Below are 144179 nucleotides of genomic sequence, written 5' to 3'. Positions count from 1 at the left end.
ATCAGTTCCTGCTGAGTCTTATTCCCGCTAGAGACTATATTACAAAGAAGCATCAGCACTGGCCACTATTCCTAGGGGGACAGAATTAATTAAAATGTGAAGTGAGGCCTTTACTGATGGACTCAAACTATTCAGAAGTCAAGAATATGCTACTTTTGTCACGGCGACTCTTTTGGGGGTTCCTTCTCCAACACCGCTGAAGTGTCAGGATTGCCGTCATCTTGGCAGTAATGCATAAAGTCTGCAAACCAGCCGAGCTGTCACCTTATTTGACACAGACACAGGACTTCAAGATGAAAGAAGGAAAACAGAGTTTCCCTGTTGTCCCACTCACTTCAGACATAAAGGAAAAACTGAAGTCCCGATTCAGAAAAAAAAAAAAAAGTAAATAAAATCAGCACCTAAGCAAAAGTTGCTCCTGAACAACCTGCTCTTGTTGACCTTGCTTGGAGCAGGGATTCCCTTCAACCTCAAATATTCTGTGTGATTTTAGTGGAACTTAAAATATTTTTTCATGTTGTTTTGAGTATAACTGTATTTAAACGTGTATTTACGTGCATTCCTGAAATGCAGCATTAGTGAATCACTTGTTGATAAAGCCATGGACTAAAACTGAGAAGTTTTCGGCAATCAGATTTTGTGCAGCTCCAAGCCTCATCTGGAAATGAATTTAGTTGCTTTAGCATGTTTCTGCATGAGGTCCCCAACTCCTACCTTTACCAGTGTGGCTGTACGGATTTCACGGGAGCACCGATGATTTACACTTTTTGAGGCACTGACCCCACTTTGTTGTGCCCATACTCGTATTGTCTCCCTGTCAAAGCCACACGCCGCCTTTACTTAATTTATTGCACTGACCCCTGAAACCATATAACTCCTCTGGATTCCTTCTAAAGCATTCAGAGATGACATTCAACAGGAAAACAAAAAAGCCTAAGAAAAAGAAAAACAACCTTCTCAGAGGAGGAAGAATAGCCTGTAATCTTATATAAGCGGCTTCCAATTTTTGGCAATACCAAGCCCACAATTTGCATATTCTAATATGCATCATTTTGATAGTAATTACACTGCCTGAGGTACACTGGGAATGAGCCGTCCTTGAGGTCCTGACGCAGTGAGTTTCCAGAGGAAAATATTGCCAGTGGTATCCTTAGCAAAAGAAGGCCCTTAAAAGGTATAAAATGTTAAGTCTAGACATTAAGAGCTGGGAAGGGATGGAGGCTGAGGGAAAAGTAAGATGAACATGGATACGGGTTAAATAAGGGAGAGAGGATGGAAGGGTGGGAAGCTGTGGGGTCTGGGCATAGATGCACACACTGCACAGGCAGTGGTATGGCAGCGGAGAACATCAGCTGCCCCATCTTCCACTCTAGATGTCCCATCATTCCCATGTTTAAGTAAATTGCAGGCAGATAATGCAAACATTTCCAAAACCTAAACCCTTCTGCAGCTCAGCTCATGCCAGAGAATGATTTGGTTAGAGCAGAGGCGGGAAGGGGATGGCTCGCAACCTGAAGGTCTTCTCAGTCTTCTGAAAACTGTTAGAAGGACCACAAGGAAACAGCCTGTCCCTGAAGATAATCAAGTCGTATAACTATGACAAAACACTGGGAATAACGCTGGCAACAGAACAGACAGTCTCTTCCTGGGGACAAAAGCCAGAACACACTGATTTATGGCAAGAGGAGGAGGGAATTATTTTTTTTTTAACCAAGCCAATCTGAATCATTGTAGATGCAAGAACTTAAAAATAAAGACCAGATCCCATGTCCTTTCTCAGTTTAATTGCGGTCGCTTTAACAGGATTTTGTTTGAACAAGGATGCCTGATGTTATGTCTACTCAGAAAAGCAAAAAAAAAAAGTTTTTATTTCAGTTTGGTCAACACCAAGGAGCTAGCCCAGGTTAAAATAGAGGTGTAAAGGCTACAAGAACATGAGAACATATGGACTGGTTCAGATCAAAGGTCCTTCTATGCTCAGGGAGGAACATATAAGCATGGGAACCAGTGACTAATTCCCATACTATATTCAGCCCTTAGAAACCCACAGCTTTAGAAATGTTTGGAGTCAGAGGTCCCAACCGATGGACAAGTTTAAGAGCCTCTCGTGGGCCCATGCTTCATACGACAGCTCAGCCTTCACAATATCCCACAGAAATGAGCTCCTCAGTCGGGTACTGGATGGTGGGACAAATTACTGCTTCTCAGTTGATTTAAACCGGGTGTGTGGGCGCTCCAGCTTCTTCAGTTATGAGTAACAGCCAAGAGGTGATTTGGGTTTTAGGTTGGGGTTGAATTCAAATTGCTGAACTGAGTGAGAGCCTATGCTATTTTTCCTTCTTTTTTTCATCCTTGTTTTCATTACCGTTAGTTAATACAAATTGGTTAACTGGCATTAGAAACATATTTTTCTGCTTCTGTATGTGTATAAACATACCTTAAGTTAGAACAGAATCAGGATGTAGATACAAATCAAACCAAGGAGCCGAGCACACTCTAGGCTTAAGAAAAGCCCATGCTCTAATCTATAGTTTGTGCTCAAAGTCAAGAAAAAAATATTTCAGATTGGTGAAATCTACAGAATTTTAGTCTACCTGGTTTTTATTTCAGCCGTTCCTACCTGATTGCAACAAGGAGGAATGACTAATACTTTTTTTCCTAAGGCTCCGATCCAGGTAGCATACATCCCTTCATTTTTCTTTCTTTGTCTTTTTTTTTAAATATTTTTGGCAAATTATTTCCTCCTCTGGCTTCTTACACCGTATTGTGTATAGGAAGGCTAAGGACATGCCTGGCTACACAAAGGGGTCACTGTCCAGGTTACAGATTAGGAAATAGTACAGTTTGTCAACATTTGGCCCTGACAAACTTTTAAAATATAAATACAGATGGTTTTATTTAAAAGAGAAAAAGTCCACATTCTACCAAAGGTTGAAGCTTGTTTTCTTTCCAATCTCATTTTTTCCCCGAATGTTTGGTACACTGTGTTCCATTGTTATCAAGTTTAGGCACATTTATATAATAAAATGTAATTAGGAAATGGAAATAGAAATTGAGAGTCCTTTGGTTTTGTGGTTTATTCAAGAAATTCCTAGCCCAAATTGAGTAGAATCCATATATATCAAGTATTTCTGGGAGTATATTCCCATGTTAGGAGGGAATGAAAGCCCCGGTAGAATAAAGAGGATAACTCATCTAATTGCTACATCCGTGGAGCATACAATTAATTCCCTTCATTCAGAGCGTGACTCTGAACTGCTGTGGCTGAACCACGCTTTGTGTGAGCTCTGATCCTGTATAAATTGCACAGTACATCGAATGCAGTTCACGTTTTAGCAGTTCTTGCTCAGGTGGAGACTTCTGCCCCAGAAAATATAAATCGAAGCCTTTACAGTCCAACTCTGCAGCATATCTCTCTGCATCAAAGTTCACAGACTGGCAGTGGGGTCCTGAGTTACCAAAGAAAATGGCACAATAAACTTTGGATAACAAGAACAAACTCCACCGAAAGCCTGTAATCCAAGACAACATAATTCATGTTGATTACCTAACATATGGCTTTCAACAAACCGTGTGATCCAGCACCTGAACTTCAAGAAATCAGTCCAACATGTATCTCAGGCCGGACACTTTCAGTGACCTTTGGATGCTACTACTTTAAAAAGACCACATCATGTGAACTTCATGCCCCAGGGCCAATAATCCAATAACCCCACATCTTGTCATTGCTTCCTGTTTTGCTGAAGCTTTCCATCTCGCTCTCCCCTCACAAAAGCAAAGGGATTCATTCGCTATGTGAAGCATAGAGTCGACGATAGCCCTGGGTTGAATAAAGTAAAGGCAGTGCTATTGCTCGAAAAAGGGACACGTTGAGAAGCACAGAATCAACATTGTGAAGAAAAAGTCTGGGTTAAGACCGCTGTTGTTGTCAAGAGAGGTGAAAAAAAATACAGCTTTCCTTAGCTAAGAACTAGACAACGTTCATAGCAGGACACCAGCGAGCGTGGAGCAGAAACAAAATTTTGGAGCTTTATTTCCCTGGGAATCTTACTGTGACTCTGCGTGATGTCTGGACAAGCTAACATGGGCAAATATGGTGGAGACAAAGCCCCTTTAACATGAATGTGAAACTAATTAAAACACCCTGCTCGGTTTTATCGGTTCAGAGTCAGGTCTTTGGGGCAGACCCATGAATTTGTTCTAGGTAGTATTTGTGCTCAGGACTTGGATAAAGAAACAAAGAGCGAACTTGCAAAGGCTGAGATCGTATCACAGCAGGAAGCTTTGCAAGAGATTTACCAGCCAAGATTAAATTCCAAATATTCTTGGAAAACTGGTGAAATGGGCTGAAATGAAAATCATCAAACTGCACAAAGAAGAGCAAAAGGTTGTACTTAGAAAGGAGAAACCAAGCGTGAATGGGGAACTGGTGGCAGGGGCTGTACTTGGGTGTGAAGGACCCAGGAGCAAGACAGGGCTGCAGACGGAAGGAGTTAGCGGGATGAAGTTACTTGAGACAAAGCCAACCCCGTGCAGGGCTGCAGTACCATCAGAGCTCCAGGCTTACTCCATCCCGCTCGGTGCTGCTGGCTCTCGAGCTCAACCATCGCCTTCGTTTGGGGATGGGAAAGGGGATGAGAACAATCTTGAAAGAAGACAGGAGAGAACCCCTGGGGCAAAAAAGGCTTTGGAAAACACAGTGTATGAACAAGAATTTAATTTGCCTAAACTAGAAAAGCGGCGACAGGAGATGGGAAATGTGTGTTCACAGCTAAGCACATAAAGATCGTTATCAAGAAAACAGCAACCGGCAGCTCTCCAAGACTGCTGCGAGGAACACACGAAGCAATTGGCTTTATTTGTAACAAAGAATACTGAGGTTGGGTAGTAGAAAACATTGCAGATCCTGAGGATGGCTGGGGACGGGCCCAATAGTGACAGACACCTGTCTAAGGTAGACCACATAGATCTGATCCTGCCTTAGAGCAGAAAGTACCAAGCAGCATTTTTGCCACCCTCCCCGGACAAAAACACATTTCTGGAATTTCTCCAGCTGGGAACCCTGAACACATCTTCGGGCTTAAGCACTGTGTGTAATCGTTACTTTGTTAGGATTTTTTTTTTCCCCCTTTACATCAAACATCCTGAAGGCAGCAGGAAGTATATACATTAATAACATGATAGCTTCGTCATCGCCCCCACAGAAAAGCTTAAAAAACTTCAGTTTGGCACAGATGCAAAGACAGCCTCAAGAATGTGGTCCATTTTGCCATGGACACTGTTTGTTTTCAATGCAATTTTCGTACTGAGCCCATAATAACTATGATATCTGTCCGCTGGGACCAGTAGCTGAAGGAGCAATGAGTTACACGTTGAGTTTTCTGTCATTAACATGCAAAGCTGCTTTGTGTTACGCAGAACGCGTGGTCCAAACACATCAAGCAGCACGAAGGATGAGCAGTAATTCACGGTCAGATTTTGATTAAACTACAGTTTTGAACTCCTTATGATTTTGAGGCATTCCTTTTAAAGAAAATGAAAAGTGGATCAGAAGAAGGAGGAGAAAGCACTTACTAACCTGCAACTCTGAGCTGGAATGTCATAAGCAAAAAATTGCACTTGTGTTTCTGCTTAATGCATGAAGAAGCTTCAGGATTTGTGATTCAGCTGTGATTGTGCGATCCAGTCTGGAAACAGTTATTATTTAAAAAAAAAAAAAAAAAAGAAGTTATACAGAGCTAGTAGCCATATTTGCTGCAACAAAAGTTGAAAGGCAGCGTGACAGTCCTGCGGCACCCGGTGGGAGCAGCGTGAGCAGCAATGCTGGGTGGAAGAGCCAAGTCAATGTCCCAACCGACAGTAGACACTGCCTTTTCCTTCACGCACCACCCTGCCGCCCATCCTGCTAACGCACTTGAGGAGCACAGTGACATTATGGTGACGTTTTCCCCCTTACTATCTGAATGGAGACAAAATATGTCACTGAGGCGAGAGCTGAAACTCCCCTGAAGCCCCACGAGTGACCTGAGCAACCTGCAGAACTTCCTTCGCACGCGGTGCAAAACTCCCCCCAAAATGCCCATTTTTGTCCCTTGCTGTGCCCGCGCTTTGCAGAAGCACAATTCCGGCAACACCTGCGCTCCTGCAGCGCCGGGCAAACCTCAGGGGACGCACCGAGCTCCCAGCATAGGGAAAGCTCTGCTTTCCCCAGTAGGATGCAAATAATCAAGGTTTGACTACCTTGACCGTACAAGGTTTGTCCGATCGCATTGGGCAATGTTTCCCCGAGCAATCTATTCCCCGATCCAGATGGGAGCTGCCGTAAAAGCTGAGAGGTGCTGCGGTTCGCAAATTATACCGGAGATTTAGGAGCTTGTAGAAAATATCCCTGAAGCTTTCAGCTCCACGTGCAGCTGCAGCACGGAAGGCAAACAGGATGTTGGTTGCAGTGATAGAGGAATGTAGTATAATTGAAAAGATTTGGCTATTATTGTGTGAGGAAATGATAAGATCTTGTGCAGAGTATGGTTTGGTCAAGAAATGATATGGGAAATAAATTATATCAAGTTCTCCAGGCTTAAGGCAGGAGAAACATTCAGGACAATGGTCTTATATTCATTTCTAACAGGCTCGGGTAGATGGACCAGCTATAACATTCAGGAGAATGATGTTTTGTGTCTGTTTGCTTTGTCCAGCTGCCAAACGTGAAAAAACGCTTTCAAGCAAACTCTGAAAAAGTTTCCCGTCCTCCGTCAGCGCAGCTCTGCAGCCACACACCCAGCCTCACCAGTGCTGCCAGAGCCGGCTCCCGCGTCCGGCGCTGCAAAGCACCTCTACTCTGAGAAGACAGCAATGCAGTGCCACCACAAATTGTCCCAAGGATAACCTCAAAAAAGTAAATAAAAGGAAGAAGCTGCCTCTTAGCATAAGGTAACGCTCAGGGTCACCTCTGGTGACGTGACCTCAGACAACTCTGGTTTGCATTTGCAGGTGTCATGCAAGGGACTATAATCCAAAGATCTCTGACGCAGCAAACCGTTGCCAGCTTGGGCTTCACCCGGAGCTACCTTTCACGCTTTGCCACATGCAACACAAATATTTTGCAAACATTACTCCAGCGACTCACCAATGAAAGAGAGAAAAAGAACACAACAAAACTGTTACTAAATTTGAGCAAATGACGCGAGGTTGATTAATGAAAGAGATGACTGCTAAACCATTGGCCTTCCATGAGGTCAAAACCAGAATGCGTTTGTTGATATACCTTCAAAAATAGATGTAGCAGCAAGAACAGATGTACTCACATTCATGAAAACACAGTTTTGGGCAGATGTTAGCTTTGCTGGGTCAGCCACACACGATGATTTGTCAACCACGGCTCTGAAAAATTTTCATAAAGACACATACTTAAACCCATACATCTATAATAAAGGCAGGACGGCTATTGGGTTCGGTTACCGAGAGAGAGCAGCGATGACGACACCTGGAGATATCAAATCGCACTTTTCAAATGGTGCTTCTCACACGGCCAACCCCAATAACATAACCTCACTGGTAGCTGCCCTTAACACCAGTTTAAACTGGCTTAGCCTCCTTGTTCCTCCCATAACACAGACTTTCCTTACCTCAATTAAGAGCTGACCTCTTTAGGCCAAGTCTTATTGGACATTTTTTTAAAAAGCTGGGTGGTTCAGTGAAACCCCTGAAGTTCAGGCAGTTGTCAAAAATTTTGTGTCTACCAAAGCTTGGATGGGTGACGGGTGCCAGATTTTAGATCACTTATTTGACCAGGGACCACCTGACAATAATCCACGGAAAACAGTGGAAATTATCATGGTGTTGTCTAGTGCTTAGGGGTGTTGTAATCTGGTCGAGCACAAGAGCAAGCTGCATCCTTCTCCATTTGATCTAAGCACCTGTTCTACTTTCTCCTCCATATTTCAGTGCCTGTTTAGATGATTAAACGGGGGGCGGGGGGGGCCAAACAAAAAACAAGCCCCAGAGGTATATTGAGAGCCACAGGATTTTCTGAAAGCCTCAGTAGGTTTTTATCTCTTACCGTTACTTGTTCTGAGTTGTAGACAGGAGCTCTGGCTCTTCTGGAGTATTCCGTGATTGCTTTACACATTTTCACAGTAGCAGACATTTTACACAGAGAGCTTGAGTTTTCCAGTAGCTTCAAGAAAAGAACAAAGAGAAAAATATATGTGATTTTTGAAAGCATCCCTTGTGCTCTAGTTTTGCAAAAGACCAGGCCAGTTTTCTGCCAGAGAAAAATTCAGCAAATGAGATTTGAAGGAAACTTGAAAGTGGCAGAACAGAGAAGGAAAATAAATTAAGGAGATTTATTTTAGTCTATTTTTTCATCTCTTAAGTCGTATAATTGAGCATTATCAGACTATAAACCTAGACACAGGTCATTTTTGTTAAAACATTTAGCTGTTTATCTTTTCTGCTCTGTACGCTGTGATATTTCTGGCCAGAAAAAGGCTATGTATCAAATTCATACCTTTCTACTCATTTCTTAACAAAAATCAGCTAATTGCATCATCTCCTCTCCCCGCCAAATGGAGACTGTCGTTTTACTTGGCCTACTCCAACTTGTTTTCTGTAGAAGTCATGATATTTCTGGATGTTTCTTTCTCATTTGAGAAAATAAACTTTGCAAAATGGCATAAAACTTCCACAAACACAAGCTGATTTGGACCTGGAAAATGCTGTGTTCAGACTAGGACATTTCTACCCAGGCCAGTGGAATTATTACTCAGTGTTTGCCAGTGATACATTAAAAAAAAAAAAAAAAAAAAAAGCACATGTTTAATTCTGTCTATGTCTCCTCAACTTGTATTACATTCAGCTTCAATGTAGAGCTTCAACAAAGAAGTTGAATAAAGTAAATGGAAAAATTTGCTGACTCAGACTTTATCTTGCGGCCCCACCAAATGAAATGCTGCGATCACAATCAGACTTTAGAACAGAACATCCAAACTTGGCTAAATGGCGTCTCAGGTTATACAATTTGTTTACCTCTTCCACACAAGGAACACACGAAACGTTTTGTGTTATCACTATTACTTTCACCATTCCAACTAGCAGAAAGCTGTGCTCCTTTTTGCATCTCGAGGCTTTTGGTGAAACATTCATTAGAAAATAAAGTAGTCTTAGGGGATGGGGTTTGCCTTGTACTGCAATGTCGCTGCTTGAAGGAGCACAAAGTGCTCCTGAAAGACAAGGTCTTGCACAGACCTCCAGAAGCACACACACGTTATCTGTGTGTGCAGCTCCTCCTCCTGGTTTTGTAGTCTCTCAAATCACTACCAGAAATGCAGCCATTGCGACCTGGTGACATATTTCCCTATGAGCAACCATCCACCCTGACAGACACGTCTTTAGTTTGTCGTGCTTGATCTTTCATCTTGTTTGTTTTCTTTTCTAATGATTATCTCAAATGCTGACAGCTGCCTCACATGAAACATGACAGACACGGGGATTCAAGAGCCTTTCAAAACCTGGATGTAAATGGATTCAAGTTTGTGAGGAGACATCATAGTTTCATTAGACCAAGTAAGACCGAGTGGACAAGTGGCAAACTCTATACTAACACAGTGCTTGAGATACAGCCACACAGGAATACTCTGCCTTCCTTACACCCCATCTTCTGGCAGACTTTCAGAGAAGGAGGGGTCTATTGCACTGTGTATACACCATAACTCCAAACCCCTTTGTAAACTTCTGATGACAAACTCAACATGAGCCAGCAATGTGCGTTCACAGCCCAGAAAGCCAACTGCATCCTGGGCGGCATCAAAAGAAGCATGGCCAGCAGGGCGAGGGCAATGATTCTCCCTCTCTACTCTGCCCTGGTGAGACCCCACCTGCAGTACTGTGTCCAGCTCTGGGGCCCCCAACATAAGAAGGACATGGACCTGTTGGAGCAGGGCCAGAAGAGGGCCACAAAGATGATCAGAGGGCTGGAGCACCTCTCCTACAAAGACAGGCTGAGAGAGTTGGGGTTGTTCAGCCTGCGGAAGAGAAGGCTCCGGGGAGACCTTATAGTGGACTTCCAGTCCCTAAAGAGGGCCTACACGAGGGACTCTTGATCAGGAAGTGCAGTGACAGGATGAGGGGAAACGTTTTTAAACTGAGTTAGGGGAAATTTAGATTAGCTATTAGGAAGAAATTCTTTACTGTGAGGGTGTAAGGCACTGGGCCAGGTTGCCCAGAGAAGCTGTGGCTGCCCCATCCCTGGAGGTGTTCAAGGCCAGGCTGGATGGGGCTTTGAGCAACCTGGTCTGGTGGGAGGTGTCCCTGCCCATGGCAGGGGGGTTGGAATGAGATGATCCTTAAGGTCCCTTCCAACTCTAACCGTTCTATGATTCTATGATTAAAGCATCGGTGGCCTTATATGTTATGACACAGTTAATGCAATATAATTATTTCTCACCAGACTTTCAAGTGCTACTGCACATTTGTATTTGATATTTATTCTGGTAGACCTTTCCATGACTGAAGTTTTCTGCAACCTTTATGTGAAATGACGAGACATGAAGTGGTGGCCATACCTCCCCTGCAAGGTTCCGAGCTTCTTTATTCAATTACACACAACTACTTTGAATAATGTGGTCCTGCTTTTTCCTTTGGGAAGGTCTGGTCTGCCCATATCCAAACAGGAACCCTTTGATGCTCATGGTCTGCAATGGCTCTGAGGTTGCCAAAGCCAACTGTCAAAGTGCAAACAAGAATAGACTCATCCGTCCCACCACAGTGCCGTGTCTGCAGACATTGCCCTCAAAGACACTTTCTTTGGGCTATGCTCTTCCCTCGGTTACGCAGGCTGGAAGAGCAGCTGGGTTACTCGCACAAGGGCTGGGTGGAAGAAGAAGGCACCATCTCCCTCTCCTGCTATAGGGCTGATGGCAGCCCTACATGAACCTTGCAGTAATTAAATGGGGTAGCTGCTGGGATAAAGATAATGGGCCATATATCAGTGAATTCTGTCTGATAGTTTCTCGTATCACCTCCCACTGTATTAGCTGCCACTCTGTGCTTGCATCCCGCTGAAGGGGGGGCAGGATGAGCAAATCCTCAGCACAGGCTGAGGGGGGGTTAGGTTGCCTTTTCCCTTGGTACTGCCCTCAAGACCAAGCAGACATGGAAGCCTCCCACCAGGCACAGAGCTGCAGTCCACGCTGATGCATCCTCTCCGTGTCCATCCCTTTGGTTCTCAGCCCCCTCGGCTGCATCCTGCATCCTCACGAACAAACCAGAGGACACTTGATTAACACTTCAGCAGTAGGATCCGAAAGCACGGGCCCCAGTCCCAGGGCAGGCTTCCTCCTGCAGGAAGATAAGAAGAGAGAATAATAAGAATGCAAACACCACTCTGCACTCCCAGTGATACTGGAAGTATCCACTTTTGGGATAAAGCCTTTCTGTTCTAACTCAGACGCTGAGAGGTTCAAAATGATCTGCTGCTGGGATTTGAGCCTGGTTTTCTAAGGAATGAACAAATCAAATACTGCAAAAGGGATTGAAGGTTGGCGCTGGGGTCGTGTGGGTGTCTGGCTGCTTCTGTATCCTTGCCTTCACCTCCCTCCGACTCCAATTTCAGCAAACTCCAACAATGCGACCCAGGCTATCTGCCCTGATTGCTCTGCCAAATTACATCCTGCTTGCAGATATCCTTAACTTTGACTCTTATTGATTGGTAGTGTCCAAAAGTGTACTCTGAGGTGGAGAAGGCAAACACCCCTGCAGCTCAGCATGACCAGTTCACCTCCACGTGCAACTCCACCACTTCCAGCCAGCGGAGTGTCCAAGCACCAGCACGCACGTTGCGACCACTTTGTGCTGCATGCTACCGAGAGGATTTGGCCCGAAAGTTTAAAGCAAAGCAAACCCCTGTGCAGATGCCCAGAGTCAGGAAAAGCACAAATGGTTTGCGTTGGCCTGCTGAAATGTTGGCCATGTTGTATAATTGTACTTTTGCACACCAGTTTCCAAGAAGGAAAAAAAAAAAAGCAACTATGTGCATTTTATTGCTGAGGTCAGGTTCCTGTATTCCCAGTCTCACTCTCTAATCAAATCATTACTCTTAATATGACCAGTTCCTAAGAGCCTGTTTTACCCTAAAGTGCTTTAACCTCAGCATCTTATTTTCTGTGACATTAATTGAAGGGTTTATTCAAACTTAATCTATAAACTGTTTCGTGTAATCAGCCAACAACTCAGGATCAGCAGCAAGTGCTGGGCCCAGAAAGCAGCCGTACCAAGCCCAGCCACTCTCAGGGTGACCTTCAACTGGATTGACATAACACTTTCTGGAAATGTAGAACAATACAGTAGAATACAGCATATTTAAAGGAAACCATCCCAGCTAAAACAAGACCAAAAAGCCTTTCATGAGGATGTAAAGCTAACCTAGAATAAGTTGGGTCTCGGTCACCTCACTTTTGGACCTGATATTTCAAGTTCTGTCATGGTGAAGTCAAGGAGAATCCCACCCCTGTGCCCCACTTCGGAAAAGAGACCAAGTACCAGGCATGCACTCAGAAATTCTCCCAGAGAAAAGGCATGAGCTGGTAAATAAGAGCTTTTTTGTGATCATTTCATGCTGCTGCGAGCAACATAGCAGGGACACTGAAATGCCACGGTCTGATTCTCCATTTCCAAGAAATGATGATCACAAGAATATCTTACTCCAGACGTAGGTCTGAAGGTGCCATTCTTCCCTATACGTCTCAAGCTACGCATTTGTAACACAAGGTGATTTTTGCTGAATTTAATAAGAAAGAAACCAAGTATTGCCTCTTGTGCAAGTGGCTTTACAAGGTTGCTGTGTCTTTTTACAGATCACACATTGGTTCCCATACTGAAAGACATTCTACTCAGCATGAAGCATTCAGCATCGTGAACAGTCGTGTCTTTACAGTCACAGCTTGGACTTAACATGGCTTTGAAAAAAAGAAGCGTGCCCGAACTTTCATGTTTTCTGGAAACATTTTGATTTTCAAACTATTTGGGTATCCTAAAACAAGAAAAATACTTGACTAAGAAGAGCTGCTTGTTGAAAGCGTTACTTGTTTCGTATTTCAAAGAGAAAATTGAAAACACTTATGAAGGGTGTAGCTATTTACCAGTTAAGAGTGTTCTTATAAACAAAATAATATAAAACATATCCTCTTTGCAGTTTTGTTGTTTAATATCTCCCAGTGTATCACCATGTAGAGAGTAGAACAGAAGAGAAAATAGAGTGTAGTTCCAAGAAGCCTTGCAATAGATAAAAAGGGTAAAGGACAATAGCATGGCAGCAACACGTTTTAGCTTTGTATGCACAGGAATCATGAGATATGAGACAGGTATCAATTTTCCATCAGGAAAGCTGAAGAGAGTCTCTTATGACGTCTACCTGCAATTCCAGTTGGGCAGATCAGGAAAAGAGAAGAAACCTGATGGCCAAGAGAAGAGTTGAGTTCATCCGATGGACAAATGAACGTAGGAAACCCTTGAACTTCTTTGACAACCTCTTCACAGAAATTCAGCTCGAGAAAACAGATTCATAACAACAAAGTCGAGTTCACTGTTAAATTATTCTTACTAGACATTGTTTCCCATTTTATTTACAGCTGTTATATTCACTGTAATTGCTCTACTCGCACCATTTTAGCCACAAAGAGCCCCGAGACTATGAAAAATATATTCATGTACAAAGTCTAAAACGCGTCTCTTGCAGATGGGTTTCCAACTGTGAAAGCATGGGGAGGGTATTTGTTCTTTCTACTGGGGTGGAGAGGCTGTAACAGTGCTTAAGAGACTGCATGCTGAAGAAGTGAAGAAGCTGGTTTGTTTTAAAAAAAGACAGAACCAAATGGCTTTCTACCATTTCACATCTGTAAAACAGCTGAATTTATCCCGTGCTTCATCCAACCATTTTATCAGCTTTCTGTTCTTTGTAAACCAAACAAACTTCTAGAAATAACATAATAGTAAGTGAAGAGTGATGCATTTGCTGGCGCTGGTCTCTCGACACACCATATACCTCAGAGGAGCAAGCAGGCAGTCAGAAGAAATGCCATGTGAAGTTTATTTCTGCTTCCAGGCCCCGTGTGGTTCCCCGGGAGAGGGCAGCTCTGCCTGAATCCATGCAGCTTTTCCAACCGTAACAGGAAACCACCATCAGCAATGGCGTAATTCATGGCTAGGACTTGCAAGCCCCACCAGGTCACGTTCTGAACCGTCCATCAACGGCAGTGAGATTGTGCCGATGTACACCACCCCAGATATTGCCGATGAGGGTTCACTGTGCCTTGAAAAACTGTGTCACATTCAAACCCCGAACAAGTAATTTACAGTTCAGTCTCACAGATAACTTATGGGCAAGAACACAGTCTGAGCCAGGTATTCAAGTGCTGCAAATCCAAAGCGGAATACTGGTTTTCTTTCATTAGGGAAAAAGAATTTCTGAGAATAAACTTTCCTTTAAGGATCTCATTCATTTGGCTAAGAGGTTGAAGCAGAGAAACTGGGTCTAATAAGGACATGCTTCTATCAAAATCAGAAGTTCTGCAACACAGGAATTGTCAGAGCATAATGCAAGAACTCTCTCTCCTACAGCCCGAATTCGTACCATGCAGTGTCAAAGTCAGGGCGGCTCACCTACAGGACAGGCTGGAGCTGTTTTCTGTAACACAAAAGAGCAACACACAGCAAGTGCCCACCAGCTTCCCAGAGCATGGAAGAAGTGTTTCAAGCAACAAGTGACTTTCTTTAGTATTTAGATTGGGCATGTTCTCATCTTCCCAGGAGAGAAATAATTTTTTTCCAGAGAAAAAGTCAACTCCTTGCTTAAAATGCCACAAAATTCAGATGTCAGAAGTTCAACTTTCCCATGAAAAAAATTTTGGTCAGACCTTAGACCGACTTTGCTAAAGCAGGCACCAAAGCTTGCCAAATGACTTCTGCAGCTCTGTTCCATGCTATACCAAAAGCTACTGCGTGCTCTCCTGTCCATTGACAAAAGCCCAGTTGCTTTTTGGGGGCAAATAATTCATAAAGGAGAGCTCAGAGTTATGTTTATCTGCTCTATGATCAAAAGAATGTCCTGAGTTAACATGTTTTTTTGGACACGTACCAGGCAATCTTATCTTCATTCCAAAAGCAAATCTCAGATTGATACTAGTGGACATTGTGTCAAAGCGGACAAGATAGGGGTAAAGGAGAGTGCAAGACTGGTGGAGTGAAATGTGCAATATGGAACTGTTCGTTGTTTGTATCCTTTGATGACTACTGATGGGAAGTTTTAGTTGAAAATCATCCACACAGGGAACTTGAGAGTCCAACACAGTGGTTTGGGTGTATTGCTAGCAATTGGCTTTCTGAGCAGGCAATACCTATTTCTCTTTCCCAAAGCCATGAGTCAGGCTGTGTACCGGGATCCAACATGCGTAAAAGCACAGTGAAGGAGAAACTACTAAGCTTCAAAATGTGGCTGCCTTTTCTGTGTCTCAGGATGTGGCCTTGATTTCTTTGGCCCAAAAAGCTCATGGTTAAGATTGGTTCCTCTGGGTGAACAAGGATGCGGAGCACCTCTTGCTTTTATTGCGATGAGGCACAAACACTGGAAATCCTGAATCAGCCAAATAGGGCCACAAACAATATAATAACATCTTTGACGTTATTGGAAACATGTTTCACATCTGCCTTCCCTACTTCTGGAAGGGGATAGTTGGCCTCATTAATGAGGAGACAAGCAACCTTTCTTCTTCCCAGCCCTCCTGTACAGAACCCATATCTCACTGACCCAGAGCAATACAGGCTCCTGCTGACAGGCAGTACTTGGAGGCTGATTTCACCTCCTGGCCCATTTCCCATGGCACATCATAAAGAACTCCGTGTCTGCTCTCGATACAGTCAAGAACTGCAATAATTATGTCACGCTCTCTTGAGACTTTCGTGCTTTTCTCGTGCGTATTTCATCAAACTACAGTCTCTCTTCCTAAAAGTTCATTTTATTCCCTCCTGTCTTGTTATTGGCTACTCAATACAAAGAAAACTATATCCATGTCCCTAGAGCACTAACTCTAAGCCCCGCTACAACGACGAGTTTGTGGACAACTGTCCCAGCAGGTGTGAGGCAGAAGAGTGACTGGACATCTAAGAGGATGTAACCAACCCTCAGACTCATCACAGTCATACCCTGTTCCCTGAAGTCAAGACATACTTGGAAACATTCTTGCTTCTGCTGTGCATCACAGGTCGTGTCTCACAACACCTTGATTCGGGAGTTAGAATAGTAAACACCTATCCCACCCCGTAACTCCTGCCCCTGCCATAAAACAAGTTAAGACACCAAAAGCTCATATTGCATCGTGAGATGGGGTTGCAGCATAAGACGTGACACCACCTCATCATCCATTGACTCACTTGCACTGTGGTTGGTGTCCAAACCACGGCGCTGCCAGCAGAGTGATGAGGCTTAATGAGGGGTGATTATGTTCAGGAAGAGGTACTACCATGCCCAGAGGGGACCATCTGTGCAAGACACTCCATTCAAATACCAAATGACACAACACCCCGACATTGCTCCACATCAGCCCACCACCACTCTACAGTTATTTTAACAATGAGCCTAAAGCAGACCTCAGTAAAATAAACGAGGAAACGAGCATCAAGATAGTTGCAGTTTAGTAAGCGGCTGTTGCCAAACAGTGCATCACGTATGCATGAATCAGAGCAGTGCAGTTTGCAGACCAGGACTCACACAGCTGCGGTTCAAGCCTGTGGGCTTCCTATGGCACCTGATTGCCTCTTTTTTTGCCATGCGATATCCTCCAACAAATTGTGAGGACCGCTCATGACCCTTTAATTAGAAAATTCATTGGTGAGCCTGTGTTACAGTCCCCGTCCCACAGCCCTGTGGATACCCACAGGAGACGTTGCCCGTACCTTCATCTTAATGCCAGCTGTAACAGCAGAGCCACCAGCAACCAGCGGCATGGTTTGATGCCATCTTCTGTCCTGCTTCTTCCATGGTGGAAATCATTTGTCCTGTAAAGACACCCTCGCCAAGATGCCACCGCTTCAGAAAATCTGCATTTTCCTTCCCGGCTGGTTTAGAGCTTCTAATTTGTACAGAATTGGGGTTCGTGTGCAAACCCTGAGCAGGCAAACTTGGGGCAGAAGTGTAGTGACTAGCTCAGGCCCTGGCGTAATGGTTCCATAAATGAGATTCTGACAGTACTTTGCGAGCCTTTCTCTGAGAAACGGGATCTGTCTCTCTGCACCCTTTGCAATACCGAGTTTCTGTCCCAGTCAAAACAGATGTTGAAATCTACAGCCATTTTCAATACACTCGTTAAACAGGAAACAGCGGTTCATTTTTGCATCCTCTTCTAATAGTTTTCTTCCCACCCAGCAAAAACGTCGCCCCCCGGCCCCCATTAACGTGACACCGTACTCTGAGCACAGCCCACGCCTACAAATTGCTGCCTCCGCTGCCCTCCACGCTCGGCACAGCCTGCCTGCCCCCCTCTGCCACCAGGGAACAGGCAGGGAACGCAGGGGGGAGTGCGCGTGTAAGTCCCAGGGGTCTCCAGTCTGCTTTTAATTGAAGGTGGAGATCACAGAAGATGAGACTGGTCGGCGGGCGGTAATAAGAAGGGACGGGGAGAGCTCAGCGCAAACTATAGCTTTGCTGAGAAATTCACATCTGGCAAAATTACTGTGCCCGGAGGGCTGGTAGGTAAAAGGTGTTGGTGGGAACAGGATTTCCCTCTGTTTTGCACGACTCTAGCTGTGGGAACGACTCCTTTACCCACCTGCAAAAACCGAGATGCTCCCACAGTTGGGAGGCAGCTAACCAAGACACAAAGCCTCGCTGCACCCCAGCGAGGGAGCAGACTGGCGCGCCTCAACACAGAGGTGGTTAAACCGGGTCTACAAATGGGGTCGTTACAAGAGACCATCCATTTGTCAGTGATCAAGCACAAAGCTGATGATACCTATCGTTGGTGTAACAGCAGAATTTGGGGGTTTTGTAATCCGCTGGTAATCCCCGGCCGTTTTCCAGGTTGCATCTCGGTGCTATTCGAGCAGCTGAGTTAGCTGTTCCACTTCATTTTCTCTGAGGAAGGCCTGCTGGGAAGCCACCGACAGGAAGAGGTAGAAACAAGGGCCTTGTTGTCTGCCCACCCGCCAAGCTGGAAAACCACCCATTAATTTCCAGAAAGCCTGTAAGTTAGCTCAGGAAAAGCTAGGCTGCTTGCGGCTCTCCTTTCCTCATGAGAAATTTCCTTCACATTGCGTTTAGCTGAAGCGAAGAGTAGCGCAGTCTCGTATCTCACAGAAGATGGTTTTCCTGGAAGAAGGCGGAGCTGATAGTGGTAATCTTCCACATACTTTCAGGGAAGGGTGAAACATCCTCAACATTTTGGGGCAATTTCAGCATCATGTGAGACCTTTCAGTAGAAACTGTCCAGAGCAGGTTTGGAAGATTCGGACTTATCTCCTACACCCCTGAGACCCTCAGGCTAAGAGGAAAGAGAAAACCAGCTCAGTGTGTGTCTGCCGGCATCTCCGTGCCAATACAGCTCTCAGCTCAGGAACAAGTATTTTCCCTACAGCCACAGTGTGCCTTTTCTCTTCACATCGGAGCAGATCCAGGTTCAAAAAAAACCCCAAAATCTGAAGACAAACATCCATTCCCCATTCCCAGAAAAAGACCCCCACCTGCACTGCCACACAGGACCAAAAAGCTACCACTGAGAGGTGCAGACCTTCAAGCCGATGTGTGTGCTAATTAATGAATGGGCTGCTCAGAGCGAAAAGCTCTCAAGGAGTCCTTGCAAACCCAGGGTTTGGCTTAAAGGAGCTGAGGAACAAGAAGCAAGACATAATTTGGGACCACCTAAGTGGCAGCAGGCTCCCCACCGCCGCGCTGGACCAGTCTCAGTGGGATGGGCTGCAGAGCCAGGGCACAGCGTCATGAAATTAGGCACCGATGATGAAACTGAGTCTTTCATAACTGGCAGAATAGAACGCTTTTCTTTTGGGGAGGAAGAGGAAAATGTGTTTGTGGTGGTTCAAAGCATCGGGATCACCTCACATCCTGATTTCCACTCACCCCTCTGGTTTTTGGGGACTGGCTTTCGTTCAACGACCGAGGCAAAACTGCCCTCAGATTTGACAAAAATAAGGCCTCAGACACCAGTTTGAGTCTTTGTCATGGCCGCTTGCTCTTCACTCCTCCTTTTGCTCCATTCCTCTGAGAAAAGTCTTTCTCCTTTCCAGTTCTGCATGGAATCTCTTTTGGCATTTTTTTTTTTTCTTTTTTTACTTGACACTCCTCTTCAATTTCAACAAAAAAATTGTTCCCCCCTTCACCCAGACAACACCTCAGCCTCCACCACGAGCCAGCAAATACCAGTTATACATCATATGAAACTAAAAAAAAAAAACAACCTAATTAAAAATTTCCATTAATGCTTTTCAGCACCAAGAAACCTTTAAGAAGTCATGCTTTCAAACATGAAAAGAAATTACTGAAATAACTGCAATTTCACTTTCTAAAACTCCAAAATTTTTTAAATTTTCATTTTTTCATTTTGACCAAGAAAACCACTTTTCACTTAAAACTGCCTCACTAAAAAAACGAGGGGTGGTTCTTGCTCCATTTTGCTCCTTAATGCGACAACAGAGCTTTGGGGTACGGGTGGCTGCATAAACTTTGCATAAATGTGGTTGGTTTGGGGTTGTGGTGATTTTTTTTTTTCCCAGAGGTCAGTCTGGCAATGAAAAAAAAAAAGAAAAAACCAAACCAAACCAACCCTCATTTATCTGCAATTTGCAGGTATGGATTCGAACCCTCCAATTCCCCGGGAGTGCCCCGCTACTGACCCCCGGACCAGGAGCGCTGCTCAACGCCCTCCCTGCTTGGGTCCCTTCCAGGCGAGCTTCTCCCCTCCTGGGACTCAGACACCAACCGGCTTTGCTGACCAAAGCCCACGGAGCAGCTCCCAGCCTCCATCTCAGCCGTGAAAGGTTGGCACACGCAAGGAAGGAAAAAAAAAAAGAAAAAAAAAAAAAAAAAAAAGAGAGAGAGAGAGAAGAACACATACCCAGTTCTGTAATACTGCACATTAAAAAGACCTGCCTTACAGACCCTGCTAATATTTCTGTTCCCAATGTATGAATTATTAATATTTAGTATCTGTGACTCACTAATATTTACTTTAGGAAGTATTTTTATAAAGTTCAACTGGTTTTCTCGACGTAGGAGCTAATGGAGGCTCCTGTTGTTACCAGCCAGGGAGCCCTCCCTGAACAAACTTTTCTGGTCACTGTTTAAACTGGGCTGCTGGGCTCTTTTATGGCCCTGAACCTCTAACGCTGAGCACTGAGGCTGGCAGGGATCGCTGCCGATGGCTCCGCTGAGATGCAGCTAATTTTAAATCTGGATCTCAAGGCAAAGGAAAAACCTCTCTTTTACTGGCAAAACTGTCACAGTTGAACGCTGTGTTCAGATTACGGGAAGAGGCTGAGAGAGAGCACACACAATCCCTTTTTTGGGTACTTGGCATTAATTTTATCTGAAGTCATGGATTATATAAGAGAAGAGCAGAGACCTCACACAAGTTTCTCCTGCGTCAGCGTGGGACACCCGGGGGGGGCCGGGGACCCCCTCCGCACCGAGCCCTCGCCGTCATGCCGTGCTGTGCACATGGCCAAGGGGCCAGGGCTCGACCACTTTTCCGGTAACTCTCCTCAAAAGAGGAGCACAAGCATTTTTCTGGAACTGCATCCTGAGCTGTCCACAATATCAACCAGAGTTGGCTTTTAAAGTCCTTTTCTTGGTCGAGACTAGAGAGTTTTGAGCTCATCAAAACTGAAGGGTTTTCGTAATTTTATTGCTCTTGTTAAAATGGTTGGTGTCCGAGCAAATTCCCATTTAGTGCTTTGGATTTACAAAAATCATTGTTTTCTGATAAAGACGCTGTTGCCCAGAAAAGCCTTGACCAGCAGTAGGCTACTTAGCTCCGTGCATCTGTTTTGCTGCAATGGTTTAAGACAGTTTGACTTCACTCGTGTATTTGGAAAGGCGAAGGCAGCCTGCTGAGCTGGGCAGCCGCCCCCAGACGCCTGAGATTGTTTCATGACTCTGCAGATGAGAAAATTTCCATGGTCTCCATCTTCCCACTAAAAGCCTGTCCTCAGATGGTGCTACATGCCTGGCACTGGTACGAGATGCCTCCTCCGCATTTCAGCGGTCCGTGTTGCTCTCCAACAGCCAACACTCAGTTTGTATTACTCTGCTCAGGGACATCCCCACAGCGATGCCCTAAATCACCCCTTGTCAGCATTTCAAATCAGCAATTTTTTCGGTTTGTCCCCAGTACTTTACCTCAGACGTGGCAGGGGGTCCACGGGTCCATCTGCAAACCCACCTCAGGGTCCCACAGAACTCACTTGTCTGCCAAAAGACCGACAGGAAAAAAAAAAAAATCTGAACAACAAACAGGAGAGCAATGACTAGTTTTTGTTACCTCGATCCGCACTAGGATGAGGCTGCACACCTTTACCCAGGCCTCCTCTACTAGAAGGTCTCTCTCTGTATAACCCATAGGACAATGCCAGTCCATGATTGTACACCATCCTGGTCCAAATAGATGATAACCCTTCCCATATGATTTCATGTTTCCTTTAGCTTTGAAAATTATAGAAATCACAGTTGGGAGGGCCATCGAGACATTTTCTAGTCCCTCCTCCGCTCAAAGCAGGGTTAGCGGTGGCTATCTCATTCTTAGGAACTGCCATCCAGCATTTTCTTTAAAACCTTGAGTGATGGCCTGAAAAGACGATGCAGACTACCTGTTCCCATCAGAGCCTTTCCTAATGGCCAGTCTCAATGTTTCCTACTACAGTTTAAGCCCATTGCTTCTCAGTGGGGCCCCTTTGGACATGAAGAACAAAGGCCCTCTCTTCCCTTACGGTGCCTTTACACACTTCAAGAGTTCTCTCCCTCTCCTTTGTTATCCTCTGCAATCCTTTCTCCTTTCTCAGGGGTTGTTCTAGCTCTCAGGTCACTGTCTTTGCTTCGTCCTGGACTTGCCACAGTTGACTGCATGCTCTTTGGGCAGTATTGTACAAACCCAGACATTGTACTACACTAGAGACCTTAACAGCATGAAACGAAGTTGAAAGGTTTCTCGCACGTGTTGCAGACTGTGTCCCTCTTCGCACATCTGAGATGACATTTATCTCCTTGGCAATAGTGTGATGCTTTTGACTTTTTCATCTCGGTTGGGCTGAGTTACCGCCTTACTGGTTGGTCTCCATCTTTTACTGTCCCTTTCAAGTGGTGGCTTATTTTCGCAGACTGTTTCTGCAACTTTTAGAGTGATTTTTGTTTTCCGGCCCTACCTTTCAGCACCCTCCCAGTCCTTCTCAGCTCCGTGCCATCCATCCCTGTGCAGATTTAATAAGCACATTCTCTGCTCCACCACACAGATTATTAATGAATGTATTAGATTTAAAAAGATGAAACAAAACAGATATTAGGTGTGAGCCATTGAGAATTACTCTCCAGACAGACACAGTTACTGATCCAGTTCTGGACCCCCCTTGCATTCATCTAAACTGCATTTTGATTACAAGCACGTCAAGTGAGGTGGTATCAGAACTCCTCCTACAGTCAATCTGTATCAGGTTTTACTCTTTTTTTTTCTTTCCCCCTACTCACAATGCCTGTTAAGCTGGTCGAGAAGGAAATTAGGCTGCTTTTAAGATTTGTTTCTGACAATTTTTTCCTCTGGCCCCTTGGCATAGCTCGTAGATGGTATTTTCTCAGCTTGCACACGTGCAAAAGACTGGTGTGCAGAAATAACCCTTGAAGCAGCTACTGAAATAAAAACCTGAGGATGGTTGCCAAGCACTTCTCAGGACACTGTATGCGTTGGCAGGTCCTCTCTCGGGGTCGCGGTCACCCATAGCCCCCAACCCAGAGGAGCCCCAAGCCTGTGAGAAGCAGCACTTGTAAGGCTTTCTAAAGCACCGAATTTATTTTACAAGCCCATGCTCCCTTCACCTCCAGCTCTCAGCTATAATATTCTACCTGAGCCTCCTGACTTTTAGCCCGCTATAAATAACCTTGTATTCAATTTGACCCTTAAAAGCACTACGATGTGCTCGGCTACGCAGGGGATGATGAGGGAAACTGCATATAGCCCTTGCTTCTCACGTGGTACCAAGGGTGAGGAGCAAACGCTGCAGAGAAGAGTGCTGCATAAGGGAGACCTTGTCTGGTGATTTAACTCCATAACCCTATTTTAACCACTGTCAACAAGATATAAGGGCGGTTTCTATTTACACTGAGGCTTCTTTACACTGCTCTGTCCACACCCTAAAGTGGCATAAATGTCTTCTAAGTGCCTTAAAGTAGGTCCTTAGTGTAAATGAGAACCAACCCCGTTGTTTGCAAAATGGCTTTGAAAACATCACCCGGGTGCATCCTATAAATGAATGTGGGTTTTTGGAAGAACACTCATCCCAAGGTATGCCCGCGCTATACATAGCCTCTGATGAGCTCAGCACGGGGTGAGGAGCAGGCAGCAGAAGGCAGAGCAACAGGCAACAAGAGATTTCTCCTGAACCAGCGAGCAGGGAGAGCCCCGCATCTTCCTGATCCCAGAGGATTACCAGCAACGTGGGAAAACAGGGTTGTCAAAGCCGCTTCTTTTGTAGACTGCTTCCCTCACTCGGGTCCACACGGGTTTCTCTGTCCTTTCCCCTCTACTTTCATTCAGGCTCCCAGTTTTTATGTCCTCCCCACTAAAGTACGAACCTGAATCCCACTCCCAGCTGGGAAAATAAAATTAAATTTCGCTCTTACCTCTTTGTGTTCTGCTCCAAGTCTTCACTTACCAAATTTGCACAGCTGCTGTACGGAAAGAAGACACCGCTTTGTCTGCGGCATTGCTTACACACAGCACTCGTGGTAACACCATTATGAAGCACGCGGCTGGAGCAGGAGGAGACAACAGTTAGCAAAACCAGAGACAAGGTCAAAGGGATGGAAGCTGACACAAAGAATGGGAACATCAGCCTGAACTTCTGGGTGTTATGCTGTTTTCCTCCCTAGGCCAAGCAGGGCCTAAATTTTGCGATAGTATTTTGGAGCATTTTGTAGCGCTAGCAAATAGGAAATCAAATAAATGTTGCCATCGATAGGATGGTCTAAGCAGACTCAGCATGACCGTAAGCACTAGTCTGAATATCCTTCTCTGCTTACTTTTAAGCTCATGAAAATCTTTCCTAGTAATTTTCAGCAAGGGAGATGCTTTTACAGAAGTGAGTGGAGGAGAGCAAACACAAACTGGGCACGAACAGGTTAAAACGGGCAGTTTGTAACTGCAGAGCATGCAATTGCCATGAAACTTTCCCTCTGCAGAAATCAGCAGCAGCTCAGCAACCGTTTTACCTTGTCAGGCCTTGATTTGGGTTTTACAGGTAAATACCGCTCAACCATAACTGTATCAGGCCAGCCTTGGAGTAATGCAAACATCTCTATATTTTATGTTGATCTTGTTGTATACGTAATGGAAAATATAAAATTTCACGGCCTTCACGTCAATCAGGACTCGCTCCCATGGCTCAGTCCGCGTTTTCGGTCGAAAGCCATATGGTGCTCATTGCCTGGAGGCTGAGTTGCAAACCTCCTCGTCATGTTGCTCCTTTAGCCAAGATGGTGTTGAATTACCATGAAACAACTTGGTTTGATTTGTGGTGCTGTCGGCAAGTATGAGCTTGGAGAAAATTTCAAGGGGATTTATATTAAAAAAAAAAACACAACAAAACAAAACAAAAAAACCCCACCTCTGTATACTTTTCCCTTCAAAAAAATAAGGGTACGTTTAACAGCAGCCTGGTCAGGTGGGGAGGAGTTCGTGTCAGTTGTATTTTGCAGCACTATCTCATTAAACGCTATTTCCAACTCATTAATCTACTTCAGCCCTTCTATTGCAGGGACTTAAAGACAGACACTGATTTTCCCTTACTCTCAGGATGTTTCAGGAAAGGATACATCTTATTCTTGACAGGGCAAAGGATGACTTTTAATGCCTGGGCACTGGGCAGTTTTATTTATTTGTTTGTGGAACAGACTCTGCACATCCCGATCTTGCTCAGGATCTCCAGGGGATGCTCCAGTCCCCAGGAGTAATCCCAAATAGCTCTTCTAAATTCGACCCCGGCTTTGGCTGAGCATTTAAGACAAGGGAAGCAGTCATTCTGGGAAGGTTTTTATTTCACAAATAATTCAGAAACCAAAAGAAAATGGAGGGGGGGGGGGGGGGGGGGGAAGATATTTTACAATTCTGTATTTAGAAAAAAATATATAGTTTATAAACAAACACACGGCCCCTTGAAAAACATGCAAAGGCACACAAAAATTTACAAGAAACTTTTATACATAGGAAGTAAAATACATCGTTTTTCATAGAAAAAAAAAGCAACTCTATGAACTGGCCCTAAATATTTAGACTGCACAACCGACCAACTGGAGACTCCGCAATCAGCTGTTGGCTGAACGTCTTAAAACGAAGGAGTGTGTGGAGCCCACGCACCCGACAGCACCCGGGCAGCTGCGGAAGCGCCGCGTTGGTTGTGTCTTCTGGAGATTTGGCTACGCTGAGCCAGATGCTCTGCAATGACCACGTCTGCACTGGCAGTCTTGGTTTCAAAACCAAATTCATTGGAAAAGAACCACCAGGCAGCATCAGCTTTGCCGGGGGTTTAACCAGATGCTTCAGCAAGGCTACACCCGGGTACTTTGAGTCGGCGCGTGCTTACTAATCTGCTGAGCTGAGGTCTAAGGAGGAACGTATCTGGCGCTATAAGCATATGCTGCATCTTTAAGCTGCACTGAAACATATTATGCTGAGAAATGTTTTGGCATCAGAAATAAAATCAGTAAATATGTGGCGAAAAACTGGTACTGTCCCACCTGTATATGAATAGCTAGCACACACAATTGCAAGTAATTGATATATCATGACTGCCTTGGAGGACCTGATCGCACCTAATTCTGGTGGAGGTATGTTTAAATTAATAGCACCCAGGACCTCGAATAATATTTGTGTAGTAAAGTCACAATTTCTCTTTTGTACAACAAATATAAAAATAAACAGATACAGACTTAAATTAACATCGGTTTCTAAAAATCCAAACCAGTTGGCTGAAGATAAAAATACGCAATTGTAACTTGAATTAAGCATTTTAGGATATTTCTGTTGGAATAATAATTCTTCCCTCGCCCCCTTTTCATCAGGTAGATACATCCCCAGCTGTTAGGATTTTTATGTGCTCATGATAATCCCCTGGACTTTTTCCCAAGAGCCCTCACCTTTCTTTCCATCATTTTACAGTATACGTAATTGTCACGGACAGCATATTGGAGGTGGGATCCTACGTTCGCGTTGAGGCGATCCGTGCTCTTGCAGTCCCCGTACCTGATCGCATCTCTTACACTTTCCAATTCCATAAATAGCACTGCGGCTGCCATTTGGCCCATGATGGTCACAGATTCAGGCTGCAGTATTTAATGGGCTTGAACCAGACCACCTATAGCGTAGTTATTCACAGCGGGCAGAAACAGGGAAGCCTTATCTCACTGCCAAGATCTCAAACGCTTCCACCCAGCAGCTTTTCTGAGATTTGTTCCAGCTGTTTTGACATCAATTTACCTAGTAAGAAAAAAATAGTTCAGTTTTCCTATCTGAAGCAAATACTGTACACCTTGGAAGACGATACTATATAAACAATGACGACACACAGAGTCGCTTCTCTCTATCCACCCCAAAGGTGGGTTTGCTGTGCAGCACTTTTGGAGACGATGCAAAGCAGCTCCGATTTCATATTTTACAAAAGGTCTCTTTCCAAATTCAGATTTCACAGAGAAAGAAACCCCAACGGGGAGACAAATGGAGTGATAAATGCAATTTCCTTGCTGATTTCACGGTGTTTACAGAATTAAAGACGTGCTTAATCATATAAACATTTTTGGTCTATGTTTTGAAACAGCTTGAAAAGATGGCTTTTATATCTGTCTAGATTAAACGTAGCCTGAACGTAAGAGCAGCTGTGAGACATCTGCCAAATAGAGGGAAATATTTTCCCATTTGTTATCAATATTACAATCAAGTTATTGAGCAAAAGGACTACACGTTTACAGGAACTGCGGAACTAAAGTTTACGTTGCCTTCTCATGAGTAACGAAGCTACTGCATGTGTGTGCATCAAAAGACAACCATATTTGTGTTTAGACCAATTCTAAAAATTCATTTCCAATATAAGCAGAGAATACTCTCCTGCCTTAAAGAGCCGGTGATGCTAGGTTCTTCTTTTGGCTTTGAAATGCGTTTGGATGCATGTTGAGACATGAATAACAAAACATGAAACAACATCACTACAACGCCTATGGGTTTTGCGAACCGTACCATCCTGGATATCAAATGCTCACGGGTACAACATTTACACCGAAAGTTGGGATCCGTTGGTGTCACAAATGGAACAGGAAAAATTCATCTACCCCAATTTACGCCATATCTTTAAAGTCTCAGAACTGCACACACCCCAGAGAGCTTCACAAAGGTGACGTGAACATGCTTCCTATGGATGCAACCATTCCTAGCAGAAATAAGATTAACTTTGTCACTACTTAACTACTACAGATAAAACAACCAGCACTGCTGTATAAAACAATACACTGCATTTAACTGAAATTTTATTTGAAATGGCGTGTAGTATAGCATGAGATGTGCCAGCACAGGAGCCCCCATTCACTGACTTCTCATAGGTTGCCAGACTTGCAAAATACCTGCCTATGTTTGACCAGCAAACACTAAACCTGCTGTTTTGGATTATCTGGTGGCCTCATTTCCTGCAGCGAGGATCTCTGCCACCATTTCACACCCTACTCCAGTTCCCGAAAAGCCTCGATTGTCCAGCCAACAAGAACGTCCTCTCCCCAGACGTGACACCATCGTACCACGCAGCCCAGCGCAATGCCCCAGCAGCCTTACACAGCAGTGCTGATGCACGCTGCTTCGGTAGAAAATGACCGAATTTTCTCTTCTTTTGCACAGAAAACATCAAACATACACAAAAACACTCTATGAAAGCCCAGCCTCTCCCCCAAAGATGCAACTTTTAGAACAGTTTCTCCTTTCGAATGGTCCAGCGCCTGAACAGTCGCTCACTTCTGAGTCTGCTCAGCAGTGCACGTCCTCATGCCCATCGCAGTAGATGCTTCACACCCTAAAAACGCCACCCAGGGCCAGGCCGAGATCCCTATGTCTGCTGTACATTGAGCCACCGCCGTTCTGTGTAGCACACCTCTCTCGTAAATTGAAAGTTAGAACAGTTTATCGTTGCTGAATGCCCCTAGAGAAACAAACACATGAAACAAAAAGATACAACGCTGAACGGGTGCGATGAGATGCGAACAGCTGAGTCAGAACCTGGTGCCTTTTTTTTTTTTTCTTTTCTTTTTTTTTTTTTTTTTTAATTCCCTGAAAGAGATTGGCAAGGAGGGTACGGTCAGAGCTGATGCCATCAGAGGAGCCTTCCTGTCTCTGGAGATCAACAGAGCGCTCTCCCAAAGAAACCTGCACCTTCCCTGGGAATTTACTGCTTCACAGCAAAAATCCGGAACGCGTTTCCATCTGAAGGATTCTTCAAGCTGGAGAAAAAAGAAAAAAAAAAAGAAAAAGAAAAATAACCATGTAATGAAGCACTGCAGGACCCACAGCGTGACAAACCTGCAGCTTACTCTGAATTTCTTTGGGGTGCACTGCTTCAGCCCGCTGGCTCTGTGCTGACGTGGCCCAAGCAGGAGAAAGATGAAGGATGAAAAAGAGGCACAAATCCACGAGTTCACCTTTGGTTTATGTTTTCCGTCCCAATCTACAGCGCTAATGCCAACACAAGGAGGTGGGAAGCCAAAGCCTCTCTTACAGCGCCAGCTTTTATCCAAGGAACGCTGTGCTCCCTTACGCAGGGATTCGGGCGTAAAGAGGAACATGCTTTGCTAACAACAGTTGTCAAAGAGGCTGACAGGTTCCCGGGCCCACGTGGCCCGTCTCCTGGCGCTGGCAATGGGAGCAGCCAAATCAGCACACAAGAAGTGACAATAAATACACGTATTCATTTTCGGCTGCTGGGGGTGGCTGTGCGCACGGGGGGCAAGGGGCTCTTTCTGCTCCCAGCCCTTATTTCCTCAGCCCCGCTGGGCTGCGCAACACCAGCAAAAAGGCAAAATTTCATATTCTCGCAAAATAAACCTTCCGCCAAGGGTAAAGACTCGGTAAATCTTAAAGGCAACCTTTTCCCCTACCTGTTTGGGTATGTTTCTCTACCAAAGGTTATTTCCAGTGTCCCAAAGGGTAAGGTTTTCACCTTAATCTTTGAAAAGCTATTTTCTCACAGCACGAAGGTGCTCCTTCTTGCTGAGTGTAAATAACACTTCCCAAACCTTCGTGCTCATCCCTGCTGCCAGAATGTCTTTGGTTTCCCTCACCTCCTAGATCAGCACCTGGTGCTCATATTGCATGTCACCGCTAGCAATAGAGTTTATTCTTAGCTAGGGCAGAGATTGCCATCCAAGTAAAAAGTTGCCTGGTAGTATAAAAGGTAAGTAAAAGCAAGGCAGAGAGAGAAGAAAACTTATAGAAAAAGGTCTGTCACCTAAATCCAATTTACCTAATTGCAAATCACACAATTACAAAATACTGACCATGATAGATCTGTACTAAAGAAGGTCATGTTTAATGCTTATAGCTTTCTTAGTCTGTCTTTATTTTCTGAGGTGCTCTACAGCATTCTGGGATATCCATTATTAGAATAAAAATAGCAAACCTGTTTGGATTTCTTATGGTAATTATAAAAGAGGAACTACATAGAACAGACAGAGCCTTGTTAAGAACGGCCAAACTCCCCCTCCCCCCCCCCCCCCGAATAGTGGGAAATTCTGTATTTGCCAAGATAGCTCTGAGAAATCAGTACCATCATCACACTAATATCTTAAAAAAATACATCCCAGAGTGAAAGAGAAGTTTCAAATTAGAAAGGACTGAATGAGCTGCCACTCTGTCATTGCGATCATCTGGAGGTGCAGGACTTTGGAAGCACTGATTTTCAAAACCAGCAAGATTGGCCCAAAAGAAACTGCAAAAAAGTTACAAGGGCGGCAAATCCATCTTCCAAAACTGTTTGATCATCTCTCAAGAGGTTAATTTATTCATGCTTCTTTCAAAGAGAATAGAGGACATGAGTTAACAAATACAAATGCATCCCACACCCCAGAATCAAATGGGAATGCCAATTCTAAGCCTCAAAGCACGACCCAGGCTGAAAGCTGCAGAAATACCCATGCTTATCTTTTAATGTGTTGAACACACGGAGCGAAATGTATTAATATGGATTCGTACTGTAATAAAATAAAAAAAAGGCTTAGCGATATTCCATACCTTTCACACCAATCTGAAAGCAGCTACTCACTTGTGGAAAGTAAGAGCAGGACGACACGCTCTATTTGTTGGCGTCTCAAAATTCACAGTGACACTGTTAAGTCACATATTTCGAATCCACCAGCCTCTCTGGCTGATACCCGCTGACTTTGACACACCACTGAACACACAGTCGAGAATGAGAGGAAAGTACAAAGAAAAAAACCCACCTCTCAGACTGGACTCCATTCTTCAAGGAGCCAACATAACTTTTCTTCTTTTCTACAGGCATCACGTCCACAAAACCACCTCTTTCATCTGAAATGACTCCTGCGTGCACTGCAGTTTTGCAGATACTGGAGCTCTGAAAAACATTTAATTATTTTTACTTACCAACTGTGTATATTTTGTATGTGGAGATTTACCATCTCCATAAGCATCAAGAAGAAACAGGAAATAAAAAAAAAAAATTAAAAGGAAGAGGGAAAAAGCTATGAAACAATTCTGTCCCTCTTATGGACAGACTAGGGATAAATGATGTCATGGACCAGATCTTGCAGGCCTGTCATAAGACCAGGTTGTAAGAAGATCCCCCACCACCGCAGAGGACCAGCAGCCTTCCCAGCACTCCTACCTATGGTGGAGCTGCACCTGGGAGATTACCCAGGTCCAAAGCTGAATCGAGGACAACTTTCCAGCCAGTTCCTCTTGGGTCTGCACCAGACCCACCTCTGCGGTGAAACTCTTTGCTAGTGACCAGCTACCTCAGCAGAGTTTATTCCCCCAGTTGCTTGAAAAGCAGACGCTTTTCCTGAATTAAGGTAAATGACCACCAATTATCCAGGACAGCTCACATCCTTCTTTCTAGGAAAAAACAAGAAGGGCTGCACCCATTGAGTGGTGTAGGTTGTGGACAGGCGTTGCCCTAGAAGACAACACTGAATAAGGAGGGGGATTAACGCTCCTGAAAAGACTAAAGATTCCCTATTGCAAATCATGCTGCTTCCCGCTCTCCAAGATGTGCAGGGTCAGAAGAGCTGGAGGAACACAAAACACTAACAACTGATGACTAAGCTCCCAAAGCATCCAGAAAAGACAGCAAAAGCAGAGGAGGCTTAGGCGTAGTATAAACTTGGCCATCAACCCTCTAGAGGATTTACATACAGCAAGCTGGAAAAACAGAAAGCAAAAACCAGCTTTGCACAGGGAAGGAACTGCAGCAGGTGAAAATCCCAACCCCATAAACTCCCTGATCGCTAAAAATCAAAGTACCACAAAACCAGTGCCAAGGGCAAACATTCCCGTCGTGTACGTACAATACGGATCGTGCTGTTTCATTCTCGTAGCCATATATGGGAGGTTTGCCTCGTCCCCTATATATTTATCACTTTGGTTGGCCTATCTCTTGGCAGCTCTCTGAGTTTTGAGTGCCAATTTGGTATTTTGCTTCTATATATGGTCAAGGGAGCAAGGGAACGCCGTGCTTGGAAGATATGCTGCAAATTCGCCCTAGCATGCGGTGGGAAATCTGTAAATCTAAAATTGGCTCACAAAATTCAACTGTCCTGAATCAATTTGCAACACTCTCCACTGGGAGACGTTCTTTTCAAGGCATGCCTGCTTTTTTCCAGGACTTGCTGTTCTGCTGCTTACTCAAAGCTTTGACCTACAGGCTTGTTATTGCCTTACCCCAAACCTCCCCTTATCGCTCTGTTGGATTACAGCCCTCCCGTAGCCCAGCCCGGGCTGGGCTTCGCTTTGATGAATTGATTGCAGAGCTTTTGGAAAACCAGACATTAAGAGATTAAAGGCCTTCCTCTCAAATTCAGAAGTACGACAGCTGTATGGGCACCGCAACAGCTTTCCATGGTGTAGCCCCTTGGGATGCTCCGAGAGTATTTCCTGACAAAGTGGATGCTGAGGCTTACGCCGTAAAATGACAATACTTTTTTATAGTGGGCCATTAGCAATAGTCTGTGACTATGAGTTTCATCACCCAATAAGTTCCTCATTAGTGTGACGGGTTTAATCATTAAGTTCCTGCCTCCTGAGGGCTGAGCCACCCGAGTCGGTTTGCTCTGGTGATACACGCCTGCCTTGTTATATAGGTGATCTATCCTCCTCCAACTAATTCCCACACAACTGCAGATAACAGCCCTTATCTCGAGTGGAACACTGTCTTCTGTCCTAGTTGGATAGGGCTCCTGAGCAGGGATGGGGCCAGGTTTCCCTTGTGTCACGTTAGGAGCCAGGCGGAGTGACAAGTGACAGCGTCTTGTGAAATTTAAAAGCTCTTTTACAGCCTTGGTAGGGACCCCCGGGTGTTCCCACAGCTCCAGCATCACCCCAGAACTGGTCCTGTCCACAACAGCAAGAGCCGAGTTCTATTTCCAAGGCATAATCATGTGTGCATAGAATTTTTTGTTAAGTTTTCCCCCATTGTGCCACCAGGGAAAAGAGGCAACAAACTTTCTGGTGCCCGCTACTAGTTTCAGCGCTGGAAGGATGCTGGATAAGGTCCCCCCATGCCCCCACGTGCTGCTTCCATCTGCAAACCCTGCATGCAGGAGCAAGGCCATGCTCCCCAAAAGGTAATCCTATTCGGTGGAAAGACCTGGGATTTGGGCATGAACTTTTCCCATAGTACATTTTCATGCATTTTATTTATTTACTCCAAATATTTCAAGGCTCCTCTATGACCCCGTACCACAGTCTTACTAATTTCACTAAGAACAATCTCTGGCGCTGCTTTTTAAAGCAAAGGCTGCCAATATCTCTTTGTGCTTTAAACCACCAGGAGTACCCAGGAGATAATCTAATAAACACGTAACCCAAGATAATTTTATAATGACGAGTAAAAAGCCACCCTATCAGAATGCTTTTAAAGTTGGTAAAAATTCCTTAGCTCAAACTGAGAGAGCGGCGCCTACGCCGCCTGGATAAAAATCAGACTTATTTTATAAAAACCGCCAATTCTTCATGTCACAGCTTTATTCTTCATGGCAAAACAAGTTTTCACATGCCTTCCTGGGATCACCTAAACGTGAACACTCTCTCGGGCCAAAAGCACAGTGAATCAGGTCCAGTTACCCAGACCGGCCGAGCATTTTTGTCATTACAGCTTGGACTATCAACTCCTTCCCTGCCACAGCATTTAGCAAATGGCCATTCTGGAGAAGGTGCTACAAGGCCAGAGGGCACCCTGCGGGAAGCGCAGACTGGAAGCAGGGCAAGATGCTTCTTTTTCTTTTAGATAACTTATTTAAGAAGACACAGTTGGGGCACAAGTCCCCCCAGGGCCATGACTCTAGACCTGAAGCCGAAGAGCCCCCCCAGAAGACTAACACTTGTCTCATCCACCTCATTGCCCGCTTTAATTATTCCTCGGCCGCGGGCTTGGGTTAAATCACAGCATCCCCTCCTGGAGAGCATCCTGCACAGCCCCTGCTCCCTGGGAAAAGCCTTTGCCCAAACTTTCCCGGCGCGGCACGCGTGTTTCTCTTGTCAGCTTTCCAGCCGGAGCATTTCTCAGCATCAATACCTCTCCCTTTGCGGCGTGTTCCACAGCCGCCTCAAACCCCTTTTTCCCCAGCTGCTTTCACCCGCTTTGCTACCGATCTCGCACTCTCGTAAAAAACGAGATGCTTTCCTTATCACACCCACATCACCCTATTAGTACGGTAGTCCAGAAAAAAGGTTAACCAAACCCTCTAGGAAGTGGCCAAATACTTTTTTTTTTTTTTTTTCCTCTTTTATTTTTCTCCCAAATCACAGTCCATGTCCGCGTTTATGAAACAATACCCGGGGGGTTCGGTAGGAAATGGAGCTTGCGATTCATTAAAGGACACTAATCCTTTTGCGTCAGTACAAATGGGGGAAACAAGGCCAGCCTGGGATGCTGGTCCTCGCCTAATACCTTTGTAATCGCAGGCCCTGTTTGCGGGTAATCTGAGGTAGTTTTGTCCCCAGTAAAAGAGCAAAAACTATTTCCCATTTCCTGCAGGTCGGAGCAGGCAGAGAGGCAGGTACGGCGCACGTGAGCCAGCCTAGGCCAACCTGTTTGTGCGGCTCTACCTTCAAAAAACTTGTTCTCGAGTAAAATAAAAACCAGTTTGGTTTGTTGTTTGTTTGTTGTTTTGTTTTTTGTTTTTTGTTTTTTTTTTTTTAAATTGCTTTCAAAATTGCTTGCCCCAAATTATTGATTGATTTCTGCGGGATGTTTTTTTTTCCCTTCAGGAGGCTGCAAAGCTCTATGGTGACCCCGAGTTGGGGGTCCACAATCTGCCAACTGCTTCCCCCAGACCTTCAAAAAGCACCTTCCTATGCACCAGCCAGGGAGCTGGCATTTCTTAACACGACCTCTGGCAGGGAAAAAAAAAAAAAAAATGGAAAAAAGGAAAAAAAAAAAGAGGCACCCGCAAATGGAAAAAACGTTGAAACCCAGTTTTTAGAGGCCTAATATTAAGAGATTTCAAAAAAATGACTCTTTGCCTAGTTTTAGCATCAAGTCTCTGCTCATCCCCATGAGCAGAGTTTAAAAAAACAAACCAATAAAACCAACTCGCATGCTTTCTTTCCACTGCTCTGTGCTGTGTCCCGACTGCTCAAAAATGCTGTTCAGCTCCCAGAAAGAGGGGGAGAGGGGAGGGGGAAGAAGGCCTGTTTTTGCAAGTATATAGTGTGATAATATATAATAAAAGATCTGTAGATCCCAAAACCCTTCGCAAAGGCGGACAAGGGCTGCCGTGGTGTCACAGCCGCAGCCCCTAAGGCACAGAGCGGCTAAGTGACCTACCCAAGTCCATGAGAATAAATCAGTGCCGGAGAAGAGAAGGGCTCCCCGAGCCCATTGACCCCAACCTCGTGTCGTAGACGTTGCACTTTGTTGGTGCTACTTCTTCCTACATCCCCACCTACCCCTTCCCCACCTTGCAATCATCAGAGTTCAACTCTCTTCCCTAAATCGCAGAGCACGACCTGCGATACAGACATCGCGATACATGGGGTCATCAGGGAAAGGACCGTACTCACATCTGCATAAACGTTTGTGCCGAACACTGGTGCCCAGTACGACGGCTCGTCTTTACAGTGGGCTGGACAATAAATCCTAGAAAACAATTTATTCATATTTATTCTCTATATCAAGGCTCAACAGGAAAGCAAGCTGCATTCTTGGGAGATTTCGAGTGCCTGCATCTGGTCTGCAGGTGGCAACAGTGAATTTAATTATTTGTTCCCCTCAGATGACATTTGGGAGTTACCGCAGAACTGCAAATAGAGGGGCTCAGACTGGTAAAAGAGGGATTGGTTTTTTATGACATTTCCAAAGGGGGTACCCGTATTCTTGCACAGTGGTGTGCATGCCATTCTTTGCACGCGTTTGCGCCCCCCTGCCCTGCCATGACTTACACCTGCACAAAGCAGCTTTCTAGAACAAACTTCTTCCATGTTTTAAGGCGGAAGGGAAAACTGCATCCAAAAAATAGCGAGTGCAGGAGAATCGAGGCAGAGTGCGAATTTGCACGCTCGTACGTAGGGGTGTGCTGAAACCGGATGGTGTCACCTGACTTACACGTCACTGAAAGGGTCTGAAATCGTAACAGGAGTTTTCTGTCGCGACACCAAGAAAAGCAGAGCGGCAGGAGGAAAGGCGCCATTCCCAACCCCCTCCTCCTCCTCCTCCGGTTCCTCTGGTAAAATCAGCTCCGTCCCCGTTAGCCCTCAGATGTGGGGACCTCAGCACCCCAGCGTCCCCCGCCCTCAGCGCGGAGCGGGTTTCAGCAGAAGGGAAGCGGGCTGCTGCTCGTGGCACGCACTCACCTTGGGCAATGGCTCGCCGGCTTTTTGAACTGGCACAGCTCAGCGACTGTAGTATAGCAATCCAGCGTCTGCGCTGCGGAAATAAATGGGGAAAGGCAAATTACTAGAGCTAATAGCTCAGGCAGCTGCAGAAAACACAGGTCGGAGTCACGCAACGCATCTGGTGAGACCCGCCTCCAGCCGCGGGCACCGGGAGGAAAGCTGCTCGCTCCTTTGCCCGCAGGATGCGCCCAGGCGAGGGCTGACCAGCTCTCCAGCAGAAATCCTGCCACCCTACCACAATGTGACCTTAAAGAGGTCACAGCTTCCAAAAGAGAAAAGCAGCTAATCCACAAGAAGGTGTGTTTCTGCTGCAGCTCCAGACGTGGGGTCCAAATAATCTGACACTTTTGGTTTAGACTGAAAGTGGCTCAAGAGGATCTAATCAAAATGATGATTATATGTAGGAGAAATTATTGAGAGACATTCAGAAAATGGAAATTGTCTAAAAAGTAGAACTCCACAGTATTTCTTTATATGCTCATCATAAACATGACTCACTGTTATAAACTGATTTCGTATGTATTATATGTTCCATTATACTATTGCACTATCATATTAAGTACTTTTTTTTTTTTTTCTAATACCGTGTTCACACTATACTGAGGCTTTCATACAAGGATGGCTCATCTTCCATCACTTTATTATCAGCAGCTTGTGACACTGCAGCTGCTGTTTGGACCCGACCGTGATCCATCACCAGGAGATGCTGCTGAAAACGGCCCATTAGCACCTTTTTCTGCACCTTCCTCTTAGATCCCCACAGAAAAATGAGGTGGTTGGTGATGGAAGTGCCCATAGTTGGTGATGCATCACCACTCTATGGTTTAGTTGTGGTACTGAACCCTTTGACATGACCACTTAAAATGAAAAAGAGCACGGTAAGGAATGATGTTTTCAAATATCTCTTAAAACTTTAGCAACAATGGTTTCTTCTCAACTTTTAAAACTTACTTGTGACTTTGGAAACCATGAACGCATTTGAAGGCTTACTTTTCCTGCAAAACAAGCAAACAAAACCATTTATTAAAAAAAATCAGCATGCTAGAATTATTTGAAATCTAGATCTCTATATAAGCAACGAACACAACCAAACACTGCCTCTATTTAAAGCGAATTAAAAAAACCCTTTTCATGAAGGTCATACCTAAAAGACTCCACGCCGTTCCTGGTAGACTTCACAAAAGCCGGTGTCCTCCCCTTCCTCGTGATATCCACCAGTCCTCCTTTATTGTCCAGGATGCCGTAATGAATTGCAGCACGACATATGCTTGATGACTGACAAGAGCACAAATACAAATAATGCGTGAAATAAATGTCATTCGCAGAGCAACGCTGACCAACCGCTGGGCAAAAAATGAAGAAGAAATGAAACCACCACCAAAGTGCCAAATGGAAAATAAGCTGAGGACATTTCTTTGGAATCTGGTTGTTAAATCTTACTCTCCCAACACAGCCTTATTCTTTTATTACTATTATTATTATTGTTATTTCAAGCACTGCCTGGTTGAATGGCAAGCTTTTTTTTTTTTAAACAACAAAACCATACATTTAGATACAATTTAGAAGAAAAGCAGTATTGGAGATTAACGGCCAGCATGAAATATTTCCAGTTCTCAACAAAATATTCAAACCCAAAATATTTCTGCTGAAACCACTTGGAGGAGACGACTGTCTGCAATCACAGAAGTTGCAGGGCAAAGATGTACCGGGGGCGATGCAGTCATGCACCAACGGTGAGAAAGGGGAAAGCAAACATGCTTTCACACAAAAACCTTTTTACGTGCAACCTTTCTTCACCCCAAAAGTAGCTTTGATGGGGAAACAGTGCCACGCTTTATTTATAAACTATCTTGCTAATTCAAGATCCAAAATATTATTTAGTTACAACACTTAGCAGTGTTTTTCATATAAAGTTTCTGTTTAGCATGACAGCTGCCCACTCCAAAGAAGAGATCTTTGTAAGAGCTGTCTATGGAACCCCATCCCGCGCTTTCCATGGGTTTCATCGCACAGTAAGGGCATCCATGATAAAATCACGTCTGGAATAACTTTGCCTTTCCAGACTGCTGCTTCTTCTCAGTCACCAAGATGAGGAAAATACAGATAATCTTTCTTAGCACCATTTTACAGCACCCCAACTGGAGAACACGAAAAGCCGAATTACACTAGAATTGTTGGCATTTCCCATTTCTGTTATTACCGCTCACTCCCCACAAATTACACCTATGAGCTATTAAAAGGTACTTACACTCTCGTAATAAAATGTTCCAAAGATCTTTCCCTTACTGTACAAGCAGCCAGCTGGGCACAAATACCTAGTAAAGATATATATCTTTGAGGGTGGCGAAAAAACAATTCAAGAAAAACAGACTTTGGCTCTATTTCATTTAATAGTCATTCCATTCATTTCACGTAACTCTTCCATTTAAAAACAAGGTTGCAAAATAGCTACTTTTTAAAACAGTTTCTCCACCCTTCTTAAAAGCCCGACCAATATTTAGATTCTGTGGATTTGGTTTTTCTCCAAGTGATAAACTGTCCCGTTCTTTGCAGAAACCTTAACCAGAAGTTCTTGACTGGCTGGGATGGGACAAGTCATGAATTATTGGTCTGGCTTGGACAGCGATGGAATGCATGAAAAAGGCTCCAAAATGACTCTGCCAAAATTCATTAAACGATCTTGGACACCTGAAACTGCGGGTCATCATGGCCGAGTAAAATAAACTGAGTCACCTTATTGCTAGGCTTGGCTGAAGGCTTTGTATTAAGAGAAATTAAGGGTTTTTTTTAAAAAGAGTTCTACCTAGACAGTCACAAAAAAAATACATAGTATCCTCTATTTGCAAGAACTGGACAATTTTGAGGCCGCTTTTTTCCCCTGCAGCACTTTAAGAGGTATCAATAAAATGCTACCTGTTGCACGTTGACCCTCTGCATTTGTCTCTCATCTTGGTTTCACAGGTAATGACTTGCGCTGGGGAGAAAAAATAAAACAAATAAATAATTTTAAAAGGAAAGAGCCTGCTCTGAAGCTACGGAGATGAGCAACCACCATGCAACTTTCCTGGAGGTCTTTGGTGCAGCGAGATAAAATCTTATCACAGACCAACCAGCCTGGAGCAGTTCGTGCCTCTTCAGCCGTCCACCCGAGACAGGTGTCTTTGGAAATATTAGCAAGGAAGAAACATCTGACAGCTGAAGGCTTTGAGGTCTGCAGCCAGAGCTCTCATTCTCCAGTTAATTACAGACTCTCAAGATGCTGGTAGATAAACTTGAAAAGGATGTGTTGGCTTGCCTCACCCTGTTTTCACAATAAGTCTCTTTTAATTAACAACGATTAGAGAACAACTGAGGAAGTACTACCAGATCCACGAATAACTTCAGAAATCTTCCCAAGCAAGAAATAAAAAGGAAACTAATAAAAAAAAAAACCCAAGCAAACAAACAAACAAACAAAAAAAAGCTGCAAAGGGGGTAACTGCTGAGTTTAGACTATTTTAAATGGGAAATAAACCCATTATATCCTAAACTGATTACTGATTGGGGGACCTTTGGTTCATTGATACTTCCTTGAGACGGCTTAAAAGAACAAATAACCACTGCGGATTGACGTGCAGAAGGCACGAGTGGCTTTTGAAAGCTTTGCTCCCCGCTTCTGGCAGGCTTCTGCTATAATTAACCGTGAATTTTCGCACAGATTACCTCCCCCCTCCGCTCAAACATCCTCCCAGTTATTTTTCCCTCGAGCCTCCTCATCGCTTTCAACACCTTTTCCCATTAGAGGTACTTTAAAACTTATAGGAGCTGAAAAAGAAAGAGGCTGCCTTACTCATGTAGGAGTCTGGGATGATTTTCTTGGGCTTGCTGGGTTTGCTGGGCTTGCTTTCCGGAGGGTAGAACCGCACCGGCGTTTGCTCTGCGACCTGTGAAATCTCCACTTCGTTAGTCTCATCCGTCTCCACGATGACGGGATCTTCGTAACGGTAATCTTGTTAGAAGAGGAGGTTAAAAATAATTACAGCGTGTTCGCATCGATGGGGAAGTCAGGCCGGTTCATATTTTAAGGGAGGCGATTGAGTTTGATGAGAATCCGCTTTTAAGTAGTTGGAAACTCAAAAATGCCCATTAAAGGCAGCGTAGGGCTATTGCCAGGGCAGGTGCAGCACCAGGAGGGAAGATCTGCTCCTCTCCAGCTCCTCTGCACACAAAGTGGCGGTTAGAGCATCTTACATAAAGGTTTGAATGAATCTCCCACTAATTAGTGAAAAAGCGTGCTGATATTTCTTCTTTGTCCCCATACAGTTCTTTCTCTCCGGAGGAAAACACAAATTTTCTGAAGGTCGCACAAAAAGAGGGCCCTAGTATTTGGGAAGGCGGCTGAAACCTTTTCTCCTCCCACCTGGGTTTGCTTCTCCAAACCACCCCACCAGCGTGGCTTCAGCCCATCCTCCGGTAAAGCACAGGTCCTGCTACAGCGCGATCCGGGTTCCAGCGCCTGCGGCGGGTTCATCCCTCGCTTTGCCCTTCGATGGAGAACAAGCTGCCTACTGTTGCAGCCGGGCAAAGGGATTTTGGAAAGGGCGCCAGCGAAATTCATTCCGCTTGGCCAGTCCTACCTGCAACCCTGCGCCGCCCTCGTCCTCGGCGATGAGGAGAGGAACGGTGCAAACAAAGGGGTGATGGATGGTGGCTCTGAGAGGGCTTTCTACCACTGGGGCATCCCCTCCTCCGTCCCCGCTGCAGCCCTCCTGCACCCCGGGGACCTCCCTCGGACACGCAGCCCCGGGGTAAATATGATAAATGCAACGTCTCAGCAAAATAAGCCTCTGCTTTGGGCAAGCGTCCAGGGAACCTGCCCGTTTCCAAGAGCCCAGGTCTTTGGGAAGCAAAACACATGGGAGGAGAAATATGCCCTCAATGCATGACCCCAGAAAATCCTGCGCGCTGCGGGGACAGCACGGCTTCACTGGAGGTTTCAGCGTTAATAATATTTTTCACTCTATTGACCTCTATTCCGAGAAACTCCACAGGTCAGGAAAAACCGTCCACGATCCCCTCCTCTCCTCCCAGAGACACGAATCGCTCTATTCATTTTTCAGCCGTGAAAACCAAGGTGGGGAGAGAGGGAAACGCTCCGTCCCTGGCCCCCGAAGGAGCGGGGCAGGCGGCCAAGCTCTGCCCACCCACATCGCCTCTGGTAAGCGCCGGAGAACATTCCCTTCCCAAACAAACCCCGCGAGGACGGGATCGCTCCTGCCCGCAGCTTGCCAGCGCGCAAAATCCTGCCGGAGCTCCCAAACCAAACCCATGTAAGCCCAGAGCAGCTTCCCCCCATCCCAGCGCTCCCTCTCATTTTCACGGGGGAAAAATGCGCTGAACCTGAACTCCAAATTTTAAGCAGTTCAGGGCTTTTCGGTTTCAGCAGCGGCCACTGATTTGCCACGTGTCGTGATGTCGCAATATTAGGGATGGCTAATTAAAAGGTGCACAAAGCTGCGGCTGCCTCTAATTAAAAGTTTCCAGGCAAAAGTTTGCTCCAGCCTTTTCCCCCAGCCAGGGGGGTGTCCCAAGGCCCCCCCCCATGTACCTTTGTAGCAGAGGTTGTTCTGGCAGCTTCCTCCGTAGCTCGGCGGGCACTCGGAGCAGGGGCGGCCAGTCTTGTAGGGGGCTTCTCCGATCCAGTTGCCCCTGCAAGCACAGGAGCGACGCGCACCCATCAGACACCCAAATACCCACCCAAGCCCCCGAGACCGCCTGGCACTAAGGGAGTGGGGAAAACGGGTGTTTCTGCTATGCTCATCATAGAATCATAGAATCGCCGAGGTTGGAAGGGACCTTTAAGATCATCAAGTCCAACCATTAACCTACCCTGACAAAAACCACTTCTCAACCACGTCCCCAGGTACCACATCTGCCCCTTTTTTTAAACACCTCCAGCGATGGTGAATCCACCACCTCCCAGGGCAGCCTATTCCAAAGTTTAACAACCCTTTCAGCGAAAAAAGTTTTTCCTAATATCCAATCTAAACCTCGCCTGGCATAACTTGAACCCGTTTCCTCTCGTCCTATCACTTGTCATTGGGGACATAGGGAAAAGATGGCTTGTCCCCACTCTTTCCATCCCCGTGCTGCCCGTTGTCCTCCAGCGACAGCTCAGCAGGCTCAGGGGCTGCCTGTCTGCTGCCTACATTTGCCCGACGTTTGCCTTCTTCTCTGTTGTTCATCAGAGCCACGAGTCTCCCACCATTTTCTGCAACACCCCCAGGCAGCTGCATGGGCCCGGCTGGAGAGCGGCCCTTACCGTTTCAAAGCTGCTCCGTTTTCCATCTGGAACCATTTCCAAACAGAAAAAAACCCCACCAGAAAGACACAGACCCTCACGCCAGATCATCTGGGAACCAGAGCAGCACTCACCCGACCTGCCCGTCCTCAAGTCCCCAGTTTTGCCTCTGAGGCTGTGGAAACATCGTCTTGGCCCAGAGCGGGACGCAAAGACTAAACCACCGGCCCAGGAAGGCCTTGTAAGAAAAACGCGCCTCCTCATTTCACCTCCAAGATGACGTTTTTAGGGGTTTACTTAAATAAATTGCGTGCAATATCGCTTTTACATTAAACTCCAATATAAATACTGCGATATTATGTAAACAGAAGTAAATCAATGGATTACTGCATTTTCCTCAAGAAACTACCCAGAAAGAAAAGCCCTTTGGGGCACTCTGCACTGCAAACGTTAGGGGCTGAGAACGGTGAAGGAGCCGGAGTTCAGCCCTTGGGTTATTGCTCTTTCAGCTGTCTCCACCTATAAGGCTAGATGAGGACAATGCGCACGGATGCCAGAGAGAAAAGATTAAGTAGAAGCTACAGAAATAGAGTATTTTTCCATCCAGCAGCCCTGAACGGATGATGTGCAAATAGCCCAGCCCGCCGCGGGAGCTCCACGGGAGCTGGTGCGATCCCGTATGAGGAGCAGGTTATTAAATCCCACCAAACCACAAGCATGACGTGCTCTGCAGCTAATGTGGGGCGAGGGGCTTCGACAACCCACGGGGCTCTGCCTGGACGGTGCTATGAGCTGCCGGCTCTCTACCCGCACGTCTTATTTCTCTGTGTTATTCTGCCCTGTGATCTCCAGAGGTCAGATGCTCTCCAAACCGCTCCATTCGAATATAGTGATTTCCCTGTTTCATTTTGTTGCTGAGATTTAAATCACCAACTCAGAGCAGGAATGTTTCTCCTATTAGCCATTAAAGCAGAAAATACTAATTGCCATTGCCGGGGAGGAAATTCTCCTGGAGGTAGTAGTCAAGAAATGTGATTTTCATTTTGAAATTTAATCAAGCCATCAAGTTAGCTGCATCAGTCGAGATTTAGCTGTTTCACTTTTTTTTTTTTTTTAAGCCACGGGGAGCTCATCAGCTCTGGGATTTGTCTCTTCGCAGCTCCTCGCAGCGGGCCCCGGCTCGCTTCTCTTCCACCAGCGACGGCCGCAGGGCTGGCTTTGCACGAAGCAGCGGTGTGGTTAAACCAGCAGATTTTGCAGGAAAAGCGGCGAAAATGTGTCATGATACAGCAGAGCCTACCCGGCCGGGTACAGAGGCCGCTGCTGGAGCGGCGTTAATCACCGCCCCATCCCCTCCCAAGCTCCGAGCAGCAGAGAGAGAGCAAGCCTCGCTTGGCAGCGCACGCCAGCTCCGTCCTGGCCATCTCCTGCTCCTCCTTCCCATGGCAGGAACATCAAAGCTCCAGCCTGGCCCCGGCCCCTCATTCAGTTTTCCAGGCAAAGTCTTGAACCAGCCCCGCGCTGCCGTCTAAAGAGAAAATTTAAAGCCACAACCACCAGTCTAGACTGCCTGAAATCCCTTCCCCAGATCCCGGGCTCGTTAAGCAACCTGCCAGTTTTAGGAAAAGCCGGCGGGAGCCCAGCTCATCTGCCTTACTTCGGCGAGTAGTTGCAGACCAGGTAGACGGCGTTCTCCCAGATCTCTCCCCAGACGTTCATCTGCTTGCAGACGTTCACGGCACAGCCGATCTTGTTCGTCGTGGCCCAGACTATCTGCAAGTGCAAGGCAGGTATGGGAAATAAGCAAACCACCCCGCTGCGGGCACACGTCGCAGTGACAGCTGGGACGTGGAGGGGACGCAGAGGGTGTGGGTCCAAAAGCTCTTCGTCTCCTTTACCTGGGTGTAATGCGTGCACATAGAGCCAGTGCATTTCTCCGGGCACCACGGGTTGCACTCATGAGGATACGGGTACGTGTAGTCTTTAACTTCATCATACCAAGACTGGACGTGGAAAGCTGGAGACCGATACCTGCAGGAGCAAAGACAGTTAAAACCACAAAGTTCCGGTAGAAGTTTGCAAACAATACCTGTAGCCTCCTGCCACATTGTAAGTTCAGATTTCTCAATACAAGTTTGGCTAATTTTTATATACAAGTTTCTTAAGGCAAGCTCCATTCATTGAGAAGGTGCTGCTTAAAAAAAAAAACAGTAATATGGTCTAATGATCGGGGGGGGGGGGGGGGGGGGGAGTCTAATTTAAAATGTTAAAGATAATTTCCCCCCCCCCCCCCCTAAGATTCACAGCCCGGTCTGAGTTTCTGTATTATTTATAGGTTTGACATGCTCTTCAAGTGCCACTGACCTGAAATGTCCTCCTGACTTTTCCACACAACTACAAAAAAAACTTCTAGTTTGGCGGAAAGTTGTATTTTGAAAGCAAACAGAAGTTAAGGTTTGCCAAACATCTTAAACCCAAAGCCATCGTGTACCTATTTCACCACCAGGCAACGTGCTAAATCTGGAGGTACGCTAGCAGTTCACACTGTGAGACCTTTGACGCCGAGTGGGGCTTTTTCACACTCGCATCGCACCAAGAGCTGGCGCAGGACGGTTGGTGCCCTGCACGCCCGCACCACCTTTTATTGCAGCAGTTTCCCCCTACACCAACCCCCACCCCCGGCGTGCGCTGCGTGGACTTTGTCCAAACCGCGCGCCACGTACTGCAGCCTGTGATGCTCCACACTGATCCTACTTGTGCTGTTCAGGGGAACGCGAACGGCCTTAAAACCGTCTAGAGAAACTCAGGCGCATTTTGCGTGCTACGCACACAGCGAGCAAACAGCGCAGTCCGCCGGCTCGGCGTCAAAGCAGAGCAGCGCTTCAAACCCACCACTTTTTATTGCTTTCAACAGCTCGCATGGAGCAAGCGGCCAGGAATACAAATGATATCATTACCAACTGGAGTTTGTTCTTTCAGCCAGCTCTTCCTTAAAAATCATTCATTAGAAGTATTTTAAAAACATTAATCTCATGATGTCATTAAGTGAATACTTTCCGAATCCTATTTTACAGGAGAGGAAATTGAGGCAATCAAGTTATGGCCCGTTCCTGAAAAAACTGAGATAAATCTCATTTCTTTTTCCTCTCAGTGACTGCGAAGGGAGCGAGATCGGATCTACCTCCATCACTAACCCGTGGCCATCTTGAACGCTTGTAGGAGAGCCAAGAACAGCCCAATCTTTTGACTTTGTTTCCAATGGATTAACCACTCTACTTTCCAATCATTATTTAATTCTGCCAACAAAAACAGGCCCTATTTTTATATCGGGCCAATTTCACACCAGCAATTTTCCATTGCTTTCAACCAAGTTCTACCTGATTTACAACAAGCATAACTGCATTTCCACCCATTAGCGCTCCTGCGCACGTACAAAATGTTTGCGGTACAAAGCAGACTTAAGCTATAACAGGCTTAACGATAGGGGCTTAACGATAAACAAATTTCACTGTGAGATGGAGAAGCAAATCCGTTCGGAAGCCTTAACGTCAGCTTTCCTAGCTGGGATAACAACTCGAGGTTAAAAACCTTCCCCAGGAAGTTGAAAAGAAGAACTCCTGCAAAGTGGTTTCAGTAAAGGGAAATTCACAACTGGATAAATATTTATGGGAAATAGATCTGAACCAGCGGCTGAGTCCAGACATTGCTCCTGAGAAACTTCAGCTTTCAGCCAGTTCTCAGCATGGTGCTAGAAACCCCCCCAAACCAGCAGATTTAGCAGCAAAGGTTACAGCTTCTGCAGCTGTTCTCCTTAAGGAGTAAAAGTCACCTTAAGCACATTACAGCCGCCTTACCCAGAGATACAGATAAATGGAGTAACCCACATCGGTGGTGGTTTGCTGGGCAAAGTCAGCTGAAGGCGGCTGCAGATGTCGCCACTGTAACCATTTCACCAAAGCAACAGCAATTAATGATCCTCAGCTTTTCTCCATCTCCCCAGTGCTTTACTAAGCATCAACAAGGCAACCCTTTCCAACTGGCTCTAAAGGAGGATCCATAAATTGCTCTTTGCCATGAGTTTGTAGCACCCCAACTCTTACCTGCCCCAGTGAACCGCCAAGTTCTGTCCAATTGACCTGATGAGGGGACTAGGCCCGTGGTCCCAGATGCACTGCTGAGCCCAAGCATGGGCTGATCTTTCCAGCTCATCATCCCAGGTCTTCAGGGCGTGGGGAGAGAAAAGAACAGGTCAATTCGTCATCTCAAGCTTATTGGATCAAGAGACTCAGCCAACAGTAGTTAGTGGAGAAAGACTAAACTACAGCTCACCCCCCAGTGTCTGGCCTGTCCTTGTGAAGGCGGCACATTTTAACGATGTGCCCTGACCTAAAAGCAAGTTTCTCGAGATGTCCCCCTGCCATGGAAATGCAGGGCACTAAAGGGTCTATTATTTCTCCTGCTTGATGCCATGCTTCTTAGGACGTGCTTTGCATAGGTGAGCAGAAAACACACCTGCGAAGACCTCAAGAACACATCTGGACTATCCACCCTAAAACACAAGGCATTCTTGACAGATGTTTTTCTAATCTGTTAAAAAAAAAAAAAAAAAAAAAAAAAAAAACCCCACCAAAACAAAACCACCAAAACCATCAAGGATGGAGATCCCAACACTTCTTCATGACACCTGTTTCTGAGATCTGCAGGGCTTCTAACATGCAGTCAGTGCTCTGATGTAGCTGCAGCATGATTTTCCATCCATTGTCCTCAATATCAGGGCATTTCCTGGCTTTCCCATCAAGGGGGACTCCAATGGCTTTCCCATCAAGGGGGACTCCAACAGTGGATGTGCTCCTGCCGTTCCCTACCAACAAACCTGGAGATTTTTGTCCCAACCTCTTGAGACAGGGGTGTGGGTCTCAGTCTCCTGGTCCCACCTTCCCTTCTTTCAGAATAACTGCTGAGTCCACCAACAGATCCAGCCAAATTTGACAGAGGTGGCAAAGTCCCAGAGCTGTTAGGCTAATACCTGAAACAGGCATCAGGTTAGAAGTGACAAATCCCATCCCTGTTCCCACTGAGGGAAGGACATTGGCGCGAGATCAGTCCTCGCTGAATATCACCCAGCTGTAAGCCGAACAAGAGCTCAAACGCGATACAAAGGCAAATCGGAAAGCAGGCTTCGTTGGCTCCGCTGCCCAGGACTGTATTTGTTGTAAAGGCCAGACTTGCTGGACCCAGTAGACAGTGCCCTGAATTCATTGTGTAATTACCGACAGCTGGTCTATTCAGAACAGTCCTTAGAGGATAATTCGTTGGGATTAAATTATTACCGCACATTCCTACAAATAAAACCAAAGGGAAGAGAGGTCTTGTACTGTTTCTCCAGTCCATTCATGTGCCAGTGCGAGATTATGTCCTCTTTGGACATTTACCATCACAACCAGCTGCTCTTTCCAAGTCCCGTCCTCTCCAGAAGAAAAGCAACTCCTGATCTCATATCAAAGGACCCATCAGAGCTCATTTGGAGGATTGGAGGGCATTTAGTCTCTCAAACACATTTAAAAAACATCAAGCACTCGTTCCGAGTAAGTAGCTGAACACAGTCTCAGGCAGTAACAACTGGGATGGGGAGGGACCGCATGTCCCTGGCTAAGACGACAGGAAAACGCAGTGTCTCTTGGAACTTGGTGTGTCTACGCTATCTTCGTAAGGCAAACATGAGCTCATCTAACTGAGCTAACAGCGCAGACCTCAGAACAGCTTATCATTAAGCACGCTCAGCAACCCAAATTCCAACAATATCCCAGAGCTGCTCTGAGCTCATTAGCTTGGCTTTGAACTGACCAGGGGCCAAGCAAATTCGTGTCAGTCTGCAAAACCCCGTGCGGACACAGCTCTGACAGAGGGAATAAAACCGTTTTCCGTTTCAGCCCTCCAGCTCCTTGAAGGTGTATGGGATCTGACCCACCACACACACGTTTCCAAACCTCTGTTCAAGCAGACTACTGCAATTGTGCCTAGACACACAGCTTTTTGTGGTCTCCCACTTTCTGCACCAGGCAATGACCAGCCACAATCCGCCTTCCCATCCAACACGTAAGCCACAGAATCTCTCCCAAGACGTTACGCGCTGCTAGTGCTCCAGACTTTCTAGCAGAGCATTATTCCCCGCAGCCTCAAAGGCGGAGGCATTCCAGATCTCCTAATTTAATGCAGAGACGTTATGAGCAATAGGCCATTAAATGGAAATTGATGTGAACACATGCGTTACATCTTCCTTTGATGCCTACGGATAAAATAAATGAACTTGGACAAAAGATACTCAACAGGCAATTGGGAATGAGCTACGTCTTTGCATGGCTTTGTGCTTGATGAGTAGAGAAGCTCATTTCTGTGGGCGTCAGATTACAAAGCCATCCCATTTAAATTAGAGCAGTTATTTGCCTCTTGCTTCTCAGACGTGAATGCGGTCAGGAGACTGGAATTATTTCAGAGCAATAAACATATCAAAAAAATAGATTTCAGACTTTCCCAGCTACGCTTGCAAGAATTCTTTATGCCAATATTCAAAGCAGTATCTAGGAAGACTACTGCAGCCAGAGGGGCAGTGTACGTCTGCGCTCAGTTTCCTTCTCGAGCAGAGATTGAGAGGCCTTCGGGCATGCGCAATGCCAAGTGATATAGCACATACACTCTCTTTTTTCACTCCTACAAATTTGTAACGGCCTTTCAAAGTACGGTATTCACTGTACATGTTGAATACATGCGTGGCATACACACACTATACTACAATTTGCAGGTTTAGATTCAGTAAGAGTATACCCCACAAAGAGTCCATTTACTCAGCCTAACTAGTTTGTAAACCTAACCCTAGGCACCTGAGTTGTAGTGACCAGGTTACTCTCTCATTTTGATCCCCAGCTTAGACTTTTTGCAATAATGGCAATTTACTTTTTAAAGTGGCATGAGAGTCCAGGACTGCCATGTACTGGCAGAAGTTTGGATGCGCTTTGCTAACCCAGACAGAAATACTATCCCATCCTGACAAGGAAAGCCACCACCCTACACTTTAGAGGCAGGTTGGATACCCTACACATGAAAACAAACTGTTGTCCTTCCGGCAGTCTGTACCGAGAACAATTTTGTTTTATCCAGCTGTCTTTGAGGCCTCCGCAAGAGGAAAGATTTCTGCCTCTCATCACTGCTGAAAGCCATCTGACTAAGCCATCTTAAAGGTCAAGATGTCTTAGGAACTAATACGTCCTTTTCCCTCTGGCTTCATTAACAAGGAGTTTGTTTTGGTCTTGGCGCCCATCCACGACTGCGACTGCGGTTATAAAGTCCAAACGCACAATGAAAACGTCGCTCAAAGCTCTTATATGGTTAGGGCAATTCTGTATTTGACCAACTTCACCAGGGAGACGTGCACTGCTCACTCATTTTCCATTAACACCGAAGACCTGCGCTAGCTTTCTATTAATTATACAAACCCAGCAGCAAAACTGGTTTTTTCTTCATTTCTTCACTCCACTTTACCTTTATCCCATATGTATATAATTCTTTTGATCTCCAGATAAGCCATGGAACTCACTGCGTTATTGCTTTCTTATTAACAGCCTCCACCGACTAAAGTCCATCCTGTAGTAGATGAATATGTCCCTTTCCTGGAACACATTAGCTCCCCTCACCACTTTAGATCACTTAAATATGTCAGATATGGAGCTGGGAGAAAGGACTTTCACAAGGCAGGTTTGGAGGCGGATGGGCAAGAACAAGTTCTACCTACTTATCTGCAAATTAGCACCACGCTGCCGCCTGTGACGCTTATCTACGGTACTAAAGACAGACCATCCTCTTAAATGAGTCCAAATGAGAAATGTCCTACACGGAACAAAGGATTAAAGTGAAATTCACATTCAGAATACACGCGGCATTTCCAAGTAATATTGGGTAAACACGAAGACATGAAAGACTGATTATAGCCTTTCCAAGTAGCACCATCTTATACTCAGCTTCTTTCTTCACAGCACATAAGGCCCTTTCATTTACCCTCAATCGCCCATAAAAACCACTAGAAAAGCACCCTGAGCAAAGGCAAACACCAAAGCGCAACCACGCTGCAAGCGTAAACAGCAGTGGGCCGGCGGACACTCCGCAAGGGCAGCCCTCTCAGATCCTCAAAGCCAACCAAAACACATTGGGCTTTCTCGTGCTTTGCGCTTACTTTCTGGAAATCAATCAGGTCACCTCTGCTCTGGCGGTACCTCGCCTGCAGGAGAACCTGAGAGCCCGCTGAGGAAGAGAGGTACAACGCACCGGCTCTTAGAGAGGCGTGCGATTTCTGACAAAAGCGGGATGAAAGGCCCACGGTGTGAATGCTGATGGGGACCGGCTGATGGGCAGCTGCGCTTCCTTACGGTCCTCTGCTCTCCCTTCTCTTTTCCTTTTCCCTACAGCCACAAAAGGCAGGATTTTCCATTTGCAGCACTCATTTCAGCACAGCTGGCAAACAACTTTACGTTACATTTAGCATACTATTTCTTTTACCCTTTTAAACATGGTCTTAACAAATCATTAATTGTTTAATCTGTCAGCAGGAGCGCACAGTTGAAGTCAGGCTAGTTTCGGTCATAACTATATTTGCACATTGGGAAAAAGCATTAAAAAAAAAAAAATTATTTGCCTACATCATTTTCTGGCCCCATAATACTTTGGTGGCATGTCCAAAATAGCTCAAAGTAGGGTCTCTGGCATCAGGTGAAGAAAAACTATTCATCTGAATTGTTGATGGTAAAGGCATATTTAATACTCATACTTTTAAGTTCTCCCTCTGAAGTGGGAGAATACATTGACCAAACTTTTATTTTGGTTTCTTGAACTACGAAAAGCCAATAGCGCTGACCCATCCATCCACGAACTCCCAGAGATTTTGCAGCTAATTCTGGGGACTGAATTTCTTTGCAGATGGAGCCACATTCCTCCAGCCTTGTTTCTCTAAGGTGCTGAGCAGATTCCCAGCAGCATCATGGATGCTTGGCTCACATTGATAATTTCCGGTGATCAACGTATGATAAAAGGGCAGATGCTACCTCCAGTGCTGGGTGATAGCTGATGGCAACCCAAAGACCACCAGAGGTTTCTCTGGGCAGACTGTGCCATCCCAAAAGACGAGTCACAACGGTCTGAAAGCTTTCACAGGGAGAATGTGGGTTAAACACTAGGGAAAGTTTGATGCTTTTATGACATTAAGGTAATGGAAGAACCTGCTGAGGCAGGCTGTGGAATTGCCATCACTGGAGATGCGTCCAGGGCTGGGCCAGATGCTAGTTTATGAATAATGGAACCAGTCCTGACACTATGCAGCGGATGGACTCGATGACCCATTAGCGGCCCTTTCCAACCAAAACAGTCCAATGATCTAAAGTACTCTGGAATGAAACGGCTGCAGGAAACCTCTTGAGAAAAACTTACTTTAGAGGAAATTTGCTACACCTCTTGCACTCTAAGGAAAATTCAAATAAAGTTTTTTAAAAAAAAAAAAAGTAGTCATAAAGTTAGGTATCAAGAGATTGACTCACCATGTATTCCATATTAGAGGCCACTGGGTACACTTGACCTCTCAATTTATTGTGGAGCATCAATATCTCCTGTCTGTCCGAGGATAAAATGGCTCTCTTGGATCTGGAGTGAGTTTCCCCATCCTGATATTTACTCAAAATGCTCTCCAGGTGACTCGAGTTGGGTAAGATAAAGCACTCGGCTGCCTTTGTCAGGAGCAGTACACATCCAAGAGGAAGGATCCAAGGCAGAGCAGGATTCATGCCTCCTCCTCTACAGCCAGCAGAAGCAGAGATGAAGACAGCGGTAGATTTTCTTGCGGGGACTCCCTGAGGCTCAGCGTCGGTTCTGGATTTTGGGGAGAAACAGGCAGTCAGAGCAGTGCCAGAGAAGCTCTCAGCATGGATGTCCCCCAACGATGAAGCCACACAACCCAGGTTTTTGCTTGGAAAAGAGCGGTGCTCACAGTCCAAGCAATTATCACTCACCCTAATGACAGGAAGACCTGAACATCACCGTAAGTGATGGCAACTCAGTTTATTACACTGGAAATCCACTGGCGCAGGGCTGGGAGCCAGCATCAGCCAGGCGGGAGTGGGGCATGGCAGCAGATGCCTTCCCCACCGAGTGTGCGGGGGCTGCAGGCATCACCCAGCAATGCCCGGCAGCTCCATCCCTTCAGAGGCGGGAAGGGGAGACGTTTGAAGCTATTCGCCCCAAGAGCGGTTGTTAAAGCGGAGAACGGATGCGAATAAAAGGGAAAGTTCCCAGCAAGCCAGATTGCAGAGGTCAGACATCAGCAAGAGCTATTTCGGAGGCCCCGCTCTGCCGACAGGCTCCAGCAGAGCAGCTGCCAGACTCCGTGAAAGCGGCTGTTTATGTGAAATGTCACTGTAACGCCGAACAACCGAAATCCCTGCTGGTGAATGACGCACCGGGGTGTTCTCGCTGACGCATCGCTTTACGGCAGGCGGGAGCGTGGCCAGTGATATGAATTATGGCAGATTAGGAGAGGAGCTGGAGCACCCATCCTCCCCTGGCCAGAAGATTAGGTGTTCCTGTGAATACACGGTAGCCGTCAGCACCAAGGGCTCAGAGAGATAGTCTCGATTTGGTCATTGCCGGGTTTGAACGGCTTCGTTTCATCCCCATCCCCTCCCTTGCTCCATGGTGCTCCCGCTCCACCTGCCATTTCCAAACTCTTCCTCCCTTCCTCTCCCCCCTGCCCCGACTTCTCCACCTAATGAGCCTTCTGCATCTTAGCTGGTTTTATTTAGCCCATGAGCTACTCAGGGAAGGAGATATGTGCTGCTGCACGGCTCTGCAGCACCCAGTGCTCTTTAGGTGGGATTTAAGAGCCACCAGAGCAAAATCAACCCATCAGGGGCAATAAACCCCCATACAGATGGGTGCAAGTACAGCGTCTCTGTCCTTAGGGCTAAATTTTGGACTGAAGCTTCCCCATCCTTGTCTTCAACTCTAAGCGAGGATCTGGTTTTGCTGGCACTGTTAAAAGACACGCTGAAAGCATTCCTATGCAGCATCAGGAAATAAACCTCAGATTAGCACGGATTATTCGAGAAGTTTCAGCCCAGTGACACGGGATTTGGACACACCGTAGACAGGACAAGCTGGGAACGCCCAAGGCAGGGAAAGGCCTTCCAGCTCCCAGCTGGAAAAGCTACGCTGGAGCGCAAAGTCCCCAAGCCCCGCTCCCCAGACCCAGCGCGACAGCATCTCCGGAGGCCGGCGGCAACCACGAGGTGCTTTGCACAGGTGGGGACCCCCAAAAAGCTCTGAGGCTATTGAGAACCCCTGAAAACTTGTCGGCCGTCTACGCAAAATAGACAAAGTCCCTGTTTGAGGCTTCCGACTTGTGCCGTGCTGAGGCAGATGAAAACCAGCTGCCCGCAGTCTCTCTCCAGGCGGAGCATTAAGCCTTCGCCTCGGCCGAACAATGCAGGAATGTAATTTGCTCAGTTTAGGTAACGGCTTCTCGTTATTTCCCGCTCCGCAGAGCGAGTCGAACACACACACGCCTTGTCCCCAGCTCCGGGCACACCTGAAAGACGGGACGTTCGGTGGCATCGGGACACACGTACGGCTTTAACCTCATCCTCTTCTCAGCCCTGTTTGTTGGCCTCTGCTTGCCCCCGAGCGGGAGCCCAACTTTCTCACCCAGCTACGGAGGGGAAGGGGAGGCAAAACGAGCTCTTGCTTTTGTAGACCGTCTGACCCAAATTCAGGGGAACAATTCCTACTTTGAGGCACTTCCCCAAGAGTTTAAAAATAGAGGCTCTGCCACAGCCGTTTACAATGTGGCCATTTAGCAGGAGCCACCTCGACTGCAGCCTGCCCTGTAGGTAGAGCAGGCGGGAACAGACGGCTCATATACGTACCCCCTCATTTGGCCGGGGGCCCTTTGCTAAATAGGAGCCCGCATCCACCGCCCATTTAAGGCAAACACTGAATTTACAGAAAGGGCAGCTTGGGGGGGGGAGGTGGGGGAAGGGGGAGAAGGAAAAAAAAAAAAAAAAAAAAAAAATCAGCCGTACCATCTGAAAGCCCAGCGGAGCTGCCCCACTCCCGGCGACGCAACGAAGCCAACCCCTCTGGTTTCGTGCCCCGGCCAAAACCTCCCAACAGATGGTGCATTATTCCTCGGGATGTTCTTCCCGGTGTCCCGCTTGCGAGCCAGGGGATGCTAGCACCTCTCTAAAACTAGGTCGCTTTGGCACTATCTTCTTTTTCACTTGGGGCGTGCAGGTCCCTTCCCCTGCTGTGGCGGGAGGCGGGGAGCGCCGAGCATCCCAAGGAAGGATGAAGCGATCAGAGGGAGACAGGGAGCACAGAGCAACCCGGGCAGATTAACTGAGAGCAGCAGAAAGACGCCCGCGTGTCAGAAAGCTCTCATCGATTTCTGATGTCCGTCCATTTGCCTCTCTTAATATCCTCACGCCCGGGTGCAACGAAACACTGGGAGGTGCATTAGAGCCCAGCCAGCCCGAGTGCCCCGCAGAGCCGGGGCACAGCCCCCGGGCTGCTCCGGGAACCCCTCACCGGGGAAGGTTGAAATCATACTGCCTTCGAGTTCAGATCTGACATTATTCGGAGAAAATCATCAGCTGACAGTCAGCTGAGGAAGTCTCTGCTGCTGTTTTCAAGGGTTCGAGAGGAGCCTTAGCACAGCCTCCCTTCCAGCACATCAGGCCCTCGATACTGGTGCCAGGTAAACATCTGGGAGCGATCAGAAATGAGTGAGTCAGCAGAAACCGAATCCTTAATGTGCTGTAAATCCTGTCCAGACTGGGGACAAAGGGGAGGCCGCCTTCTGGGGCCCGGGGAAGTTAAAAAGCGGCACCGGACTTTGGAAAAGATTATTTTTAGGATGCTATTTCCCCAGGTAATGGACAGTGTCTGCATTTCACAGAAAGCAGAGGGGTTGGGAGCGCTGGAAGCCGGGCGAGCGGCGCTGCCCGCTGAAGCCACGTGCAGGCTGACTCCTGTACTCCGTTACGTCCCCGCTTCACCCTATTCCCTTACAGCTACCCAACTTTAACTGCCTCCCCGGTAAAGCAGGTGAGCGGGTCTCTCCTCCTTGGTTATGGATGACATTCGCTGCTAAAACGTCCCGGGAGCTGCGGAGTTATACGTGGAACAAGCTGCCAGGGCAGGAAAATGCAGGCGTTAGCAGGGGACACCAGCACAGCACCTAAACCGGCAAAGCAGAGGGGGGTTAGCCTGGGATCAGCTTTTAACCTGCGCAAAGAAATCCAGTGATAAAGCCAAAACACAGTGCACTGAACGCCAGGTCACCTACTGAACGGAGGTGATGCGCACATTTCAAGCTTTGAAGAATTGCATCGGCTTCAAAGGAAAAGTGGGGTGACAAGTTCCTCGACAGGGGGACGTAACGCTGTCTGCGCAGAACACAACACGCATTCAGCATCTTCAGGGGCGCGGGCCAAAACATCTGGATCTTCCATTACAATCCGCTCCCACAGAACCGAAGTGGGTGAGTTTCTACGCAAAACCACACGGAAAACCCACTGGTAACAGACACAACATGTGGTGACACTGTGAAATTCCTTTTAGACAGGACTTTAGCGCAGAGTGGCATAAACACGGGCTTCCTGGGGCAGACCAGCCGTGCCCGTGGGTAGTCAGCTGTTCGAGACTGCTACAGCATCCCCCGGATAACTTCTATTTGCGTAGAAATCCACTCCTGTACTTGCAAACTCCTCCCATTCATTCAAGATTAATGTTTATTCATCTTGCATTAACCTCTGCAAAGCGCGCGTTAAAGGAAAGCTCAGACAGCATTGTGCTATTTTCTACTGCGCGGGCAACTTTTTAGACAAGTTACTAAAATTGTGCCGACTTAAATAGAGAAATTTCTTGCGCGCGCACACACTCCCCCCCCCCACACACTCCCCCCCCAAACCACATTTCAGAAGCAAAGCTTACACTCACCTCCCCGAGTGCTTCCAAGTCCCCAGGAAATGGTAGCTCCTCCAAGCCTGCTTGTGGAAAATAAATTATATATCTGAAATATTTAAACTAGGAGGAGGAGGGGGGGGGAAGGGAAGAAAAGAAAAAAAAAAAAAAGGACGAAATAAGCCTTAGGAGGTGCGAGGAATGCAAGGTCTCAGCTCAGCAGCTCTCGTACCAACTGCAGTCTCACAGAGCTCCCCAGTGGTATTTATGCTCTCCAGGCAAAGAGGACAACCCTGGATCATCCTGTTTGGCAACAGGCCTGTAGTAATAATGAAAAGAAGAGGAGGGGGGCGGGAAAAAGGAGGGGGGGGGAGAGAGAACCCAATGCGAAAAGGAGGCAGGATCAAGGAGTAGAGGGGTGTCGCTTGGGATCTCAGCGGTTTGAAGATAGTCATTGGGGCTCAGCAAATTAGGGCCACCCTCGCAAAGGCTCTAACGGCAGCCCCCGGGGAAGGGGAGAGGGGGAGGGCGGCAGCGGACGATGATATAAAAGGCTTTGCTGCGCTCCCCCCCCCGCAGTCGGCTCTCGGGCGGAGCTCGCAGCCCCGCGGCTTCCCGGGGGCACCCGGGCGTCCTCCCCGCCAGCGCGGGGGGAGGGGGGGGGGGGGAACCGCGACGCCCCGGTGAGGGGCTCCGGTGATGAGGGAGGGGGAAATCCGAGAAAGGGACTTTTTGGGTTTTGTTTTTTTTTTTTTTTTTTTTTTTTATTGCGAGGGACTAACGCCGGCTGCCTCCCCTCCGGCTGCCAGGTCAGCCATTTCCCGCTCCCCGCGGGAAAATCCCACAGCGCGTCCCGCTGCGCCAGGGCTGGGGCAGCTCCGCTGGACCCTACGGCAAAGCGGGGTCCCCGGGGCTGGCAGCGGGGCTCCAGCCCCAAGCACACCCCACGCCAGCCCCCTTCTCCCCCTTCCCCCCCCCCCCCCCCCCCAGCTGGGTGTTTGCTGGGGAAACGGGAGATTTCTCACCCTCTGCGGTTCGTTCCCAAAGCTCTCCCTCCCAGCGCTGCCGTTCCCCACGCACACCCCCGCTTCAGCCCTGCTGCCCCGGCGCCACGGCGGGAGCTCCAGGGAATAAAGAAAATCAAAACCCAGCGGGGCATCACCTGGGCAGGGCTCACCTCTTCCACGGCGCGGCTGATGCTCATACAGCCCCCGCTTTCGCATGGAGCGCCGTGCCTGCGTCTGCAATTCTACGTGCGCTGATGAAACGCGGTTTTATTCACTGCGAAAGGAAACGATTGAGTAAAAGACAAACTGGAAGTTCCTTTTTTTTTTTTTTTTTTTTCTCCGAAGTAAACAAACAGGAAAAAATAAGTCAGTATGATGAGTAACGACACGAGTGTATTACAGCACCTCTGCTGCGCCGCCAGCCCGCGGCGAGATGCTGCGGTGCCGGGTGTCCGGAGTGAGCTGGTCCAGGCAGCACCATCCCTTTGGGGTCCCCATCCGGCAGCACTGAGGGGTCAGCACATCTGCTGGTACGTCCCCGGGGTGACGCAGCCCCAGCCCGGGGTGTCCCCCTGCAGACAGGGCACCCAGGGGAGCACCCACCTCCCGGCTTTGGCATATCCAAGCAAAGCAGCTATGCCTTTTCCAAATCCACTCTCTAGTCTTCTCATCAAAGTTCTTGGGGGGAAAAAAAAGAAAAAGTGCTTCCATTCTTCTAAACAGTCAATATTTATTTTCTAGAGCAAAACACCAATCAATTTTATTTACTGTTTACAAGAAGGAAGCTTACAAGATACTCTGCTGTTGAGAGGTTTGTTTAAACCCAGCAGTGCTCGAAAGGCAGAATGACATTTATCAAACTTGTTCAGCAGCATATGAGCAAAGCAGCAAATATTGGCAGATAGAGCAATTCCACCGAGCAAAGAAACCAACCCCTCTGATGTCAGCTCCAAGGTACATCTGCTGATTTAATCTCTTACACCAGATTCTCACCATTTGAGGCGTATCTTCAGCACCATTTTTGGTCTGCGTCTTTTGAACTGAGTCGTAGGCAGGACATGGGGGAACCAGTCCTCACCAGTCCGTCCCAGTCCTGCAGCCCGGTACAGCCACGACTCCCTTTCTGGCTGCTCTTCCCCACTGGCCACGTTCTCCCAGCTGTATTTACAAAGAGTTTCTATTTACTTCAAAACAAACTGTGTATGTGAACCGACAACATGTGGTCCATCCTTTGGACCTGGCACTACTCCCCCGCTAAGCACAATTCAGTGCAATTTGGGCAGTTTGCTCCCCAAAAGGGTCAGGTGCTGCCACCAACACGGGCAATTCAAAGACCACACAGAACCGGGTTGACAAGAGGTTCTGCGCTGCTTTACTTTAAAAATCACTGTATTCTCCTTTTTTTTCCCCCTTTTTCCCTTGCTCCTCTGATTCTCTCAGGATCAATGAGTTTGCTGTATTTGCAGAAGTCTTATTTCACCAGCTGGAAGATGCTGCAGCCTCCAGTTTCCTAATTTCCCCGAATAACGAGGGCCAACAGTGGTGAACCATCGTGCCCCTGCACAGGCTGCCACCCCGAAACCACGCAGCTCCCCAGCCCTGAGTCACGGCCCTCGGAAGGTGTGCTGTTCCCTCCAATTACCAGAAAGTGGAATTAACTCATTTTAAATCTCACATACCGACATATAAATGATTTCCAGATCTCGGAGAAATCCAGTATTTTGTAATCTCCACAAATGTTCCTATGGGAAATTAATCCCTGTAGGATGGTCAGGGCTGTCTGACTTCTCCATCAACCCTGCTGCTTTACAATGATTTTATTTTTTTAATTTATTAATATGCACCAGTATGGTTTCACCATACAAGCCATACACAGCGCAGGGTTGTGCTTAGGGATGAGCACAGCCCGGAACGAGACGTTTTATGCACCTCGTTTTGTCTCGAGTCAGCAGTTTCAGGGCATACATTTGACCAAAGCCAAAACAATCAGAAGTTACTTTTAATCATTCAGCGTTATTACTGCCTTGATTATAACGTCTCCATTTCATATGTGGTAAAAGCCACATAAAGCAGGCTGCATATGTAAGTATATATTAGGAGAGAAGGCTTTTAATGTAATAGCCAATGAATAGGAAGAAACAGAGATTTCACTATGCCCTCCTAATTGAACATGCAGACAGCCTGTCTTGATTTTCAACTTCGACTAAATTCCCCTTTATTTCCTATTCAAATAGCAGCTCAGCAATAACAGCGCCGACTACGAGCAGGGGCAGAGGGACGAACGGAGCGAGAGGCTCGAAGCCATAGCGCTAACGCCTGTCACCGTCCGGTTTTAACTCCCGCTCCAGAGCAGAGGGAGCACAAGGGCCATACTGGGGACAAGGCAAAGCCGGCGGCGATAGGAAACATGCAGAAACTTGGCTGGAATCACGTACCACGAGAGCGTAATGGAGAAGACCAGCAGCCCGATGGGCACCGGGCAGGCAGCGGCTTGGCCATGCCGTTCCTGACGGGGGAACCGCATCCTCGGCTTCACTGTCTGCTTCCATTCCCCCTCCTGTCTGGGCTCGTCGCTCTTGGAGAACGATGCACTAGGGTAGAGGTGGCCAAAAAACCCCCTACTGTGTCCATCCTGCCCCCCGCTGCAGGGATGAGATGAAGATGCTCCGGTCTCTTGGCCCTACAGCACGATGCCGCCTCGGCGTTGTACGGAGACTGCTCCAGAAGAGTTAACGGTGCGGGGATCCTGAATCACCGGAGTGAAAGCCAAGCGAAAGTCAGATTTACTCCCAAATATAACCAATATTGGGCACGGCAAACCCCCATTTATTCTTTCTCGCTGCTCTCCTGTTTTGGGGCAGCCTGGACTGCGACCACCCGGCTTCATCTGCGGCTTTCTTTTCCTCTTTCTCCCAATAAAGAACATTTTCCCTAATGTTTAATCTGATGATGGATACGCAAGAAAAAACCTCCCCATGAAACTTCCCAAAGCCTCTGCTGCTTTGCTAGCGCCCAGCTAAAAATGTAGGTCAGTAAGACAAGGAGATAAGCACACCAGCAGCAATTTCAGGAATTAATTGCTGAATTTTGGGGGCACTGCCGACCACTCCACGCACAAGTGAAACGTGAACTAAAAACTACAGTGTCCCGTCCCCCCCTCCCTCGTTACCGCAGCTCACCACATCTCCCGGTTCCATCTGCAGTGAGAGATGTTAAATGCGCTTTTTTAATAACGAAGTTACCCGTACAGGTCTGCGGACTGAACCGGTTCAGAAATATGAACCCAACATGCGCTTTTGGAGATTTCACCCTCTCCCCCCCCCCCAGGAAGAAGGTGAATTGCAATCACAAGCTCCACAGCCATTACGTCTGGTTATTTGCTAATACAAATTCTTTCCAAAATCCTTCTGGCTGTCAGGGATCAGCCTGGAATGAACCCCACAGCCGCACGAACCCCCGAACATGGGGCAGAGCCGCGGCATGCCAAAGGCGCTCCCTTCGTCGCTGTGGAAAGCGGGAGCGATGGAGGGTACGGTTATGAAGATACCCCCCTCGCCCCCAGCCCGGCAGCTCCCCGAAAGTCGGGCAGCAATTTTGGCCGCGGCTTTAGGGCTGTGACACTGTGGAACTGGCGTGTGCCACCACTGCCCTCTGCTGCAGCGCGGCCCCGGGCCCGTCCCGCCGCCGGAGCGACATCCTCTGGGGCGGATATTGTGGGAAACGGTACAGTTTCCTAATTAAGAAACGCAGGACCTCCTGCCACCCCCAAATACCTTCTGCTTCTGGTCGTTTTTCTCCCACAGCCCCCGGAGTCGTTCCCGCACCCACCTGGCTTATGGCGTAAGATTTTTCTAACAGCCTTTGGGACTCTCACATCCAAAGTTTCTAGTTTTGAAAAGTTTAGGTTTTAATGTGCATTTTTCAAAAACTATGTCTTAAAACCTAGTTTAAGCATCAGTAAACAACCACCAGATTTACGGTGCGTTGGAGAGACTTGTCTGGGGTGGTGGGTTTGGTTTTTTCTTTCTTTTACATAACCACTCGCAGACAAAGCGATAATCAAAAGGCTGCAAAACCCTTGTTTTGCAACAATGGGAGGAGTTTAATACAGAAAATAAAAAAAATTGTGGTTATGTGTTTACAGCAGACTGTTGCCACATACTCTTTACTCTTTTTTTTTTGTTTCCTTTGAGTAATAGACTGCAGAAGACAAGTGCATTTGTAATATCCTTAGTGAAAAATCAAGAAATTAATAACATCTGAACAACTTCCATTTCGTCCTAAGAGACGATTTCAACACTTGCATTCGAAACTGGCAATTCCTTTTTGCCATTTCTATAAATAATTAGTAACATGTGTAACCTGTTCACGTCAAGGGAAGTGTGGAACTGAATATACAGACCCCGAGTGAACTGCATTTCTGCAGCAGGAGCCCCTCTCTTATCGTCCTCTCCGATCTTGACGACTTTTATAAGGAGTAAATACAGGTCTTTTATGAACAGGAAGGGTCTAGGTTGTATACCAGAATTTAAGTTATGATATAAACTAATTTTCTATTCTTTTACCCCAGGGGATAACACCCAGGACACAGGAAAAGCCACAAAGGAACGCAGAACAGTGTACTGAACACCAAAAACCTCCTGACAGCAAAAAATATCAAATGGGGTGTTCTTAGGACCAAACCTATATAAGGTAAAACTACATTAGATGATTAAGCCATCATTTAAATACTGTAATATTAATCCATCACCTATGCAGCAACTCTATGCAAACCTCAGCAGAAGCTCAAGCACAGCTAAGTGAAATAATACTAAAGTCTCATTAATTTTACACCAGTTCGTTCTTTCTCACCCTACTCTTCGTTTTTCCTCTCCTCCTCTCTTCTTCACTTCACCCTTTTTAAGCTATTTCTGCTGGGCTGGACTCCACTGGACACCGCTCACCCCGGCGAGGTGTCCGCTGCAGGTGGAACCCGGTCATTTCCCCGGTGGAGGAGGGAGCTGGAACGGAGCAGAATTCGTTGTTCACAGCAGGAGCGACCGAGACCAACACAGCGTCTCCCTTCCCAAGGAGAGCCGAGGACGGGACTTCAGATAGCAAAAAGTTGAACTTCATTTCAAGGCACGTTCCCAAGCCCGGGGAAAGCCTCGCAGGGCCGCTTGCGAGCAGCGGCCATCCCCCAAAATAAAATGTGTTTTCTTCCACCTGTATTTGTAATATACCTGTCTTGCAAACCCGCCCACAGCTAGGTGCCTGTAAATAGTAAAAGCTCTTTGGAAGAAAATACTTCACTGTGAAGGGTCCCGTTAGCGTAAACCAACAAGACGGGGTCCAATTTGTTTCTATTCAACAAACCCCACATCCCATCCACAAACGTGACCCTGTAATTTGTGAGTAACGTGGGCCAAAACTCAGCAGCCGCCCATCCCCTCCAGTCAAAAGCAAAGTTAATTGCAAGTACCCTGAGATCAAGTGATGCCTTTATCACTCATCACCTGCAATTTTATCTGAAATATTCTGGTAAAGCCTACATTATCAGCAATTTATCTGTTCACAGTCCACTGGAGATACAGGTAAATAAATACTCAACACAGCCACAAGAAAAAAAAAAAAAAAAATAAAAAAAAAATAAAAAAAAGGATTTCTGCAGTACGGAAAGCTACTCCAAGCAGGGTGCAGAAACGGGACGTGAACAATAACCAGCACAGAAAAGCCATTTCAAAATCTGGTTTCTTTCCTACTTGGAACCACCCCCGCTCCCCCCGGATTTCAAATCCAAAGCAGAACCGACCACTCCCCAGCGCTGCCTCTGGGGCAATTCCCACAGCGGGCGGCCCTGCGTTGGGAAAACCCCGGAAGCACCAGCGCTCCGGCAGCCCCCGGGGCCACTGCCCTGGTAGCCCCCCCTTCGGGACACCGTGCCCAGTCAGCAGGCAGGAGCTGAGGTTTTCCCTGCGACCGGCCAAAAATCAAAACGAGCCTTGGATAGAAAATTGTTTTGGAGTTGGCGGAGCATCACCCAAAAATCAAGAACAAGTGTCTCGGTCACAATTTTCAGACCAGAAAACACTAATAAGATTTGCTGATCAACAAAAAAATAACTATACAACTGACAAAATAGCATCAAATTTTCTCAGCATCAGGAGGGTGGTAGCGATATAAAGTTAACGCTGCCCCAAAATTCAAGAAAGAAACAGATCTTCCATCAGAAAATCACCCAACTCTGAGCAGGGAGAAGAGGACCAGGCTCGCCCCAGCCCCGGGGCCGGACGCTCCCCCCATCCCGCTGCAGCCCCGGTCCCGATGGGAACGGCAGCACCAGCAGCAATTCCCGGGCAGGGAAGTCCCAAGTCCTCCACCGTCCCACGAGAGGGCAGGAAAGTCGGAGGGGAAATCAGGAGGGCTTTCTTCAGCAGGTCTTACTGCTCTGGCAGCACCCGGGTCTGGCACAGGAGTTTTGTTTCCGCACCACCACTGCGATGCCCAAAACGAACTCGTGCCAACCGCAGCCGTGATTTCACACCTCACCTCCAGCTCCTTCCAGGAAGCAGCCGTGAGTGACCTTCCCGTCTTCCATAAAGCACCCAACTGCTTTTTGGCTGGGGCGGAACACACGAGGGGGAACCCCCTGGGCAACGGGCACCTGCTGAACCCCGAGGCACTCACTGGGCTGCTTCCTTCTCTTGGAAAAGCTAATGCCGCTTGGCAGCCAAGACCTGCGGCCCCCTCCAGGGCAGACAGGCCCTTCAGAGCAAAACCAAATCACTGAAAAAAAGAAACACCGAAGGAATGTATTGGAAAGCAGTACCCGTAAAATTAATGCAGTGAATTTTCCTTCCACAGCTTCAGGGGAAATAGCTTGCTTTCTCCCCTAAACGTCACCTTAAAAAAGTGAACAGCATCGGGTCAGAGCATACACAGTTTAACCTTTTACTGAGACCCCATGTTAAAATTAGCCCTGTTTCACTGGCAACCATCAGAACTTCTCCAGCGATGCACTAATAAGCACGTAACACCACTCTCATCAAATTAAGGATAAAGAATACGTAGCTCTAGCTATCCCCTGCAGCAGCAGGGAAGGCAACAGAAAGCTGATCAAGGAAATGTTTTTACCAAACTTTTCAATGAAAACGTCAACTGTCTAAAGAAGGGAATATTTGAGTCGAAGGCAAAGCGAACACCATCTACCTCTAAACAAGGGCGCAGGGCTTTCACTTGGGATACAGGAGGGATTCGCTTCCCTCTCCTGGCCGAGGGGACTCCCCCGTCCCCGCTGCGGCTCCTGCCTCAGGCTGGAGCTCTTCTGGGCTGAGCTGATCTCCTCTCCTCTCCCTTCCCCTCTCCCCTCCAAGCTCAGCTCCATCTCGATGCCGAATGGAAACATTTCTGAAGTTTCAAAAAGTTGTAAAAAGAAAAAAAAAAAAAAAAAATCATCGTCCCTTCATCTGGGGAACGCTGTCTGCACCTTGTAAAAGTGCTACCTAGCAGGTTTTTTTGCGTTTCCAAGGGTGGAATTTACACGTGAGGAAAAACAAAACCCACGCACACACCTTAAACCAACTTTGTGACTTTTATTGATGGGCGACAACTTTATACTTCTAGATATCACTAAACTGTGTACAATTAGGAACTCAACATTATAGGAGAGCAGACAGCAAAATTAAACAAAGCAGACTTAAAGAAATATCAATCTTAATTATTTTGCCCATTTTTTTTAATTTCATGTACACAGAAGCATAAATGCAGTTTGAAATTTCTTAATAGCAATAAAGTTACAATCACCCATCTATATAGACTAACATCTTAACTCCAAATATTTGATCTGCAATGTGTACTTAAGCAGTTTCTCATCGCACAATTATTAAAATGTCTTTCCTATTAGGAACCAGCAACTCTGCATTTTGTACGTTTGTACATTTTTTGAAGCACACAGGACCATTTCCATCTCATACACATCGGCTCATATTTTACCACTTATCAAAAACTATCGGGGAAGCAGAGAGCGCTTTTTATTTTTTTTAATTTTTTATTTTTTTACTTAAGTAAAGATAAAACATTTTCACAGAAATCTACAAGTTCTGTTGCTGGTGCAGGGTTTTCTTCTACTACGCAATTAGAAAGTGGGAATCAAATGCAAATCCCCTCGTATCATCTTAGGATTCAGCATTATCTCAGATTAATTTTTGTGTGTGTGTGTTTTTGTGATTCACAAGACTGAGTCTTTCAACCAAGTGACTTCATTCTGCCAAGTCAAAAGTCAACACAAACTATGTTGTGCACAAACCCAAGGTAGCTTCCTTTATCACTCTATCCCATAGTTGCAAGGGAAAAAAAAAAGAAAAAAGAAAAGAAAAAAAAAGGAAAAAAGATTCACTCAAAAGAGCATTTACAGGAGAAAAAAAGTTAGTGATAGTTGGCGTTCTACAAAGCAGGTATCTTGCACACACAGCGTAAAAGGGGAAAGTTTCACAGCAGGTCAACTCGGCGGTAGTACAGGAGGTAGGCTGTGCGCTCTGCAGACGGCTTCACCACCTGGTACTGATTGATCACTTTGACTGCCTGGTCATCGATGCGTAACCAGCCATTTAGACCAATTTGGAAGACGTCCGTAGTGTAATGGCCACCAGTTGCGCTGTTTCCATGATGATAGACAACTGCAAAGAGAGATTCATGATGCGTATATACACTATGCATAGATAAACATCCACTGAAAAAATAAAGAAAAAGCGTCCCACATGGCTCTCCGCGCAGCATACTCATGGGGTTGCAGATGGGTCTGCAGATCTGGACCAAGCAAGAATCCTTCCGGCTTACGTTTGATGCTACGTAATATTAGCAATATTTCTCCAGCATACCAAATCTCATGATTCTAAAAGGAGGTTTAAGTAAATTAAGAATCAAAAGCGTCAGACTGCATTTTAGAGCTTGCTAGAGGATTTTCTGGGAAGGATTTGCCTCACAAAGGCCATCGGTGACAGTGCAGCACACCCTTCCGAGCTTCCAACAGGTACTGCCACCCTTAGCACGATACGCTAAGCTACACACCCACTCTGCCTGCTGATGACAACAGTCTCTTATTGAAACCATTTTTCAAAAAAACAAACAAACAAAAAAAAACAAACAAAAAACCCCTCAAGACTTTTCCATCTGCACCGATTAGAAACGTAAGCCGGCTAATTCCACCTCCGATCATTCTTTTAATTTTGTCTTAACTGTAATTTTATTCTGAGAACAGGTTCTATTGGAGTACCAATCTACAAGTTTCACGTTCATTAGCTCTTGGTAACCTCCTAAACAAAACTGTGCGCTGAGCACTGATTAACTGCTGATCTGCTGTTTCCGAGAGAGAAACAACTGTCTCCGTTGTCAGAAGCGTCCTACAGAACAGACGTCTCGGCTCTCCTTGCGGAACCCACACTCAAAGCTGAAGGCTGAGCTCTCAGCGGTTGGTGGGGCAACCGCCTCCAAATGGAAGAGGATCTTTTATGGATGTAATTCCAAGGATGCATGTAAGAAAAATTGCTTTTAACTCCTTCTAGGGATGTGTGAGCCCTGACCATATACTTAACAAGAACAAATAGAAACCAGAAGGAATTGTTGTACTGACACAAAAGCAGAAGTATACAATTATGAAATTGTTTACACTCTTTCAGACTAGAGTTACACTTCACGCTTACTCAAGATTTTCTTCGCACTTCTATGAAAATAAACATTTTAGAGTAACTTGACTTAAGCAAAGCAAAAAGGCAGAATATACTACATCTATACATTTGGGGAATTTAGGAACTATTTGTTTTACAGTAGTGTAGACCTGAATTATTGATTTTCTAAAGTTTATTGTTAGATAATAAGGCATATCCTGGATGATACCTGAAACTTCATTCTTCAAAAGCTTATTTGAGTAATTTAAAATTCATCTAACTAGCTTGGTTTCGGTGGATGAGAACTCCTAGACTGACAGGAGACAGAAGTATTGTACTTTTCCATAGAAGGAGTTCGAAAAAATTACCGCGGTAACACATTTTCTTCAAGCCACCTTAAATACACTGTCTAAACTTGTCCCATGAAACCCACTATCAATAAAAAAAAATTTACACTGCCAGAAACAGTCCTGAATCTCCACAAGAGACAGGTATGTTATTTCCTTCTGTAACCTCAGCGGTCACAAAACTGGATCCAAACCACCAAGTCACATAAGGCCACCAGTACTGGCACAGATATGGTGACATAGAAGTCCAGACCTCCGTTTCTCCAGTTTACAATGTTCTCCTGATGCCAACACAAATAAGCAGGTGCAAATCGTAAACTGCGCAGGAGTTTTAAACTTCAGGAAATTCATTACCGCCCAGAGACTGTTTTGTTCAATATTAAAATGCCGCTTCTGAATTCTTACAGGAGCTTCCAGTCTCAACTACCAATTTAGATATTTCGTATACATCGCAGACACTCTTGAAAACATCGCTTCCTCACACAAAAATCATCATCTCCTCCAAGTTAAACTTTCCCACCTACAATATGCTATTCATACCCTGCCAGCAATACTCATCTTGAGGGTTCAAAGGGATGCAGAGCCAGCATTCAAACGGCCATTTTTTAAGACATTTGAACCATTATTCTGAGAACACGAGGTCTATTTTAGGTGTAGTTATATTACAGCTGTATTTCAGCTTCTGCTGATATTTTTCAGGATGGATCTGTTACAGAACTCTTTTTGCACGAGCTTCAAGCTGAATTAGACATATAAATAAAGATGTAGCAATATATATGTATATGCACATATGCAAGAAATCACTAAATACAAGAATATGACACCCACAAGTCACTTCAGTGTAATTTCAAAGAGAAATATTTTATACAGTCCAGGAAACTCCAGTGTATCCTAGAATTCTATATGCAGAATTTGTATTTGCAATACCGGGACTAGAGGCATATAGACAAAATACCTGCAAAGAGCCGGTAGGTTCTTTGGCCTTTAAAAATTTTACTTTTCACACCAGGAGACAGTAGCTCTGGAGGAAGAAAAAAAGTCACAAAGGCAATAGTTAGCAAATTTAGAAATTCAATTTCAAAGGGATCAATTATTTATAGGAGAAAGCAACACTACCATAGTTTAACTAAAATGTGTTCTGCAGCCTTTAAAGAAGGGTCAAGGTTCTGATACTCGGTTTGCTGACACTAACATTTACAGAATGTTTAAAACTACCACCAAAAAAATGAAGGGGAGGGGGGGAAGACGGAAAAGATCAGACTATTGATTTCTTTTCCTTGCATTCCTGCTGTCAGACAATGACAAAACTAAATTTCAGATTCCAAATCATACTACAACCAGTTTTGCCAGGCAACACAAATAGAACTGTTCTACAAATATCCATTCTTTAAAGAATTCTTAAAACAAAATATTAAGTAAAATAAAAGTGTACTGTCTGACAAAGTATGTATTTCACCCGAGACATGAGTAATCATTATTTTTATTTATTTTTTCCTATTTGAACTACTGGCTGGCTAACAGTCCATTTGTCAAATCAAACCAAAATGCATTTAATTTGGCAAGCTTCAGACGCTGGATTATCTGAAAGCTTTCACACTTTGTAAAATCGCTATATCTTAAGATATTTGTTGAAAGAAAGAACTTTGTTGTTTAACCTCTGAACTACAGCTTACTTGTCTGCCTTCAGGCTGCATTTTCTATAGAACACCAGTTTCCTTTCATCAGCCACTGCTTATTACAATTATTTGCCACTTCTCTGAATGAGAATTGAAAGAAAAATATCTAGTATTACTTGGCAACCACCCTGGATAGGGACATTCCCCTCATTCAACAGGATCACTTCGAATCTTTGTCCTCAGCAGTCTGTAGCCTTACTCCTTAGACCTGCAGGAAGCTCTTATTTGGCCAACCCAATGTCTAAGATGTGCCAAAGGTTTTAAGATCTTTTGCCACAATGTTCTTTGCAAAATGGATGCCCAAACTCATATATGTGTACAACTGAACACAGAAACCCAAATATATTATTTCTATGAAAGGGGAAAAAAAAAAAACAACAAACAAAAAAACGCAACCAAAAAAATCCCATACAAGACGTTCACTCAAATTACTAAGTTTCTAGACAACAATGGAGAAGAAATCTTGCGCACAAAGCTGGGAGCAAGGAAGAACACTGAAACACAAACAGATATCCCTAGGAAACACATTATCTTTTCCCTAAAGAGGGGAAAATTCTGTTCAAAAGTCTTTACCTTTACTAATTTCCAGATCAACAGGATACTCAATGTTCTTGATAAGCTTCTGACATCCACCAGTTTTCTCATACACAAACCGCTTGAGGTGTAGCACAAGAACAGGGGGGAGTTCTTCTAGTGTCACTCTTCGACTGATCTCCACCTAACACATACATAGAACAAAGATGAAGAAAACCTGTAATTTTCTGTTAACTGCTCAAAATCACTCCTTTAAATGAGGAATAAGTATTTAATTTTAAATACACTAGCAGAAGAAACACAGGTTGGTGGATATCATTATGATATTAATTTATGATAAACACTGCACTTTACAGCTTAAAGCACACTGTATCTTCATCCAAAATGTTGTCTTAAAGGAGAACTCAATACTTTTAGTAGAACCTAATGTGCTAGAATAAGCCCAGATATTCAGGTACTGTAGTACTGAAAACACCTTACTGAAGACCCCCCAGGAACAACTCCTTGTAGCAGTTCAGTGACTAACAATTCTCAGCAAGCTATTGCACTCTCAAAGGTCAGTCACTTGTAACACAGGCTGCTGATTTCAGAGAACTCTGAACTACAGGAGACAGCAGCACCACACCTCAGCACCTGACGCAAAAGGTTTTGAAACGCTGTTTTCATCTCTGAGAGCTGACACCTTTTTACAAAAAGCTGAAGAAAAAAAAAAAAAAAAAAAAGAACTAATCCAAATAACTTCTTAATTTTCAATAGGTAAATTAACTATAATGAAACAACAATCTCTATAAAACAAAGAAAAACTAGAAAAATATTTTGGTGTAAACACCTAAGTCTACATTTATCTTAAGAAATTCCACCGAATGCTCCAGAAATACCAATTGAAATACAAAAGCAGTATTGCATCTACGTTGCTAAAAAGTTTCAATGCTGTGTCGCTTTAAAGAGTGTCCTGAGCATACCTTGCAATTCCCCACTGAAATACCAGCTTCTACAGCTGGCTTCTGCCATTTTAACTGGTACTATCTTTATTGCCCGCTTCTCACCAAAAGAATCCTAAAACGCTGTTGAAAAAACACCTTCTTGTAACAGTACCACTAAAATACAGACCTATTCACAGGGGGATAACAATGATTAATGTATTAAGAGTAAGAGATTACTATGCAACAGTTCAAAAATTATTCTGCATTAACCAGAAGATCTTTGTCATTCAAGAAGTCCCTCAAAACATGAAGTGAGCTGTTATGTAGGCTACTTAAAAATAAGTAAGCCATCATGATCAGCTATTATGGAAGAGATCTGTACTTAAAGATTTTTCTTTTTTAAAAAGTATACTGGGTTCTTTAAAAGGTTCTGAAGAAAATTTCAAGAGAAAAATATGAGTTATAACCTCACTTTTTTCTACTAAATATTGATTTTTATATAATTATAACCAACATTCTGCAAAGTTACTGTCTGAAAACCTGAAACTGAACTCAGAATTGCAGAACAAAAATGTTTTGCCTTCCTAGAAATCATGACATAAAAATATTTCTCAAAATAACTGCTTTAGGTTTTTCTCATTTTTTTTGTTATTGAGAAAATATAAATCATCAGCATATTATTTCTCAATACAGGGCCTGAGTATTAGGTTCTGCTAGAAGTGTGGAATAGAAACGCATAGGGAAAAACTATTATCGCTTTCCAAGCTTGAAAAGTAAAACCTCTTAGGAACCGAAGCAAGCAGATTTTGTAGGGTACTTCATTTCCTCGTGGATCTGAGCTGATCCAATTTACAAGAAGTAATTCTACATTTGAAGCAGAAATAGTCTCTACAAACTGTGTAAAATTTCACCTGTTCAAAATATGCCTTTCTGTGTCCACAACCCATCAAACCCCTGGCAACAGCAGCAGCTTCACTGAGCTCTGAGGGAAGGTTTTTGTGTTTTGTTTGTTTTTAAAACCAGCAAGCCAAACCGGACCCTGTTCTTTTCCATCCAACAAGCATGTGCCTGCTGGTGCCCACCTCCTCAATTTCCAGGAAATAACACGCAGAATTAGAAGCTAGAAGGCAAACTCTGAAAGTGAAGGTGACAACATGAGGTTCACAGAATTCTCCCATGAGCTCACGAGAGGATGCATCTTCCACACATCTTAGCATGGAACAGCTTCTGCTTTCAGGGAGCAAATCCAGAGAGGCTTTATACAGAGAAAAAAGCATGCACTTGATTCACCTGGTTATTACTATCTCAAGGTTTTCCCGTCTTCTAAATCTCAAATCTGAAGCCTTTGAATTCAGAATTTTGTGTAAAAAGCACTTCACATCTCCCAGCCCAGCCCAGGAATAAAGGATGCTGAGGAACGTCTCTGCAGTGGTTTAAGCAGTTGCCATTCTCCATCCTCGGTAACCAAGCTGGCGTATGGAACAGATGCGCGCGCCTCAGCTGCGCCGCTCCGTATTAGCTCAAACCACAGCTCAAAGCAGTTTTGTCCTACGGTGCCAGAATGAAGAGCAGCAGCTGAGGAACGGGCACGTGTTCTGCTCTCCTGACTGGGTGAAGGGGCTCCGATTTCTGGCACCAACGTTACCAGCTAAAAGTGTCATAACGGTGTGTTTAGTGAACATGAGTCAGAGTCCCAAGTAAATATTTGTAAGGTCCTCAAGGAGCAGTTTGAGAACTCGGGGGATGTGAAGGCTCCTTCTAAGGGGTATGTGGAAGGTAACCTGGAAAAGTAAATGAGGCTAGTTTGTTACTCAAGAGACTTCCCTCCTGTTAGAAAACATGAGCGGGTCTGCAGATAGGAATAAGACTGAAAAAAATCATTTCAGTTAGGTTAAAAATTAAGCCCTTTATAAAAAAAAAAAAAAAAACAAACAAAAAAAAAAAAAAACACAAACCCAACAACTATTAACTGTTGAAATATGCAAGATTTAACAAACTGATCAGCAAGACCAGAAGGAACCAAAATAACTTTCCTCCAATGCTAGTGAGCAAGTCATAAACAGCAAGAAAATGCCACTCCATTTCAAACACCTATTTTCACTTAAAACATCCAATTATTTTAAACACTGCATAAAAATCTGACTGATTTCTTGTTTGTGTTAATACACGCATAAAAATCAAAATCAGCTCAAAGCGATTAAAAACAAACTTTAAAAGAAATCATTAACGTATATTTGGAAGATTAATCTTTTCATATCTATTGTTTATGCCCAGAATTTGTAAAGAATGCAATCGAGACTAAAACAATCCGAAAACAGTAATCATTTTTAGTAATATGGTTTTTAGCTTTACCAGCAGTCCTGAGTTCCCTTTCTATAAAATGGAGATGAAACACTCCTTTGCAATACATTTTGAGAATTACTATCTTCAGAGTCCTATGTTTGTTCTACAGTCCATGTGTTCAGTGTTTTCACTACAATTTTAATAGAAGAACAACTATTTCGACTCGTTTCTTTTGAAACAAGATCTAAAAGACATTGTGAACGCTTGTATTTCCATTGAGACTCTAAAATATGAGCCAGACCAAACCTCCAGCACCTAATTTGAACACCCATTTCTTCCAAAACCCATAATTGAACACTGGGTTGTCAGTAAAGAAGTTAAAACCATCTGCAGTAAAAAAACCAAAAAATGAATGCCTAGCAAAAAAATCTATGTGGTAAGTCATGACACGCTTGCATTGCAAATGTTTCTTTCACATGGAAGACAACTGGAGAAATAAATGTTCTCTAACACTCCTACTGATTATACATGGCAGACACATTTCAGCTATCTATCTTTAGCTTTTCAATGAAAATGGTCCATCCTTTCTTCATCTAACCATATTCTCATTTGGAGTGTTTAGAAAACTGATGGATACAGAAACGAGTATCAGAGCACACCTCCAACTCAAGAGCCTCTTTCCAGACTGGCCTACTGAAAGAAGTTATGAACAGTGTACGCGAAATTTCCGCCTGAGCAATCCATGCACACCAGAGATGTTCTTTACTAATGCACACCGTAAGAAGCAAGGCAACACCTTAGTGGGGAAAAACTTTAATTTATTACCCTGTATCACAAGTTCTCAAACTGTAATGCCAAAAGCACACTTATCTCCCTATGAAGTACTTTTCTACTGCAATTATTACTATTATGTATTATATTATTCAAAAAATAAGATTAAAAAAATTGCAGAGCTGCACGAGAATACAGAATAAAATGTCCTGGTACTGAAAATGACAGAGAATCACAGGGCTTGGAGATCTCAAAAGGTCCTCCACTCCATCCCCTCTGAATTAATTATAACAATTTATGTAAACCCTGACTGGCGTTTCCTCCAACCTTCTCTTAAAGCAGCGAGGACAACTCCATAAGCACCACAGGTAACACCTAGTCTAGGTCCTATTCCCATTTACTGTTTGAGTATCACTGAGAAAAATCAGTCTTCTCATTTTCAGAGGAGCCTCTGACATATTAAGTTTCACATCTGGCTCAATCTCTCTACTTCCACATTTTTTCTCCTTGATGCTGAACAGCTCCTCCCCTTTACTTGTTCCTTTTACATCACAACTTTTACGCTGCCATTCATTTTGATCACTCTTTTCCAGACATTCTCCAACTGTGAATAACATTTTTCTTGAACTGATGACCTTAAACTGAACATAGTATTACTGACGAGTTGGGGTTTTTAGGGCTGTGTACAGCAAACCAGCCAACTACACAGTGCCAAGGACACTGAACGGAGGTGTTACTGGCTACTGAGAGATTACAGTCTATTAATCCAGACGGAAAGCCAGTGATCATCAGATGTTTTAGTGAGTCTAGATGGACTTCTACCAGGCGTACCACCAATGAATATTTTAATTTTCGATTTGTAAGTGAAATGTGTAAATCAAAACCCATCGAGGATAGCCAGAGACAACAATGCAAGTGTTCTGTTACCAGAGTTTTCTTCTTAAAGCTGGAGCGTGCTTTCAAATGATACTCTGAAGAGCTGCTCCTTCGCTAAGAACGTCTGCCAACCCCAGGAATCACCCCAGGATCAGCTAAAAGCTATTTTACTCATAATGCTACATACTATTACCACAGTTTACCCTGTTAATTTAATACACGTTCCAGTAATATCTCTAACCAATTACTACACCAGCTCAGAAAACACACCTATTTACAGGTATGGTTTTGTTTGAGAGTTAGTTCTCTTCCTTCCAGTGCATGTGTTCAACTGAAATACATTTTACCACTTTGAAAAGGCTAGTACCGCTTTTGTTAACATAAGTAATAGTGTTCAAGTAACTATTTGTAAAGCAAGAGCTGCATAAATCCCCCTTTTTTTTAAAAAGTTCAGTATTTGACTGTAAAAAGAGGTCAACAGAACACACCTCTTGCTTGGTTTTTGTGGTATAACCCTGGACAGACTCTCTTGCCACCAAACTTTCCAACGCATCCTGAACTGTGCGTATCTTGTCTGACTGGATATCCAGTTGCAGGGTGAAGAAAGGTTGCAGTGTAGCAGACTCCTTAGAACTCTGCTGGTAAACAACAGATCTACGGAAACAAAAAAGTTAAAATGTAATAAAGCAGAGTGATTTTCAACAATATAGAATCTTCAAGTAAGAAAAGACTGAAGTCTACTTTAATAACTCGATTTATAGCGAATCCAAAACAACACACACAAAGGTTAAGCATAAGTTTCAACAACCTGAATCCACATTACTGCAATTTACATGATTTTCACATCCACTTAAGAGCATACTCAACAGGATTATGTTAGCATTGTTTTATTTATGCAAGGATTCAAACAGTTATTGGATAAGCATCAAGAGCTTAAAGAAAAATACTGACATTTTTGATAATGCACTGAAGAATTCAGTGAAGATTCACCCTCTGGACACTCTTTGTGTTAAGAGTTTTGAAATTACGTTTTCCAACAAATCTTCAGAAGTGCTAAATGCAGGTGCTGATCTAACTGTATGTTCTACTGTAAAAGTTACAACTGATTCCAGATTCTCCAATAAAAATACACAAATTTTGTAGTCACTTCACTAAGACCAATTTCACAATGATTCTAAATTGTTTGCTTAAATCTTGCCATAGGAAGTATAAACCATGCTCCATCGAGGACTGGCATCTCCTTTTCCTCCCATCGTTTTCTGTGTCCAGAATTTGTCCATGTACTCCTTTGTACATAAATTGGAGTGTTTTGGAAAACTGGCAGGAGTAATGACCTAGGGCATGAGAACATGTTCCCTGGGTTTTTTGTTTGAAGTGTATTCAGTTGCAGCCTTTAAGCAGCCTGGCTTGGTGATCACTGTTTTGTGCAATGAGACAGTACGCTCTTCAGCCACAACATCACTGCACTAAGTGGATTCTTCCTGATTTTCTTTTTTTTTTTTTTTTTAAAGTTCACTGAAAACTTAAAACAATCAAACACTGCTCAAGAATTTTATTTTTTTTATTTTGAAAGCAGTACTTACATTAAAAAGCCCCAGCTGCTACAAAAATGTGGCTTTATACAGCCAAACAAATAATTCAGTTATTATACTGTTACGCTTGTTACAGTGCCTTCCAAAGCTTGAAAGTAGTAAAGTAATTAACGTAGCTCTAATCCATGTAGCCATGCTGAAATTTCTCCCCCTCGTGTACAAAGCGTTAACATACAGGTTAATGCCTGTACTGTAAATTCCTATCAAAAGAGCCCCTTTGACTCAGGCAAAGCCCTGAAGCATCAACAGAAAGCCAATGCATCTTTATATTGGCAAATACGTATCCTTTAGAGGAAAGGGAGCATATGAAAAACAGTAGCATCTTTATTTCAGTTTAACACTTCCTCCTTGGCTATATTTAAGGACAAAACCATCAACACATGGCAAGCGCAGCATTTCAACAAACAAACCCTTCACTGTGTAAGTCTTGCTGCTTTTGGATACACTTCCCAACCCTTTTTAAGCTAAGCATTATTTAGTGGAATAATCAACAGAAAAACACTAACGACTCCCAGCTGTTTCTTTCAAGTCCATGTATTAAGATTTAATTAATGATACATGTAATATTCTGAAAAGACAATGTTAAAGATTTTTTTTTTTAATTATTAGAAATTGATTTGTAACACTTCTTCAAAACATTTTCTTCAAAAAGATATGCAGAAATTGATTTGATAGGAAAACCTTTGCTGGACTATGATTTTCTACAACAAAATAATTTATTAGAATAATTACAGATTTCAATTGGTCGAGGGAAAATGCATCATTTTTGATGAATAATTCCTCTCGGGTACTGTAAGAACTCCACAGTAAGAATTTTTCAGGAAGACAGGCATTGCCCACTGCTACCCTGCTTAAACTACAACAATGTAATTGATGCATTTTCTTTTAAAATAAGAGTGCGTCTAAAGGGTAAAGTTGGTACTACTTACGGAAATATTTAGCAGACTTTAACTGGCTTGTGAGCTAGCCTGCATAACAAATATTAGAAATTCACACAAGCTGAAAGTCAAAAGGGACTCTTGCACATGAACAAACCAGATCCTGACAGAACTGTGTACCTTCGTACCTACACATTTAAGTCTCACATTGCTTGAGGAAGACTTTTTGGGTTTGGGGTTTTTTAAGCAATTATGTCTAAATAGGCGTTTAATAAACAAAGCTCGAGAGGACAGCCTCAAGTTTCCCAAGCCAAAAGATGCCAATTCAATCCATGTTTTCCTAGCTGCTTTCCATTTGATTCTTCCAATTTCTGATGCTTTCATTTACTGGACTTCTACTGGTAATTCCGTATTCAATCCTTCCTATCTCCACCCTCAGCCTCAGAGGATGAAGCTTTCCAACATCACAACATGGGATACTGTTTCTGCGGTAAATTGTGTGACCTAGTTTGGAGGCTAAATAAAATGGGTGTGGTGACAGCAGACAACAGATGTCGGATTGGACCCTGTGCTTCTGTTGCTCACTGCAAGTTTTTACCTTTTTTTCAGCGTTACCTTTGCTTTATGTCATTTTCTGTGGACTTGTACGAAAGACAGCGTTCTCTTGATATTCTTAATTTCAAAACTAATGGAATCACGTCGAGATCTAAACAATTCTGACCACAATAAACATACTAAGGGTATTAACAATACCTTGGGTATGTGAACATACCATCAACGCGGAATTTCATCAATACATACAAACACCTGTCTGCTAATTTCTATGGAAAATATACTTTTATTTGCCAGTTGTCTGACTCAAATCCCAGAAGAATAATTTCAGTGCATTTCACAGGCAGAAGGCACTGGCCCACATTATTCACACCTCTAGACGGAATACCTGGCAACACAGGGAGTCAAACACCAGCAATTAAGTGTCTGTCTCCAATTTAAAAATAATTCTTCAAGTCTAGCATTTTTGTTTTGGAATATGTTTTTAGCAAGTGTTTACCTTGCTTTCATTTTAAATTATACATTTCTCCAAAAGAGCCATGAGGCTTCCTTTCCAAAAAATATTCTTTCAGTATCTACTTTCTGCCTTCATCTGGTATCAGACCTGAATACAAGTAACATCCCACATTCCCTTCATTCCTGTAACATCTTGTAGCAATTTACATTTTTCCAAACTTCTTTTGTCTTTAACATTTTATTTATTAACTATTACACATAGCTTTCCTGCCTCTGGGAAGCCTAAGTGTCTAAAGAACCAAAAGTTTACAATTTTTCATTTTATTTCATTCTTTACTGACCAGATTTAACTCTTAGCAAATCTCAGTATCCTTATTTACAAAACGAGTCGAGACTCCTCAGAGGTCACAAAAATTAGGTAGCTCTAAAGTTCTTCAGAATTCTTAGACATTAATATAAATATACAAAGCATACAGAGGTCAAACTCCTCTACATGCAATTCAGGGCTTTAGTTCTCTAAACAGACTGTTCTTAAGGCACTTAAAAAGATCCAGACTCTGCAGTAAATCATAGAAATATTTGATCATTGATCAATCTTATCATTCTGGTCCGTCTTCTGAACCCTCTCTTGCATAACGAATGTTTCATGGGGATACGTTCACCTCTCCTGGCCTGAACAAACTCTGTAACAGTTTCTTCTATCCAACTATCCAATAATGGTGAAAAAATATAGAAAGTAAAGCAGAGGAGAAAGTTATCTGTAAAGGCAGAGCAGCTTACAGTCTCAATGACTTTTACAAAAAATTACTGTACCTTATATGACCACCAAAAATATCAGTAATTGGAGTCTGAACAAAGTCAGCCTGTCGAGTGACTGATGATTTGTTGCGAGGTCCCACTTGCTCCCATTCATCCTCACTGCCTTCCCCTTGTTCATCTTGTTCCTCCTCTTCATGAACAGTCTGAGCCTCAGGGCCATTGGACACGGAGAGTTCTTAAAGTGAAGAAGAAGAAGAAAAAAACCACTCTTTTTTTGTTTTTACAAATAAAATATGTATACAGATAAAGGATTTGAAAGGAAAACACCCAATGGAAATAATTTTGAGAGGGTAACATGTTTTCATAGATTTGACAAAGTAAATGAGAACAAATATACGCCAGGTTCGCTCATAGTTGGACACATCCATATGTTACCAGAATGCAGCTCACTGATGACTGTATGTAAACAGATGTAGTTTTCTAGCAAAGTTTGATATATTTTTAGTAGTAAATTTAAGGAGTAGAAAATTAGAAAGTGAAGTGTTATTCTGGAAACATAATTATGCCATTATTAAATACAACTTTTCTGCACAGATATTCTACAGGGAACCCAAGGCTTAGCAAATATTTTCTTTGCAAGTGCCAAAGTCAGGAGGCTATAAACTGCACACAGCTAAAGAACAAAATATGGAATGATCACTTTATATCATAAAAAAATTTAGCCTACTGAAGAGAAATTGGATAACTAGTGATCTTAATTCTATACTTGGCTTATCCTCAGCTAAGACTAACCGTGTTTTCACTTTTTAACACTTTTCATAGGGAACCCAAACATAAAGCCACTGTAAAATAAAATGGCATTTTAGTCTGCACACAAATTCTAATACTCTTCCAGACAAAATTTTTCTCCAACTTTGTCAATAAGAATTTTAAAATAATTCAATATGCTGTGGTTTATATTAGATACAAATTAGCCATTAGCCTAGACGTTTCCACTTCAGAAAAAGATCTTAATTAACAGTGGTTTAAAGATCAGTCAAAAAACACACTGATGTATTTTTGAACTGCCATAGAGAGCGCCAAAACCCCAGTAAACAACTGACATTGCAGGTACTATGAATGGCAGACAAACATACCCACGCTTAAGACCAGACTACTCAACTGCAGTTAGCCTCAAATAATGCTCAGCTGAGCTCAGTAAAAATCCGTAATACAGAAATTTGTTGTTTAGGAGGACCGTGTATATGGCATTATGATTGTCATTCAGAGTATTTACAGAATGGTAATGCTTTTCCAAACACCCAGTAACACTTCATATCATTTGTCAATTGGACAGCGTGGCCTAATTTTATCCTTTAGACAGCTTTTTTATTTATTTTTTAATGTCTTTGAGTCTCCTAAGCATGGCATTCTATCCCTATCTTGACATCTACTCCCAACATTATTCTGTATTACAGCATCACCACAAATAAAGAAATTAGGTTTGCTACAAAAAAACATCAAACAACTAACTTTCATTATGTGGAGAGAGAAGTTTCTTTAGAGTCAGCATTTCTTCATGTAGCCCATTGAGGATAAATCCCAAGTATTCTTCAGCATCCTCTTGTCTGCCCTGAATAAAATGTTGGTTTTTAATTATTACATAGCATTTTCATGGTTTCATTTTAACAGAAGGTTCATGACATTGAACATCTAGCTTTCTCCTATTAATGTAGCTAATTCATCAACCACTCAGTCTAAGTTCTAAAGTCATATAAAGTTTATATTTTACTACAATAATCCCTCATTTTAACCAGTTCAAAAAGAACCTACACATTAATGGCTAACCTGCCATAAACAGCAAGTACACATATAAGCTTGACCCGGATACAAAAATTTCTGTATTCTTTTCAACAGAAATTTGATTTAACATGCAAGTTGGTAATTCCTTTTTTTGCTATTTCTTATAAAAGTAGTGTTAAAAGTTGCTGTCAAACCAAGGCCAAATCAAAGCATGGTTTGAACAATTATATTTTCTTTAAATTGAAACTAAACCTGAACTAGTCTCTGTGGACCTCCAACCATTCTAAGTTGAATCCCAAGCAGAAACAAACAAAACCGCTCATTTCTTAAATATAAATCAATAGGTATCTTTATAAAAGGAGATGAACCATTCCAATTGTCATTTTTTTCATTATTCTGACATATCGAACTCCCAAACTTATAATTAACATCTTCCTATAATTTAAGTCCCAAGACAGTCTAGCTTCATTATAATGATCTATCCACTAATTGATTTTAGTAATATTCAGGCACAGAACCTCATGTATGGATTTACATTCTTTTAATGACAGTAACTGACTTGCAATGCAATTACTGAAGTTAGAGATTTTTAAGTCACACCTTTTCTGACAGACTGGACTTTATAACTGTCAAAAGTCTATAAATGTATGTAGGTTCAAAGGCAGCTCCTGGTCGGATGTCTCTCACAATTTTATCGCCTAAAGCTGCAAGGCAAAGAGAAGTACATATAAGTAACAATATAGATGATTTTACTACGTTATACCTTAATATTCTCTTCACACATCACTAGATTTTGGATTTCAAACTTTTTGTGTTTTGTTTTGTTTTTAATAGTTTTATTACCATTTTAGCGACTCAAGCTCAGTATTCCTAAGATACAACACTTATCTGTAACTTTTTTTAAAAATATGTTACATCACCCTACACAGACTTACAGACGGTCTGGAAAAGTTAGTACTCTCTTTTTATAGTCAGCACTCTGAAGATTAACAAGAATATCCATAGCCATCACAAAAGAACAACTCTGCTTCTACTTAAAATTTTGTACTTCTTTTGTATTCAAAGAACACTTCCTTAAATCTTTTATGTATTTGTATTTCTAATAGATCACTTTTCCTCACTGCAAAAAAAAAAACCAAAAACCAAACACACAAACAAGATACAGTTTGACAGAACGTTCAACCTAATGGTAATACAAGGCCTCAGAAACTGTATTTGAAAACCACACAATACAACAAATGACCTAGAAGTATAATAAGTTGCATAAGGCAGTAAGATTTGTTTTACAGAAACAAAACTTAAGCAAACCACAGAAATGTCTGAACTGTTTGGAAATCACTGGAACAACCAGCTCCTCGTGCTTTTTTCTTTTAATGTTACATAAACACATTCCTGAAACTGTCTTTTATTTCTATACGTTTTGAATACAACAGACTTGGTTCAGAGATGAAAAAAATGAAAGCTACAAGATAAATTATTCGCCTTAAAAAAAAGTTCTATTCCTCACTACATAATCATCACTGATCAAACTCGTATTCACATTACCAAGAATCATACACTTGCAAAGTTTTACCACTGAAACAGTGCATAAGATGGGGAGGAATTAAAAGCCACGATACCGTGCTGCGGGCAATCTCTAACAGCTAGAGACACCTATTGTGGCCCCATTTTGTTCCAAATGAATATGAGTCTTTAGTATTTAAGGAAGAACAATAGAATTGAGCCAACTGATAAACCAGACAGCTGGAAATATGTAAGGAAGGAAGCGGAATAAAATACAGTGAATGTCACATTTTGTTAGAAAGGGCATGTTCTTAGAAGACATCTTAACTAATAAGCTAACCTTCAACAAAAACTATTCTTATTGCACTTGTACATCTGGTCTACCAAATAGAAGACAAAATATAAGCTGCAACACCTATGACTTCTTAATACGAAAAGGTGTTAACACTGACAGAAAAGCAACTGTGAACTTTTTTAAGTTCATCTAAGTAAGTAAAAGCAAGTAAACAAGAAACTCCAGAAGTCCAAAGAGCCATGAAAGTGATCAGGCATCAGTATTTAAAGATCTTAAGTACATCACAATGCAGATCCTTACCCCAAAGCCTTCTTATTATGATTTTAAGACTTTTCTCCCCCTATTCCCACTCACCTTGTTTTGCTTTAGGAGGTACAGGCATATTAGTGAACTCATTCATTAAACGAACACTGAAACAGAACGGAAGGAACAACTAGACATGAGCAGCAAGTTAAGACTTAGAAGGACAAATAATAAAATTAGATCATTGTCATTACTGACTGCCAGAAATAAAAATAATCAAATAATATCATAATGAAGTCTGAGTAAAGTTCAGACATAAAAATTAGCCCGATCACTGCTAACAAAACCAAGGTGTTAGATTAGTTCCTGCAGCTCTCACAGTTCATTTTTGCATATTAAACACTACTTAAGACTGATATTCCTCAGGCAATAGGAATTTTATCTTCCTTGACTAGTCAAGCAATTGTAAAATACCAAGTTCGTTATAAAAGCCATGTATCACCAAAAAAACACACACAAAAAAAAGGCTTCTGAATACATATCAACTTTCAACAATTGCAGTAAACAATCTTAGATATTTCTGAATGAGCTTAGTCAGATCACAGAGTTATAATTTTTTGTTAAACAAGCTACTTACAAACTGTCTATCATTGGTGTTGAGGTACACGGCCGCTGTGATTTTGAATAAATTGGAATGGACTTCATTAAATGATACATTGGAGGGCAAGCAACCAAGGCTTGCAGGGTCTATGCAGTGGCATTAAGGAAATATTCCGAAAACATAATCTACATATTAACAAAATATTCAATTATATTTAAAATTATATGCAAAAAAGCTAACTCTTTATTATGTAGACAAATCCAATAACTAAACTGGAACAGGCGGATGGACTTTTATTACAGTGTTAACTAAAAAGGTACAGAAGTTATACTAAAAACCCCAGGCATCTTGTAACACGCAGTGATTTCACTGACAGTTTAGTCACGTCAAAAACTTTCATCAAAGGGGAAGGAAACATTTACTCTAGGAGAGGAAAAGAACTTGCATAGGAAAGACTTTATAAAATTAACAGTTTGAAAATTGGCAAGTGATAATCGGTAACATGTTTTCGGAGAAGAATGGAAGAAGCCAGCTGACACACTGCAAGTTAAAGGTGACGATTCACCCCCGTAACCCAACCAAACCAAACAATCCCGCCGTGACGGGAAACATTCTGCTGCGTAAAGAAAAGTTTGGAGCAACCAGTAAAACTACAGTGTACGTTGGAAGAAAATACTTCAAAAAATATCAAAATCTGTGCTACTTGGTGAGAACAGTGAACAAAGGAAATGTATTAGAAGACTGGAAGAGCAGGGAAATGTCAAAAAAGGCAACAATCTCAACAGATTGAGAGACTGAGAGAACTCGATCCCTGTAGTGTGCAAAAATTGAGCAACAAATTCTCATGGAACATGTTAAGATTGAAAAAATGGGAGCTAATACATACAATTAGATGAGTGCAGAACTGGTTGCATAAGATAAAAGCTGGTGTTTAAAGCACAAACGCTTGTCTGGAAATAGGTTATTCAGTTCTGCAATGATCAGTCTTGAAATTGGTCTTAATATTTTTCACTAGCAGTACTAGCAGTAAAAGTATCCTAACTGTCCCTTGCAGTGAGCCACAGCTAACAAAGGAGATATAGATATATTAATAAAAAAACCCTATTATTAATAAAACTATCATAATACAGCACTGAAGAAGGAATATTTGTCACCCAAGGTAAGAGTTATTTTTGCAGGTGACTACAATTCTAATACTAAAAGCTAATCTTCCACCCCGTTGTAAAAGGATGATTTTCAACACTGCATTTACACAGATGATATCATAGTGACTCTCCAGAAAACCAAGTGATCCGCTTACCAATTGCTAAAACAAAGCCTAAGAGTAAGAATAGTTACTTCCCATACAAAAGAGAAATAACCACTTAAGCTGATGCACAGAGTCATGAGTAAACATAACCAGAAATTACAAGAAGGTTTTCAGTCATGAGAAAGTTACAGTTCTGAAATATTTTGACAGAGGTAACAGAGACAAATTGCAAACAGGATTGTGCAACCAACGGCTGGGGAACCCTGGACATCAGGTTCAATGATCCAAAAGACCTTTGGATTTCCAGATGCTCCCCTTACATATTTTAACCACAGCAGTGGGATATGGGAAGACAAACACTTTTATAAAATACTTACCAGAACAATCCAGAAAAACTTTGACAGCTATAATATACAAATTTTAACTTAAGCGTATTAATTTTTCCAAGGTAAGGATACAGCATTGATGTAGCACCAGTTTCCTTTGTTGATCAGCCCTCGCGGTTGCAAAGACACTGGTTTATGTATTAGTCTTACATTTTCCAGTATTTCTGCAGAATAAGAAACAGTAAACTGAGCATCAACAAAATACCCGTGCTAGCCATCCAAACAAGTATCTGTTGACGCATTACAAAATAATTCAAATCAATTCACAAGATTCCCAGAAACTTCAGCAAATAATTCTCATTGCACTTAAAACACTGCTCATATTTCAAATCAGACATTTCTTCAGCTGAAGACATCCCAGAATTTGGGTCAGGAGGATACTGGTACAAAACCCAATCATTGTCATTTCAAAACCGAGACGACCTATTTGTTTTTATTTTTGTTTTCCTAAGATCAGATACTTTTATTTATATACCTATATAGATATAAAATCCCATTAGATGTAATCTCCTGCCACTAATTTTGTGAAGTATTTCCCAAATTCTTCTGTTTTTAAGAGAAGTGAAGCTGATACAGCAGTCTCAGTTTACAAGTTTCAATATACGCTATCAACAAAAACATCTTCGTGCAAACGGGACAGACAAAACAGTGTTCAGAAGACCACCTTAACGTCTATTTACCAGTTTAAGACTTTGAAAATCTACAAGATAACAGGCTTACATAATGTAATGCCTACTGGTTGGTTTCCTGCTTTCAAAGACTTCAGCAATGGCCCAAGTTTAAAAATGAGAAACCACTGCACATAAATAAGTCTGTCTCAGTTATGAAACTGAGAGCAACAGGGGGAGTTTTTCCAGGAAGCCTGACCTGTTATTTAAGTACCTAAATAAAAAGTGTTTAAGGAAAATATTGGATCTGGTATATTTTAAACTTGCAAAATAAGGACAAGAGGTATACAAGACAGAATAAAAATGCAAATAAACATAGCAATTGTCTACCAAAGGGGTTATGTATTTTTATAATAAATGCGAGGGCCTCTAAAGCCCTTATACGCTACACCACATAAACTTAAGAGTTTGAGCTATTCACCAGAAGGATTATGTAAACAGACAAGATACCATGACAGAGGTGGAGAAGCAGAGGCACAGCGCCATAACTAAGCAGAGGAGGTGGAAGAACTGCAAACAAAATCCATGTCCTTCCACTTCAAAACTATCTTTTTACCTATAAGATCACACTTCCTGCTGACGTTACCAGTTCTAACCAAGTAAAAACATGCCAAAACCCCCAGAAAATATTTAAATCAGTCCTCTATTACATAAAAAAAACCCCGACCCCGAAAGGGCAGACAGCAAAAAGATGTAAAAGGGAAGATGTCAGCACCTAGCACAGATGCAGCTGAAAATCCTTTTGTGAGTGTTGAAATATATTTGTTATTAAATTACTAATGCTCAAGTATTTTGGAATATATTGTTAATGTAGCAAAGTTTGAAACATGTCATGCACACACACAATCTTTCTGTTAACATAACTAAGCACTGTCGAAAATTAGGATAAAAGTAATGAAAAAAGTACTTTTAATGTCTATCAATAACTTTTTACCTTAACTGTATTCTTCCCCATTTTTGTATCATACTAAATAAAAAAATTATTAAGACGTTTAGCATCCTCTTGTGGTCATAAGACTGCTTTGTAAACAATGTCTAGAGCAATTACAGTGAGTTTTGTTTCTTTTAACATTAAGAATTAATTTTGTGTACAGCAATTCCATTTAATACCACATTTGCATCTCGCACCTAACATTTACACAATAACTAAAAGAACTTTTACAAGAGTATCAGAAGAAAATTACACTTACAACCATGAGAAAACTTTCTTAAAATTTCGAAACCTATTATAAAGCACACGTCACTAACCAGAAAGAATTCACATTCGTTTTGGTGGATACCGACTTGTGAAATGCAGCCTTGATTTAAAAACGTATCCAGAACGATATTATCATGTTTAGAAATTTCTGTTGGTACACAGAACACATTTTCTTAAAGTTAATTCACTGGGTGGTGTTATTACAAATACCTGTCAAATTTAAAAATAAAAAAAAAAGGCAATTCCCTAATCAATCTAAGTCCAAAGTTTAACAAAAAGAGAAACCAGGTGGATATGGTCTCCAAGCTGAAGAGATAGGTGTTACGTAGTAACAATTTAACGCTTAGCTCGAGACCCTTATCAGATTTTTCTTCAAATCGGGATAGTGATAAAAAATGCCAACAACACCGCTGGATAATTCTACACGGAATCAGCTTCTGCAAGAATGCAGTTTGATAGTACAACAGGCTAAATTTCAGAAGTTATGTATTAAAAAGCCCAAACCTTGTATGCCTCCACTCCACAACCACCTGTTCTAGCGCTTACCTAGTTTTATCAATAAGAAAAATTCTTCTACTATGTAACAGTGAAACACATTTGTTACAAATTAAACTAAGTAATCCTTGCCTTGTTCAGTACAGTACAGTCTTGGGAGAGCAGCAAATTGCAATCTTCTTTATGAATTTGTTTTACATATTTGAAGTTACATCCACGATCGCTACAACAATCTCACCTGAGACAAAGTAAATCCAAACTTTTCATGTTTGATCAAAAAGTATGGTTTTCAAATCTTACTTCTGTTCTTGCTGCTGCACTATATCTTCCTTTAGAAGTAACGCCCCCAAACTGGCATTTTCATCGCGTCCTCATCAGCAACAACAGAATTATAGTTATCTTCCAACTTTTCCATGTAAATTGGTATAAACGGACACTAGAAAACAAACTTTGCCTTCTTCAGCTTTACTAAGGACACTCCCTGGAACTTCCAGATCCTTTTATTCTCTAATACTATTACCAACCATTTATTCTTCGCACTGTACACTTGCATTTGATTTCTGTTCTGGTGTATCCTTCCATACTTGCATTTATTGGATTCCTCTCCTTCTAATTTAAAATCATTCCAGATTTAGTCAGATCTTAAATGTTTGTGCTCTTCAGTTCATCTGAAATTCTGCCTGCTGTAAACAAATTTTACATGAACTGTTAACTCCATCATCTCCAATGAAAACACCGCAAGAAAACATGATTCAGAAAATCTTTTTTAGATTCTCCCATTGAAGTTTTTCCTAAAGAGATCAAGAACAGTTAAAAGACTACTCAAAGAAAAGCTAGTTTTCCAACTCACTTAGAACATTATATAAGGCATTATTATGCCTTATATAAGGCAACGCGTTATGCATCAGAGGGTAGTAAATGTGAAACGCAGCAAGAGAAGCCTGAAATTGTTTGTTTGGGTTTTTTTGGGTTTTGTTTGTTTGGTTTGGGGTTTTTTTGGTTTTTTGTTGTTGTTGTTTTTTTGGTTTTGTTTTTTTTTTTTTTTTTTTTTACAAATATGGACCATTTATAACCTTACTATCCCTTCAAAACAAATTATTAAAACTTTTGTCCTAGCATCTAAGTTTAGGCTACAGTGTATCATTACTACGGTTGTCCCTTTCTAAATATGGAAGTGCCATACCTGTACTTCTTCACCATTCTGATGTTATCTGCCTGCAGTTTTGCCAAATAAACATCAATGGTTCCTAGTTTGCTTCAGAAGTTCCTTGAACTTGTTCGCTAGTGTTGCCAGTACAGCTTCTCACCACATACCTTAGCCACTTGATAAAATTAACTCTTCGGTACTTTTTTCTCATCAAGATTAACATGAAATTTGTTCGTCTGTTTTATTTATTTTCTAGTCCTGATCTTCATCTCCTTATCTTGTGTAGCTTCATTTACATTTGAGGACTACGAAACCACAGACCTTTGCAGGTCGAAACAAGTAGCGTTAAACTATCTTCAAGGTTCCAGTGAGCCATTAACATCCCTTGTAATAAACGGTGAAATTGAGGCACAAGCCAGCAAGTTGTCCCTGGAAAAGTAACTTATCTTCTTGTGTCCTGAGCACCTGTTCTAAATAAAAACCGTACCAAAGGGCCTCAGAGCTCAAACATTACATCAGATTTGCTACTTTTGCTTGCCGAACTCAAGGTACTTTAGGTCTAGATTTTCCCTGTGCTTAGCGCCCTATGGCAGTTGTGGTCAAAAATTCATTCCCATTGGCGTGAGTTGGAACTGGTGAATTCCCAGCAAATCCAACAACAGGATCTCAACTCAGCCACACAGAAAACAAGGAGCATAATCAGCAGCTCCCTATGAAAAATACATGCAATTGCTACATACCCTTATACAATGACCTTAACCTAGGCAGAAGATCTGATATGAAATATGTACGGAATGGAGCAAACGACCTGTCTGGAAATCATAAATTAAAACTCACGTAACACATTTTTGAGCGTGGGTGCATGAACAAAGCCCCAGAGTACCTATTTCCCAAACAGGAGAGAGAACATTAAAAAACAGGACAATGAAGAAAGTCACCTTTTTCTACAGAGCAAAGCACTGATTACATGGCATTCAGATCTTCAAGTAAACATTCTATACCGAAATGAGCAGCATTCGAATTACAGGAATTGCAGGAATTTAACTTCTACATAAATCAGCTGCAGTAAGAAGATTAATTCCTTTTCACTGGAAAAGGATCTATACTCAGATTATTCCTCTGCAAAACCAGCTAGCTAATAGCAAAGGTGCAGAAGAAAACTTCATAAAAGCTGTATTGAATAAAAAGCTCTGCTCCCACCTGGTGGCAAAAAATAGTACAGAAACAGTAGACGTCTAGAAAGTTAACTTAAAGCTGAAGCAACTTGGGCAAGACAAAAAAAACTTCTTCACCCGTGGACAGCAGTTCTAGCTTTACAGTTGTCACAGAACAGTTTTAAGTTAAAATTCATTACCAAACGATAACTTAAGATTTTAAGAGTACAACATACTCCCCATGTATGGCTTCATACAAACCATAACCTGCTCATACACTTTTTTAATACAGTCAACTGTGTTTGTGACGACTAAGTGAAAAAAACACACAGAAATATGAATTGTTCTGACAGCTCTCCTCTCAACAGTAATTAAACCGTTATTGAGTAAAGAGGAGATGAGAGGCGGGCATATAATTATGGGTACTCTGAATAGAAATCTCCAGGTCAGCTTCCGGTTAGAGTAAAAAAATTGAAGCCGTCACACACAAAATGCCATTGTACTTGTAAATTAGCTTGTAGCATAAATGGCAGGATTATGCACAAGCCTTTTCATATACGGACTATTTCACAGTTTTAAAATAATTATTTTTGTTCCAGCACTCGCGAGTCAGAAACAAAACGCAACCAACTGGATATTTTTCATCATGTTTCCTGACTGAATCTGCAAAACCACATTTCTCATTAGCGACACAAATACGACAGGACCAATGGTCAAAGCCTTTATATCCCACATTGGCTTTCCCGATGTACCCTCTGGACAGTTTCTTACGGTTATTCTCTAACAGGCAATAGCTAGCATTGTTTCTGAATAAAATAATACAGTTTATAATGGTTAAGGATAATTCTTCAAAATTTGAAAGACAGACCCTCTCAGACAGCAAATCAATAAATACAAAAACTATTTCCTGTATTAGAATTTATGACGAAAGGCCTATTTAGACATTGCGCTGAAGCTACGCTAAGCGTCCAGGAATTTCAGCTACTTTGGCATAAATATATTAATACTCTTGTCTTCTTGTAATAGAACGCATTACAAGATAATAAATACCAGGTAATATAACGCACCATTGTTTTCAGAACAAACTTTTCTAACGTTCTCCCTACTACAGCAGCACACAACTGAGTGCAACCAGCCTATTCAAAGATCACAGATCACCGAAACATATTGTTTGACAAGCAGCATCTCGGATAATGACTTGGTAATGTCTCATTGGAACGTTTACTCAGGGGGATACAAAACTAGCTTATTTAAATGACGTCTTTCATAGCAGTGTTTGAACAATCATCGTATTCAGAACAATAACAGAGGAATCTTCTCTATCAATATTTCACGCTGTGTTTACAAGCAGAGTTAATACCCTTCCAGTGTGACATCCACTCGTGTGTATTAACTATACCTGCAATCTTTATGGCTACAGGATCCTCTGAAACTGGAACAGGTCCCTCTTTGACTTCAACCTGTTTTTCAGGGACCAGAGTAGATGTGGCAGGAGGGGTATACTTAGTCTCAACATAGACCACAGATGTGGAAGCAGAGGGCTTGGAATTGTGAAAAAGACTAGCCCACGATTTTGCAGGCTGATTAACAGGGACTGATCCTGCAACCGGGACTGTTGCCTCAGTAGTAGGTGAAGCTTCCTCAGGCTTAGCTTGGTCTGAGTCAGTGCTTTCCACAGTGTGCAATTCTACCCCATTGGCAGCTGTGTCCTCACCAGAGGATTCAAGTGTTTGTCCATTAGTAACGCCAAGATTTTCAGTAGTATCAGTACCAGCATAAGACTGTACAACAGCTGTCCTTAAAGGGCTATCTCTGCCAGTCTCTGAGGGGATGCAAAACTGTTCAGAATTAGTAACACGGCATACCTCAGGCTGCCCTGCAGTCCTGGTATTGTCTAGTGCGCTAGAAACAGAATCATCAGAGACAGCTTCATTAATGAAGTCCACAGAATTGTCCGGGCTGTTGCAAGTCCTTGGTGTGGCCAGAGAGGGTATGTCTCCCGTCAGCTCTGTGTCCTCCGTGCTTATGCTGTTCAGTCCCGATGAATTGGCGTGGCCGTTTACAAGAGCTTCTGTGGGAGCGATGCCATCGCTGACATCTTCCAAGTAACTGTAGTACCCAGGCGGTCTTTTTTTCTTCTTTTTACGCTCCCTTTGTCCAAGGCCTCCAGACAAGCCATCATTTTCAGCGTTAGAACCGCTGTCCAAAGCGAGGGTGGGATCAGTGAACTGGCAGTCAATGGAGTTGTAGTTTGTTTCACTGAGACTATCATCAGGGGTTTTCTGAGCAGATGCACAGCTGAGAATGAATTCTGGAGCCTGAGGATTCAGAGTACTTGAAATACTGTAGTCGGTGTTATTCAGTACAGATGACTGTGTCTCAATAACTTCATTGACACCAAATTCAATTCTCTGATACTCTTCCCCTGGACAAAAGAAAACAAACCCCAGTTAGTGAATGACATCTAATCAAAAAGCTGCAAGATCAAGAAAAAAAAAAATTCCTGCAACTCAGAAAACAAACTTAATTCCCTCAAACCAAAACAATTCTTATTCTCTATCTCAATCCTGAAGAGGATTTCAAGACATCATTTTCTTAAAGACAACAGAGTATGATTCGGGTGTTCTTAAACAGAGTACGTAGTTTTTCAAATCACTGCACAGTTCCTACAAATAACACCTATAAAATTCACCTATTAAGAAAAACTATTAAAGCCCAATGACTTCAGCAATATTCTGCATTAAGCTAAGCACTGGATAAGTGCATATCAAATACAGTGCAATATTTAACTCCACGCTTCTGAAGTCAGCCTTTTCCACGGATAATTAGAAAATCCAAGCCTTTCCCCGTTTAACTTTTAAAAATAATTTCCACAAGTGCGATTTGGCTTTTGGTTTTAGGAGAGTTTGTTTTGTTTTTCCTGGTGTGTAAAGATTTATCACAGTCATTAATAACTGAAAAATATTTTCATCCATTGTATGGAAACAGTGTAATGACAGCTTTCGAAACTAGGCTCACCAATAACTTAACACAGGTGAATTTATTACTATATGAGAATATGATATATATATAACTATATGATTTTATGACAAGAAATACAACAGATATGCCTCAAAATAGGTCAGTGTTCAACTTGTACATACAAGCAGTACTGAAAAATTTGCAAACTGGACTGCATTGTTTTGGGGGGTTTGGGTTTTTAATTTTTTTTTTTTTAAATTTATCTCGGAACTTTGACATGCTCTTTAAGGAAATGGAAAGAAACACCGTCATCACAGGCTGCAGTATCACAAAATATTGCCAGTCAAACAGTATTACGGTTTCTTGGAACTTAATTAGTTTTATGCATGCACGCTTACTAGCGACACTGACAGTTACAACTATTTCCAGAAATATCAAATAAAGAGATAAACTTAATGACACTTCTGACTCTCAGGAACGTTAAAGAAGCTTACATTGTAGTACTTAAAGTTTTGCAGGACTTTTTATGATACGTATGTCACTGTTTCAAAGATATTCATTTTAATATTTTCTATTTCCTCAAAGATGGGGGGGAGGAGAGGGGGCAAAAAAAAATAATTCAAATTTTTAAAGACACTTACTAGAGAATTAAACAACACTAGATACTATTTCCAAAGGAATATGAGTGGATACACCACTAAACTTTGAAGATTTTGTGCAACTTACATTATGTATAGCACGTCAACAGATGCATATTTTCTAGCATACCACAGACACTCATTAGAAGTGAGGTGTTTGGGTGGTTTTTTTTGGTTTGGTTTGGTTTTTTGTTTTTATAAACACAACAAAAAGCAAGCAACAGTTTCTAAGGAAAAAAAAAAGTTATTCACACTCCTAAGGAAATAATCCTATGGGAGGACAGAGTCTAGTGGAGAATGTTTTGATACATAACTGTCAACATAACTGTTTTGAAACTCTCCAAATACTTTATACCAAAGTCCGCTGACAAGAATTTTAGCTTTAAAAAAAATTGTGAAAGAAAAAATCTAGAGGGTACGTATTTTTTAGTATCAAATGAAGAGTAACACATTCAATGTGTTTTCAGGTCTGACTTAAACATGCAATACCAACATATTATCAATTAGTGAACAAAGCTATACGACACAGATGTTAATCACTCTGCTTTGATCTATTAACTGAACTAAACGAGAAGTAAACACATTTCACATATCAAGTTCAATCTTGCTGCCAGTCAGACTAAAGGAAATTTCAAAAAAAAAAAAAAAAAAAAAAAAAAAAGATAAAACCTCTCCACACACATCCGATTTCTCTACATCATGTTAACAAGTGCCTGAACGTCAAATTTTCTTCACCTCTCCTCTACATCCACGAGAAAGCATTTTATAACACCATGCCTGTCAATCCACCATTCATCAGCTACTTCTGCAATCACTGCCTAGCTATCACCACCCAGACAAGAGGGCTTATGGTTCTTTTTATAAAAAATCAGCAGCCTAGGGGCAGGAAGGTGGAAAGCTGCTGCCTGATACACACTTAAGAGAGAAGGACCGGGATGTCTCAGGCATCACTCTAATCGTTTAGCAGCAACACCAAGTGGCCATCAGTGTTATAGACTGCCTGACCTGTCAGGACACACAGCTTGAAACCAGCCACAGCCTCCTTTGCTTGGAAATGCAGGGCACGGGTTTTAAGGGAAATGGGACACAAATTCACAACAAAACTACTCCTCATTAGTTCATCTACTAATGGAGCAACTTGTTAGTACAAGCATGAACCGTCTGTAACAGTAAAAAGCACAAGCAACAACTGGAAACACCTAATATTCCTCCAACCACAATAAGAATTAATTATTGAGCACATTTCAAAACTCTACCAATTCAAAACAAACTGGAGCTTCTGTTTCTTTTCCAAAATCCCTGTTAAAATAATAATAACGGCTTCAAAACAAAGAATGCCATTTCCCTTCATGGGTGAGTTAAGTCTACGACAGCCAAAAGCGAGAGTCCTCACTTCTGCACTCCTGTTCTGCTCCTCTACTCTCCAGCAAGCTTCCAGCGCTTGTGTTATTGAAAGCTAACCTAGCAAAAACAATAACCCAAGTTAGTACTTTTTCTTCTGTTTTGGTGAACTTATCACCTTACTGTACACTAGACAATGACAAGAGCAAACTCGGGGCAAGCGGGCAGCAGAAAACAAAGCCCGTCCCTTACAATTATAGCACAACGGTCATTTAGCTGCAGGTGCAAAATGAACATTGTGGGCTAAAATCTTGCCAAGAGCATAACTGATATTCTAGCATTTAACATACAAATTATGAAGTTACATCTGAGGAATTAAACTTCGCACCTTACAGCAGGACTAGAATAATAAATGCAGTAGCTACTGTCTGTGGGATGACTGGCAGAAGTTCATTTGCCATAAGATTGTGTCAAGTTTTTTTGAAAAAAATGAGAGGTAATTTTTTCTATTTGTTTTGACTTTCCACTTTGCTTCTGGGCATCTTTGCTTCAATCTAGTTCACAGTGCTATTTCTGAAAAGACTGAAACAAGTACATCTGTCTTGAACAACATGACAAGCATATTGAAACAAGTACCAACACATGTTCCAAGGACAAAGTCTATATACAATAGCAAAAGCTGTGCATACATAATACTAATTAATCTTAACAGAGTTCTGCATATTAGAGCTTCAGCCGTGATTTGATTATTCCTAGTATTAACAGATCTTCTAATTCCATAAGAAAGTTAAATGCTGAAGTATAGGAAAAAAATTAGACTACGGGTGGGTGACATGGTCAGTGTGTGTCATCTCATGATTATAGATGTTCTGCATAAGCATAGCATTCCATTTTAGTTTCCACAGCTTCTTATGCAGCCATCACAGTGATAATATGCATGCACAGTACAGTGCAAGCTTGTTAAAGACATTTTTCAGGCAAAACCTAATTTGCTGTCATTACCTAATCTCAGGGCTGGGAGGGGTTCTCTCAGGGTCTAGGAATGATCTGAAAAACATTTGTACAAACCAACTTTCTGTATGGCTTGTGAATATTAAAATCTCAGTCTGAAAGAACAGAACTTAAATCCATAGTTAGACAAAGCAATATATGACTGGACACCCCTGTCATCAACAACAGACAATTCCATACGGGCCTTTTAGTGAACATTTTGAACTCCCACCTCAAACTACTCAGCACACCTACTTTCAAATAAAGCCTGATGTCCTTGTTTACGCCTAGCTATCTTATTTACCTTTAAATGCAAGGCCAAAGTCGCTAAGCATAAAGCTCAGGTGTTCTTAAACATTTATATGTGCACTTTGGTCCTCTCAAGTACTTTTGAGAAATGTCCAGTCAGACACCTGCATTAGTTTGAAGGAGATTTAGATGTCATTTGTATCATTCTCATTTACATCTGGGTAAGTCTCAGCTTCCTTGCTTTCCCCTGGTTCAGGGAAAAAAAAAAACAAAAACAAAAACAAAAAACAAACAAACCAACCCTAATTTTCCTGCTGCTTAAAAGACTGAGAAAGTTCAGTTTAAACTATATAGCATGATGATCACATGGCAACTCCTACTCAACTGTCAACTTTATGTAACTATGAAGCAAGGCCAGGCTGAAAGGTGTATGGGTTGAGACAGAGCACATGTGTAACTGTTACAGCATTAAAACTGTAAACTCTGTAAAGAATTTTGACATCACCAGTCATACTTAAACCAAGAGGAAAAAAAAAAAAGGGGGGAGGGAGAGGGACTTTCCAGAAAAATATGAGAGCCGGAAACAAGAGTCAAAGGGAAAAATGAAGAGAGCACTGCTTGCAGAACTGTCTTCAGGTTGCCACTGCCAGAAAATACTCACACTATGGCTGCTACAGGAGGGCCAGCTGAATGCCACACTAGTTACTTATTTCTTCAGTACAAGTTCTCTAGCAAACTTCAGCCGCCCACATTTTTACAGCTACAGCCTGCAACATTTCTGCAAGACATTAAGATTGTGTGGTAGCACAATCAAGGAGGAGTAAGCACATCTACCTAATTAGCTGAAGTTCATGCAGTATTTTCAAATATTCTCATGGATCTCACTCAATAAAGGCGTTTAAAAACCAACCTACCAAATATATGCATATATACCTACTGAACGAGTTCTAAAGATGAAATTTAAAGAGAGGCTGTAGTAAATCTAAGGAAAGTGTCACAACCTTTAAGTTTAAACAAAATGGATGTTGATTTCTTACCATGGTGAAACTTACCTGTGGACTTAATACCACATGAAACTGTTTCATTGTATGGGGGGAGCTGTACAAAAAAAGAAATGAAACTTATTTAAAGACAAAGCAACTCTAGTAACATTTGATATCAGTTTCATTTGAAACATCTGAATCCTTTAAAAATATCATCATCATTAAGGTTTGATTTTCTGAGAGCACGTCTTGAACTCATGTTTCTATATATATCAAATCCCACACTGTAGCTTCAAGTGTCCTTGCAGATTACCACAGTTACTGAAAGATAAAGATTATCTTGGTTACACACCACAGGCTCATCAACTTCCCAAGCAATCCACCTCACAGCATCAGGATCTTCCTTCAACAGTAACTTACCATGATTTTAAAATGAGCTATATATCCTCTTTTTAGACAAAAACTGAAGAGAGACCTAATTATCTGTGAAAGGATGAAACAAAGTTTTGCGCAGGCAACAGTCACACCTGATAAACCTTCTGACTCTCAAACCTGGTTCAGCTGTAGTGCTGCCCTTACAATGTTTCAGCTAAGGTGTATTCTTAATTGTATTTAACAAAACCAAAAATGTTTATCATCAGCCTAAGCATAATGTAACCACAGCATATAGTCTGGATCGTATTGGATCTATCTGGATTGTAAATATGTCTGGTATAAACCCCTGCTATCATTTTATGGACTCAATGGTTGACAGAACTTCTGCAACTGTGTAACCACAGCTGGGCAATTCCTAATCCCCCCTTGCTTTTCCCCAAACTCCCCCAGCAGCTGAAACCTTCTCCTGTACCTACACGGTGGCCACTGCTACACTGCAGTCCAGCAGCTGCCTGGAGAACAGCTGAAGTGTTTCTGCAGGGGGAGATAAAACTTTGAGAGTGTAATGCAGTTCTATAATGCTATTTTAAATATTAATTACAATGGTGTAATAAATACCAAAAACTTCTCCATTGAAGTCTTCAGTTCTCTAAAGCTACAAATACTTACAGATTGCCTTCTTAAAGCACTTGCTAAAGCACTTCTTGCATCGAAGTGCCAAGAAAAATATTCCCAAAATTCCATTATAAAAAAAGTGCATAAGAAGAATACATCCTGTAAAGTCCACTTATAAATGATAATTCACCGTATCACCTTTCCAGGTCAAAAATGAGAATCCATTGGTCAGAAAGAGACTTCAAGCTGTTAAGAACCCGTTATCCATATTAATATTGAACACAGATTCAATATAGTTTCATTGTCAGAGCTAAAAAAGTTTCTCTAAAAGTCTGTAGTTAACAGTTTATCATAAAACTTGTAATTCTTGTTTTTCTCCAATTCAAAGGGCTTAAGAAAATACAAAATAAAAAATAAAACAAAATAAAATAAAAAGTAGTCCACCTATTGGTCCCCTATATGTCTGGTTAATCAACAGCACCTTTGCAAAGTAGACATTTCTGAGTTGACCTGTGTCATACAACAGGGTCATCTGAATCATATCAGTCAAGAGATACCTGACAGAACATGTATTAAAAATGCCATGTAAAAAGAGACATTCTAGACATCTTTTACATTGGCTAGTCCGTTGCTTCAGCCCACCCTTCAGTCTGTAGGTAAGGGACTTCAGAAGGACACTAGCATCAATGGGTGCTGGGACTCCCAGAACTGGCACTGTCCCCAACAGAATGTATGTCAAACACCACTGCAGTATTATAATCTAAGTCTTGCCCTTCTTGAATTTCACTCTAATTTTTTCAGACCACTTTTCTCTGAAATATCTCCACACTGTAAAACTAATAAGCATATTTTTATTTCATCATCCAGATAATTAAAACATTGAACTGAACCAGATCAAGGACAAACTTAAGGAACATTGTTCAACACAGTTTTTTTATTTTGATAGCTAACCAGTAAGTGGTACACTTGAGACAGTTACAAAATGAATTAAGGCTGGTTTGAATGCTGTAGGTTCATGCTTCCTCAACACGTTTTTATGAGAACAGCTTGACAGAAGTCAGGATATGACATTTTCATTTTCCACAATGTAAGCGTTAGAATAGCTGATGTAGGACACCTCTGGTGACACTACATAGAATGCAAACGTCACACTGCTGCTACTGTATTTAATGGTGGGAAACCAGCAATATAACCAGAAGAAACATGTATTACCTGAAGACCTATCCTGCATTACTTCCCACCTACCAGAGAAGACACAAAGCTAACCCTAAAGGCAAGTAGAAGCTATCTTTTTCTTTCTAAACTTCCCCCACCCCCCAATCCCACCCCATTCCCTTCATGCACTTTATTGTTTAGAGGTATACTATACTAATTATACTTGGAAAATTAAGTTACAGGAAACTAAGATGCATTAGCAACGGTGAGATTTGTGAAATGTGACAAAAGGATTTCCCCTCCTACAGTTGAGGTATTTGTTTCCTTTATGTTGAGAGGGGAGGAGGGAGGCGCAATTGAAATGTTTGAATGGAAATGTTTGAAGGAAAAACATGGAAATTGACCTAGAGGAAAACGTTTTTCAAGTCTGGAGATCAGTACAATAGCACAATACTCTTCCCTACAAAGGAAAATGGTTTCTTCACTCTCTACCAAGAACTACAGAGAATAAGAGTGTACAATACTATCTCTAGTATATTATGAACTCAAACACACAAAGCCAACTGTTTCCACTCTGTGGTTCTCACTGCCACTGTAATTAGTTCATTATTGATCCATTTCTCAGAGCTCATGCACAGCTTTCCTTGTAAGCACAGCTTTGATCGTTAGCAGGGCTCCACCTGTCAAAAACTATTAGGAATCTCTGTGCTTCAAAAGGCTCACAAGATTTAGAAGCCCACCTTACTTAAAAGTAAGAACAGTGCTGAAAAACTTTTCTCTATATCCACCTCAAAAAAAACCCCAAAAACAATCAAAGCTGAGGTAACAGGGCTGCATACATAACTCACTTTCAAAATCCTATCACTAGTGTCAGCTGTTCCAGCTCTGAAAGATGACAAGCAGAAGGTGGAATAATTAATTTCTGATTTCTAAAAATTGACTTAACATCCACATACATGGAAAGACGAGTCCTGTTCAGTGTCTTCAGTTTGGAAATTAGAAAGCTAAAGAGAGTGGTAAAAACATTAATTGTATTGTTATATTTCAAATATATACAAAGAGACATAGCTTTAAAATGTTATACTTTAAACTTCTTTTAGAAATATCTTACCTCAACAGAGCATCGTGGAGTCACAAAGAACTGATTAAATTCGTCAGGGCTGAACTCCCCAAAAATATACTAAAAATAAAAGAGAAGGATCTCTGTTAAAGAAGGATTTATATTCAATGTAATTAATAAATTTATAGTAATATTTATTAAGATACTAGCATTCAAAAAGACGTGTTGGTTGCCAGAAAACTCACCTGTTTGCATCCCAACTCTCATCTTAATTCCTTCCCAAGTCTTTAACAAAGTTGTTTAGGCTCTGGAACTGTATACAATGCATTTTCCTTCAAATTCTCACTAGAGGTAATCACAGCACAAACCGCAGCTCATCCCATGACCAGTTTTAAACCAAAATGTAAGGTGAGAAGTCGTATCAGTTCATGTAAGCCCTAGACACAAGCTGGTTTACCTTCTAAAACAACAGAGATACCTACTTACCCTTCACAACAGAAAAAAAATCCCCAAGAATTACTTTTCCAGAGTGCTGCTCAACTAATGACTTACACCAGACTAACGGTACCACTACCTAAGTGCACAAGCACAGAACCGAATCTGCTTAAGTGTCAAAAAAATACACAAGATGTAAATATCATCAATTTTGGTATAGCGGCTCTTACAAATTTTGTTACCCCTGTGCCTGAATCTCTGCATAACAAACCTCAGGTGAAATGTCTTCGCAACGTTATCTTCCTGCACCCTTTTAGATATTTTGCATCTATATTTCTATGGAGAAAAAAAAAAAAAAAAAGTACCTAACAAGCCACAAAAAAAAATCCCACACTAAAATGAGAGTTTATATTTCATTTACAGAAAATGAAACATTCCCAATAAAAAGGCCTGACATGTTGGCACTTCATAGCACCTGGAAGCTTCTATAAACTTCCACCACCGCTGAAAAGCATCTGAACATTCAAGAGAACAGAGATACTGGGACAGAAAACAGCTGAACAAGGAGTTGAATAAACTGTCAAAACAGACAAGAGGACTGGAAAATACCACTGAAAACACATTTTTGGCATGTGAAAGGACTCGCATTAAGAGAGTCACTAGTCACAAATATTATGGCTATAAGCCATAACAGGTCAATTCGATCCAGTACTTTACAGCTTACCACTCTCATTCATCTTCAGTGTACGCTGATGGTCATTTAAGACAATTCTTTGCTATTTTCCACCCTTCTATCAAAAAGCTTTTTTATCAGTGTTAGCTCTTGCTCACGGTAAATCCTTAGCTTGGCTGTATCAAAACACAGCTAACTAGATTGGGAGTTGAACCATAGAAAAAAGTTCTTAAAGTTTGAAAAATCATCTATAGTGAAGTGCAGGCTGCTGCCACAAACTGTAGATACAGTAATTCAATCACTTTTTTTTACTCTAGGTGATTTATTCCAATAAAACTCATGTACTTGCTGTTTGCATGACTCACAGCCATCTACATTCATAAATTTCAAAGCTTAACTTTGAACTAAATTCCACTGCAATTACAAAACATAGTTTTCTTACACAGTGATTTATATATACATCACTTATGAGCGGAAAAGAGTTTAACCATTTGAATGCCCTTCAGTGTTTTTAAACGAATATTAATATAATCTGGTTTAGTCGACAAACAATTCTAACAGTCAAAATAAACTGGAACATCTGTGATACAAACGTCTGAAGCACAGTGAAACAGTTAATGCTTTAAAAACCCTTCACATAACCAACCACTACCTACCAACCACGACAGCACAACACCTAAACAGAACAGGATCCCTAAATTGTACTTGAGTGAATGGCCTCATAGTTCTTGGCACAGGACTTAAACTTGGCCTATGTTCTCAATATAATCAAGTCATTTTTCTACAGTAACGTACCAGCTAGAATTTATCATATTCCCAGAAAATGTCAAAGAGAAACACTTGCTGAGTCATAACTAAATTATGGGTTTAGGAGATATTTTTGATACAGTCATGAATCTCAACTATAGACTATTAAAAGCTACATAAATACAACCCGAATTCCTCCATATAATAATACAGCCTTTTCATTTACCAACGTTTTTAACTGAGGTATCACAGGCCCAGTACTTCTTTCCGAGCAAAAGAAAGTGCTTCTTTTTCAGTTAGGGCACAATACAGAAGTTAAACAAAGTGATCATTAATACAATCTTAATGAAACTGGTTTACTCTGTAATGATGTATTCACCTACAGAAGTGTTGCGTCTGTGCAACTGTTTCTTCATAACTTAAAACAGGACATTAAATTTACCAACATCTAAGGCAAACGCTAATCTTAGTTAGACTATAGCACAAAAGCCCCATCCCATCTGGGCCTAAAGAAACCAGAATTTTATTTTTGTTTACGAGGCTTTATTTAACAACGCTTTACACCTACAAACACAAAACGAACCAGTTGAAGATCCCTGCATAATAAACTGAGAAAAATACCGTTTCAAAATAAGCTTGTTAATTAGGCCATATGACTGATGACATTAAACCGACCTAACGTAACCGACCTTTCTTTCCTCTGCCTCTCAAGTCAGCCTCCTCTCTCAAGAGAGAGATTCCTGCGAACTGCACACACTGCACCCTCTGCTCGCACGACCGAACTGCCTACCCTTCCCAAGGCATAACTACGGGCTGAAGTAAAAAAGGACCAAGATAATACTTGGCAAGCATAACAATCTCTACGAAAAAGGATGCAGAGGAGGGGAAACCCACTGCATTTTAAGCAACTCGAAACACAGCGCTATACTCCCTGCCTTCTGTCTGTCCGTCCTCCGGCCCAATGAATCAGTGTGCCCGGCACTATACAAATGGTCTCTGTGTAAGAACATACTTGTTTTAGCCATGAAACAGCTTCAGAAAGACATCGCTGTAGTACTCACCCTGAACCACTATACTCAAATTTAAAAGGTGTTTCAGCAACTGAAACACCTAAGTAGTAAGCATTATTAAGCGAGAGAGCGCTAGGATTTTATACAAGCAATCCCTTGCAAGAAATGATCTCGTTATCAGTATGAGCTTTTGGGGTCCTAGCTTGTACACTCTAAATTATTCCACATAATTTCAGAAGTCTCAATGTTAGCTTTTTTCCAAACCATGAAATAAAATCTGATACTTGGAACAATCAAACAAAAGCTTAATTAAATTATTTACACAATTCCTACACAAGCTACTCACGATCAGCATTCATTTAGCCCACACTCCGTAAATAACATTTAAAACCCGGAACAGAGATACACTAGCATGTGGTAAAACTTTGCCAAAGCCATTTCAGGCCATTGCAATTCCAATTCTAGTATTTTCAGGTGTGCATTTCCGTAAGAAACGGACATACCCATTAGGACTACATCAAATTGATTCCTTTAAATGCCAAACCTGAACACTGTGCCGGTCTCTAAACTCGTGTGTACTTCCAGATCCCAATCATGGATAATAGACTGGGACTTCACCATAAAAGCTCTGAGGAAAAAGTGGGTTTCAGATACAGACTGCTTACGGTCAGCCCTAATGCAGGCAAGAGGTTGCCATTTGCTCGGAGGTAAGCTGCTTGTCGTGCCGACCATTACCGACGCCTCGGTGCATCACCTGCCTTTCACTTTACAGTAACTGCAACTGTACGGTTACCCGAGCAAAGAACGAGCACAATCGCTACGACCACGCATATGAACAGACAGCTGAATTGGCCCAGTTAGTAAAATCCATGCCTACCACCATCAACAATACAAAAAATAAAGTGTGTATGGCAACATGCAAACCCAAAATATTAAAAAATATCTCCAGTGAAGAGTTGAAGCTTAATTGCTCAGAGCTCTACACAAATTTCATTTTAAGGCAAAAAAAAAAAAAAATCAAGCTTTCTCCAAGCAAAAATATTGTTTAACATTCAATTACATATAAAAAAAATAATTTTGATTTATATGCTCAGACAAAAAAAGCATCTGCTTGAAAAGCACGCTAAATAGTAGTGAATGGTATAAATGGTAACTCACAAGGTAGAGCAGGAACGATGCTTAGAAGAGAGTCGAGTGTTACATCAACACTACATTTGGAACAAAACCTCTAAGAGAATGTTGGGGGGAAGTTTTGAAAATTTCCAATTGTAATGTTACCCCTAGACTTACTTTTAAAGATACATAATCCCTAAGAGGCTTAATTCAGAGTCAAATCTGATCTCCCTCTCCTTCTGAAACCATCTCTGCAACCTACATAGCAGCTTTCTGTTCTGGCTCCTGGGAAGGAATCCTCTCTCACTTTTTTGGGAGTACATATTTCCAACTGCATTTCTCCTGCCACTCCCCAGATCACTGAACTCTGTAATCGTTAACCTTGCATGAAGAGGATTCAAGGATACCTCAGTCTGGTGAGCTTGATTTCTGCCATAGATTAAGAACAATGTCAAAACAGTACCATATAAATTTCAACGATCTTCCACTTGCAGCTGTATAAGAAAAACAGATGGAAAATAAGTCTCCTCTGGGGGAAAGAGGGGCGGGGGTGTGGAGAGGACAAGGCTTTGTGGAATTCCAGGCGGAGGGAATATCTACCTCTGCTACCTTTCCACTTTCTCATCAGTGTTTCCAAACGTCTTCTTTGGAATGGAAAAACAAAACAGTAAACCCAAAATATACTGATGGATCTCTTCCATTTTGCAATTCACAACTGTAACCCAATTTGACCATTTATCTGAGATGTACAGTATGTTATTAAACATATTAAAATTAACATGATTTTAATTAACGTGAGTAAACATATATCAACATAAAACACGCCTTTCTTACACCACATGATCAGAAATTGGTATTTTTTCCATCTAGTATCTTCCATACTGAGGTGTAACAACTAATCACTTTAAGAAGAAAATTATTTACAAGGATTGGCTTCCACTAGGTTTGTTTAAATGCTAGTTTCAAGATCCAGAAGTTCTGAACTTCTGGGCGTTTTCAAATGTGAATACCTTCTTGCAGACACTCACATTTATGACCCCACGGATGAAAATAAAAGTAAACAATGCTTGAATAACCCTTAAAAATGAGAGCGCTTTAGGTGGGATGGTACACAACATACATAAAATCTCTCCTTTCAGATACTGACACCACCAACAACTAGGACATAAATTAAACAAAAAAATAAAAAATCAATCCAATATTAAATATACTTTGTGCAATTCTAAAATGGTACCTCTTTTCACATGAAGCTGCTGGTGGCATGGATGCTCCAATTTTTAATTAAACGTTCTTACATTACCAGTACTTCAAATTTAATTTGCCTTATTTCCACCTATCAAGACTTTGCAATTAAAGTTCAGGGACTGAATTCAAAACATTCTCATACAGCTTTGGAGAGTACCAAAAAAAAAAAAGTACAACTGAATTCCTGAAAATGTTTGAAAGAACCAGACTGAACTGTAGTTCTGAACTCCTTCCTGTGTGACTGAAGAGAGGACATCAAAAGACCTGTATCTTTACCATCCATCTTATTGAAGAACTTAAAACAGTGAGACTAGAATATCATACAAATACTCTGCAGATCAGAAATTTTTTTTAAGTATGTCACCTTTGTGATATATTTTTTCTATAATACACGTTAACAACATTGAATGAATGAGACTACTGAAGCTGGTACAGCAGACAGGACTTCAAGCTGGCATTTCCAAAGCTCGCTAGTGAGCTGCTGTCACCAATTTTAATGTTCAGTCTGACATGCTGGAAGTGATAAATTTCCCTGTGTCAAGGACCCACCTCCCAATATTAGTTCTCTTAATAAAAATAAAAAAAAATAAAACCAAAAAACAACCCCCCCCTCGTGTTTAATACCTCTCTTAGAGCAATACCTCAACCCTTCTGATTGTCAGTCACTGGTGTTTCCAGTCACAACAAAACTGGAATGAGTTTCTAAATTAATCCGTATAATATGATTACAATAGTATAACATACATCTGCACTCCAGCAGATTTCACACCACTTCGAACAAAACATTTCATCAGAGATCACCGTTACATCGTCGAGATACTAACTGCATCTAGATTATAAAACAAATTACATAAAACCAATTAACCAAATAAATCTACACAAGAAAAATTGTTTTCTATCACACAGGAATGAAAGTAAGAGTACTTTTATATTTGTACAATAACTCTGGTTACCATAACTGACTAAGTGGCATCTTAACTATGCAGACAAAAGCAGCAGCTACTAATTTCAACAAGGGGGGGAAGGGGAGGGGGGGAAGGTTCTCTGAAGACCCCAAAGGATTAAAATGCCCGACCTGCGAACTCTCCCCACGTCAACTGCGTCCTCCTTAACCACTTAAAAAAAATGAACGCTAATGTTACCCCACTGCCTTTAATGAAATCTCCACTGGTATTCCAGTCTAGCAACACAAATGCTCTCCTGGAGGAATACAAGGAGGAGGGGTACGTGTTACACAGCTGCTTGTCCTAGAAAAATGGGTAGAAATAGCACTGCTGATGCATCATCATCTTGGCATCACCTGTGCTACAGGAAAGCTAGGAAAATGAAGTGTCAACTTCTGCTTTCAAGAAGCATTAACGTGGCTTTCATCTAATAACCAACAGCTTCAGATCTTCCAGTCAAATTAGTTTAAGCTGCAAATACTCCCACTTCCAAACGCTTTTCCACAAACGAGTTAAAAATACAGCTTTTACTTAAGAGTGGCAAGGAATAATTCAACTGTATCTAAGCAGAAGGCCTAACAAGTCAAAACTAGTTCACATATAAATTGAAATGATGAAATAGCTTACGTATACGATAAGCTATACAATCTTGCTCACCGAGCTACTTCTACAAAGTCTGTTTATTCTTAAAGCTATCAGGATAGGCTGGAGAAGAGAAAGAAAATGAACCATTCAGACAGAAGTCTATTTTCTGGCAAGGAAAAAAGGGCACATGCATATGACTGCACTTGGGTTTTATTAACAGAGAAAACGTTCTTCCATTAGTCATCCTGGCAGCAAATAAGGTATTTCTCCCTCACCCTTTAACTTCTCTCCCATTTTGCCAAGGTTTGTCAATTTTTTTCTGGAAACTGTAGGGAAAGACAGCCTTCCCTCACATTCTCCTTCCCTTTGAGCTCAAATCCATCAAGTTTTAGTACACAGACGATTACTTAATTTGATACAACAAGGTTTCCTGAACTTCCAAATCCCAAGAAACATTGCTAAAATGATTATAAAAACACAGACAGAATTGTGAGACTGGAAAGCTGGGGGTTTGATGTTTACGGGTTTTTTTTAGATTCTGATTTTGCAAGCAACAACTTGTAACCAGGAGCTATGAAGACCACTGGCCACATATTTACAGCTGTATCACAGCCTAAATAGTACTATTTCAAGCAAATCCATTTCTGAAAAAAATCCTATGCAGATATATCTTCTTTATGGAAAAATAAAGTCCATTTTCATAAATAAAAATCTATGGAATTGAAGTTGTACTTTAAGGCAGAGCAGCTGCATATTAAAGCTTTTAACAGTTGAAAACACAACAAATCGTGAGCAAACTCTTAGTACAGCTGACAGTCCTTTATCACTAGCCTGCAGCTCAAAACTAGAACATTAACAAATCTACATAGTGCCTGGAGAAAGATCAGAGCTAGGTAAATGTAGGTCAACTAAGCCCATGAGTCAGTGCAACTCTGCCTGCCTACCATTTAAGCAATCAAAGGCTCAAAAATATAGTGCATGACTGTACCTTCCCCTTTATTTTTTTTTCCAATTCAGGGTTTCTTGGATGTTATTACAGAATCCTTACAGTTAAAGGAAGTTAGGCGTTTTCCGCACATTTTACATGAATTAATCTAAGGGGAATTTATTCCATTGGGGGGGGGAGAAGAAATATCATTCTCAAAAGCTCATTTTCTGATCTGAGGAAAAGCCGGATCACTGGCTAGTATGAAAGCACAATTTGGTGAAATTCCAGTTGTGCCACAACATTACTGGAAGGGCAGGTTTAATGAACAAACAGCCCTTACGGCCTGACACTATCATGAGGGCACAACACAGATCAGAAAAGTTTATCCTGAAGATTGTACTTCAAATATTCACAAAAGCAGAGCAGGTTGTTCTCTTTCATTACTATTCGTTTTCATCAATTACACAACATATTTCAAGTAAGAGCAACAAACTGAACAACAACCATACAAAGGACTGCCAAAACACTAGCCAATTTCTTACACCCAAACAAATTCTGTTTATGTACTCTCTTCATTCTACTACGAAAAATGAGGTGCTTGTTGGCATTCTTCCATTTCACACAAACAGCAGCTACCACAAAATCCAACTAGCCCAAGGAAGCTGTCTATAAACTGCTGATTGTAGTTGAGGGTCGGGGGTGGAAGAATAAAAACCAACCCATCATCTCACGCAGACACCAGACACCATTGCATTTAGGGATGCACCGTACCTTCCCCAGCTACAGAAAGACACTATTATCAGCAGGACTGCCCCAGCAAAAAGCCTCTGCTGATTCACATTTAAAGCTTTCCCCAACTGGTATTTTTCTTCTGTTCCGCAAAACAAAACAAAAAACCTACAGAGAGACAATTTTATTTTGTAAATAATAATAGCATAAAGAGGGCAATGCAGCTGTATCACTTATATGTGATCATAAAGCAATAGCCCAGTGACTGGAGGATTTTTATCTACATTTTATATACCTTTTAATTTGCATCCTATGAGACATAATCGGGTATCCTTGCTTTACTCTTTTTCAAATACAAGAAAATACCTTCCTTGGACCTTCCATTAGAACCCAAGTTAAGAACTTACATCCACATGTGATACCAACAAAAGCTGCAGTGAAGAGCAGTCAGTTTGGGACTACAGCAGGAATACCTGGAAAGTGCATTCCAGACAGCAAGCAACAGGGAGGATAACAACTGAATTGTCAGAGCTGATTACATCAAATCTTAGCTCTCTAGAGAGCAAAAGATGGGATTTCTGACACCTTTACACCAACAGCTCCACTACGACAAGCCCACAGAACATCTGCCTGTCATCCAGAGAAGTAATATTTTCCAACCTATTTTCGTGCAGTGTTAAATCAAAATAAAAGCCAAACAAAAATACTTTCCTATTGCCTGCTCTCCAAGCAGGCAGTCCTTGCAAGTATCAAAAGAAAAATAAATACTTCCAAAACGGGTAGATAGGTGCTTCCTCAGTTCTGAATTCAAGAAGAGGGGTCAGTAAAACACCTATTGCTAAGCCTCTATCCTCACACCCCAAAGAGTTTGACAACACCAGTTTTAAGCTGGTTGCTCATAATTGAGCAAACACGTTTACTTCAAGCTCTGCAAGCTCTGCTTGCGCTGAACTAGCCACCAAGTCTAATGTGTAAATGGTAAACTCTTCCTATAGCGAAGAACAAAAATAATTAAGACCTGAATTACTCTGATTTACTATAGCACGATAAGCACTGAGGAGAGAGAAGTTGGGACATGAAGTTACTCAAGAACACAGCCAGTTTAACTACTATTTTATTATAGGTGGGGCAGGCAAAACAATCTCTCACTAATTTTATCTAATACTTCCCAGCAGAAAAACCTTGGTGTTAGCCATCTTTTTTTCTCTGCCAGACTAAAATCATTAGGGCTGCAACCTCTTGTGCCAGATACCTACAGCACAACAAACTTCTAAGAACACAGTAGTAAAATCAGTTTTGCATCTGGAGAAGGCTGCTTTGGCCACATTAAATAGCAAATTGTCTTTGAACACCTCACAGCAGTCCACCCAAATTCCAGGCACACTGTATAAATCGGCATTTTTCTGAGGTTTACAAAATCTTTATTTAGCAAGTATTTTAGCAACTACGATTTTGAAGGATTGTTTTCAACGAGCTGCTCGCAATTCTTCCAGGTGGAAGAACAGCACATGCACTATCTTTTTTACCATCCGCATAGTTCATAGTACCGAGGAGCCAGTACATTCCTACCCGGCGAGGCGGGATGCTCTGGGCTACCAGAACAAAGACAGGCTTTCCCTGTAATGGCTCCCAGCTAGTAAGCTTCAGAGGTGCTTGGCAGTGCCCTGGCAGAGCAAAGCCTTTCTTCTTCTGTGCTTAGGATACCTGAATTTACCCCATAGGCTGCTTTTATCCTTCAAATCCGTGATTTTAAGAAATAAAACTATATACATCTAGAATTGGACGAGGTTATTAAAAAGAAAAAAGGAGGCAGAGCTCTGGCAAGAAAAAGTGCAACAAGTCCCTGAGTTTTAAGGAATTAAACAAGTTTGAATATAAGCACATTTTTAAGTGGTTCAAGAAGCAGATTACAATTGGCTTGATAAGGCCAAAAATGAAAAACAAGAGTGAGATGAAGAGATGGCACAAGATCTAAAGCTATTGGTAGAGGCGGCACAGGAAAAAAAGAAACAGAAAGACTGGTCTGTGCCTGCCGGACCACTCTCCTCAAGCTGAATTATCACCCAAAATTATGGAATCACATAATCCTACTGTTGTCAGAAGTGTCTCTAATTCAGTTACAGCAGTACGTTATCTCAGCTCCTTTAATAATACTCCCTCTCTTGTGAATTGCTCCATGCGTTTGAACAGCAGACGCCCTTCCAAAAGCGCTAACTTTGCAGATACAGCGTGTGAGATTGGGCACGGCACCCTATCATTTAAGGTAAGGAAATTACACTAAAAACTACGTTTCTAAAATCAAGTACTCAAAAGCAAAGCTGCACAAAAATTAAGACTGCTAGTACCTTAATTTCATTACCACTAGTTTGTGTACATTTGATATATTCTTTACGTATTTCCACTGTTCACATGTTTGCAGGGGACTAATACCTCACAAGATCCATAGGGGGATGACACCCTCCTCGTGAGCAAGGGTGAAACTGCTGTTTCAGTTTGTCAAGCAAGCTGGAAAATACACGGGAAGATAAAACAAAAGTGGGAAAAGAACGGATAGCCTCCGAATAACTGTAGCTAAATATTGTGGGAAACGAAAATCTACCCCTACCAACACCACAGCCAGACAAGCCACCCACGCAATGCTTTTCACAAGCAGGCAGGATTTAAGAGGGCTTGGATTAGGTGAGGTAAAAAGTAGCTATCGACTCCTGACATCCTGACAAGGAATACAGATTAGCACCTTCAGAAGGCAGTTGAGCCCCCCTACCCAGGACTGATATGCCTCTTCTGAAGGCCTAACTTCGCACCTCAACCCTAATTTTCAGAAGCGCTGAGTGCTCAGAACTACAGAAAGTTTAAGATCAATCTAAATGTGGTACAAAGTCCTATCAAAAACCACATCAGCCTCCAAGAACAGAAATAGACAACGCAAAACCTAATGATGCCCAGAGCTGGTACAGGGGTAACCACCCTGGCAGGGCACCGCACATTTAACAGTGACAGAAAGAGAAAACATGGGCCCATCTTTAAAAACAAGCACCACCCGCTCCATTCACCGAGGCCGCACAGTTTTTACTTGCCTTTTCATTTTGCTGGATTCACGATCCCACCTCTTCCGTGCCAGTTTTGGCACACACTGAACTGATCAGCGACACGATTATACTCAAACTCAGAGAAAATGATCCGGATGATTTTATTTATTTTTTTTTTCCCTTTTTTGCACTGGGGGGAGGAGGGTTAAGAGAAGGTGAGGAACCAGTGTAAAGCAAAAGACGCAAGTGGCCAGGAGCAAGAACGAATGAGACTTTCCCCCCTGCAAGTTGGGACCTGCCAAAAAGGGGTTATAATCTCGTACAGAAACAGCCAAAAATAAACCAGAGAACTTGTGAAAAACACAATGATTGGTAATGACTCAAGGGAATCACAGAAATGAAACGCAACCGTAATAAAGCATCCTGCATTTTAAGCTCTGTAACTGCTGAATTTTGACAGTAACTCCAGCAAAGGTTCCGACTCTATTTTTTTCTCCGCAGGAACTCAAGCCCCTTCCACTACTTCACCACATGACCCGCGTATGCCGTGTCCCCCTCGGCAGACAGAAACTGAGGACACCATCTACTGTTTTGATCCTCAGTACATATGCAGCCGCCCGTCTCCTCCGCCAGCCCGACGTGTGGTAAGCGGCAGGTGGAAACCCAAGAGGATCTGGCACTGCCCATGACAACAATTTCGTATTTTGAAGTGGTACGCAAGTTAAAATGAAAATTGGGACACCACACATATGCCACCTCCTCCTGAGATAGTTTTAGAGCACAAGTATCTGCAACACAATTTTATGTAGACGCAAGATCGCTGTTAAAACGAATGCAGAGATTAACACACTGCTGCAACTAAAACACAGATAGTAAGCATATTCAACACCCGTTTTTTTAAATGGCAGCATTAAAAACTGGGTAAGAACACATCAATAGGTTTACCGTATGATAATAACGCTGTCACTTTTAAGGTTTTTTTTCTTTTAAGGTAGCTCATTTCCAAAGAATAACATAGATAGTGGTACTACTTCAGCTCTTTCCTTCTACGAGATCTTCTGCGAGCATTCTGAACAGAACGCAAACCAGAGCACTCGAGCTATTTCCCAACACATTTACAGCACTGAAGATACTGAAACTCTCTCGCTTTCTGAGGGGGACGAAGGGACTAAAGCAGGGTACACCCTGACGCGCCACTACCGATAAAGCCCACAACACTGAGATCAGAGTACACAACCGATAGCTCGTGTACCCACTCCATCCAGGGAGGCGTTGGAGTCATCACTTCCTTGGCCTGCAGAGTCAGCCCGCTGCGCATGGGAGTATCATCCGTACACGGCCGGGGAGACAACAACGCAGCGCAGGCTCTTCAGCTTACTCACTGCAAGGACCGAGGCAGAAGCAGCTGCTGCCTGCAGCGTCCCTGCTCACACCCCTCACCTCCACCGGCACGTCTGCAATTCCAGCACCTTCCATCCTCTCCCTCATCCGCCTACGGTAAAAAGGAGCGAGAGCTTTTTCGGGGACCCCACGTAAATACCAGCGAATTGCCATCTAATCCGCAATGCTGACAAGGTTGAACAACAACGATGAAACCACACCCTCATATTTCAGCCTGCGTACTGTGAATTTATAACACTTCCCACTTTCCGAACACCACCAATTTAGGCAGCTTTTGAAAGAACATGTTTCTCGTGCAGCTGTATGTTGCCTCCTTTGGTCCCAAATCCGATAAAAAAAATCTTGGTAAATCATAAACCCATTTGGTAAAGGTGATCAGTCACTCATACTATTGTTCAAAATGGCTGTTTTGCAAGAAAGACAGAAAATACAAACTGAACCGAGTTTCAAATTAGTGACGTCTGCCATTATCAAATTAGTGCAACCTCTGGCTGCTCAGTAAACACACTGGATGCGTCGGACGCTCATACTTGGAGCTGACCTTCAAAGGTAATATAGTAAGCAGTTGTTTACTAATTACAAGCACTTTTTTTTTAAGCGGTCATAAAATAAATAAATTTGAAGCACAAACACATTACAAAATTTGGTATGCAAATCAAACAGCTATAAAATACCTTAGCTCTTAGCCAAGCCCTAAGATTTTCAGCTAGAAAAAAACGTGAAGAACTCAGACTAACTATAAAATCATACTACCATGAAAATATTGTACATGCACATGACGTGCAGCTCAGCACACAACCCAGCACTGCTTCTGGGAATGAGGGACCCCCATAGCCCACCGCAACTCCTGATCGTGGTACCCACCGTTACCAGCAGCAGCACAAAGCAAAGGAAGAAAACGTGCACAACTGCCCTAACGCATCGTTGCAGGGGTGAACAGCGGTGAGAACTCAAGGAAAACTATATTTTAAGGATGTAATTACACCGAAGCAGAAAACCACAATGGCCTTTATGTGACAATCATTAGTACTAAGTGTAATACACATCCATTGCCTTTATCCTCTCCAATTAAGAAAACTCTTTGGCAACATCTGAAACACCGCATCTGGTATTTACAGTCGTTTTGACTCACAGCAACAAGAGTGACCACCACAATTCAGTGTTGTGTTTGAACAAGGGAAAAGTTCAAAAGGCTGAGAACGCAAACCTGTTGACATGAGCAAACTCAACAGCTTTATTTCTTCTGCTCTGAAAGGTGATTACTCCTCTTTCACACTTTCATGATTCTGCTGCACTTACATTTTCTGTTGCTTGCAATGCCAGGATGATAATTTTATGTATCTCATTCTTGCTTGCTATGAAAGTGTATTAGCAGCATAAACGCTTTTTTGTCAACTGAAGTTTTGTTAGGGAACTTTCACTATCTGTGACTTGTGGAAGCTTAAACTTCTTGGTATGGGGTATGGGGCAATAGCCTATGGTTGCAGACTTAGCTGAGAAGAAAATGAGTATTGGGAAATTTTTTAAGTAAGTTGTCTTTGACTTTTTTCCAACTTTATATCAATTAACTACAGTGCTGCATGGAAATTTTCAAACAGTGGCAGCTTTGGTTTTGTATCCCAAAGGCAACAGAGTAACAGCAAGTGAATTTTTCCACGCTTTATGGACATTACAGCACTATTTCTTACTTACATTTGGTAACAGCTAGCTATTATTAGAGACCGTAAGATTTAATGGATAGACTGGAACTCAGGAGAACTTGATTCTTCTTGCAATTCAGCTGTAACTTGTGCTGACAATGACTTTTCCTCTCTCTGCTTTATTTCCCTCTCCTTTTATCATACCTACACATATTTAAAATGAGAAGACCATCCCGTGCTATGTACCAGTACAGCATCATTTTTAACCAATACCCTCCTAAGTAGCACGGTCCAAAAATATTACTGGAATATAATTAATCTAATTGCCTGATGCTACCATTAAACTAAGCAACTGAACTTTTTGCGTCTCCCTCTCCATCCATCCTAATGCTTGCGGCAAGAATCAAAGGAGTTATCAATACCTGGCCTCTACCTCCCCCTTTTTTCCTGTCACAGTCATGTCTTTAACTCCCACCTTGCAAAGAAGGTTTGAATTAATTTCCCTCTTTAAAACTTACACTCAGCCTGTTCAAACAAGAGCCATGTGCAACACGAACTCTGCTTTGCCGGACAACCAGGAGTGAGAATATCTGTGGTTTGATACCACGTACAGCGTTTGAAGCATTGATACGTTCACAGGATGAAAGTCAGCACATCTGCAGTCACACCTGTCACCCAATACTTGGCAAACCCACCCGCATTCTAGCGGTTTTCAATGCTATTAACAGATGAGCTTCAACCAACTTAAACCACATACGTGTATGTTTGCAACACAGGCTAAAGAGCAAATTACACACAGGTTCCCGCTGAGATCATGTGTGTATATAGCAAACTGTTAAGTACTCATGAAAATAAGAACATTACCTTGACACTGTAAGAATCGCTATTGGTAACACGTTGCTACACTACCTCCAAAGGAATCCCACTCCAACAAGACAAAAAACATCTTCAGGACAAAAGCCTTCGCTTCTTTGCATGAATGAGATACCATTTCTGTATTTTAAGTTACACTGGTAAATCCATTGCCAGCCTGCAACATTCTTGGGGAAAAATGAGGCAGGAAAGCTGTGAATCACTACAGCAGGCTCTGAGTGTTGGATGAAAAGCCATGCCTGCTGCTCGGAGGGAATACAGCACTGTTACTTCTGCTAGTATGTTCAGTTTAGCTCAAACAAAACAAGCAGAGAGAAGTCTTTCATACACAGAATTCTTTGAAGAAAACCTACTTTCTTATGGTTTTTTAAATGCATCTTTTCACACGACCTTTAGAGATATGCTGTTCTTCAGTTTCTTAAAGATAAGGCATTCCACCTCAAACAAAAGACCAATTGCAGGTTTTACTTTTTTAACAAAGTAAAAAAGTTACAGAACCCTTAAGTGATTTTCCAGTTTGTGTTAACATACCATTCAATGGAAGCTGATCCACATCCCTTTCTTGACTACTACAATTCCAATGCAACAAATATACAATGCTTCTTTTAAAACATCCCTACACGGTATGAATTCACACACGATACTATAAGCAGCAAAATTCCCAAAAGCACTCTGGCACATTTCTTTCGGTTTGTACAGCACTAACATTTGTGACTATCATAGAATCTCAAGAAGGCCCTTCTCACTTTTATGTTAAACACGTGCTTTTCCATAAGGTGTACGGCTTAAGTGAGCCTTACACAAACACTGTGTTAGGACTACTGTGATTTAAGCTACTCCCTGCCTAACTACAGGTGAAGAAAAACAGACCTTATAGCACGCAACAAAGAGCAAGAAATGTTAAGCTGTCAAATAAGGTGGAAAAGTTCTTAAGTGTATTTAAAATATCGAGAACACCTGCAATTAAATTAGGTATTAGAGAGTCAAATACAAAATGAAAAAGACTAATGTACTTCAAAGTTTTACTCTATTAGAGTGTTAATGAATATATTAACATGAGCGCTAATCTGGCAAAATCCTTTAAAGTGTTTTAAAAATAATCAACACAGCACCATTATTGGGAATATTTAAAACACAGTCTTAAACGCACACATTACAATTTCATAAAATAAAAATAGGGTTTAGAATCCCAATTTTAAAATATCAGGCTACTCCATTATGGAGTATTCATTTATATGTATAAATATACACACACACTTTTTTCCACCATGAAGCATAACCCTTTGTTGCATAATCCCCAGTTGTATGTTTAATGATCACACATAAAACACTTCCATCAAAAAGAAAAAACGCAGTTCTAGCATGTTTAATTCTTTGGAAATGAACATCTACATTGCTGAAATGGCATTAGAGTGACAAATGACTATAATCCAATGGCCCAAGGCCAGCAACTTCTATTACAACAGATTTGGCTGTTTTGTACGACACAGCATGTTGCACGTATATCACTAAACAGAAACGAGACTGCTTAGTTTACCTATAAACAAAACCCCACTTAAGTCTACAAGTATTTTAACAGCACCATGAATGGAAAAAGCAGTGTGTCTAAGCAACGGCCTACAAAAACTGGATTTATTAATAGGTAAGTGCCTGGATCCACTCTAAAAAGTCTCCAAATCAGTGCTATGGTCTAGAATGCACAGAATAGCAGGGATTCGCAAAAACTGTGTGTTTTATTCTACTATTTGCATGCTGTCATACAGTTCCAAATTTAAGTTCTATGTCAGTTTTCCCAGACTTCCCTTTTGTAAGTTAACCAGCCCGCATTCACCCACAGAACTCTGCGCGGATTCACCATTCACATTTTAGAAAGACAAATGATACCTTCTGGCTACCGAAACTCACAGCTTCAGCTGCAGCCCGAATTCCCGAGACAACAGAAGCCTCGAACTACTCACACCGTAGGCAAACGCTCTAGCAAAAGTCCGAACCCAGGCCCTTCTGAGCAATGAAAGCAGGACTGGAAAAAAACCCAAACCAACCAATAAACGAACAAATTGGGAGGGGGGGAGGGGACACATGAGATGACACGCACAACAAATCCAGCTTCTTCACCCCTTTAAAACACAGAAGAGCAACTGGGCAGGACAGGGGAGAAGCAGCAGCTAGAGCAAGGTGATGCACTCAGCACACCTCTCTCCATCCGCACCCACTGGCAGCCTTCGCCCAGAGCCACCTTTCATTGTGTGTTCAGTGTTCCCCATAGTTTTCAGGGTATTTCATATTTCAGGAACCTGACAGACAGAATCCACATTGATGTCTCTCCAAGCACTTCTTTCTGCCTGTAAGGTTACTGTAACATTAGACACATCTGCACAGATGCAAGCAAGCAAGCACAAGAAACTCATCCAGCTGCATAACAACCTTTTCTTTTTCTTTTTTTTTTTTTTTTTTAAAAAGATTATTTTTCACACAGATCGACTTCCTAACCAAGGTCACCCACAAATGCCAGGCAATACACTGCAAAGACAGCACACAACAACTGCCTACAGACTGCTGCTTTTGGTTGGTTTTTTTTTTTTTCCCTCCTTTCTTTCAGAAACAGCACTGGCTTAAGGGAACATCAAACTACACCCTGCCAGGGAGCAACGCTCCAAGCCAGCCGTAAAAGAGGTAGTTTGCAGTGCAGTATTTCAGGGAGTCGGATTGCATGCCACGTTCCGAGTTCCAGTTATTCTGGTTGCCGGGCCAGACACAGGCTTGGGTGAGGATGAGCAGCTCACCAGCTTGTTCAGCCTTTTCTGAACACAAACCCTACTGGTTTTTCCTTCAGCTGGGTTTGGGGGCAATACGGTACATTTAAAATGGCACTGAGTTAATTTGACACCACAGTAATGGTGAAAGAACAAAACAAGCATAAATGATTCATTCTGCTATGGTATCCTTTCCTCTGCTTAACTTGTTTTCACAAGATTTATAAATGATGCGTTTGTATTAATTCTTTCTACGAAAAACAATAGAAAAGTGGCTAAAACAACTGTTTCTACAGTTCCTACAGAGTATTACTCTTTCCAAACAGGGAAATAGTTTTAAAATGTCTTTTTTTTTTTTTAAGAAGATTTTTAGACGACCTTGATGACAAATAGTTTCAATTATATCCAGTGCTAAACCAGCTCAACATCTGTAGCGACATACAAAACCTGTGGTGATACAGCAGGTTTACTTCTAGATCACCTTAATAAAACAACCACAAACTTACAGATTTTGAATATACTTAGAACACACCCAGAAAACTGATAGCAACACTGAAATATCTCATTAAATGATTATGAAATAATGACATGGAATACAGAGGTACAAATGACCAGCAGTATCTAAAGTGTTACCATATACTCATGTGCTTGCTGACTAGCTGGCCATCCAAAATTAACACCCCTTTGAAAAGACGCAATATGGTCATGTTTCACGATTCATCTGTTAGAATGTGCAAACTGACTGATGAAATATTTCTGCCCACTATTACATGAATCCATTAATTGGCAGAAATCTGACTACACATTTTAGCTATTAGAAGAGCATGATTTTCTTGAAGACTTCCCCACCCCCCTGTGTTACAAAAAAAAAAAATGTCTCAATTGCGGTACACTCAAATTACAGTCACATGGAAAAACTAAGCACTTTTGTCTAGGACTCTGCATTATGACACAAACATAATGACTAAATAATGTTATTTGGTCTTGTGCTCAGAACAGGCAACTTTTACCAAAACTCTCTAATTTCCTACCGATCTGCAACACTACCATGGAAAAATAAAAAGGAAACACCTACACGTACAACTGTATCCCTGAATTTACCTTCAGGTTCTCCATCCAGAGGAGTCCAAAACATCGTTACCTTACTTCAACATTACAGCACTATATTGCTCCTGAATATGTATTCACATAAATCCAAGACAGCATTTAAATAAACTGTATACTCGGGGGGGAAGGGGGAGACATGACAAAACACCAAAATAGACTGTGTTTAATGACACGAAGAAAGCATTAACTGAAAGATATCTTACAGATTTGCTTCCAAATTATATATAAATTTAAGCAGCAATCCTCACGAGACCTAAATACTTTTTGGACATAAAGACCTTTGCTTATATAAGGGGTTGATTTAAAAGGGTATGGACAAGTTACTGCTAAAGATGAATTTACAGTCTCGTTTTAATTACAGCTGTGCAGTGCTTCACCAGAAACTAAATCATCAGCTGAACTTTTTTTGTTTCAAGGTAAACCAACTTAATTAAGTACAGACACAAAAGTATCCTTAATTCTTACAAACCAACAAAAAAAAAAAAAGCTGCAATGTAAAACCCAGTCTTATCAAACTGACCACACGCACTGCTGTCTAGTACTGAGGGAAAGGGAAAGCAGCAAGTAAAACAGCTTCTGACTTGGACATTGAATCCTTTTGATACACGTGCATTCTAACTATCATTCATTAGGACAGAAAAAAAAGTCCAAAACTAAGTCAGTTTCCTCCGCTTTGAAAGAAGAGTTGAAAGATACAAAATTTTAAACAAACTCCAGAAACTCCAACTGCCCTCAGAACACCCACATTGACAAAATTACAACCCTCTTTCTCTCAAATATAAATAAATCACGCTGGACAAGAAATGTCATGATAGTTTTCACCGATTACAAACTTTTGTTCGTGGAAAAATTACTGAGAGTGCCACTAGAGCACAACGTTATTACATGTGTGCCTTAACTACCCTTCAGAAAAAAACCCACAGAATTCATCACCTTGTTTGAAACATTTAAATTTTCTGAAAGACACTTTTCACCACAAAAGATCCAGTTTCTTAATAAAATTATCGTTAATGCAATCAAAGTTTTCTAAACTTTATTATTTGCTAAAAATAAAGTTGTATGAAGTCCTGCAAATAAACATCTCAGTGCACCACACACATTACCCCACGTTTTTACTTTAAAGCTTTTGGGGGAATAAAACATTACAGTAAAGAAATAGTGAAGTTTACCCATTCAGTCATTTGCTCTAAGCACACACTAGATTAGACCAGGAATAGAGCTTTTAACTTCCAGCGAAAAACTACCACCATTGCAGATTGTTGGTTTTTCTTTTACTCCGCGCACAAACCTTCTGGCTGGTTTAATTAGTGGGAGACAGGGAAACTGCACACGCATCCCAATGCATAGTAATCTTGCAACACTCAGCCCTTTGCACCCCAATGCACTGAGTGTTTGGGCGGGGGGGGGGCGGGGGAGGGGGGATTAGTTTACAAATCTCCTTATTCCCTTCTCATTATAGAATCGCTTCTGTCTTTCCCCCCCTCCAAAAAAAAAAAAAAAAATCAAACAAAAACCAGGAAAACAGCCCAAGCTGTCGAGTCTCTTCCAACCATCCTCTCTGCAACGGCTCAGACAGGAGTACAGCACCGGCTTCACCCCGCAAAGGGCTCCCGCAGGCCGCCTCCTCCCCTCGGGTCCTTCCCCTCGCCGAGGCGCGGTGACACCGGCGCGGCGAGGGGGGCCCGCCCCGGCCCGCTGGGCCCCTCCGCGGGGCAGGGCCGCCGCCGGCAGCGCGGGAGACCGCCGTCCCGGCCGGCAGCGAGGCCCCTCCACCGCCCTGAGGAGATTCAATGAAGCTGCAGAATCACCCTGGGCCTAGTCCCGGCCACCACGCTCCCCCCCTCGGCGAGCCGCGCCGCAGGGCCCGGCCGCCCCCTCCAAGCCCGTCAGGGGCCCCCACAGCACCCCGGGCCGGCAGCGCAGGGCAGGCTTTACCTGGGCGCTGTTCACAGCCATGGCGCCCCGCGTCCGTGGGGAGCTCGGCGTCTCCCGGGCGCCTCACGCTGCTGCCCCCGCCGCCGCCATCTTCTCTCTCGCACGCACCAGCCGGGCGGGCAGGCGGGACGCACTGCGCCTGCGCACGGCGCCGCCGGGGAGGGGCGGGGCGGGGCAGGCGCGCTTCTGCGCCTGCGCGCGGGGCGGGCGGTGGCGGCGGGCGGTGGCGGCGCAGGCGCGGGGGCGGGCGGGCAGGGGGCGGGGCGGCCCTGAGGAAGGGGCCGGCGGCGGGGAGCGGTGGGGAGCGGACGTCGCCTCCCTGAGGGGAAGGAGCGGGGCGGCCCGAGGCGGGAAGGCGGGCGAGGCTGTTGAAAAAGCTTCGCTTTCAGCCCCTAGGCATCGCCTGGGGCAGGGGAGCCGCCGTGAGGCGGGCTCGGGCTGAGGGGAGCCTGCTGTCTCCAGGGCGAGTGGCGGGAGGCGGCTGGTGGCGCAGCGCTGGAGCCGCGGCCCTGCGTGCTGTGCCCAGCTGGGTAACCTGGGCGAGGTGTGCTGCTGGGCTCCGGTAGTGCCGTGCAGGAGAAACGCAGCCGTGAAAAATGGAAGGGTGCAAGGCGGCGGGCTGCCCCTGGGGGTTAATCGTGGGGTCCCTTGTAAAGGCTGTGGAAGGCCGCCTGGCGAGGGGCCCTCGGCGGGTGAGAGGTGGGCTGCAGGGTAAAGCTGTCCCGTGTCTGTTCCAAATCACCTGAGTGGGAATGGGTTCAGTGTTTGTATCGGGGGGGGGGGGGGGAGAAAAAAAAAAAGCCTGTCACTAACCCAATCTCATGATTTTGAGAGGACTGAGTCATAGCTGAATACTGGAACCTCCAGGCAAGAATCCATTAAATTAATCGCTAATTTACTCCGTATTTTTGTCCTTAAACTATTGAATCCTGCAAAAGCCTACTTCAGCTGGGGAGTAAGCGTTAGAGAAAGCTTAACGTGGCTGTGAAAGTTGAAGAGAAGAAAAGGAACTCAAGAACTTTGCGTCTTTGGCTGTTCAGAGAGGATGTTCACTGAGAGTGGAAAGACGACTTTGTTCACCTTTCCACAATAAGGGCATTTCCCTCCCGTTTTACGAAGTGCAGCGCTCAATGTGTGCTCATGGCAGTAATGGGAAGGAAGGACAGTAAATGATTTTCTGTATCAGCCTCGGTCCGTTTAGGTGCCACACCCTGCCGCTGCCTTTCTTTTGTTCCTAGCAAGTGTTGCTCTTCTGTCCTAAGGCAGAGACCTAGCAGTGAAAATGGCAGTTTAAAATTAAAATAGAGAAACAAAAAAGGCAGACAAATGTGTAGGCTTTTTGCATACAGCATTTCAAACATCTGAAACCCCCTGTCTCCTCGGGAGTCTAATTTACAAGGTAAATAATGGAGTGAAAACCCTTACATAGCTCATCTGGTTGAAGGCAAAATTCCCTTCTGCCCACAATACTGCCTAAGTACGCTGACTTGTTGCTGGGAAGGCTATCCTTTCAAATGGCTGAAAATACAAATGAGCCTGAAACCAGTTAATTCAAATACCAATACTGCTAAAAGCCACAGCTGATGGTGAAAACTGACGTGGGCAGAAAGGACGTCGCTGTCTTGAACTTCAGCAACACCTTCAATTTTATCTGGTCTCAATACAGTTTCATTGTAAAGTCTGTTACCATTTTACCACAATATTTTGTAATAGTGTCAGTTTTGTAAGTTTTATTGTAATAGCATGCTTGGAAGAAACTTACCTGCTGAAAAGTTTCCACCTCCGTTCTGCTTTTGCATTAATTTTTGCCGGTTTTAGTGGTCTGTTGCTGCATTACTGCTCACTGCACGGCACAAACCAGTTTTGGTTTCTTTTATCCTTTATGCCAGTGGCGGAGAATTATAGCTCCCAAACAACATGTTGCTTTTCTGACTTCAAAAAAGTGGTGCTGTATTTTTCTTTCTGCGTATCTGCCTTCTTAAGATTCATAGAGTAAAGTAATGTTCCTAACAGCATGGTACTGACTTCGTTATTTTGTGAATTGATCAATAGCAAATGAGGTCTATGGCTCTGGAAATAAAGGATTGTCTGACGTTGGCTGGTGAGCTGGATGAACTGCTCCCAGTTAGCTGCCTCCCAGTATCTACTGTCATTGTTCTTATCCTACTGTAGAAGCAAAGTGCTTGGGAATGGCTCGCCCCTCCATACTGTACTCCTCATGGTTTCACTAGACCATAAGACCTGTGCTCATGACAGTGCCCAGGAGGTGACGAATTTCTACACATGACTTTTCTGAAGTGACCGGTGGGACCCACACACAGTTTCTTTCAGGGGCAGAAGGAAATATCTTCCTATAGAGCTGCAAGAACTGGTTGATCGGTGTGGCAGGTTTACCGCTCTCCATGTCAAGCTTCCTCCTGGTGCTAAGAGCTTTAGGAGCTCGGAAGACCTTTTCTTCAGAGAGGCAGAACTTTTATTCCAATAATTTCTAGGTATAATAGGGGCTTTGCTGCTTCTCCAGTCATTCTGGTAATGAGATTAAACTGGGAAGAAAACAAAACAGTTAGCACTATACTGTGTTTTGCGGGGACCAAGACACAGAAAGCTAAGGTGGCTGCTGTGTAGAGAAAAAACAGAAATGTTATTTAAAGCACCAGGAGTCTGAGGGACCATAGTGGTACCAGCCTCGTGCCCACAATGGCACAAAAGCAGTGTTGGGGAGAGACTCTTTTCGCTCCGCCTGCAGCGGTGGCTACCATAAAGTATTTACAAGCAGCGGTCATCTTCCTGGTTGGATCTCCGGAAGGGGCTTCTGCTCGTGGGTCAGTCGCCTCCTTGTATTTTAAGTTTTCAATAGAAAACCAGCCTACTCCAGGTCAGCATCCACAGAGGTGTTGTCGGCGTAGTCTATTACATCAGCTGCAACGGTGCTCCTCCAGCATAAGGTCCACAGAGACACCGTAAACTTTGCCAGAGCTAAATGGAGCTGTTTTCACAGTGGTCGCAGTGGCACAAGAGCTGTTAGAGGATGCAGTGCCTAGGAAGAGAGAGCAGTCACTGCTGAGGTTTTCCCAAAGCCTAGTACTTCCGAGTGCCCTGAGTACTGAAAGAAGTTCACGGAATTACAAGTTTTGACCTTTCTGCAGCCTAAATTGCACGGGCCAGCAGCAGGCACTCCGCCTCTACCCAGGGAAGTTGGGACAGCAGCGGCATGGGAATGGTTGCGCGGGAGGAAGCAGCACAGCACAGGACACTGTTTCATTCCAAAAATGCATTAACACAAACATGACTCCAAACTCCGTATTCCTGAATTTGCTGAAAATTTGTAACAAATACATTTAATTTGCTGATGTAAGGAACTTACGCATGGGCAAGTTCAAGTTAACCTGAAACGAATGTGAAGTCTGGACAAGCCTGTAGTAGATCATGTGGGTGCTTGACTCAATATGTTCTGTTTAAATTATCTATGCAGAACTTTTGGCTAAATTATTTGTGACTTATTCATCCTTATCTTAAATATGAGCCTCTCTCTTCCCATGCAATCGTCTATTTTCAGGCTGCAATCTCAAAAGAACCTGCAAATCTCCATCTCTCCTTCCTTTCACCTTCTGTCACTGAACCCATCAGGATAAAAACAAAGGTACATTTTTTCCCAAAGCTAGTCTGAGTTCCAGAAAGAGCCTATACGATGATAAAAAATGATGTTATCAACCAAGCCGCTGCTGGGCTATGTGTCTCTCACCTAGTAGGGGGGTTATCAGAAAGGAGGATTATCAGGGAGAAGGAAAGCATAAGCGGCTGGAGCTCGTCCGTGCTCTGGCTCTCACAGGGCAGTAACAGAACATCTCCATCTGGATGGGGATGCAGCTGCCCTGACCTGGTCCATAAGACAACTTGAAGCCGTAAGCTGGTGAAGGCATAATTAGCTCCTTGCTCGTTATTACATTCATGGGAAGAGAACTGAGCTATAACAAGAAACTGAAAGAAAATCATATATAAAGTTTGTCTCACCTTTTTTTTTTTTTCCATAGAAACTTCTTAATGGTCAGGGCTTCATTAAGACACATCAGCAAGGTAAAGAATCACAATTAGAATCGAGACTTTTTTTCCCTGCAAGCTAAATTGCTTCTCAAAAAGAGTACTAAAGGTTAAATTATGAATTTAAATTCTCAAGACATGAGACACTGTCACTTGAGAACACTGAATCCTGAACGGCAGTGTTTGGAAGAAAGCACTCTGATCTCTTACGGAGAAAGACAGACACGCAGGTACATTTTTCTCAATTTAAGATTTCAACTTGCGAACAAAAATGTTTCCAGCTTCTTTCTCGAGCCTTCAAAACAGCTGCATCTCACACCACGGTGTAATTTTTCCTCCGGGTATCTCGAGGGATTTATGTTGCCTAACGTCAGCGTTACAGGCAGCAGCTCCTTGACATGCTGATGCCAAGATACAGGCATGGAAGTGTGGGAAGAGAAAACCTGAGGTTTTTGGTAGCTGTTTTGTGTCAGGTAGAATGAGCTTTCCTCAGAATTTGGCAATAGGAGCCTTTTCAAAAGTGAGGTAGAGCAGTAGTTATTTTTCCCCAGGGCAGGAAGAGAGCGCTATGCTTCCTGACAACCAGTAAGATGTTTTCCAAAGCTTAGAGGTGAAGGCAGTGGCGCGTGCAGGCGCAGGGGCCAAGATGAGTCCCTAAGAGCACGGACCAGGAAGGTACAGCCCTTCTCTATCGATCTTAATTACTCTCCGAGAGGGCTGTTCGCACTATGAAAATCAAAGTAGAAATCCACTCATCTCCTACATAGTCTCCCTTTCATTTTTGCAGAACTCCAGCACACCAGTTTCACAAAGCAGTTCAGCACTTGGGAGTGTAAGTGATTCTCAAGCATTTTGTGCTATCTACCAACACTTCCTGAGCGATGATAAGCCATGTCTGGGTACACAACGTCCAAAGTCAAGGGGCACTCTGCCAGACTGTGCTTTTAGCGACGTGTACTACTGTGGGTCTCGTAAGTGCGAATGGTCATCATTTGATCCTTTAATAAAGGAAAAACACTTATGGCAACAACAGGGATGACACCCCAGTGACCTCTAATAACATTAGAGATGTCCCACACTCACCTGTAGCCACTGTTTTTGAAGAGACGATAAATGCACTGGGAAAAATAAAGCTTACTTTGATGAGTACTGAGGTTATATTTTGCCTGTGCAATTAAGTTTAACGTTACACAGTCATAACTGTGTTTATCTACTCCCCATTAAATACTGTCTTTGAAACCACTATATAAACTGGATTGGGACTTTTGTCACAGCTGCAAAAGATGTGAAAAGTAATTTCTGACTGTTTGGTTTGGAGCATGATGCAAAAAAGGTGGATTAGCCAAATAAATTATATTGCTGCTTCATATTGTTACATTTAGCTTCTGCCTATTGTTTCCACCATTATCACTGCCACCTAAACATATTACAAAATTACTTCTTTCCAATTTATCAAAAAGAAAAACCTCAATTAAATCAATACACAAGTCAGACAGTGATGAATACAATATTCTAAACTGGATTTATTATGTCCAGACATTAATGTAATACATAAACACATTAGAAGGGGGAATATAGTAACAAGCAACCCATTAGCAGAAACAAAGCAAGTCTTTGAAATTTTTGTTCTATACTTACACATGAAAATGTCCCCAAAAGTTTAGTAGTTGTCAGTCAACATAGCAAGGATTTCAGATATAAAAAAAAAAACAAACAACTCATTAATGAGTTTTTTATAACCAAAGTGTTTGTTTTGGCTTTTTTTTTTTTTGTATTTTAATTTACTTTTAGGATAAAAAAGAATAACCGTTACCTCATGCAGTGTACAAAGGCTTTAAAGTAAATCCATTAATGCAAATGAAAGACTAACTCCTGAGGCTTTTTTTTTTTTAAATGCCAAGAAAACCTCAAGGAGTTTCACAAAATTACTTTCAACTAGTTTTCTTAAATCCTTTCTTAGCACTGAAGAAGAAACCTGTAACTTCCTTGCACTCCAGAAATTTATTCAGAGGTACTTCTTTCAATACAAATATGTTCTCGTAATATATTTGAGTTCTTTAGTTCACAAGACCTTCAAATGAAATTAACTGCAAAAATGTTTTCTTAGTGTTTTCCAATTATTAAGGTAAATAGTTGGAAGAAAGAAAAAAAAAAAAAGGAGAGTATCAGGATATCAACTGTATGTATACCAGATAGCAAAAAGGTGAATCTGAAAGACATAGTGATGGTGCACACGGGAGATGTGAAAGAAGGACTGAGGAAGAAATAACAGCAACAATCGACAGTTCCCCAGCTGAACTTTAAACCAAAGCCCTTGAAATCCACTCAGCGGATGACCAATAGCTGAAAATAAAGCGTGTTTATTAGCATGTCTGGCAAGCTGGACTATTGGGGAAGAGGCCGTACAATAGTCACAGTTAGAGCTGACTGCCTGACAATGCCGAGAATGTAAATGCTGCTCTAACAACTGCAGCGCATCCTCACCAGCGACACAAAGACCAAAAGACCCACCAAACGATGAGCTCCCGACAACAACGGGGTCACAATCACAGAGCAGTAGCTTCTATAGTAAATAATATAATATATGGCAAACAAGAGACGGAGTTAGCAAAACGTGTTATAAAAAAGTATAAAAGTTGTTTTTAAAAACTTTCTAAAAATTTCTTCTTTTGGGAAGGAGGACTCTATCTGTGGCCTGGCATTATTACAATAGCTGAAGTGGTTGTATCAGATTGCTGGTGATCGACTTCTTGCAAATCAGAGGCGCATTTGTAAAATGCCCCAGGGTGAATGCCTGAAAGCTGGCCAGACAGTCGGGGAATTTTAATATCTGCAGCAGAATCAGCTGTGTTTGTAGAGGGCGGACTAACACTTGGGTTGGAAATCTCTTTACTTGGTATGCAGAGGACAGTGTGACACAGAGGATCTAACAGACCGTTTCCAGTTCAGTCCCACTGTCTAGATCCCAAACACAGTCCTGAGTATATTTTGTGTTTCTTCCTTTTGAACCTGTCTCACTGGGGAAGGTGTTCAGTTGCATGCCTGATGAGCCGCGGCTTCGAGTCCCTGCCAAATCCATCAGCAAAGGCTACTCTCAGGAAAAGACATTTGAACTTGAAAAAAGAAAAAAAAAAAAAAGAGGAAAGTTTGAGCTTGGGTAAAAAACCAAATTGCTGTTCTTCAGGATTACCAAGCCCCAATTAATCATCCTGGGTTAATAAGCTATTTGACAGCAGACAAGTCCAGTACAGGCCCCTGCTCACACTGGCTACTAGCCGTGACCACTGTGAGGCTTGAGTTAAACGAAGTGCATCCCAGCTTCTACAGCCTGGTACTGCTGGGGAGGGACATCTTCTTGCTTCAGGTTCACCTGAAGGATCCTCCTGCCCTTTCTCCCCACTGGTACCCTATTCAGCAAACCACAAACTTGCAGTGAGCTCTAACAGTTCCATCTGCTTTGAAGCCCAAGGCAAATTGTACAGTTTCCATCCAAATCCTCAAATCTTCTTTCAATTTCTTCGATAGATTTTTTTTTTTCCTCATTCTGGGGCATGTTTTAAAGCCTAAGTAAAATGTGCTATTGTGTTTAGATATGAAAAGTGCCACAACAAGGGATGCAAAAGTCATCTCACCTTTCCCAGGTTTCAAAGTTAACAATGCTACTAACCCAAGCCCAAGTCAATCCCATCTGTTCTTTAGCCACCCAGTAAGGGCTTCGTAATCCTAAGAGTACAGTGGAGTTATTTGCTCTTCAAGCTGATCTGACCTGCATTCACCAAAAGCAATGTTCTCCTTCAACACTCACGTGTTCCAGAAATCTGACACAAACAACTCAAGAATGTATTGCAAATGAAACTTAACGTTACAAAGATTCATGATTTACAACAACATTGAAGATCTGTTTCTTTTTTATTTAGCAGTTGCTTCTGAACTCCTTTGCACTGCTCTGTAACTTCAAACCAGACACTTAACTACTCTGCCTCCTCACCTTTGACATTATCATCTCAGCCACAGGTTAAACCTTATTTTAAAAAACGATGTATGTGGAAATGCCATGAACCACAGAAGTAAAAGACTAAGCCTTAACATTCAGGAGAGCAGCATAACCTCTCTTGCCTTATCACCCCTTATATAGTAGGAGGGTAGGGTGGGGGTTTTTTTGTTTCTTTTGTTGTTTTTACCTTGAATATGAGCTTAATCCAAAAACCACATTCAGCTGTACATTTTCTGAGGCTTCAGAAGATGCCTTGTTCCCCCCATTTAAAAAGAAAAAGAATCAAGGTTAGATAGAAATGATTAAATACAAAGTTCTTATGGAGTCCACCATCAAAGGGTGGTTATCCAGAAGTAGTCATCTTCCTCGATCTTGATGTTTTTTTGTTTTTGTCTTTTTCTTTTTGTCCTCTGTTTTGGGTTTCAACGCACAGACACATGCGGACACACCAGCAATTGCTTTGGGTAAGTCAGTTCCCTTGTACCACTTATTCTTCTCCTTATCATAAACCTGGACTGTTTTGGAGAAGACCGTTTCTTCCCAGCTGTAGCCTCCAAGGATATAAATCTTGCCTTCCCAAACAGCCACCCCTGACTCACTGTTTGCTTGCAACAGAGGAGCAACTCTGGTCCACTGGTTACACTGAGGGCTGTACGACTCCACGCTCAGAATGTCAAAGCGAGCCATGGTTTCGATGTTGTCATCGCTGCCACCAATGGAGTAGATGCTGTCCTGTAAGGTGCACATGCTGTGCCACCCTCGAGCAGTGATCATTGGCCTCTTCTCCTCCCAAACATCCGTGCGGTAATCATAACACAGCAGGTTTTTTCTATAGGGGCCAATTTGGTAATCATGGCCTCCTGAAATGTACACAAATTCCTTGTAGACTGTTCCAGCGTGGCCGTAGGTAAACCTAGGACAGGCAAATAAAAATGATCCCACTTAATACTTACGGGTTTTATCAAGACACACAGCATTCAACAAGGACTGCTACTAAGGAAGAAAATAAAGATTAACTAAAACCAGAAGAATCCCTAATCCTGTTAGTTACCCAGTAACTATTCTTATTCATACTGCTTCGCCCTGCGCTGGGGAGTGCTGAGGTACAACAATTACTTTTTAAGGCATCCTTTTCATACCTGGTTGCTACAGAGCACTAAGATATGACAATCGCTTTTTAAGGCATCCTCTACAGCGTGTCATACAAGAGAAGTAACCCATCCTGCTCTAGCTGGCATGGCCTTCACTCCCATTTTCCTGCTCCAGTGCTTGGGTGGGATCAGTCTGAGAGGGCCAGAGAGGAAAAAATCCACATCTCAGCAAGGGTTTCTGTGACAAAAAGAGGAAATAATCTTGATACCTCTCAGACTTACCAGTAACAATTAACCAAGAAAAACCAACAAGACCAAAACTACTGCTGCCTTCCCCTTCCACAGCTTCAGCACCATGAATCACACTTCTTACCCACCAGTGTTCACAGCCCAGTTTAGCTGCAGTCATGATACATGTAGTGTTCTTTTCATAAGCTATCCATCTGTTCTACCACTTCTGCTGTACTGGTGATAACTTCTTTGGTGACCCCAAGACAAGGCAACAGACCTCAGTCAATTATAGATCAGAGTCCACGTTTGGAATGAGATGACAAAATGAGATGGTAGAAACCAACATCACACATGCTGTTTCCACAGGGCAGAGAGAAAACCCCTTTGATCAGCTATAAAAAAGCCACTACAAACCTCATTCTTGAGGCTGTTCTTAACTTCACACTAGGATATTCCTAACCAAACCCTTTTGGGCTCTCAGAAGTGGAACGCTAAAGTGAGGGACAGCCTCGGCTTCTTTGAACATACTCTTCCTGCACATGCCTTTTTTTCCTTTTCCTTGGCATGGGAGGTGTCAAAAGGCATAGCTGCAGCACCAGCCACAGCAAACTGGCTCACACACTGGTACAAAGAGCCCAAACAATTCAATAGCCATAGGGCTGCAGAGCAGTATACTCATCATGCTGCACTCACGAGCCTCTGCTACCATCCTTTGTAGTCAAGGACTCAAGACGACTCAACCTCTATGGCAGACAAACCTACGTTAACACTACTTTAGCCTGGAATGCTTTTGAACCATGCCTGAACACGCTCGAAACTCAATGTGGATAGAACCTTGAGCTGTTTTTATTTCGCATGGTAATAGTTAGTCTCAGCTACACAAATGGTATCATAACTTCTTCCACTCACCTAAGTGCCAAGCGCTTTTGTGCCAAGGGAAAAGGTGGAATAGAAAAGAAAACCCACATTTACCCTGAAAGCACAATACTTCTGAGAAAAGCTAAAATATACTTATTATTCTAGATGCCTACCAAAGCTTCTGATCCCTGACCAGTGTCTGAATCAGATATTTTAACAGGCTCCTGCTCCAAGAAACAGAGAAACCCTTAACACGCTTGGCGTAAGAATGCTGAGTGGCCAGACCAGACCTTGCAACTATAGGGGCTGGAGCACCATCCCTGGAGACCTTGAAGAGATGACTTCAGTATTGTACTGCTTCTTAGCCACTCAGGAAAAAGAAAGCAAGAAAAAAGGCAGGCAACTAAGGCATAATTATGAGACTTTATCCAAAAAGGCAAGTCAGAAATTCCACAGCTCACAATCTGCCTAACCATGGAAGCGCGTAACTCATGCTCGCTGCTTCTGTTTGGCATGAAATACCCTGAGCACGCACACTCCAGCTTTCGCACCTGCCAGAAATGCTACAGCTGGTGTAGCGTATACAGATGCTGCTCTGCCTTGATTGTGGTCTCTTACAGACAAGAACTGGGAGCATATGTCTCCAGTGGCATCCAGTCTGGTTCCTAGAGTCTTTGCTTCTCTATATACACAGGAATGGGTCTTTAAAAGTAGACTACCCATCTGGGAAGTAGGATGGACAGCTTGAATTCATTTCCTTTCTCAAACTGCACTTGATTTTAAACCCACTTCTAACCAGCAAGCTACCTGGAAGGGTGCGCAGTGCGCTCCACTGTGGAGGCAGTGTTTAAATGTTTTCCTACACTAACTGAAAAGTGGAATTCTCTACAGGTAAGCGAGCAATAGACATTTCGTCTCAAGCGCATGCAAGCAGTCTAGCACAGACAGCTACAGAAAAAACACTGATGCTTTTCTTTTTGCCTCAGTCAATAGCTGCAGGAGTAATCTGAAAGAGGCAATCGTATCTGAAGCATGAAATCGACCATCAATTTGTTATTTTGCAATATAGGGAGATTACCCGTTGAAATATGCTAGAGGTGTTTCACTTTGCCTGACTTCTGAAAAGCTCATCGGAAATTGCGCATACCCTGCTTCACATTAATAGAAAACTGCATGAAATCTAATGCACAAATTGAAAACAATCAGTAAGAATCCTTTCTGCAAGCCCTGTGGTTTAAACAGGGGCATTTCTTATCGTGCAACAGAACAGAACACTTCAATACAGTGGCTCCAGACATCCTCCAACAGAAAGCGTCAAAGCGTTTTGGCAGCATCATCTACAAGACTGGCCAGAAAAAGACAGAGGCGTTAAGGAGAAAGAAGTTTTGACTCAGAACATTGGCTAGAGCCAGCCGCCGATTTTTAATAACTTCCCTAGATATAATGCTGCAAAAATTACAGTTTCTGACACCGTAACACCATTCAGTAAATGCTAGAAAATCTACCATTTATTTTCTTAAGCAGAAGAACACTTGGCCTAACCCAGTAGAGCTTTGGGAATCCCCTACTCCAACCAAAGTCCAGGCGAGCTGTGGTTGCTCTGAATCTTGGTGTCCACCTGTTGCAACCCTGCGAGATTATTCATGACACAACGGGTAGAGCAGATACCATCATTTGTTAACCTGTTTCAACACATTTCCTCATACAACTGCTTTCAGTTGTTCTGCCAGACTTTAACCTAGGGCCGCTCAATTAATTTCCCTGATGTCTGCAGCAGACTTTTTCATGGTCTATTCAAGATGAGAACGCATTGCACCAACTTCTGCTCTGCCAAACTCGTCAGCCACCGCTGCTCCCTCCCGGGCTAGAAACTATGGCAGCAACTGCTCCCAAAGAGCCTGGGAAAATGGTGAAAAAAATAGAGGACCTCTCTGAAGAATGGTAAAGGTATCCCACAACCAAGGACTCGAATGAGAGTCAGGCAAAATTCACTTGTAGCAAACTTGGACCAGGTCCACCCTTTAGATAGCTTGGCTGAAGTTCTTCCACGTTAAGCATCTGCCTCAAGAGGCTGTGTGTTCTTCTTCAGTAAGACAACATTATTTCAGTCAAAACAGCTCAGCTCCTTCCAAGAAAGCGGTGAGGGAAAACGATGTGTTGTTTTGACCATGTTGGAGTGGGAAGGGGGCGGGGGAAAGACGAGATAAAAAAGAGCTTGCAAAGCTCTTCCTTAGAGGAGCACAACTCTGCTTGCGTACAGCAACACGGACAGAGGATTTGGCAGCGGGCAGGAGGCATGTGTATTCAAGGACGCAACTGTTGCCTTTCCCCTGAAAATCTCCACGCATGTGGCAAGCTACAGCCCTCGGGAAGAAAAAAAAATAAAACCATTTTCTGCACATTCAGAGCAGAAGCTTTAACAAATATAACCTCTGAGTGTTACCTTGCTGTAGGTGACCCTGCTCTGGCCGGGGGGTTGGACTGGATGATCTCCAGAGGTCACTTCCAACCCTGACCATTCTGTGATTCTGTGAGTCCAACCCCACACGGCTCAAATTGAACTACGCAAGCCTACACCCCAGAATGACCTCAATGTGTGCCTATCACTCCAGGGAATAGTCTTCCAGGCAGTGGCTGGCTTAGAGCAGTCAGAAACACCACCGGAGCTGTGGGCACAGAGCCTGCTTCTGGTGGCCATGCACCCAAGGGGACAAAAAAAACCTGCACGTGTTCTCTTCAGAGGGCAGAAGACAGAAAGACGCAGGAAACAAGACAGCTATGTCAGGACATGTTGCCTGATCAGGCTATCAGGAAGCAGAGGATTGGAGCTTCTGGTTTCCTCTGCATGAGGAGAAAAGACTTGCTGCTAGAATAGGCCTGGGGAAGATGTTATTTGGGTAAAACCAATAACTAAAATCAGTTTGAGGAACAAAAGCATGTGGTGGGGAGGAAAACAGAGATCAGATCAAGAGTATTTTGAAGGCCAGATAGTAATACACAGAAGGACCTGTAGCTAGCACGCTTTCTTCTAGTCTTGAATAGATCGCAAAATTCTCTCTCATCCTTCCTCTGCTGTCAGCAAATCCACCTGGAGGACATCAGGGAAAGACTGCCCAGATGCCTTCCAGCAGCCACCCACACCTGCCAGAGCCACATCTCTCTGAGCTCACGCGGCGTTCGCTTGTCCCTGCCTTCAGAAAGACTTCTTTGTGTTGGTCACCTCTGCACCAATTTTTGCCTTTTGCCACCTGCATAAAGTTCTTTTTGCTTTATTCCTTCTGTGCAGAAAACCAGCTCTTTCTAAGACTATACTGCCCAATGCCAGAGTTCTCAAACAGGAGAAAGAGGGCTGAAAAGACAAAAAATCTGAAAGTACTAAGTGTCCATTAAGATCTACCTAAGGACAAATTAACACACAGGAGAGCAGCTACATGGAAAAGTGGGAAACTCCCTAGTTCACTATGTGCTATGCAAACACCCGATCTGGCACAAGGGACAGTTAGCACGGGACAGGAACAGAGCAGGCAGGAGAGGATGCAGGACTATTTCTTTAAGATGCAGCAATAACTTAAATAGTCATTGTATTACAGCTTAACCCTGCAGTTTAGCATCCAACTAAGGCAATGTCAGTGGGGTCTGTCCTATAAGGGGGACTTTTGCCTAGTCCAAGCGGATCAGCGAGGCAATCAAATAAAAAATGAACGCACCCCCTCGCCCCTGTCATAGTTCATTTTTAAATGCTGCAGCTGCAAAATTCCCAAAGCCAACGCACATGTAGCAGTACGAACATGCAGAAAACACGCCCCTTTTCAGGCAGCTTACAGCCTGCAAGCTTCCCCAGGACCACTTATATGCTGGGAAAAAAAAAATCCATGCCTGTTCTACAGTGTTTTTCTAACAACACACAAGGCAGGCAGGTCGCATCTACACTTCTTTGAAAAATGTTTTTAAAAAAAGAAAAAAAAAAAAGCTGTGCTACAATTTCTATGAGACGTTACTGGGATCTTACAGATCACCCCAATTAACAGAAGGGCTTAGGAACTGAAGACGCTCAAACACAGCTTCCCAGGAAGGATTGTGGTGTTCAGCCTCAACTGCTAGATCTGTCTGCGTGAGCAGAAATAAAACGGAAAAAAGCATCCTGCTTCTGAAGAGCACTCTAGCCCAGCTGTTAGCCTGGATCAGACTCGCATTGCAGCACCGGCCCAAAATAGAACTGGGCAACAGGCTTCTGTGCCTTCACTGGCTGCCTATGGCTCTGCAGCTCTCCAGCTAAGGGAATAAGGAAAAAGCCCTGAACTCTCAAATCAAATTGCAAGTATCTTGTTCGCAATGTCACTACGAAAGCAAGCACTGCTGCTGAAGTTGCAGGTTTCAGACATCACGAAAATACCATTCGTACAGCCAATACTCCTGTAATTTCCATGAATGTGAAATATTGCTAAATCTGAACTGCCGTTTACAAATGAAATGCTATCGTACCATTCTTACAAAGTCACTACTCAAACATTGATCCAAATTAGAAGCAATGTCCTGTGGTGCCGTTACATGAAGAGCTGCAGTAGTAAAGACTCTCAAAAGTAGAGCAGCTAAGTTTTAACTCAGACTGAGAGAAAGAGAGGTCACATTTGCCTGGGTTATGTGTATTTGCAATACAGATAAATGTGGTTTATCTGCAACAGCCAACCTGAGCAGTCAAACAGAGAGAAACACCTTGCAAGGAAAACAATCACAACAAGGTTACAAAGTAAGGGCAAATAAATTACAAAAGCCTTTGATCAAGATCTGAACAGTGCCTCTGAAAACACTCAATTCCAAGTCACCTCAGGAAAAATATTTTAAGAATAGTAGAGCGAAATTACAAGGGCTCTTCCTCCCATCCTTCAGACGTACCTGAGGACAAAAACTAAATCCAATTGAGCTGACATGAGACACGCTGCCTGGAAGACATGGTTGCTCAAATACCAAATGCTGATATGGTTTGTTCCTTGCCGATACCATGTTGGTTACATATCCCCTCGCCTCCTTTCTAGGGATACCCATTCATCAGCTAAAGTCACACAAGCTCCGTTTACTACCCTTCTTCAAACATGGGATAACTTTCCAAACATCTCTATTACCTTGGCAATCCTGCTATATAGGACCATGAATCCTTCTGAGGACTGTAGGTCTCAACTGAAGAAAGTGCCCCATTTTCATTCCTGCCACCCACAGCTACCAGCATATCGGTAATAGCTCCCAGGTAGAAATCTACACGGCGTTGTCTCATGGAGGCAACCTGTCAAAAAAAATAACATGCTGACATTTTCAAACATCCGGTAAGCAAGCTGACTTAACGTATATTCACGTGTGAGGATAGAATTTGCTTCATCCCATTAGTTTGAAACGGAGAGCTACTGGTTTTCATCCACTATATTCCTAAAATATTTTTGGTTTTCTGCAGTGGCATGTTACATAGCACTCCTTTTCAAAATAAGGAGGCAACAGAAAGCATGTAAGAGACAGGTCACTCTATAAAGGTTTGTGTTACATGGGCCTCCTTCCAAAACTCTGCAAGAAACATAAATTGGAATCACTCAGAAACACAACAGAACCACACAGGACGATTGGTTCAAAATATGGGAACAGTGTAATATTTGAGAGGTCCTGCACTGGCTGCAGGGCTTTACAGCAGGACTGGAAGCAAACAGCTTGTTCTAAGAGACATTTAGCACAGAGACGTTTGGCAAGTGTCAAAGACATTTTCTTTTTACATCAGAACCATTTTTTGTTTATTTATATGTGCTACTGCTTGAGAAAGATGAACTCAGCAATCGCGTCTGCAAGTCCATTCTAGCATTATTCCCAAAAGTAGTCTTAAGACTTGCAGGCGGATGCTGACCAGGAATTTCACAGATGAGGTGCCCAATTCCCAAGTGAAGCTGAAAATCTGCCCCAAAGTCTTTTGCTGTGTGTGTAACTTAAGCATTCCCACAAAGGATTCAAGTAGTGGCTTTTTCAATTTAAATAACTCGATTTGCCATTTGCAAGTGTTGCTACGTTGGCTATTCTAACAAGCCCCGTCCTTCCACCGAAAAGAAGAAAACACTCTAAACATTAAGGACTTTAAACAGAGAAATAATACAGCTTAAGTCTCACCTTTATCCACTGGTTACAGCGGGGATCATACCTATATAGGAGATTTGAAGCTGCATCCCCTCCATTGTCTCTTGAGAAGCTGCCTCCGGCTATGAAGATGAAGCCTCCCAAGACTGCAACACAGTGGTGACTTCGCCTGGCTGGGAGAGGGGTTTCTGCTACCCACTGCCCTTTTCGGACGTCCAAGAAGCAGGTGTCATCACTCAGTTCCAGGCACCGTTCGGAAACCTCCCCACCCACAAAGAGGAGCCTCTCCTCGCAGGTCCGCAGGGCTGTCCGTTTGTTTTGCAGCACCGGCTGAGCCGTGACATTATTATGGTAGTTCACCGCTTCCTCTATGAACCCCTCGCAGTTTGCTTCTTTGGGAAGAAGAGAGCAGACAGCAGGCTTGACTCGATGGAGGAGATCACTTTTAGGTATCAAGGGAAAATGAATGTTATCCAGAACCTGGTAAGCCTCGTTCTCCCTTTCCGGGTACTGGGTCAGCCACTGCAAGGCAGCCTGCAGCAGGTCGTGCTCGCACTCCTGCTGCACGTTGCTGCTGTCCAGGTATTGGCACAACTTCTGCAAGGAAATGTTCTGCAGGAAGTCCGGGGTGAAAGACAGCGTGCCAAAGTTCTGCAAGATGAAAGAATCAATGTAGGAGTCAAGGCGCTTCAGGTTGTAAATCGAGGCTAACTCCTGCAGGTACAAATAGTTCTCCTCGCTGACTTCATTCTCCAGATACTCGCAACAGAAGTCGACCACCTTCCAGATCTGCAGCAGATGAGCTGTTTCCAGCACATAGTCGATATTGCCTCCATCTAAAGACAGCTCACTGCCATAAAGGAAATCCACCACAGCCTTAAGACCAATATAAGAGGCTCCAAAAAGTTCAACCTCTTTTTGGTGGGCTTCTCGCATACCAATGGTGAACATAGAGTTGAAGTAGTCACTACAAACAGCGAGGAGGTTCCGATGGGCAGGGACTCTCTGTTCATCCACCACGAGGACAATGTCACAGAAAAGGCCTCGGTGCCTCTGCTCATTCAGGCTCTGAAGAACTAGACTGGAGTGGTCATCCCATCGGTACACCTGGAAGAAACAGTGTCAGGCAGATGTTATCTTCACCGAGATAAATTTCAGTGTGCACTAAGTGTTTTCCCATTAGATGCAGCCATACACGAGAGAGAGCAAGCTTACTTGTGTTGCACATTTATAATAAATTCTGACTTGAAACGGTTGGCAAGCAACATAGTACGAGCCCAAGCTCCTCACTTTCACTTTGAAAGGACTACGCAGACTTTTACTGCTTCCTACTCCCCTTTTTTGTTATAATTTACTTCTACCTCCTCCACAATGCTGCATCCAAACCTCCTCCCTGATGATTTATGCAGGCACAATTTTCTGAAACTCTTCCACTCATTGTCTTTGAGACATCTTGCTGACATTTCCTTTCTTACTTGTCCCCCAAATGACTCCTTACAGAGTTCTTCTCAACTAAGCTACTCACTAAATATTTGGAGTGGGAGACACGCATGCAGCAGGATGACAGATTTTCATTCAGCCCGTGTATTGTTTGGGTTAGTGCTTCCTTGACAGCTACCCCCCCTCTTAAATCTTTTCAGAACTCTGCATTTCTAAGCTAGTTAGGGTAAAATCCTCTCTTTCTCTCCATATTATTCCAGGCACACACACTGCATTCAAAAATAATAGCTGTTTATTTATGTGCAAAGCCACACATGTGGATAACTTACTCCCAAAAGACTTTTACTTGCTTCCAGAAGCCAAGGTAGCTTTTGTTTTAATGAATACATCTAAATATTTTTCTTTTTAAAAAAGGGGAAAATGCCCTCAGAACATGTCCATTAAGTGCCCTTCTGGGATCCCTCTGGTCCAGACATTCTTCCCACTAGCTCTGTACGTGCCACAGAGCTTTTGAGGCAACGAGCATTTGCCTCTTTCTCGCAGACTCGCGTTACCAGTCATAAGAAGAACAAAAATGGAAACTTTTTGTTACCCCTTGAATGTCCTGCAGAACACACGTTGAAGGGGCTGGTCACCCCAGTATGTCAAGTGATGCAGCTTTTAGGACCATCCTTCCGGAGGAATGGCATGCTTGATGGTACAGTCAGTTACCTTGTGATCTCTCTTAATAAAAGCCAGGTTAAGTTAAATGCAAATACATAACTTTAATTACCAAATCCAAAACAGGCAGAGTTGCAGAGCCTGTAAGAACATGTAAGAGAAATGAAAGGAGGTGGAAAGGAAACACATCTTTGTATCGTACCTAAGTCAGCTCTGAACAGCTCTGGCTGTCGGACTCTGGGTTCCACACCCTCAGACTGCATTCCCACAAGTGACACCCTGAAAAGGTGTCTCAGTCCATATCTACATTGAAAACAGTCACACAGATGACCTGAGGTCCTTTCAAGCCTCTCAGGCGCTCAACCTTTCCTTCACCAAACTGTTGCTTCTCCTAGAGATCCTAACTATCCGTGGCTTTCCTGGTTTCCCAAACAGAAAGCACATGATTATTGCTGTCTGGCTAAGCCATTAACGGGTTGGTTAAATCACAGTGAGACAACCCCTCTACCCACCTGGACGGGAAAGGTTTAAGTCCTAGAGCCAAGTCTTTTCCCCAGCATGCAACCCTCGCTCTAGATATGCACTCTGTGTACATAATTAGGTAATTGTACTTTTATATGATGAGATAACACAGGCAGCTTACCACTGTCCAGACATGATGGCAGCCAATCATCCTGAGCTAATACCAACCTTGAGAGCCTGACCTTCCATGTCTGCCTTTTAGCGGTCAGTGGTACAGCGACAGGCAGTCCGCCAAAGATGAGACCCAAATTAATAACCAAATAGGCTGCTCTTAGCGTGATATCCAAGTGGTTTCTCTTTAGATTTGCTTACGCTCTTTTCTAAACAATGGAGACCAAGCTGCCAAAAAGCCTTCTGTTGGAGTAACTTGGTACATGCAAGTGTACAAAGAAGAGGCTTCAATAATTGTAAATTTTCGGGGACAAAACTCTTTAATTTGCCTTATACTCATTGCTGCATCATATTTCTGAACTTAAAATGGAATCTATGGCATAGACAACAAAGTAACTTCCACTCAACAATAAAACTGCCAGAGATCTGTAACAGAAAATGGGGTTTAAGGACTGTAAAGTTTTTAATCTTAATTTTTCTGAGGTTAAGAAATGCTGATACCATACAGGAGCCCAAGCATAGACCAGGGGATGGAGGAGGTGGGAAGAAGAAATAGGGCAAAGGACAAACTATACATTTGTGGCAACTATGATAAAGGATAGTGGATGAGCAGACAATAACTAACACCTTACAGCTCCCTCTTCTGAATCATGGGGGATAGTTATTGGATTAAACCAAAAACGTATTCCCTCTCATCTCTGTAAATTGGCTGATCATTTCTCTCTAATATTCTCTAATACCACCATCGTGCATACAATATTACACTGGAATATAAGATTTGCCAGAGATCCCTATTTGCTCAGCTGGCTGTCGAGTCAGCAGCATAATCCTGACCGCAAATACGCCTGACAACTTGTACTCCTAAAATCCTTGTTGCCATGTAGAACTGCTGCTGCTTCAGAAATCAAGCATAAAATCATTACGTATGGCACTGGATGGACTCAGAATATATTAACATATTTCAGCCACTTAGCAAGTTCATTCGTTCAGTGAGCAAATAACAGAAGCTGATAGCTGCACATTTCAAAATGAAGACTAATTTTATACTAAACACGAACATATTTCTCAAGCTATTTATACTCTGTAGAACAGCTTTAGCATTATCTACTAATTCTAAGTTTAACAGATAGTGACAGCTGCTGTCTAAGCAAGAAAATAAAACAATGCTGTCAAGTTAATTAATTTTTAATGTGATGAATTATTATTACATTCAGACTAAACCATTTAAATGGTAGACAGGATCAGCACTCAGGGAAAGAATACATTTGTAGGGATGCATTTAAAAATTAGTCCTATTTATCTTTTCTCAATTGTATTAGAGCAGTATTTTAACTTATTTTGCATTCAAAGATCTGATTTCTTCCAGCTTGTTAATGCAGTACCACTACTCGTCAGTGATGCAAAAGAAAATGAGATCTGTCTCATTCAACTTTCCTAAGACAGATACAGGCACTGCAAAGTTTTTCTCTTCTAGCTGTTGTTGGTAGTACAAGGTACTTGCTCTGCAGCATCTGTAAGCTAGCGCTCGCACTGGAACGGAAAAGCAGTTTTCACTGCTATGAAACAAAGTGAACATAATAATTACAGCTGATATTAACATCTTATAAATCTTAAGTCATCATCCTGATGACCTGCATAAAGAGCTATGTAAGATGGACTTCTGCGGATTCCCAACTAAAATCAGTGTATTTGTGCAGAGATTCTATACTCAGAAAATTAACCTCACAAACCTAAGAAAACATCTCAAGTTCATGGAGTAACCACTGTTTGCAGGATCCAGACTCCCGTCTTGTACAAAACAAAGACTAAATCTAAAGAATAATCCCAGCTTTTCTTCTGTAACTAGCTTGGATTTCATGAGATGGATCAGTACAAAAAATTCCCAAAATAAACGCATTGTATTTAATGACTGAATTTTTGGTGTAGAGAAAATACTGTGCTGCGATGATGTGGGTTTCTTTTTTAAGTTATGAGTCATGATGAGCAGATGCCCATTTGCTGCTGCTGCCTTTTTTTTTTTTTTAATCACTAGGTAGCAATTTCTTCTAAGAAAAAATATTTGAGCAGGTAGACCACCATTTTCAACCTCTTTTTAAAAGCTCAGAATATTCACATACTTCCAAAACAGCCCATCCAAAGGACAGCCTTTACCCCCCCTTCTTATTATTTCTGTAACTTGCTTTTTTGGTAGGCAACACAAAATGTACAAACCTTTGAGGATTCACTTATCTTGTGTGGCCGACAAATTCTGCTTTGCCTGGTTCCCTCCATGACAGCCTCATCCACAGCACTTCTAGAACAAAAGCAAAGAAAGATGTTAGCAGCGCACCAATCCTTTCAAGAGTGTGAAAAACCATATTGTGTTGAATAAATAACATGATTGAGAAGACCTGCACACACTAATCTGCAGCTTTAAAATGTCTGAGTTAAAAAAAAATAAATAAAAATTTGCTCCCTGATGTTGTTTCCTCCTGTTATTAATTCTTGGTTGTGTCAACAAGTCGGGTGTATGCCAGCCTATAATCAAAGACCAGCGCACGTATTATTGATGGCAAGTTATTTACTTACTGCTAGCCCTCGCTGCGGCTGCCGGGGGGGCAACCCTTCCCCTTCCCCTTCCCCTTCCCCTTCCCCTTCCCCTTCCCCTTCCCCTTCCCCTTCCCCTTCCCTTTCCCCTTCCCCTTCCCCTTCCCCCGCCCGCCGCTCCCCGCTTGGGAGCCCACCGCCCCCCCGGGGCAGGGCTGCGCCTCGGCCCCCGCTCCGCTCCCGCGGGCTACATTCGCCGGGGAGGGGGGGGGGGGAAAGAAAGAGGGGGGGGGAAGCAGACCAAAGCAATAACTAATACCGGGAGGCGGTCGGGGGAAGGGGCCTCGCAAGCGGCTCCTCCGTCCGCTGCAGCCGCAACGCTCCCCGCGGCGGAAGCGGGGGGGTTCCCGCGGCGCCGTGTGCCGTCCCCGCGGGCGGCCCCGCCGGAGAGCCCGCGGCCGGCCCGGGGAACGGCGGCTGGATGGAGCGGGGAGGGACCGCGGCGGGGCGGCAACCGGCGGCGGAGCCGGGGGAGGCGCCGCGGGGCAGGGCCACGGCGCCGCCGGTCACCCCGCAAATGGCGGCCGGGCTCTCGCTGCCGGGACACCCCCGCTTTTCCCCCGGGAGGGCCGGGGGGGGGTTTCCCCGGCGCAGGCCGGGGCGGGAGGGTGCTGGCGGGGTGAGGATCGCGGCGCCGGAGCGCGGAGGCATCAGCGGCCGTGCAGGCAGCGCCACCGCCGCAGCCGTGTCGGGGGCTGTTGGAGCGAGGGCGGGATGCTCGGCGGTGTCACGGTGTACAGCGGCGATGGACTGTGCGGAAGGGGGGGTGGGGGGGTGGATGTGTCCGTTACGGTACAGCGAGAAGCCCGGTCACCATCTCATACTCCTTGCGCGGACGGGAATCTACCTGACTTCAAAAACGCCAAGCGCGGCAGCTGGCACCTCTTCAGCAGTGCGTGCTGCTGTGGGGCTTCTCATCGATTAGGGCCCAGGAGGCTTAAAAGTTAATAAAAGCCACCTTGGTGAACATCAAGGCTGACAGCACACCTCCTTCAGGGATGGAGTAAGAAGCAAAGACTTTGTACGCAGACCCCACTGAGTCCCATTCCAGTGCAATGGTCTTCACTAAACCACCACAGGTTAAAACCCCCTTTGTTAATCCAGAGCTCCAGAGGTTATCGTCAGGACGGCAGAAGCGGGCAAGATGGTGTGTGCATCCAAGCTCCATCTGCTCTCACCGAGGACAGCCCAGCTTGGACACGTGTCCCACATGGTGACAGGGCAGCTGTCACTGGCAGAAGATGATGTGCACAGCGTGGAGCAGCAGCGTTTTAAACACAGGGCTGCCTGGGGTGTCAGCACCTCCACCTACTCCCGCTGTTGTCCAGCCCTCCACTGCAAGTAGCTGCTCTGGCGCTGGGGCAGGAGCATCCGTTCAG

At 43.1% G+C, this 144179-nt stretch overlaps 3 protein-coding genes across 4 annotated transcripts; all 3 read right to left on the bottom strand.

Moving 5' to 3' along the window:
- Positions 1 to 27536: 27536 nt before the first annotated feature.
- CRISPLD2 (cysteine rich secretory protein LCCL domain containing 2) lies at positions 27537 to 52550 on the bottom strand. The gene is made up of 14 exons (XM_082489505.1): positions 52218 to 52550; positions 46740 to 46858; positions 44538 to 44670; positions 44297 to 44412; positions 41947 to 42047; positions 40189 to 40347; positions 39273 to 39333; positions 38608 to 38674; positions 37504 to 37634; positions 37311 to 37354; positions 36318 to 36390; positions 35529 to 35604; positions 30728 to 30861; positions 27537 to 28732 (listed from the first exon to the last, which is right to left on the bottom strand). The coding sequence occupies exons 1-14, from the start codon at positions 52458 to 52460 to the stop codon at positions 28678 to 28680; spliced, it is 1512 nt and encodes a 503-aa protein (XP_082345631.1). The 5' UTR covers positions 52461 to 52550; the 3' UTR covers positions 27537 to 28677.
- A 12648-nt stretch (positions 52551 to 65198) lies between these two features.
- USP10 (ubiquitin specific peptidase 10) lies at positions 65199 to 121279 on the bottom strand. Of its 2 annotated transcripts, XM_082489599.1 has the most exons (14): positions 121165 to 121279; positions 100069 to 100137; positions 96882 to 96927; positions 91050 to 92075; positions 85061 to 85152; positions 83390 to 83499; positions 82864 to 82919; positions 81312 to 81415; positions 80442 to 80541; positions 78984 to 79164; positions 75181 to 75346; positions 69879 to 70023; positions 68585 to 68650; positions 65199 to 66295 (listed from the first exon to the last, which is right to left on the bottom strand). In XM_082489599.1, the coding sequence occupies exons 1-14, from the start codon at positions 121183 to 121185 to the stop codon at positions 66108 to 66110; spliced, it is 2370 nt and encodes a 789-aa protein (XP_082345725.1). In that variant the 5' UTR covers positions 121186 to 121279; the 3' UTR covers positions 65199 to 66107. The 2 variants fall into 2 exon arrangements, with proteins under 2 accessions (XP_082345725.1, XP_082345726.1); XM_082489600.1 differs by lacking the exon at positions 68585 to 68650.
- Positions 121280 to 126960: 5681 nt separating this feature from the next.
- On the bottom strand, positions 126961 to 142607 carry KLHL36 (kelch like family member 36). Its single transcript, XM_082489391.1, has 4 exons — positions 142426 to 142607; positions 137515 to 138588; positions 136497 to 136654; positions 126961 to 130109 (listed from the first exon to the last, which is right to left on the bottom strand). The coding sequence occupies exons 1-4, from the start codon at positions 142483 to 142485 to the stop codon at positions 129554 to 129556; spliced, it is 1848 nt and encodes a 615-aa protein (XP_082345517.1). The 5' UTR covers positions 142486 to 142607; the 3' UTR covers positions 126961 to 129553.
- Between the last annotated feature and the right edge of the window lie 1572 nt (positions 142608 to 144179).

Source organism: Vanellus vanellus, assembly GCF_965231255.1.
Source record: "Vanellus vanellus genome assembly, chromosome: 12".
In the NCBI taxonomy this organism is placed as follows: Eukaryota; Metazoa; Chordata; class Aves; order Charadriiformes; family Charadriidae; genus Vanellus; species Vanellus vanellus.
The sequence above is the reverse complement of the archived record's forward strand: the minus strand, read 5'-3'. Positions and strand labels throughout refer to the sequence as shown.

Bases quoted from the DNA above. Each gene is read 5' to 3' on its own strand.
- KLHL36 (XM_082489391.1), bottom strand. From the start codon at position 142,485: ATGGAGGGAACCAGGCAAAGCAGAATTTGTCGGCCACACAAGATAAGT. The intron at 138,589-142,425 runs GTTTGTACATTT...TGTTTCTTCCAG, and splicing joins AGATAAGTGAATCCTCAAAG to GTGTACCGATGGGATGACCA. The intron at 130,110-136,496 runs GTAATAGAGATG...TGCCTGTCCTAG, and splicing joins TATATAGCAGGATTGCCAAG to GTTTACCTACGGCCACGCTG.
- USP10 (XM_082489599.1), bottom strand. From the start codon at position 121,185: ATGGCTGTGAACAGCGCCCAG. The intron at 100,138-121,164 runs GTAAAGCCTGCC...TTTTATTTTTAG, and splicing joins TGGCTGTGAACAGCGCCCAG to TATATTTTTGGGGAGTTCAG. The intron at 79,165-80,441 runs GTTAGTTGTTTG...CTTCACTTTAAG, and splicing joins TCTCTCTCCACATAATGAAA to AACTCTCCGTGTCCAATGGC.
- CRISPLD2 (XM_082489505.1), bottom strand. From the start codon at position 52,460: ATGAATCCTGCTCTGCCTTGGATCCTTCCTCTTGGATGTGTACTGCTC. The intron at 39,334-40,188 runs GTAAGGCAGCCT...TTTTCTCCCCAG, and splicing joins CATCCCAGACTCCTACATGA to CGCAAGTCATTACCTGTGAA. The intron at 30,862-35,528 runs GTGAGTACGGTC...AATGTTTTTCAG, and splicing joins GCACAAACGTTTATGCAGAT to AGCTCCAGTATCTGCAAAAC.